Source organism: Chironomus tepperi, unplaced genomic scaffold (assembly GCF_022539635.2).
Source record: "Chironomus tepperi strain 1889 unplaced genomic scaffold, CSIRO-AGI_Ctep_v1 contig_354, whole genome shotgun sequence".
Lineage (NCBI taxonomy): Eukaryota > Metazoa > Arthropoda > Insecta > Diptera > Chironomidae > Chironomus > Chironomus tepperi.
The window spans coordinates 1031917-1159517 of NW_027226476.1; the positions used below are offsets into that span (position 1 = coordinate 1031917).

The window sequence follows — 127601 nt, forward strand, 5'->3', positions numbered from 1 at the left end:
CGTCCTCGTGCAATACAGTCTTACATACTTTCATTCTTTTATTTTCATTTCTTTTCTTATTTTCATTTATACATTGCACTATATGTTGTTGCAGTTGTTTTTTGTTTTATTTGACTCAGGACTATTTCATTTTTTTATTCCTGTGTTTAGAGACTTTCAATTTACTCTTTTTTTGTGTATTTTGAATTCTTTCTTACTTTTTTATATTTATTTATTTATTTTTTTTTTGAATGCAAACACATGCAAAAGTGACTGAGTATAGAATGAAAATATTTTTTGTGCTGTCGAAGGAGTTCAATGTCCTAAGTAAATGACGAAAACTTTACAAAAAAAAAATAACAGAAAGAAATGTCGAAAAGGAAAGAAGAAAAAAAAGAATGTTTTGAGTAGATTTGCAACAGACATCACGAAATTTCATCCATGCAATATCTACATACACATAAGAATAATTATAGTAATACAGGAAAAATATTCATATAGAGTAAAACATATCACATTATATTGTAATGCAATTCATTCGTATAGACGAGAGATATTGAGTGTGCAAAAGAAAACGAGGACACTGCCTGCTTACTCATAGTAACTGTGAGTCAATCAAATGCATGTCATGAAATTCAATCTCATGTTGAGCGAGAAAAGAGAAGTAAGAAGGAATGGAAAATAAAACGAGCGAGAATGAAAAGCAAAAGCAACAGTTAGAATGGAAATACAGTAAGTAAGCAAGGATCTTTGACTCTCGACATGATGTATGGTGTGTGTATACATGTTGATGAAAAAGTCGGGGGTGCTTATGGTTTTTACATGCAGAAATACACATTAAATCGTCTCATTCATTAAACTTTCTTAGTGAATTACATCCTTAAGCCAACACTTTATGTCGTATATATAAGTACATAAAATGAGTTCTAATAAATAGCTTGGATTATAATCTATATATTTTTTCCCTTTATTATGTTTATAGGTATCACGCAAGGCATAGGGTAAATGCTTTCACAATGAAACATTCTTTAGATTAAAGCTCAACTGAAAATCATGCACAGCAAACATAAATTATGAAATATCGAAGGAGCATTCCATAACTGACACTTTTTTTCAAACTCCTGCTTTTTTTACAACTTGTGCAACGGGCGGTGAATTTTTTAATGCACATTTTTCTTCTTCTTTGCTTTCTTTACTTTACTTGCTATGCAATTTGATTCCACCTCTACCTTCCTATGCCTTCATTATCGATTTTCTTTTACCCATAATTTTTTTTTCTTCATTTCCATTCTCATACTATAAAAAAATAACTAAAGCAAATGCAAAATGAACTGGATTATTTTCCGTCAATTTTTACGTTGTCGATGAAGTTTTTCACCTTTTCCCTCTTCCCTACACTTATCGCTGTTGCAAAGCATAGGTTTTCACATTTATATAATAATTTTTTTTCTTGTTGATTTTGCATAAATTTTCATATTTTTAATAAACATCGCTTATTGTTTATTGCTCGCTAAAAAATAAATAGCTCAATTTACATGAAATTTCCGCACGATCAGGAGTAATAAAAGGTTTTTCATTTCTATTTTCTGCTCTATATTTCATTGATATTAGAAATATTCATATTATGAAAATTCAGCGAAAATTAATATCACAACAGTTATGCTGCATTTAAATGTGTTTAATTTAATGGACTATTCATCAAGCCGGAGAATGAAAATTGTTATTTTTTATGAAAATTTATTGCAATAGAGTTGGAAAATTCGAATGGTGTTCTACTTAGCACAAGAATTATTAGTTCTGGGATTGGTTGTTTAGTGTAACTTAGATGAACCTTAGATCTAATTATTAACCAGGCAATATGTCAAATTGTCCACTCGAGCATGTAATGTAAGTTTTTGCTATAATAGACCCAAACAGCATCAAGACGACTTGCGTGAAATGCGTTTTGCCGGATTTACCAGCTCGGTAGACATAGGACATTGAACGAATCTAATAACAAATCTATTAAAAAATCTGAACGAGATTAAAAAGTCGTAAAAATCCGATATCCTTACAATATAATATAGAATATAAAAAGAAATTTACATTTTCTACTTAATCGAAGCTACTAATTTGTTTAAGGAGTGGTAATAGCTTCTCACAGTGAATAGACTAAAAACATTTCTGAGAAGTCGATAAAATCTAAGAAATTCGAAACGAAAGAATTGAAAATATTTGGCATCATATTTCAATCTTTATCGATAATGTTTGACATTTTTGAGTGAGAAAGAATGTAGCCAACTCTGCATGACATAGGTAAAAGGGTGCTTTTGCTTAAATTTCCTCTCTCTATCCAATTATGTCATTATTATTAATTTTGCACTTCCACTGTTTTCATTGTTTATTCATTATGCTCGTTTATTTTAGCTTCTCTTCTGCTTTTTATATACGTTTAAGTGTTTGATTGTGTGGTGCTTAAGATTGCATCTACTATAAATGAATTTCGGAGTATGAAAAATTGAAATGTGGCGCTAACGATACATTCTTATTATGAGTATAATGTGCGATAGCTATAAAACAAAAATGACCGAGTTTAATGAAAAGAAAAGCACTCGTAATATCGGATTCGTAGTGTGACGACATTACAAATGAGAATATATTAGCATGTACCTGATAAAAATAAATATATCGACAAATTGAAGAGCAGCTGTTTGCCAATATTTCAGTTCATTGATCGAAGTTCATTAGCATAAATCTTAAAACCTCATCAATGTATCTCGCCAACTTCTCGCTGTTGTCGTTCTTTCTCTAAGTCACATTTTTCTGATGTCACCGCATATTTTAATGCTTAGCTCGTATAGCTACATAAATTTATACATTTTGACTTCCTTTTAATATGTATTTTTATACGAAAATGAATGAGAATATTTTATAGCCCATTTTTTTGAGTCGAATAGACGTTTTAAAAATTGCATTAATTATCAAAGAAGCAATAACATACAATAATTGATGAGTTTCCCGCAAACCTTAAGAACAGATGGAAAATTTTTGTTGCTATCTGTCAATTTATTTTAGAGTGATTTATAAAAAATAATAGTTAAAATACTTTTTTGATATCACACTGGCAGACCACTGTGCCAACATTCCAACTGAGTTTTGTGTGATTCTTTTGAAGCTGAATTCGGTTACTTATTTACTTTTCTGACTGTACAGATCAATTTCAATTCATGGATTTACTTGTTCACTTAGGACGTAACGCGAAAAGTCGATTTTTGACTCCTCTTCCCCCTTCCTCCCCATTTCTTCTTACAAGTGAACGACACATCCTTCAAAGGATTTTCCTAAGATAGTAACAGATAGTTGGCACTAGAACTCAAAATTGTCTCAGATTTTGTATGAAAGAGTCGACTCGACTCCGTACATCAGAATTCTCAGTCATGAAAAATGCGTTAAGACAACCTACCTCACTGTTGCAAAATACTTTATGCTTCTTTTATAAATAAAATATAATATATATAATAAATAGACAAATAACTGACATAATGGCTGTGTTGAAACCTGAATTTTTCTTCGATATATTCCTATTCATATTTTAATTCCTAAATCTTATGAGAAACAAGTTTTGCTGATATTAAGCATTATGAATTTGCAAGAAAAATTAATTTGGACGTCTTTTTTTATTTTAATTATGCAAGATGGAGCGAAAGAAGAAAGAAAAATTCAATTTTGATGTGTTAAATAAATGTGATAGGAAATTCAAAAAAATACTTTTTGAACTCAAAAGTCAAATGTTAAAAAGGTTTCAATTTCCTGTACATTTCGATTTATTTTCATTTTATTTATTTTCTTTTTGAAATTAAAGCAACATTCATTAATATTTTTTGTTGTTGTTGCTATTCTGTTGTGTTTCAATCGTGGCTCACATTATAGATTGCTGATGACTTTTTATTTTTAAAAACAAGCTCATTCGAATTTTAAATTGTTTGAAAGAAGGAAAAAAATAAATATAAATTTATTGCGCGCTCTATTTCCTCCAAACCTTTTTGAACTTTTAAAGCGCCTTGAAAAATAAATATTTTGATAAATGCTGATTTCCATTCAAATTACTCTTATCATTATTTCTAAAATAATCCTCGAATGTTCAATATTGTATTGAAAGCCTCGTGTTTAATCGAAATATTTCTAATATGAAACAACTAAAGATAATTTCCGTTTCAAGTTCTCATAAACTATGCGAGTCAAAAGTGCTGATTTCTATCTACTAAGATTTAAATTAAGCTGTCATAATCAAAATCAATTGATCAATATTAAATTGATAATTAATGCTATCAACAGCAAAACATCTGTCAGATTTATTAGTTTTTAACAACTTCTACGGGTGTTATAGACTGCAAAACATATTGGTTATTAGATTTAATTGATAATTTCCCATTGCCCTAACAGAAAACGTGCATTAGATCTCTTTTAGGGGATATAATGGCTAAGGGTTAGTCCATAAATGATCTCAAACTTTAGCATGAGCTCTAACTGACAAAGAGCAGGATCTAATGGTACAGAAATATTACTAATGTCTCCTTGCTTGTTAGTTGAGTTGTGCTAAATTCATACCTGTTAAGAATGCTGGAAATATAAATCATGTCATTTGCTATAGCAACTGATCGTCAATTACAATATTTAACTATTCTTATTATTAATATCCAAGAACTCGATGTAGACATGATTTTGTATAGATTAGTAAACTGGATTCCTAACAAATCTATTTTATTGCAAAAAATCTCCAAAAAATGACATTTCTAAGCAATTTCCAATACCAAATGACAAAATTTGATTTGGATCTAGATATTGACATACACAAAATAACTGTAAAACCTCCTAAATTCAATCTTAATTTGACTACAAAATGAGGCCACGTGGCAATCCCAATCTTTTGAGCAAAATTATCATTAGTTGGTCAAGCAACCCACTTCCCAATTTTCAGCTTAATTCGTGATTTGCCCTAAAAAGAAAACAAACATTAACGAGGATATATTTCGAAATAAACAAATCTTCACGCCGCCTTCATTCTTAAATATTGTAGAGAAAAGTAGCAACACTATGATTAAGTGATGTTGCTATTTAATGGAATTCTTATTATACAATGAGAAACAAGATGATTGTGGATTGCTTATCACCATGTGTAAAGTGACTATATTTAAATAATAATAATTTATTGAAAAATAATTCATTGAGATATTTTGTCATATTTTCAAAAGAAGGAATCAGAAACAGTTTATTTCATCTCATGCATGTCTATAGCAACAACATTGATAATGATCATTAAGTGAGGTTCAAATGAGGGTATCTCATGCCATTGTATATAAAATATCATTTTTATTATTGACTGCCCTTGAGTGATATTTTGACAATTCATCAAACTTAATTGTCATGAAAATCTCTTCTTTGCTCTAATTTGATATGAAAATGTGTGTTGGAATTTACTGCCACGTCTCATGAATATTCTTATTTTTTGACCTTTTCTATTCATACACATAGCAAAATTTTTAAGAATGAAAACATCCCTGTGTTTGCGGTATGGCCATTAAGAAAATATTGGCGACACTCATGCCTAATGTGAAAAACTCATAATAAAATAAAATAAAGAGTTTTATTCTTGTTTATTTTCACGTCTTGTTTCGCATTTTTACTGTTTTTTATAACGATGCCGGTGTTCAGATGAATATCTTCATAATTTCGTTGTACTAACTACAGATTTAACAATATTATTATAAATCATCGATATGATCTTTGCTAGAGTTAATGTCGTAAAATGTAGGAATGAAGGATTTACATGAATATTTGAAGATAAATTAACGAAAACATAAAATGGCGTGGACAATAAGACGTAGAAATATTCACAAAGTAAGAAATGTCAGGCACAATGATGAGCATTGATTCGTACTGGAACTTGTGTTAAAATCTAAATCAAGATTACAGGACCTAAAACTCTTTACTGTCTTAACTGCCCACAATATGACATGAGATGTCTTTGGACAAAATGATGAACATTCAGTAAGAATCCATAGCTTTCAGTAAATGCGATGGAAAGTAATTTTTCTACTTCAGCTCTATTTTTAAATTTGTCACTTTTCTATTTGAGATTATACATGTCTATACGTATATCAAGAAACAACAGATATTTTGAAAAAAGAAAATAGAAATAGTCAGGAGTAAGAGAGTAAGAATATTCAGCATCATAGCGACAGTTAAAGAAAAAGAATGTCGATTTTTTGTCTAGGCATTAAATGAATGTAAAAAGTCATTCAACGTCGTTGATGATGAAAAAGTAAAAAAAGAATTTTCCTTTTGGGTTTTTGTTTTAAAGGCAGAAATTTTCTTTAACCTGAAAAAGGGAAAATGGAAGAAGAAGAAGATGATGATGAAAAAAGCGACAGAAGATGTCGAAGCAATCGAGAATGATTAACATAGAATGAAAGTAAAGAAGAGATAAAAACAAAAACACACAACATATTAACGTATGTACGGTAAGAAGTAAGAGAAATGAGAATTTTGTGTAATTTCACTCGAGTCAGGCCGCCAAGTCAGTCAACGGAGTTGGTGAGATTTGTGTAGTGGATGTATCTATTTTTAATATGGAAGAAAAACTTTTTTTTATTTTAATTTTAAAGCGAGAAGATTTTTTTAAGTATTTTTGGTTTGAAATTTACGATGACATTTTCGAAATAAAAAAACGACAATTATTCATGACGTGAATATATTTTTAGGTTTGCGCATCTCTCTATCTTGAAAATAGTATAGGAACGCGCTTCATAAAATCTGCCGCTAAATGCCATCACTCGCTTCGATTCTATTGTGTCTTCATGGTGCTTTGCGAAGACGATGATGAAAAGTGAGGATCAGAATAAAAGTTATGTCTACAAATAAATTCATGAACTCATTAAAATGATCCCGATCAGCACAAATTATTCATGGCGTCCGAGTGACACTAAGCACCATCTGACTGCCATGAAAGACTTGTGCCGACCGGGATGCTTAATAAAAATTGTTTTCTGAATCATTATAAGACATATATCCACGACATGAATCGAGAGAAGATTAAAACTTAAAAGCTAAATTGATATTTACAATCACTGACTAAAATTCATCTCTTCTCCACCTCCTCCTTCTTTCAACCTTAATGATGAAAAATTTTTCAAATTGTGATACATATCTTATGCCTGCACTGTAAACAACATTAAAAGAGAGGAGAATGTAATTAAGACGTGTAGGAATGAATGTAAGATGAGAAAGAAAATATGAGAAATTGCTTTTGTCTAAAAGCATGAAATAGAAAATTTTTTGTCTCCTTACAAATAAAAATAACAAAGAAAATAGAAGCAAATTAATTGAAACAAGCGTCTTTCAATGCCCTTTTGAAGCATTCTTTCATCTAATCGAGCAGCTAATGTTTGAGTAAGTGAGTGGGATGATAGAAGAAATGAAAAACTATTTTCTCGAAGATAAAGTCACTAAAATAAAACATCAAAGGAACTCTAAATTGGTCATGATCATGTTGTGAAGATTTACTTCGATTTGCACAATGTCTGAGAGTTTTTAAAGGCGGTCATCAGATTTAAATCACTTTTTGTTTGAAATATAATCATTACCATTGTATTTCGAGCAATGCAGCACAAACAATTAATTATCTTGCGAGTTCATGAAGAATTGGATATATCTTTCATCTTGAAAATTAAAAATATAATTGATGGATAAAATTTTGACACTGCACAAAATTAAGAAATTTTCCATTTTCCAGTGTATTTTTAGGGAGGAAAGTTTTTCCATCATACTGATGTCTCGCTTAATTAGTCGGTTGACATATTCCGTAGCACGCATTTCTATTTTTTTATTCATTTATTCAATTTTTTTCTTATTTTTTGAAGGAGGAATTAAATTTCATCAATCAAGACTTACGAGTTCGTATGTAATTTTTCTAATGACACTTCCGGAGTTCTTCTTCTTATTTATAAGTAAATAACACTGACTTCTTAAAATTTTTCTATGCCATGATTTTTATGAACGTGAGCAGTTTTTTTTACTGAATTTTAATAGCCTTTTTATAAATAAAAGGAGATGCCCGATCGGCACAAGTTATTCATGCCACCCAAATGACGGTCACATGCCATCCAAGTAGCAACTTTTATGGTGATCCAAATTGTCATATGTCAACCAATTGATATCTAATTGCAGTTTTAAGAATCAGTGGTGGGCAACCTGTGTGCCTCGTCATTGATATGGGTAATTTCAGTTGAGGCTTATCACCAAGGTGTCCTGTGAAGAATAAATTGTTGTCCATCACTACATTAGATAGAATAATTTAAGAAATATTTAAGATATGCGCAGCATACGAAAAATAACAATAAGAGTATCAGACTCGTGTCTTCTTTGATTTTATTTTCACGTCACAGAATAAATCATTCATAACAACATCATTGCACATATAGCAATCATAAAAATATGAAGTATCAACAAGGAAGGAGAGAAATAATTTTTTAATTGCTCGTAAAAAAATTTTTAGTGACTTTTCGCATCTCAAATACACATGTTTATAATTAGAGGTTATCATGGGTACGACACAGTCTCTTGGCACAATTTGGGACTTTCTTTTCACATTTTTCATCTATAAAAAAATTTATGAATATGTGTCATGATGGAAAATATTGTGGATGCAGAGTATAAACTATAAATTCAATTAACTAAATTGAATCTATATGGAGTACCGATGTGAGTTACTGAGTTAGTTTGTAAGTAAGCCAGTAAAATTCATTAGTTACACCCTGTTGCATAAATAATTCTTTTCATACTTTGAATTTCAAATTTTTTTGTTCTTCTTCTTTTCTCGTCTGTCCAACCATTCATCCGCATATATCCATTTTTGTTGTTTTATTGTACATGTAAAATCCCCAATATACATTTTTTAATATTAATGAAAAAGAAAACGATTTAAAATGAAAAATATGCGTACTATCAACAAGGAAATCAAATCAATTTAATGTCGCTAAACTTAAATGCTCCAATTATTCAATAAATCAGTTTATCACCCAAAAAGTCAGAATTAAATCAGCTACAGTAAAAAAAACTTTAAATTTTAAATTTAATGCTTTATTTTCAGTTCTATATTTATTGACTCACTTACTTATGTGCATAATATTCATCCACTTTTTTATTACTGCTGCACATTCTGAATTTTTTGTGATGGTATTACAAAAATATTCAAGATTTTGACAACTAAACCGCATGTTTAGTAAATTAAAACATGTCAAGGATCTTATCAAAAAATCAAATCTATTTTCAGACATTCATGAAGTTCTGAATATTTTGAAAAAGAAGTCATTTAACTACGGTGTCATAAAAATATTCATAAATTTATTCATAACATAACTTTTACGTATTATTAACATAATAACAAATGTATATACTTTAGTAGGTTACAAATATTTATTTATTTCTCATAATATCTAGGTAATTACAATCATGCACGCATCAACATTTACATACTGCAAAACTTAATTATATAAGTCAAAAATATATACTGCATTTTAATCATCACACGAAGTGATTTTGTGTTTTAATTGATTCTACATGAACCGCATTTAAAATCAATACGTCCTTAGCAAAAGGCACTTTGAAAAATCACTGAATATATTCAATTCCATGATGATGATAATAAAAATTGCAAATGAGTGATGCAATTTATTTTATTCACGCTTACATGTGATGCTAAAATCTCGTTTCTGCCTTTCATGGACATCTGACTTAATGTGTTATGATCAAAGATTCATGCAACAGTGTAGCAACGGCAATCAAGAAATTCAAACGATGCGAAAATTAAAGAACTAACATGTGGCATAATAATTGTGAGAAATTTAATACATTATGAAAATTTTCTGTTGACTCACTTGGTGACGTTAAATGTTGGAAATAAATCACAGAAGTAATACTTGAGTAATGAGATAAAAACTTGATAAGGCATTGTGTCCGATGTGATAAGATACTCACTTGTTCTTTTTTGTTTTCGATACAAGCTTAATAGCACTTGAAAATTCGTGAAAGGAAGTGAAAAATAATTTATGGAGTTCAAAAAAGCTATAATAATTTTTCTAACTTTCTTATCAGACGCAGTATTATCAAATAGTGTTGGAATTAGACAGTCGTATGTAGAAAGAAGTAGAAAAATTGCTGGTAATTAAGACATTCCTCAAAAAATAAACAGTTATTTAAAATTATGAAATTCCACTAGGCGGTAATCAGCCAGGAAGGAATGAATTCCTTCACAAAACTGCAATTTATCTGTATAAAATAACTGCTGGAGTTAATTTCTGTTCTGGATCTATCATAACTGTGAACTTTGTCTTAACTGCTGCTCATTGCTTTCCAAATGTTGAATCAGGAACAATCATCGCTGGTGTTCATGATTTACAAAATGAAGAACCTGCTTATGAATGGGATTTTGAGACAAGTCACATTATAATTCACGAAAATTACATTGAACAGGATTTCCTGAACGATATTGCATTAATTGATGTCTCTTCATATCCATTTGTATTGTCTCCTAAAATTCAAACAATCAAAATTGCACCGGAATTCCTAAATTTGACAGAATTTATTGGAAAGAGTGTAAGTGTTGCTGGTTGGTAAGTTCCTTAAAAATTATCATTTTGAGATATCATCAACTGTCTTTTTACCCAATTTAGGGGTTTAACAAGTGATACTACTCAGGAAATGTCAGATACGCTCATGTACTTCAACCCAATAGTCCTCAGAACAGGTAAAAATGTTCATTTCCTTTATAATAAATTTTGTGGGTTTATTTTTTAATATTTTTTGTAGAGGTATGTCGCCAAGTATTTGGATATATTAAAGTTACATCAAACAGTATTTGTTTAGATGGCAGTGACGGTCGTTCGACATGCAGAGGTAACATTCTACATATAAATATTAATTCTCATGTATCATGATACGCATCATGAATGAGAATTAATCCTTTTTTTGCATAAATATAAGCTATTAATATTCAAATTTAATTTCCAGGCGACAGTGGTGGTGGTCTGGAAGTTATGTATAAAAATGAAAGTATTTTAATTGGAATAGTAAGTTTTGGATTAGAAGCTGGATGCCAACAAAACTATCCAACTGTTTCAACATTCGTTTCTCCATTTTACAATTGGATTAACTCGAAAGTAGGAATGATACTTTAATAGAATGATTCCAGAAATTCCTTTTTGACGATTACCTTAAACCGCACACATAAAAACAGCATTTTTGTGACAGACTAAAATGTTTTCTTGAAGCGATATCTTCGCTTTTATTTTTTTCTTCATTTGTTGCAGCTGTTTTAATACATACAGCATCAATTTTACATACCGCGCATGTATTTCATTTTATCTTGTTGATTTTACTCACTTATTCATGCATGTATTAAATTACGTACTTAAAGATCTTCTAATACAATTTGGCGAGAAATATAATTCGATAATCTTTTTGTTTCTTTTCTCAAATATTTTTAAAATGTTATACAAAGTAACATGAATAAAGATTGTGTCACACACAAAATAACACACAGTAAGAAATAGATGAGCAAGCATGAAAATATATATTTTTTAAAATAAAACAATAGAGCAGAATTTCTCTTTCTTCATGCAACTAAATTTAGACGTTTCTTGCCTCATAAATTGTTGATTTACTTTATGACTTTTTCATGTCTCTTAAGCTGTAAATTCTTATTTTTTTGCTCAACTTTAATTCGTGTGATGGGCGTGATTAATAACATTAGATCAGAATTTAAAATGACTAAAATAAGCATACATTAACAGATTTCATTTTGTAGGATAGACTTCAACTTTATAAATCATTAAATTCAAATCATGAGTTATTATAATGATCGATCACCATGATTTACTGTTCCTTACTTACTCAAAAAATAGAAGAAATTTTCAGATTCTGGTTTATAAATATGATGACTTTATTTGGCAACTACAAATGATATCCATAAATTAACTTATAACTATGCCAGTAACCAATGTAATCCAGTCATAATATGCCGTGATTCGTCTAAGATGGAAAAGTATGTTACATTCTTGAACTATTTTAAATAACTTGACATTTATGGATGATAGTACTCACGTTTTCACAGTAGGATATCCTAATTGACAACCGTATTCACTTCCAAAACTAACGATTCCGATCAAGTTTCGTGTGGTTCCGCTAGCAATTGTAACGCCACCACCAGAATCACCTGAGCAAGTTGATCTTCCACCTGCTCCACTTAAACAGAAATTACTGCTTAATATCAATGGTCCGAATGTTCTTGCACATTCAACTGTGAAAATATGATAATTGAATATCCAATAATTTTAACATTTTAGATGCTTGAATTACCATTTGTTATTATTGGCGAATCAATGAATCTAGGAACTGGTGACATATCTCCGGAATCCCTCGTTAATCCCCTAAAAATTCATATTGATCAACATTTTTATAAACATTGATTCTGTACCAATTTAATGCCATACCATCCAGCAACTCTAGCAACAGTTCCAGTTAGATTAGCGGTAATGAAAGATCTCGGTGCCATAACAATTGCTTGAATTGACGGTGTAAATCTGAATGGTGATCTTCTTGTTGATACGATTGCAATATCATTTGAATGAAGATTTGCATTATAACTAGGATGTCTAGTTACGTCTGTTGGTAGAATTGAGAATTCATATTGTGGATATTCTAAAGCGATATCATGAACGCCAGCAAGCAAATCGGATGATTTAATTGACGTAAAACAATGCGCAGCCGATAACACAAAATTCGTTGATATAATTGATCCTGAACATGCCGACTCAGTTTCATCTGCATGATAATTGAAGAAAAGAACCGCATACGGGAATTGATCTCGTGCGGCTTCTGTTCCACCTGCAAAATATTTATTTCTTGATCCTATATGCCCAAAATATACAATAAACACATTTACAAAATTCCATTAATTACCAGCAATTCTACCACCATTACGAGTAGATGTAGATAAAAATTTCTGCCTTGATAAATATTCCTTCCATCTACTTATTTCGCCATGAGATAAATCGCACAATAAAGTAATGCCTATAAGTACGACAACACTTAATAATTTCGCCATAGCACTTCTTAATGAATGAAATTCTCTCAATGAACTGACTCCTCTCCACACTCGTAATATTGTTTATATTCTTAACAATGGACTTTTCCAAGATTGCTTATATCAAATGACGACTTAAGATAAGATAAAGAAAAATTTTAAATGATTTCGCGTGGAAGTCAACAGACTATTATGAGTATTTTCTCTTAAATGACACTTTTTATTTGATATTTAAACAATCATGACGATAAATGCAGCAGCTGACTGAATTAATCAGAAATTTCTTGTGTGGATGTTATTTGCCAACTTAATCGTGCAAATTTGCATACCGAGCTTTTGCTTTTAATTTGCATATTTTGATTTTATGATACTCGATGAAATTTTTACTTTTGCTGAATATTGTGGATGTTTCTTTGCTTTGGGTATTCAAAACAGTTTAGTTAATTATTACGCAGAAATTTTTTTGACACATTCCTTAAAGTCCGTGTTCATGCAAACATTTCAATTACAAATAATTCCATAATTTTGAGCAGAGTTCGAAGTTGACTCGAATGTTGTACAAAAAAGTCGATTCGACTCCATATAAAGTGTGAATCGACTTCGAGTTCCGATTTTGAGTGATTTAGACTAAATGAAAATAGAATGAAATTGACGAGCCTACATTTGCTATACCAGTGGTTCTCAAACTTTTCACATACTAAGAACTTTGCATAAATATTGACCTTTTTTCTAGGATAGAGCAAGATTAGGAAAAATCTGAAATTTTGTGGTCGTTTCTTGCGTCTCAGATAAAATCTTATCGTGAGACCCCGAGCGACACAAATGAAGAATGTCCATATGGCATTCATAGGGCGTCCATATGGCTGTCAAATTTGATGTTAATAAAAGAGTTTTAGCGAAGTCTTAAGAGTTCTGTGGCGAAGCTCTTTCTTTTTGTGAACTCGGAATCATTTGTTTACCAGTTTTGGAGATAAATTTGAAAAATACTGTGAATATATAGGTATGTGATACCTTAAGATAATTTCAAATTTTTAGGTCAAAGACATTAAATTTATTTTTAAACACTTCTTACTTCCTAAAAACTTTAATCACATGCAAAAATATCAAGTGCTTAAGAACTCCAACTTTATGGCTGTTAAATACATTAAAATGTTTTGGAATCCTTCAAAAATACGCTCGAAAGTGTTCATTTCATATAAAGCATTAAGATTAAATCTTTATTTTTTCTATATTTAAATTTCATAATATTATTGTCATGGAATGAATCTAAGATAATTATCACTTCCGAACTATTTTCAAAATTTTCACATTTGACAAATTTTTCATGTTAATTCAACCTTTTTATAATTTGCTTCAAAAAATTTGTACATAACTCAATCTTGGTAAGGATTTAAAAATCAAATATCACTTATGTGCTTTCAATCAATTCACCAAGACATTTAAAGTTTATTAAAGCTTAAAGTCTTAAGACGGAATTATTAGAGATCCAGTCAAGATATGCAGAGACTCTTGTCATCACAACAGGATAGCCACCTTCACATGTCGCACTTCCGTAACTTACAATACCAATTAATGTATTTCTTCCACTAAGTGTTATTGACATTGATCCACCTGAGTCACCTGAATACAACAACAAGAACAGAATGTTTGATAAAAATGCTATAGATGACATTTTTTTGAAAAATTACCATTACACGTTGATCTTCCATTGCTGCCTGAAGCACAAATATTTGTACCACTGTTGAAGAATGGAAAGAGTTGATTGTAAACGGATGTACAACTTTGATCATTCACAATGGGTAATCTAACGAATTGTAAGGTATCTGATAACACATGTCTCGCTATGGAAGATATGGAGGAAGAGTAAAGAAAAATGTCATTTGTTATCAAACAATTTCAAAGGAATGGCGATTTAATTGATTTATAGAAGCATTGATACTTACAGTCAGAGAAGCGTCCCCAACCTAACATGAAGTTCAAGAAAAAAAGCTTGATTTAGTTAAGGGTTATTAATTATTATTATAGCTGTGTGTACCTATCACAAATGGAATTTGTCCTATAAATGAGCTAGATGCTAAATGCCTTGCTGGAAGTGCAATTGGTTGAAGTCCAGTTGAAAATCTAATTGGCTGCATGGCATAAATCAAGCCAATGTCATTTCTAAGTGTTTCTTTATCATACTGTGGATGCTGTCTGACATCTCTTTGCATTATTGTTGCACGATATTGTGGAGTTCCTTGGAAAATGTTTAAAGTTCCAGCTTGAACATCAATTCTTATCAGATCATCTAAACAATGAGCAGCTGTTATGATATAATTTGCATGAATGATTGATCCACCACAAAAGCTTTCTCCTGTTGTGAGAAACAAGAATAATGCTGCTGCATGTGGAAACTGAGTTCCTGTTGCTGAACTTCCTCCAACAATTCTAATATCCCGTGATATATTTCCCTGAACATTATCCAATATGGTACTTATATCAATTGTGCCAGATACTGCAGAACTTGAAAATAATGTCAATATCAAGTAAATCAGTGTGACGTTTCGTGTAATTTTCATCCTTTGAATTAAACCGAAAAGTAAAATCTAGTCGAAAATAATTATTTTTGAACAAAGCGACTATAACGACCGAAAACATCAACTGCGCCTGCAAATGAAAAATGAACCTCCTTTTATACTATTGATATCATATCAGCAAATTTTGGAGGTGTATCTCTTCACGTTTTTTGGTATGTTAACATGGAAGAAGCTCTATGAAAATAAATCAAAAGAATACTACTATCATTGATAGTATATGCTGTGCTTGGATATAAATAAACTATAATAAAAATAGAATTTTAGTAGTTCCTTAATCAGTGAAAGTTAATTCAATAATTGCCTTATCCTGTAAATGATAAGTAAATAATTTAGATAGTGAAAAGCAATTTACCCCACATTTGAACTAAAAATCCAGTCAAAACTGGATATCAGGAAAATGACGAATTACCGAAAATCTACTTCCGCTTCTTCGCGTGAAGAGATAAGAACATTTAATTGACTTCAAACATGATCGAGTGCAATAAAGTGTCAATTAGACAATGTTTACATTTATTATCAATTAAACGTACGCAGAGGAAGTATATGGCTATTTTGATAGTACAAACAACTTGATGTGTGTTTGTTTATGTTGCGTTGTGGGTTATAGCAATTACTATTTCTTGGAATTGATATTTTTCTTTAGTGGAATATTAGTTTTTTGATAAAAATTGGGTAATAATGGTTCAATTGATGATCATATTTGGAAAAGAGATTCAGTGGAGTCTTCTTCATTTGTGTCGCTCGGAATGAGACTTGAATTTTGTATGGGATTTCGATTCAAGTACAGGCAAACTCTGCTCGCAGATTAACTTTTGTCTACACCAAAGTTCATTAATCAATAGACATTAGTGTTTGACAAACTCTGTTCTGAAACAACATCGTGCATATTTATCATCTCGTCTATACAACGCAGTCTAAAATAATCGAAATAAAAGACATAAATATAAATTTTTATTATTTTTTGCAGACTTTATTTTGAAGTTGCTTTTTTCTCATATTATCATAGAGTCTTTTACAATTAAATTGAATTTTTTTTTATTTTCATCTTCCTTCCTCTCATTTTTGTGGTTTTCACAATTTTTTTTTTGCATTTTTATCTCTCTTATTTTCAAATTTTACATCTAATTCGAAAAAACTTTACTTTTTATTAAATTTTATCAGCTTTTCTTGTTGCTGAACGTTTCAAAATGAAATTATATTTACTATTCTTTTATACACATTTGTTATGCATTTTTTTGGTTATTTTTAAGGTTGCATTTCATCCTTAGAATCAATCTACATGTTATAAGAAATTGAGACAAAATAGATATATCATTACACATGTATAATAATAAAAGATGATTCTAAGAAATACGTGATGTATAAATAATATACTTGCAATTTCTATAAACTTTCATCATAAATTGAATTCGTAAAAATTTTCTCATAATAATGTATATTATTATTTATTAAATTGAAAATATTGTATAGTAAATTTTTACCACCATTAAATTGAATTAATTGAGCCATTCTGTTTACATTTTAAAGTTATTGCATATATGGTGTCTCTAATGTATATGATGATGATAGAAATGGCCACAATTGAGTAGGAATTAAAAGAAAAACTAGAAATTGAACTTATAATTACATTAGCGGCGAAAAGATAAAATTTTAAGCGATACTTTTACATTAAATCCTTATACTAAAAATGTTTTTTCGTTCCTTTATATCATCTTATTGGATATCATTTGATATTCTAAATTTTCATACATTTCTTGTTATGTATCATCTTAAATTTTAAATTAAAAATCACATGAAATTAAAGATTTTTTTATTTTTCTTTTGTTATACGCTTTGAAGTACTCCTCAGACACTGAATCTTCACCTACTAAGTTTTGATATGAATTGTCAAATAATTGTTATAACTTTAATACTTTTCAGATCTTAATATAATCCAACACATGAGAAATTCATATGAAAATGTGTTGGACGAAATCACTAGAATGTTAAATGTGAAGATACATTATGAGTTCTGGACTAGTTTCTTGCTGTACTAAAGGATCTGATCTACATTAGATTTTGTATGACTTTGCATATAAGATTCTAAATCAAGAATGTAACCCTACTGAAGATGTAAGCCATTACCTAAGGAACAGCATGAAACTGATGAATCCTTCAACTTTGATGAAACTAAATTCAATTGTAGATTCGAGCGAATTCTAACTAACTACAATATTGTAAATTAAACTAGAAGAGCGTTGAAATGGTATCAGTATAAAAATGATCTTTGATACTAAAAATATCAGTGGGGGCAGTATTGTGTTTTTTCAGCAAATACAGTTGTAAACATAAAAATGGAATGAAATTAATACCTGAATTGAATTTAATCTTAAAGATCAAAAAACAAAATTCAGGATTAAAATTCAAATGAGTTTAAAATGTGGACATAGAGAAGTATAATATTGAAATTGATTGATTGACTAGTGAAAAACAACTAAAAACACCTGAACATCATAATAAAAAAAATGGAAATGGCAAAAAATTATTCAATTTTCCTTTTGTTTGTTTGTCGAATGGAAATAATTAAAAAATATTTTTTTCTTTTGAATCAGCCTTGTACTTCTAATTGATGTAATTGAACTTAAATCTAGTAATTTTAAAATTTTTTTTATTGATTTCTTGTATATTTTTCTTACTTTTTTTCGATTAAAAAAATGAACTTATAAAAAACAATTGGCATTATTTGGGATAAAGTGGTTGTTTAATGTATGTATATAGAAAAATGGAAAAGTAGGTAAATTACTTCAATAATGAATTGGAATATTGATCGCATGTGTTTCCCTTGAATTAAATTCTTATCCCTAACAGGTAAAGAGAATGCTCTTTAGAGTCTCTAAATATACTAAATGAGCATGCTTACTCAACTCTTTCAACCATCCTCTTTGTTTGCTAGGTTATAATTAATATTTTACATTAAATTGTTTTTGTAGCACTGAAATTTATGCTTTTCTTCCTTAATGAACACCAAAGAAGGAACAAAAATAATTAATTATTGAGAAAAAATGTAAATTTCCTAGCACATTTAATTATTTTTCAGCATCCTTATAAAAATAGGTATTTTTTCCGTTCATCTCAATGTCATTTATATAAAATACATTTTTTATCATCATTATCATCTTCATAGTAGTTTTTTTTTCTTAATCTGCTCCTGTCTAAATGTTTTTTAACCCTAACTGCACATAATGCTCATTCCTACTTTATTCGAAAAAAAAAGTTTTTTTATATAGGGAGATTATACATTAAGAGAGAAATTGTTAAAAAATTACTTTTGAGTATTTATTCATTTTCGCTTGGTGCTGAACTTGGACCAAAACCACTAAAATACACACAACAGGGGAAAATTTTAGTCAGTATTGGCAGTGTCATCATCAGAGATGGATTTACCTATAATAGTATGGAGGTGGACGTTCGTATTCTGATGATGGTGGTGCTACTGGATTTTGGTAACGCGGTGGTGCATTATCCCAATTTTTTGGTGCCATATCATTATATCTAGCATCGCGAGGATTACTTGAGGAAGGTGCAGGACTTGCTTCCTCATAATAATCACCACGTCTATCTCGTCCTTGACGTCTATCATTTTTACGGCGACGTTTATTCTTTGGAACACTGAAAGTATTAAGAATGTTAATAATTCATTCAGAGACTAAGGCAACAATCATCCCAAAACCATAAAAGATTCACAAACTATAATTACTTAACATGTTCACTATAATAAGCTTAACGCACAAAAATAAAGGATTTATCTAATTGACACTTACTTTGCCAATGGTATGTTATCTCGCTCACTGTATGCATCATACAAATACTCTCTGAATATATATGTGCAATATTTTCAAGAGAATAGAAAAATGAACAATTTCAATCACAAGATGCCACACGTAAAACGGTTTGTATTTTTATGGTCGTTTCATTCCAATAAATCAAATCAATCAGGCATTCACAGAAAAATAAAAAAAAGAAAATATAGAAATGAAAAGATACGTTTTTTTTGGCAACAATAAGCATAATTGATAACGATTAAGATTACACGAATCATTGGATATTTGGCACAAAAATAAGGATCTGTTAAATAATAGAATTAAATAAATAACGTATGACTTACGCTTCAACTAAGGGTCCTGGATAAGGATCAATTTTTTGATAAAGTGTCGATAATTTTGCACTAAGTACAATGGTTGGGAAGAACAAAAGGACACAAAAGATGACACCTGCCCAAAAGCCATTCTAGAATGAAAAAACATAATTTAGTAACTATTAAATGCTCCAATGATGATATTACTTACAAATGGATCAACGACACGATTGCAAACCGTAACAATCGTCGAATTGTAAACATTACTAATTGGTTCGCATCGTCCAACATCATTGGTTGTTGTGTTAATGACAAGACTCAAATATGCTTTAACATTACGACTGAAATTGTCAAGCAATTCATGTGAAATTTGCTGAACGTACGATGTTCCTTGTTCATTTAGGAATCGTTCTGCTTCATCGATTTCTTGGATTAATTTCATGATGGCTTTTTCGAAAGTCGTCTGCTTAAAATGAAGCTTCTCATCCAATGACTTTGCAAGTGAAAGCAATCGATTTGTTCCATTAAGCAACGGATCTACTAAATTCTTTTGGTATGTACGCAAGTGTAACTCTTGAACATCAATTTTTGTTTTAATTTCACTGCTGGTTGACAAACGTGTTGATGCGACTTTCAAACGATCTGCGAGACTAATGAGATCAAAGTGTGTTATGTTTTGTGTTAGATTATCAACATATTTGTATGCTTGGAAGTTGTTTAGTTGTGATTTTGATAATTGTCGAATTTCACGTCTCGCTTCGTCGGATAAGATTTTCACTTGAGAACTAATTCCAACATTATCGGCCAATTCATTCAACTTGACATCGATTCCATACTTCTTTGGGAACTCTTCAATTTGACTTATGTTGATATGTTTCTCAACTCCAAAGACCTTGAAAATTGAATTATTTCGATGACATTCACCAATAATATGAGATATTCTTAATGGCTCTGAATCAGCATCTGTTCCCTCATTTGCTTGTAATGGAACTTTACGACCCTTTGGAAAGACAAATTTATTGACATCAATAAATTTATCAAGGTATGATGTAACTATTTGATCATTTTCTGGATCTCTAAGTGGATCACAAACACCACGTCGCATTACAAGTCCAGAAAGGAATAATGCCAAACAGATTACGAGCAATACAGATATTGTTAAGAAGATTAAAGCGACAGAGCTAAAAGCAGACAATAATGATTAATTTAATACGAGTCAGTTATGGAAATTTAAATACATACCACATCAAAAATCTGGATCCAGCACCCTTTGTACAACAATCATCTCCATAGCCGTCCGGACGCTTTCCACAAATTCCACACAATAATCCAAATGTTGCAAATACGAGAATAATGAGCAAAACGGAACTGACAATAAGTCCTCCGTAATAACGATAAATGCTATATTGAGCAATATAGTCATCGGCAGTTATGAAATATTTGTACGTGTTATTTCCAACCAAATCCGAAACTCCATCAATTTCACGTGTTACTCGATTAGAGATCTCTTGCATTGCCTGCCCAACCTTATTGATAGACATTTTTACTTCAGGCACATTTGATTTTATGATATTTTCAATTTCATTCCTGATATCCTTAATCTTTTTCTCACTAGAATCAACAGTTTGTTGAAGCGGTCCATCCAATAATGACTGCACATTGTTAATTATTTCTGTTTGATCGGGAAGCTGGAGGAGCGAACATAAAAAAGTTTTATTATTATAACTTACATACATCATAAAAAATGAACGAACATAAAGCATGAGATTAAAAGTATATGTATATAGATATTTATATTTAAGCATTTGCGAGCAATGAAGTGACATGAAAATGTTTAAGTTGATGGATTATCCTAAGTTTACTACTTTCACATTAATGTTAGTAAATATGTACACATATTTACATTGTTTCATTTTATCATCAATCAATTCCTTATTTTTTGAAGATGTAAGGGAACACAATGAATTTTATGGATTGTTTTTAATCAAACAGCATGTCCATGCACAAGCATATTTTAAATAAATAAATTTTTTTGTGAAGATTCTTCTTGACCAATCTGTTAATAAATAATATTATGGAAAGGTTTCCAGCGGTTTGAGGTAGCATAAATTATCGACTTGAACTCAATATTCCTGATGATTTCTAAGAAAAATCTTCAACAATGGAAATCGAGGTAAAAGTCAAAAGTTTCACAAGCAAATCATAAAATGCTTAACTAAATTAGTCATGCCAAAAACATTCATATAAAGGTTATAATTAAGTAAAATTAATAGATGCCAAAAATGAGATAAAAATAAGTGTAATAAAAAGTTTAAAAAAAAGTATTTTACACATAGTGTGAGTATTGAGTTTCTAGATTGCAAGACATATATATCATATTATTAAAAAATTTAGGAATTGCATAACAATAAAGGAGAGGTTGAGATTATATGATAGATATATAAGTAAAGTTAGAAGGTAAGGATAAGTTTTGAGAAATGTATTCAACATACCCTTGGATAATATCGATCTAATTCCTATTTGAGTTAAAGTTTGTTTTTTTTTTTTGGTTATTTTGCATGATATATGTTTGAAATGATATTTATACAACAATTAGCGTGTAATGAGAAAGGAAAAGAATAAAAAGTTTCTTTATTGTATTATGTCCCAAAACAAAAATAACAAGACTGTACAGCAGGGACGTAGCCAGATCAAGGAGAAGAAGTTTTGATAAACAAAATGATCTTGAATATTTAGGTCAGAGCAAGTGGGCAAGCTTTCATTTTTTACACCTTAGTGGTATGCCTCGACCAAAGCCGAGTGGCACACAGGATGCCCACCACAGATTTAGAAACTCGGTATATCATTTTAGGCACTTAAAGTACCCATTTATGTCCCTCATTTGATAATTTCTGGCTATATCCCTAATTGACAGCATAAACCATAGACATTAATGATAACAAAAGAAGAAATAATAAAAATATTGTTTCTGGCTGAGAGGCTTGAAGCAATTAAAACATATAAAAAAAAAAATACATATTGTTTCATCTGTTATTGTTTTATAGACTAATAAATAAAACAAGAATTGGATTATGTGTTAGGAGGACCTCATGAGAATAAACTTTTTGCGTAAACAGCACATATATAATATGACATGAAAATGTCGTCAAAATTGTTATAGAATGAAATGAAATAAATGTGTTAAAAAAATCAACCCAAGTTGGTTGATGGTATGTAACATATCGAAAGATGATATTCTATGGAAAATAAAAAAAAATCGAAAGCCATTTCCCATCAGACTATAAGAAATTAACCACCAATAGCAAGGGAAAAAGTAAATTTTTTGAAAATAATGAAAAGAAGAAATGCAGCCATAAAAATGTAAAGTAAAATTTGAATTATTTTACACTAAATGAGAGGAAAATGAAATGAAGAGTAATGATGTTAAGTGATATGTTTTAAAAGACAGCTGCTGTCCATCAGCATTATAACATATATGTAAGTCTTACCTTATCGTAATGAATATTATTTTCATCCAAACGTCCAATTTCGTAGTCCTGTTGGACTTGCTTGCACTCATTTGTACGACACTGTTGCAATGCATTCAACAGTTCACGTTTAACTCCACGAAGTCCTTTATAATCATGAGCAATCGGGAAAAAATACATAAAACGTGTGTGAGCATTGTTGCATAAAATAAATTTCTAGTTATATAAATTTACCGTCATTCAATTGCGATGCTTTCTGTTGCATATCCTTAGATACTCTGTTCATTTCCAACAAGTCACTTTGTATTTGTGGTAATGACTCGACAATGTCATGTAGTGTATCAAGTGAAACAGCATTTGATGCCTTATCTAATTTTGCAACAACTGTCTCGGATGTCTTATCAAGAGTATGAAACAGGTGCTCCTTTAATTCTCCATAATTTGTCACAAGAAGATGATTGACTTGATATGATGTCGACTTAAGATACGTTCGTGTATCGTCAACAGCATAACGTGCTGATATTGTGGCATTCTCGACACCATGCTGGAGTGTTATGTTAGTGACAAATGCCACAATGACACCGAAGCTGCAAATAAGTTAGAATACATCAATTATTTGTAAGCACTAAATATTAATTAGGAAAGTTATTGCTTACATCATGGATGAAACGACACATAGAAGAATAAAACCGAGGAAAAATCTTCTACACGTGTCGTGTTTCTTATCAAATGGTTGAGATCTACCGCCACATGCTCCAGCACATCGACAACAACAGAAGCATAGACCAATTAATGGCATCAATAAAGCCGTTATTATTGTCACAATAGCAATAATAATAATGAGCCAATATTTCTTAAGTATTTCGTAGTATTGATGCCGTTGTACATTCGGTCCTAAGCTCACTGTCATTTCATCAATTTCGATAAAGCCTAAAGGCAGAAAATAAAATAGCACAAAAATTTCATTATTTTTCAGTTGATTTAGCCATAAAAAATGTAAATCGGAATTTAATTATGTTCATGGTACAAATAAACAATATTAATGGTAATTCAATTAATTTTATGACAAATTGTTTTACACGTTGTTATTCTGTGTATTTCAATAAGCACCAAAAATCTGTCAGATCATGTATCCACATATAACGTATGAAATTCAGCCTTGCACATTATTGATTTTCTATGGCAAAGAGTATTGAGTTCACAAGAACACATAGACGGAGGCAATCAGTAGCAGTAGTACAAAAAATTAATTATTTTCCATTGCTTCAGTACAATGAGTTTAAACAAGTTCTATCATGATGAAATAGATAGAACCAAAATAATTTATTGAGCATTCAAAAAAAAAAAAAATTCTTCGAACCGAATTCATTATTATCAATGTTGGAGAATCAGAAATGCTTTAAGGGTAGATTCTTAATGCGCATTTGATTGTGAACGTGATGCGATCACCTCTAAATATTTTGAAATTTTGCTTTAAGCACAGCCATTTGACAGTTGAGAAATCTGAATTAGCAATAAAAATATTGTAGGTATTAAACACATGCAGCGTAAATTCCAGACAAATATGAAATTCATTTTTATATGCTTGCAATATATTGCTCTAAAATCTCATGAGTAAACCTAAGCGATTAGCTAATTGGATTAATACAAATATTCATAACATGAAAAAATGACAACTTTTTTTTTCTAGTAATTGTTGAGTAATTTCAATTTTAAATATCAAAATGAGTAATTTGGGTTATCAGCACTCAAATCTCTATATGGAGACATTATGTAGAAATATAATGATTTTTTTCTGAATACTCTGCGAATTTCTCATTTTTACTGGGCTATGAAGCATAGCAAACAAATAAGGATATATCCGTTAAAATCCAAATGCTAATGAATAGCATAGAAATGCTTAAACATCAAAAAATCCTCGTTTTTCGAGACTTTAGTAAAATTGTTGAATAGAGATAAATGTCAGGAAATTTGAATTTTGTGGAAAGCAATATCATATCCAGACACAAACAATTGTGTCAATATTTAAAAAATAAACTTCAAATTTTTATGATGATACAGAATTTATATTATTAATTAAACAAACAAAATGCGTCATATAGTGATAATGCTTTCATTTCATAGGGTATATCCAAAATTGTTTATAGCATAAAAACATGAAAAGTGAATTAAAGCAACGAGGCTAGTGGAAAAATTGAATAATTTGAGTCGTTTTCATGAAACGCAATTTGCATCAAATTCATAAATAAAACGAAGAAAAAGTGGATCTTAATGGATATTATTATGGTTCATTCTACTTCAAGTGGGCTAGTCGTAATCAAGAATATTCAAATTTTACCGCGTTCACAAATACAGCAAATTTTTTTTTTATGACTAACTAGAAGCTAAATGTTAACTTTTTGCCATTTTCACAATGACTATCAAAAAAAGTGTTTGGGTGTTTGTCGTAAGGACTCGTGAAAAGCCTCCAACGGTGAAGTACAACAAACTTTTGTGTCAAAAATAACACGTTTCATGACTGATAATGAAATAGTCATAGTCAAAATAGAATCATTTACAATGAGCTAAAAATGATTCACGTTTTGCATGCTCATCATAATAAATCCTTACTTATCGTTTACACGATAAACTGAAATAAAAAATTGACTTTCGTAAAATATTTTTTGAATCCGTAAAATATGCGATTCGGCAAATTTTGTTTTATGGCATTTGTGTCGTAATCTGATAAGTTTCATTTTCAGTAGATGGAGGTAGATATCGCAAATCATGTCTCATAAAAAAATCTCATCTCATCTTGTTTCTAAAAAGTTCAGTGGCTTTTCAGTACCAATCTCCTTCATCGAACAATGGCAAAAAGTATTAAAATGAAACGAATTCATTCCATTAAGACACGTACTGAAAATAATTCTCGATGTCGGATTTCTTTCTTCTTCTCCTTTTATATTCATTTCCATTTTTTATATTATTAAACTTTTTTTTTCTTTAAATTCCCTCAATACAATACATGATTAACATCAAGCATATGAACATCATGATAATTTCTTTTATTTCATATTTTGATTACTTCTTTCTTATCCCTTTGAGCGTGTTTTTTTTATTATTTTACAATCATATAAATGCCCAAACATTGATTCAGACTGTGTCTGCCTTTCTTTTTCATTTTAATCTTCACATTCGCTTTATTTTCCTAATTTTTCATGATCATTTAAAATTAAAATCAAATCAATCATGAAAGGTTTCGAAGGTTTAATCTCAGATTTCTCCCATAAACATTTCGTCCATTGACCCTATCGATATATAGTCGGTGCTTGAATACGAGTACATTTTATGAGCTCTTATCTTGTCTCGGTCTCTCGTCTCAACTTAATTTCACTTAAAGACCATTTCTTAATGACTTATTTTTCTATTCATTTAAATTTCAATAAGTTATTCTATTACAATGTGTGTAAATCTGTTGAAACTAGCTTTATGAAAAGGATATTACATTATCTGAACTATGAACAATGAAGAAAAGTTGATATTTTTAAAGCAGACACATTATTGTTAAGTTCATAAACGTTATAGGAGGGTCAAATACAATAACTCAACATTTTAAAGCAGGTATGAAACATATTCATAAAGCTATTAGTAATGTGCTGCTAAAAGTTATTATTTAACAAATTTCAACAGACACAGTCACAAGTAATATGAAGATCTTGCATAAATGTCAAGATTGCATCTTATGAAAATTATATCTCATATGATGATGGCAATAGTATTGCTCATGAATAAATTTCAACCCACCCCCGTACATCTCATACTAATAAATTTATAGAATAGCAATAGAGAACTGTAAAAAACATTTTCAAGATGGGTATAAATGGATTCCTTTTAAATTACTTAATAATTCCTCGACAAAGTTCTTTTGTTCATTGAATTGTTTTTCAAATCAGAATCTTCTTTTTGTACCTTTTTGAAAAAGTTTTTAATGCTCATTTTAAGGAAAAAAATTATTAATTGAAAGAACAATAGATAGTCGTAGAATATAAAGCATGAAAGCATTAAAAAAACACAAGAGAAGCAATCACACTACGAGTAATGTAGTAGAACCGAGAACAATTGAATATGATGATGGCATGTGTGTAAAGCTTCTTTGTCTCGACCATCATATGTGGTTTTTATTTCTCTGTGTGCTGCTCATCACAAACTTTACAGTTATTGCAGTAAAGAAGAACGAGAAGTTTTCAGTACATACGTTATAATGTGAATTGAATATTCATGTTTGTGTAAATGTAAATTTTTCATTTCTCATAACCCCCTTTTTAAGCACTTAGTTGTGGCTAATTCCTATTTAAAGAGCTGAATCATTGTATTTGATACAATAATTACTGAAAATATTTATTGATTTCCAATGTAACAGAAATCACTTGAAAGTCCAATTCATTAAAAATCATTTCAATTAATCAGCATCAATTAATTAAATCAATTCAAAACAAATTCTATAGAAATTATTAAAGTTGGAACGAATATATGTGTGTCAGCTATTAACTGTATTATACACATTGACACGACAAGATGATAATAATTTTTTTAATGATGGCATGTCGCTCTTTGATGTGGGCATATTAATTAACATTTCTTCTTCCTATTTCTTTTTTGGCTTTGTCATCATCGTTCGTAACCATTCACATTTCACGACATTATATGTGGATACACATGCTGCGTATATTCATCAGAGTTCACATTATTTATCAAGTATCAATTTATTTTTACTTTCATATACTTGAATGTGGGTGGATTTAAAAAAAATTGAAAAAAATGAATGTTTTGTTCCTCACCTGCTGGAATAGGCTCATTTTTGTCAATAAATAAATCAATAATTGTATTTGTGAGATTATACAGTTGCAGCATGCCTAATGCATTATAACCCGTTGAGCTCAAATATGTCATATTATGTGGCCATATTGAATATTTTGTATTTTCAATCTCCAAAATTCTCTGCTGTTGTTGGTGTTGTTCTTGGCGTTGTTCCTGTTGCTGCACGCCAAAATGATGTTCTCGATTTGGTATGTTAGCAAGATTAAACTGAGGTTTCTGGTAGACTGGTGTGCGTCGATTATACTGTTGATTGCTAGCTATCTGATCTTGCAAGGAATATGTCTGTGGCTTAACTTGCTTATGAAGTCTCTCAAATTCCTTATGAAACTCATATTGATCATTTGCTAAGCTATCAAATGCATTCGCATCACCTACATTTATTATCACGATAATTGCCAAAATGGCTATTAAACCTAATTTTTTGCATTCATATCGATTGGTCGTATGTTTATATTCTCTTTGTTGTTGACAATGTTCATGATGGGGGTATTTATGGTGCTTCTGTTGCTGATGATGGAAAGATGGCACACCCATTGTATTTAAAGAATCAAATTAATGGGATTGTGTGCTCGATAGAGCACAATGAGCAATTTTAAAATGAAAGTATTTAAAGCCCGCTGATGTTGTTTTGCTTGCTTCTGATACTTCTGTTGCTATCAACTTTCAGTTATCTGTAAATAAGAAAATAAAACAAGAAGTAAGTAAATTTCAAAATCATTCTACTAATGCTATTTAATACAGTTCAGTTTTCTGAACTTAGTCGACAAGGAATATGATTCATCGCCCACTCAAAATATGATAACGAGACTTGCTTTTCTAAGAATATAAGAGCATATGATTATGAATCATAAATGAATTCACAAGAAGATGAAGATTATTCGAGTGTAAATTATAGAATATGATTTTTTATATTCTGATAAGTGGAATAATCGGAGCCACTTAAAGCAGTTATTCCTTCCTCATTTCGAGAGCTGTTGAATTGTAGTCGCACATAATAGAGTAAACAATTAAGGCGTTAAATAAATTTGCAAAGTGCAATTAAAACAATTAAATTACTTCAAGCGAAATAATGCTTAAAATTAGTCCGTCAAATTCAGCCAATTGAGTAACCATTAAATTGGGTATTTAATAAAACTAAAATTAGCCTTTAGTCACGAATTGTTTGGAAAAATAGGTAAAGAATGTGACACGAAGATTAAAAATTTTTTTAAATTAAAACATCAGAAAACAATGAATGAATGGCACTTTAAAGTGTTTCAAATGACATGAGAGCTGAGATGTATCTTATTGTTAACTGTACTCCTTTGAGCTCAGTGAATTTTCACAAGAGTTGTAGACACAAACGTCAATATAATCACCATATGAATGATTTTTTTTCGCACAAAAGAAGAAATATGAAAATTAGAAATGAATGAAAAGTAAACAATCATCAAAGTATGACACATTAATTTTCATTGTCAACGCTGTGAGCGAGAGGCGGAAAAAATATAATGAATATATAAATTTTAAGACATTCGTCATATAATTGAGTGAAATTTAATTTTTTGTTTCATTTTTCTGCACACTTCCAGGAATTAGCAACTTTTAATTTCATTTTTGTATTCAAATGAGGTTGCGATTTTATTATTTTCGGCATCACAACTTTTCTTTTTATGACTCACGAAAAAACTGTATACGGCTAATTTATTTCGTTTACAATATCGACATTAAAAGTAACAGCTGCTTGTTTAATAGCCAAACAATCTCAAGTGGTCATTCAACTACTTAAGATTATTATGATTTTAGTTATATATTCAGTCAGATTTAAAGCATGTAGGTATCATTTCGCTAGAATTACTTCACTTCTAATGAAAATTTATAAAAGTAACGTTCACGAGCCATCATACATAAAATTCATATAAAATGTTTTCTACATGTAAGAACATACTGTAAAGAGTGTAGATCTGCTGAAATGATAAGGTCTTTGAATAATAAAAAATGAATTGCTCTTACGACTGACTGTTTGCTGACTTTAGAAGAATACTTAAAAAGTAGAGTTATAACATTACATTTCACCTTCATAACTAGTTAAATATAGCTCACTATTTACTATGTATATTAATTCTGTGTCGGTCGAACGGTGAACATAAGTAAAGCGGTAAAACGCAACATTTAAAATTTAGATTTTCCCTTGATGCTACATCCTGAAACATCTTTTTTAAAGTAGTTCCCAAACATCAATGAAAGAAAAAAAATCTCAATTAATGCTCACTTACGAAATCTTTGTGAATTTGAATCAGAAATAAAAAACAGATGTTTTCACAAATCATATTAATTAAAGCACAATACGAATCTTACGTAATAATCTTACAGAACTGAACTAAATAAATATGTATAAATAATACATATGAGAAAAGAACGAGCAAATTGGCCATTAAAAACCCATAAAGATTATTTCACTCATTTTTCGTTAAAATTCTCTTTTCATTGAGTTCTTCAGACTTTAAGAAAAATAAACAGAAATTTTTACACATTTCTATGACGTGAGATAAACTTTAACTGCACAACTCATGCTTGTAGAGTCTAACCAGAGTGGTATATTGATATCTGGTGTTACAAGAGTAAGGTCTTTGTGGTCGAGTGATTTAGAGAATTCCAAGAAAAACGTCTCTCAGGCTCCATCACTGTCTATATAAATTCAAAGCTGTTTTGTCGAAATATTACATTGAATGTGTCTTGTGAAGATTTCACAACGATATCGCGTCTTTTAATATTCATTATTGAATGATACATATAAAAAAAATCAAATTACTCATTAATTAAGCATTTTACAGTGAGGTGGTTATTTATAAATTTTCATGGTCATCATAAAAAATTATGGTCATAAGCCACATTAGTTAATGATTGACTCAGCCAATTGTATTGTGCAGTTTGGTAATGAAAAAAAATCTCATTCAAACAGAAAATTTGCTTGGTAAATCGAATTGAAGTTATTATGAAGCCAAGTGTGGAACAAAAGTTCCAGGCAGTTTATTTTGATTCCAACGGATGTCATTATGTTTTCTCTCGGCATGCATGTCAATAAATAACATAAAAACAGAGGTAGTGCGAATGATAAAAATATCACGTTAATGCCATCTATGTTCATTATTCATCATTATGAAACTTTTTTACTATTTTAGAACTCAACAATTTATCTTAAAGATATTCATGCATGAAGATCATAAAATGTTCTTTTACACGATTGTATACATGTACTTTAATTGTTCAGTACTACACAATTCAAGAATAAATGAAGGAAAAGACATGATTATGCAGACTACAAAGGAAATTCGCAATGTTTGCAGTTATAAAGTTCAATGATTTTACCCTTCAATTTTTTATTATATATTCTTATTATTAGCATTCTTTCTGCACATTCATTCATACATACACTGACTTATTTAGATCTGAAATTTTCTATAGTAGACGTTAAACTTCCTGCATCATTACAGTACATATTTGATATTGAATAAATTTTATTTTACTAAATTTTGTTTCTTTATTACATGTAAGAATGTTCGGAAATATGTCTGTAGTTAAGCATAACATAAAAATGTCTTTCGACACTTTCACAAATACGAGCCTAATTTTATATTATATTTAGTTAATATTCTTGCCAAGAATAAAGGAATGAATTATAATTACGTCGAAAATGAATTTTCGTTTATATGGATAGAGCAAAAAAAGGTGTAGAAAATTAATGCTACCTGTCAATGTCTGTTGTAAATCACGTAAAAGTTCAATAGAAACTCATTATTTCAATTTTTGTTTTTTTGAAAATTAGCAATTGCAAACAGCTAACTCGATATGCAGGAATAAACACTGAATAAGTGCGCGTGCAATTGTCTGGGCGCCCACGTTTACCGAACAGCACAACATCAACCTGAATTTTTAATAAAAATGTCTTAAACTTGACTTAAAATAGACTTCTCTTTTTCGCTTTGGCAAGCGCAAAGAAATAAACTGCTGTGAAGAATGGGTGAGTAAATTTAGGTCATGTACATACACGCTAATTTTTTTTATTCATTCTTACTCTAGCTATGCAAGTTCAATCTAAAATTAGAATTCACGAAAAATTATGATCTTTTTCCTTTATGCAAAAAAGTCTTTGTTTCCGTTTCTTGTTCTGTTCTAATTTATGCAATGCGCAAATCTTGTTTCGAAAAGTATTTCTTCTATTGCTGCCTTTGTTCCCACACTTGAATTTGAGATTTAACTGAACTTCTTATATTGAAATTGAAAAATAATGTACAATTTTATCTGCATTGAAATTGAAATAGTTCCACTATAATTACCTAGTGGAAAAATTTCTGGTTAATTAAAAGGAAATTAAAATCGCTCGACTTAATTGTTATTGAATTTTGTATGCCTTGAATTCCACAATCATATTTATTGAATCAGACAAAGGAACTATTGTAAATTTAATGACAAATCCATATGTGCTCTAAACATTTATGTTGAAATTTCTAAGAAAAAGTAACTAAGTTACGAAAATATTGATGTATGTACATAGTAGGTTAAGACATATACACACAAACATGTAAATATATGTACACATTTCAATTAAAATCCACTAAGCATGATGTAACAAAATTCAATTGATTTTCATGCCTTTTTGTCAAACTAACAGCATACAATGTGAAACATATTAAAATTATTTTCATGGTAGAAAAGGTATAAGCAACAGACAATACACGAGACATACACAGATATGCATACTTAATGTACATTTTGATAGATAAAGAGTAGCAAGACATAATAATGTTAACAGCTTATAATAATAATAATAATGGCAAAAAGTCTTTAATGTGAACCTATAGCTCATAATATATATTTTATTGTTGCTGACTATGGAAAAATGAAGCAAGAAGAATTACCGAAAAAAATCACTGAATCGCATCAAACAAGTGAAGTGATATATATATTTTTTTATTCCCATATTTTTTTGCATATATTCGAGATAAAACAATGAGGAAAAATTAATTGAATGGTGTGCGTTATGTGTGTGTATGCGAGCGTCATTGTATACATTTTATTGTGACAGCATATTTGAAAAAAGAGAATTCATTCTCAACATATAAATAAAGAATGAAGTAGTCTATATTCGCTCGAATCTGTTCAACCTGTTCCGGATAAGTTCACCTGTTTCTCTTTTGTTGTTATTGTTTTTATTGCTTTAGTACTACTCGACAATATTTTTCGACATAACAAATTTATCGCATTTCCATGGTTCTCAATAACAGAACCCATAGCTATTCGGATGCAACCAGAAAAATAAATTTTAATTAAATTTTATACGTAAAATGGGGAGAAGAGTGAAAAAAAAATAAAGTCAAATAAAACATGACCTATGTCTGCAAAAAAAAATCATTCAATTTCATCTCTAGAGGATGCTCTTCATGTTCTTCACTTGTATTTATCTTCCCTTCCATTACTGAATGGATCTACTCAGATTTTACTAAAATTCAATGTATGCATTGCATTCACATCAGAAAAATTTAAATCGACAGAATGAAGGAGACTGAGAGATCTTTACACAATTTTCAAGCAATTCATTATTCAAAGTTAAAATTGCAATTGTGTACTGTTGCGAAAGAATAAGCTTTAGATGAAGGTTTTGAACTACATTCTACCTACATAAATATTTTTCATGCTTCTCTATCATATATGTATACATATTTTGTTACTATATCTTCATTCACAATAGTCACATTCGACGAAAGAATAAATTGAACTTTTCTAGCACAGATTTTACTTTCACATAGTACTCGAACGAAAAAAGATCCCTCAAATGTGCTATGTTGCCAGTTTTCTGTTCATTCACTCCAATTCGATTACATTTTCTTTCTCTGTTCTACAAAATGCTTATGCTTATCTTAAATGCTCTTAATAAAAGAATTCTCTTTTTCCCGTATTATATTATATTATATTAAATTGATACAAAAGTTGATTGTCTGTCGCACACATGTTTTGTCATAGCCACTTCCAGCAACGACTAACATGATAACATGAGTGCAATTTGTGTAGATTTTCTCATTCTTTATTTTTTGTGAAGGGAAGAAATGCTTAATGACGGAATCAACTAATTAAGAAAGAAGTCAAAATGCGGAGCAGAAACGCAACTTTTAAGCTTTTCATTTCACTTCTTTAATTTTGTGTCATGAGAAATTTACGTTGATTTGCAAAATGTAGTGAATCAAGACTAAAGTTTTCTGTTGTTATTATGCTTAATGCTTAAATGTTGTACTTTTTGTTCGTGCTGTTGTCGTTGAGTACACATTATGCAATGCATTAAAGACATTTTAACGGAATAAATGACTTTTTCCCTTCTTTTATCTAATCGTCGAGAAATGCTTATGTAAGTTCTTCATGTTATGAGAATATATTTCTCGATTTTTTTGTTATCTACGATTCATTCATACCACAATACAGTAGTACATTTATTTTATTTGAAACTTCCATATCTAAAAAAAGAAATACAATGGAAGGACGGACGGCATTTATGATAAGAATCGAAAAATGGACTTTTACTTTACTCGTTATAGTGATTGTTATGTATGCCTTCATTGACTGCACAAAGCGAACCTGGATTAGCTATTATGCTTTTAAAAATTAATGCCTTTTCTATTCGCAGCTATGTTTGTTTAAATCTCATTTTAAATCCACTCAAATATGATTAACAAGAAAATTTAAATTTTCACTTTCTTATATCATTTTTCATTAAAAATGTGCAGGCACAACGATGTCGTGTTTATGTAGGCAATGTTTATGTTTATATTTTCAACTTTTGACAAATATTTTAATATTTAGAGAAAAATATTGTCAAAGTGACGAGTATGGAATTTCTTGAACGTTAAATAAACACTCTGTATTAATGCAGGAATTTATCATATTTCACGACAAATTCTAATATTGTGTCAGAGCTCAAAAAATGTTTATAAACAAAAAAGCAGGCAGCCATAAGGACGAATGCTTCGAATGTGAGAATCAGCATAAAGCAAAGCGTGGAAAAATAAATGAATGAGCTAATTAGATCTTTATGAAAACATTAATTAAATGATAAAAGATAGTCATTGTTTATGAGTATTGTACATAAATTATCAAGTCAAGTGAATCTCTTAAGTGATTGTATTGCAAAGTTTAATGACATCATTTACACAGTTTTGTACTCTTTTTTGTTCTCAGCATCAACATACAATAATAAACAACAGTTATAGCGCAATTAATTGACGAGTACAGACACTACTGCTGCTGCAATACGCATATGTATGTAAATATGCAAACATGGCATATTTTATGAATATATGACATTAATAAAATTTGTTATTATTAAAATTTATAGCTTCATCTTAATTCATTCAATTCTTCTTCAATTTAGAACGATGAAAGAAATTCTCAACTGAAAGGGAACATGATAATAAAACATGACGAGAACGTCTTTCTATAAATATATATGAATTCATAAAAAGTTTCATCATTTCTAAAGGCGGTTATTTGAATTAGAATTTTTAAATTTACATAAGAAAGGGCTCAACATCATCATTGTCGACATCAGCCATCATGTGTTTATGTATGCAATCCCAGTCACATTTTTAAAGCAATTTAATAATCATTCAATGAGCTGTGAGGTTCGTTTCATATTTCTTTTCTGGTGCATTATCGTTTAACAGAATGAAATATTGTTTATATTTTGTCTATTTTACTGTAAAATGATGCTTTTCTTCATTCTGTAAACGGTTGTAAAAACTTCTATCAACACTTTTTTGTGATAATAAAAAGCTGATAACGATTCCATCTATTTAAATTTAGATTAATGACTAAGTCTGAGGCAAATACATTTAGACCGCAGTCATGGAGTAAATTTTCGTTTCATTTCCCCTCATAGCTTTCCATCGATTATTTTAAAATGCATAAATACATCACACAACATAAACATAACACAACACACGATATTTCTCACTCCAGCTAAAAAGAGGCAACACGAAATTAAAGAAGAGCATTTAATTTAATATTTATGAGTTTCAATCTGAATTTTCTCTTTCATCACACGCAAAGAAGAATTTTCTCTTACAAACTCTGTCTCGAGTTATTTCATTTTTCTTTATGTGTAATGACGATGCATTTGAAGAGGAAAAGTAAAATTTGTTTCGGTGTCAAATGAAAATATTTTTGGCTGTTACGAGTCTCACTTGACGTGAATGAAATCATGTTTAAATTGAAGGACGACAGCAACGAAATTATCCAATTTCCATAAAATATAAGAATCTGATCTAATGTATGAGGTCATTAGGAGGGAAATTCTCATGAGATAAATGATGAAATGGAATAGAAAAAAGGCCGAAAAAGAAATATTTTGTGTTGAAAAAATTTAATAAAAAATTAATCATTCGCGCTATATTACATTCGCAAATTTGAGAGAATGAAAAATTGCGTGCCTTTTGAATATTACAAGGAATATCGTCCATGGAAATTTTGAAATATTAAGCATGCCCTAAAATATTTTGAACTTGCTATCATCATAAATCATATAATTAAAAAATATTTTGTCCTGAAATTATAGCTTCTCGCTGGGCACATTAATGGTTATCGCGATAAAAAGCAACAAAGAAGAATTAGAATAAAAGAAGTTCATTCATCAAAAAATAGTTTTTTTGGGTATAAAAACTTTTATTTATAGTTTGAGTTCTATAAAAAAACGATAAAAAAATCCAATATTTTTATCCAGCTTATACCTCAGCTTGTGAAATTTTATAATATTACATTTGTATGGGATATAAATACCAAAAAATAACAATATGAAATTGACAGTAGAAAAATACATTTCAATATGAATTCATCCATGACTGGACAAATTTCTATCTCCATCTCACTCTTTATCGCACATTTGCTTTCACGGTTTTACAGCGATGACCCAAATAAGTTCTTTCTATTCATACAGACTTTCAGCACAGCCGAATGTACGACCTAATCTCAATGTAAGTATACAGTTCGTGAGAGGAAAGAAGAGATAAATATTTTATTATGTCGTTGGCTGCAGTAAATTTCATTAAAAGTGAATCATAGAGCTTTCACCTGTTTCAACTGCCTCCATCTGCTGCATAAGTACCTAGATAAGTCATCACAATACTATTTGTATGATGGAACAAGATTAAGCACATACGGTTGTGTAGGAATATGTAAATAAGCTTTGAAAATCATTAATTACAGCAGCTTATATGGCGGCTTACTTTTTTTATGGAATCGGAAGTCAATTATTGTGAATCATTATTGTACTTGAAAAATGCTTCTTATCGTTCATATTTACGAGCAGCCGTTGAGCACGAAAAAGCGCATGACAAAACAATTAAAAAGTAAATAAATTTTATTTGCTTAAATAAAAGCCACAATTCATTGCCGTGACTTGAAGAAATTGCACAAACTAAGAGTTTCCATAAATGGATGATGTAGCGTATTAGTTGATAGTATGTAGCTCTTATTGATTAATAAGTAGTTTGTATGTTTGATGGATATAATTTTTATAATGAAGCAAATTGCATGCTTAACACATATTTAAAGCATTGAAGTGAATTTCCGAAATTAAAACTTTTTAACATTTCTTGAATGAATCAGATCTAAACTGACTTATTTGGAACAGAAGAAATTTTTTGGTGCTACACATGTAGAAATAATTGAACGATCCGGAAATTCATTTAAGGTGCACAAGCGATAATAATCAATTATCACTTTACCGAATAATGAAAAGTTTATATATTTTCAATAGCTTAGAGTTTAGGAAACAGCTGGACAAAAAAAATCCACTTCCCTTAAGAGAAATTAAAGTAGAGCGCTGATCGACTGCATGCAGTCAGATTTAATCACACTTCCGAAACTCTATAAAGTTAAAGTTATATTTATTCATAACGTCAAAAACATGAAGGTAGGTGTATTGAAAAGGAAACTTGATTTACTACTTCTTTCCCTTTCATGTTCAATTTTCTTTAGTCTCTCTTCTTTTCCACTCGTGATATAATCATATGACATCAATCACTTCAACATGGATATATGTCGTATGCATGTGAATCCATATCTATGCTATTGAAACACTTGAATGCATTCGATTATTATTAGTTTTAAGCATGTATAATTTAATTAATATGCGTTTATTCAGCAAATTCTAAGCCTTACGACAATGTTTTATTTTTATTGACTAATAAATCGTATAATTTGATGAAAATTGATGCATCCTGACAGACTGTTATCAAGGCATATTCATCGAAACATAACAATAAAGGTAAGTAGACGTATAGATACGTATAGGATCCAAAATCGATTAAATTTTATTCGCATGTAACAAGCGAAAAATGTGACAAGCAAGGGGGAAAAATGTTAAGGAAGAAGGGAATAATATTGAAGAAAATTTGCGAATACATTTCCATTCTTTTCAAATCGTTGTTGATGTAGAAAACATCGTTGCTTTATCATATTTTGCATGCATGTCGAGATTCTTTTCTGAAATGCCTCTAGGGGTTTTATACTTTATTTTAACCTCACAATACTTTAGGAAAAGCAATAAATGTGAGAGAATATAATGTAAAGAGGGAATTTTATAACGAACTTGATCACTCAATATTACCATGAGCATAATTTTTGTTCATCGATTGTTATTTTATTATTGCTTGGCGAAATTGAATGGACGTACAGCAGTTTAACAATGGTGAATGCATGTTTATTGCAGGCTACCCTTAATTCATTAATGGATGGGCTTCAAAACTCATTTATTTCAACATGAGAATGGCAATTTAGGGGTTGCACTGGTGCATTCAAAATTTTATTACCGTCGTCGTTGTAATAATTGAAAAAAATTCAATAGCAATCATAATATTTATTCAGTATATCACATAGTCTAATGTTTATATTCCTCTCATTTTTTGTTTTATTTTGAAAATTATTTTCGTGTTTTTTGTTTCATGAAAACACAACTTATTTTTATGTATTTCCTGTCATTTTTGTCTCTCTCATTCATTTTCACATTATTGCCATAGCACTACAAATGTCCCGTATATTTTATGACAAAACTCGTCTATTCTATGTACAAATACAATTTTCGCTCTCACTGTTTATATATTGCAACAGCTACTAGTGTCATTATTTATTATTCTCGTTGTTGTCTCATGATATTGCGTTCTTGCTTTGCCTCATAAAAATGGAAAAATACACAAAAAGTAAACGAATAGATTTTTTATTCCGGAATTTTTTTATGTTTCATTTCTATGCATGCATAAATGCATTAGAAATGTATCATGTACATGAATAAAACACAGCTGATAATGCAAATATAAAACTAGTCCTTCCTTTCCTTATTTTTCATGGACTATCTATTTTGGTTTATAAATAAAATTGAGAAAAATGGTAAAAAAATACTTCTCGCTAAGGCAATAACCCTAACTCTGACTATGTATATCTTTGGTTCATAAAAATGTTATTTAATTTTTATGTGATTTATGGTAACAGAAACAAACAACAGAGGCATCAGCAGCAACACAAAAGCCTTTACCCTCAATTCTTACTCGCCAGAGTGCCAACAAAATTATCAATAATATAGTTATGGAGCATGAAAAAGAAAGTCATGAGAAGGAGAGAAAAAATATTTGGGACAGAAGCAAATATATGTATATAGTCAGATTAAGAACTGCTTAATACTACAAAATGAAAGGAAAGAATAATATTGGTATGGGAAATAAGCTCTTGGTATGAATATTTATTTAATATCATATTTGCTTATGTTTATGCCTTATTCTCATGAAAAAATATTTCTATTAGGATTAAAGAGTTGAATTTCCTCTTTATATTTACGAATCCAACAAGCATACAAATCCGTTTCTGTTCGGTGATTAAAGAGCATTTTTGATGTAATCCTGACGTGAAAGTTTTGTGTCTTTTTAAGAAAATGTCAATTAGTGATTTTCGAAATTTCTATATTCCTATATTGTGAACATTTTGTAAGACTTTACAGACAATAAACTTGAGAAGCGACAAAATTGCTTCACGAGAAACTTAAGTTCTTGAATACGTGTCATTTTCCAACTTAATAATGTCCCAGTTATTCAGTCATAGCAATCACTTAAATGTGTAATTTACATTTTTTGTGATGAAGACTAAAATTACTAAAAATAAAGTTGTAGAAAAAATATTTTTCTTCTTGCATCATTTAAAATCAAAATATTTCTTAACGCTGCAATGAACATCAACATGATGTTATAGCTAATAGTGAGAAAATAAATAAACAATAGATGAGAATATAAAATAAAATGAATAAAAATTTGTCCAATTGACTTCACTTAAGATTGATTTATTTTTCCTACAATTGCTGTACTTAATTGTCGAGTCTGTAATGTTTATAAATAATCTATGAGCACGACATCAACGATCATGAAGTATTATGACTGAAAAATATCATTGAAAATGCATTAATCATGTCTGTGAATTCTAAGATTATCTCAATGTTGAATAAATCCACATTTCCAAAATGTTAGGTGATTCATGGGGAAATCTAAGGAACATATTTTACATGCATCATCACAGCTTTATCGTTACGCATTAGCAAATAACTCATGTTATGTTTGTTCAGATATGCCAGAATGTGTTTTTTTATGAACTTGAAACAAAGAAATTTTATTTTATGAAAAGAACATAAAAAGCAAAGTAGAAGGAAAAAGAAGACATTTGAGATAATTCCTTGAAAATGCAAGTTAATGACTGTGCACACATGTTTCGTGTTTTTAAAAACTTGTCGCTACAAGATATTTTATCATATTCGAGATTATGAAAAATGAGATTAAAGATATTCTGTGGAGAATTTGAATGAAATGGTTAAATTGTATTGTCAACAAACATCTTTAAAGCATAGCCTGCACATGTGCAATGAGAACTTTAATTTCATGATATTAAAGAATTATTTAAAAAGGAAATGCTTTTTATATGAGAATTAAGTGTAATATAATAAAAATAAGAATCTCTCAAAAGTCTCATTATGCTTCATTAAGTAATATGTTTCATCTGCTGCTGTTCACATGTATCTTTAACATGAAGAAATCTCGGTGGGAGTCAGAACAGAAAAAAAAAAAAAAATATTGTAATTTCTTAAAAAGTCTCACATCCTGCGGCAAGTAGTGTGAAGAATAGTCAGACAGAAAAGATAAAAAAAAGGTCCATGAGATATGTAAAATCATGTATGTGAAAATTATCTCATCATGTAAGGCTTCATTAAATACATGTCGAGGAATTTCCTGGCAAAAAATAAAAAATTGCTATTGGGCGTGAATCAACTCGTCTCTTGATGGATATTACAATAGTGAATTCTTATCTTGATTGAATTTCAATTTTAGTATCTAATAAGCTATGTTTTCCTATATTCTTATTCTTTACATCAGCATGAAGTGAAAACTACTTAGAAAAAATTACAAATCATTCTGACTTGGCATGTGTTATTTCCTTTTATTCGTAAATTACAGAGTCTTAACAATGTTGATCTGTTTAATATTGAGAAATAATGTCTATGTACATACAAATACACCAACAAATTTAGTCATGTTTGGAGGTAACATGAAAGAAAAGAAGAAGAAGAAGTAATTTCAAGTTTTGATTTCATTCCCTTCGCTTGTAAATTAAAAAAATTTAAATTCCTAAACAAGTTATTAGATGAAAAGTTAAATAATCGAAATAATTTTCATTTCGTGCTGCTGACTAGATGCTCTGTCTCGAAGTCATCATGATTTGTAACGGACTTTTTCATTATTCTTTCTTCCACTATTTCTTCTTTATTCACTGTATAGCTGTTGCTACACCTTTTATTTATTATTGTTATTCGAGACTTGTAAATTGTTGGTTTTTTCACTTCCACATCATATCCACATACATATGTGTGTACGGGCTTTGATTATTCTCTTAAACCGTCGTTCAAGAAGAAAAAGAGTTGTAGCCTAAACAAACCGACAAGACAGAAAACCAATCCTTAATGTGTACTCATTTCTCAAACGATCATTAAAAAATAAAATGGAGAAAAGAAGAACTGCTGATATTTGGAGGCTTATTTAAGCTTATTATGAGTGGCCATTCAACAGACTATAAAAAAGAGATATATTAAGGCATGCAAAATCCAATTCTATGGAAAATGATTATTCATAAAACTGCAACAAATAATTTTTTAAGAGAAGTCCAAGAAAAAAATGAGTAAGTAACAAAAAACTTGTTTTCTGTGTCTTTTCATTTCTTTTGTAAATCGTGCCAACTGCAGAAATATGTGATTCATCAACTAGAATCGATGTGAAGTTACAAAATAGACGGGGAGCGAAAAAAAAACTAAAAGAAGTGAGAAGAAAACAAGTTAAAGGCCATACATTTTGTGTGTGTATGCACTTTCATGCTATGTTGCGAGATTTTTATTTATAATTTTACTGACATGCACTCGGCCAAGAAGAAGAACGAAAATGATGAGTAAAGAGGAAGGGATTCATCTCTATCTTGTTCTATAATCAATTTAATTTGATGTCATTAAATTGAGGGAAGAAATAAAAGGTGAGAAAGAGAATAATAACGCTTAACCGGTGCGATATCTTAACAATGGAGCTACACAGAAAATCCTGACCTGAGCTCAAGAAATTATCTATTGAATCTCATGCTCACAAATCACTATAATATAAAAAATACACATTCATAAAGAACTCTTTGAATTTGATGTACAATAGAAGACCAAAATTAAGAAAGATATAAAAAAGTACGGTAGAGAATATACAGAAGGATGTTTATACTGAAAAGAAGCACAAAACGATATAAGGAAGAGATACGACGAAATAAGATAAATCTGGCAACATTGCATCCTGCATGTATCCTTTTTCATCTGATTCTTTATTTCTTTTTTTCTTTGTTATATTGTGGGTGGAAGAGAAAGAGAGATGAGATGAGAGAACCAGAATATTCGCCATTCTGCAGCATCGAAAAATATTTTGCTCTCTTTTTTGGAATTGAATTCTTATAAAATGTATAATGAAATTATATTATTAAGCCCTCGATTGTTGATATTTGCTTTTGTTCTGTTTATAAATCTATGAAAATATTCTAGCAACGATCCCTATTCCAGTCCATTTTGGAAATAATTAAACTCGAAATGAGAAAGGGATATTGCATAAATTTTTTCTTTTTTGCAAAATACCCTTATGATTTGAGCAGTTGTTTTGTCAAAATATTAACAAAAGACTCACCTACACTCTATAGTTTCCTTTAGGATTTTAATTATTCCAGCATATTTGAATAAATTTTTGCTTTAGATATCCATTTGGAGATTGAAAAAATATTTTGATTTTTTGTTTCTTTTTTACATCCAATTTAGATCAATAAACTTCACAAATACTGGGATTTTATTTATTCCTTTCAATATTTTTTGTTAAAACTTTTTCCACTCTTTATTTTTTAAATTTTTTTCTTCTTATTCCAATTTTTTCAAATAATCAATTAAAACAAGACGAAACTTTTCTTTAAGAAAATGATATCTTAGATCTAAAAAATATCTTTTTCGATGAAAATTATTTTATTCTATTATTTTTTTCTACTTCCACAACATTAATTTATTCTTTTTCTTGTTATTTGATTTAACTTTATTTATTTCATTTAAAATATCCAACAGCAGAGAATTATGAAATGTTTATCGATTGACGGTTGAAAAACAACTAACAGACCTTTAACTAATCTTAACGATACATGAATTTTATCGCATGACCGTTTCATCGAAATCACAGAAAACATAGAGAACAGAAGTTTCGTTAAATATTTAACAACAAGATATCTATGTATTGGTGAAGTCATATTGTTTGTTTCTTACTTGTCTGTCTGACAATTGTGTCACACTCTCTGTTTTCTTTGTTTCTGACTGAAACTTTTGATATTTTTGCAACCAAATATTGAAACTTTCTTGTGTAATTCTCTGTTCGATGCACATCTAGTTGGATATCACTGACTTTATTGTCACCTTAGTGTTGCGCAAATTATCTAAACAGCGCCTGAACAGTATACTGACATAAAGTTTCTCAACTTATTTTTTATCATTCTTCAAGTGCAGTGAAAATTTTACAAAGAAATTTAATTGTTGCATTTGCGATGCAATAGACTTGATTTTAAAATGATTTAACTATAATCAGATCTTTTGGTCTATTTATTGGCGAAAGATATAACAAAATACGATTCCGTTTTTCAAAAATCGGCAGAAATTTTGAGCCTAATTTAAAGTACAAAAGATCTCTTTTAAGATGTCGCGAATGAGTCATTCTACCTCCTTAAAGAGTCATAAGTTCTTTTTATCAAGTGAAAAATCAACTACATCGACTACAATATCGACAACAAGTAGTGAATTTAATTTTGGTGCCAATATTAATCAATGGAAAAAATATCCCGAAGTCGATGAATTTGTAAGTTTGTTTGACCTTGAATCGAACCAAAACAAAAATATGTAAATCTAATCTTAATAAACCTTTAATTTTTAGGTGGGTGCAAGACGAAGCAAGCACACTTGTGTAGCTTTCAAAGACGCAATCGTAAGCAGCTTGTCATTATAATTCAGACTATAAAATTATTAATTTATTACTTTTCTTCAGTACATATTTGGAGGAGATAATGGAAAGCAAATGTTAAATGATCTCATTCGATTTGACGTTAAGGATAAGTCGTGGGGTAGAGCATTTTCTACTGGATCACCGCCAGCTCCTCGTTATCATCATTCAGCATGTGTCTATGAAAAATCAATGTTTATTTTTGGTGGCTATACTGGTGACATCTTTTCTAATTCAAACCTTACAAACAAAAATGATTTGTTTGAATACAAATTCCAAAATGGTCAATGGCTAGAAAGAAAGTATTTAGGAACAAAGTTTCCAGCAGCTAGAAGTGCTCATGGTAGTGCTGTTTATAATGGATATTTATGGATATATGCTGGTTATGATGGAAATGTAAGACTGAATGATATGTGGCGCATTCCTTTAAATGGAAATGCTATGGAATGGGAGGAAATAAAACAGTCTGGAGATGTTCCACCAACATGCTGTAACTTTCCAGTTGCTGTTGCCAGAGGATGTATGTATGTGTTTTCAGGGCAATCTGGCCTGCAAATCACAAACACACTTTTCGAATTTAACTTTGAAGAAAGAACTTGGAGAAAGATTTCGTCTCATGACTTAATGCGAAGTCCATGTACTCCAAGCAGAAGATATGGTATGTTGTGTATTTTATTCAACTGTTGGATAATTCCTAATAAATAAAATTTTATAGGACATACAATGGTTCATCATGATCGTTTCCTCTATGTTTTTGGAGGAGCTGCCGATACAGCATTGCCAAATGATCTCTACTCTTTTGATTTAGACTCACAAGTTTGGAATTTAGTTCTTCCAGCTCCAGATTCACAATGTCCATCAGGGCGCCTATTTCATGCTGCAGCTGTTATTAATGATATCATGTGGATTTTCGGAGGAACAATTGAAAGTGGTGGAATGAATATTCGAAGTGGTGACATTTACAGCTTTCAGTTTTCTTCTTATCCAAAATGCACTTTGTCTGGTAAGTCATAAATTAAGCTTGACTGCATTCATCATTAATTTATCATAATTTCTTACAGATGATTTCGGGAAATTCCTACATAACAAACAGTTTTGTGATATTGTTTTTATTGTTGGACCAGATGAGGTAAAAATTCCAGCACACATTGCTATGATTGCAGCTAGATCTCAATACTTGAAAGGCAAGATTCAATCATCAAAGGAATCCAGAAATTTGCACTTTGAAAAATTATTTGGAACAACAGACGTACCATTTTCAGCAGAACTTCCACAATTAGAGGTCAAATTACCAGCTGTTCAACCAGATGCTTTTGAAATGGTCCTTTCATATATCTACACAGACATTATTGATTTTAAGGATCCGTTTAACAAGAAAATTATCGTTCTTATGATGCAGGTCTATTTACTCTCACAACAATTTGATATTCCACGGTTAGAGCAGCTCTGTGTCCAATATCTCGAATTTAAGATTGCCAAAACTAATGTATTAGAAGCTTTACATCATTCCGACAAGATGAATCTTCAATTAATCAAAGACTATTGCTTAAGTTTTATTATTAAGGATGATCACTACTGTGATGTAGTAATGAGCAACGAATTTTCCTTGCTTGAAAAAAGCTTGATTGTTGAGACAGTAAGACGTAAGTTGATTCCGAATAAATTGGCATCTGATATGAAATACGATAAAACCATTGGAACAACATTAGAAAATGACATGGCTGTATTTCTAAAATCAAGTGGTAAAGAATTTTGTGACATTACACTCGTACTAGATACTCATCAAATTCCTGCTCATAAGTCGATTCTTGCTGCACGATGTGCATACTTTCAAGCGATGTTTCGATCCTTTAATCCAGCGGATAACATCGTCAACATACAAATAGGAGATGTAAAACCAAGTTTGGAAGCTTTTAATTCTTTACTGAGATATATCTACTATGGAGAAACAAAAATGCCAACAGAAGACAGCTTGTATTTATTTCAGGCACCATGCTTTTATGGATTCACCAACAATCGACTCCAAGCCTTTTGCAAGCATAATCTCGAGAACAACATCAATTATGAGAATGTTTTGCAAATCTTGGAAGCCTCAGACAAAATGAACGTACCAGATATAAAAAACTATGCATTACGAATGGTTGTACATGATTTTGCATTAGTTGCGCGTTTGCCAAAAATGAGGCAGCTATCTCGAGAGCTTTTACTCGACATCATAAACTCAATGGCAGATGTATTGGGAGAAGTTAAATTAAATCAAGATTTATTATCATCGATAAGTATACATAGTGATATTTGAAGACTCGCTTTTCTTCAACCAATATTAAGCATTTTATTTGCGTATGTGGATAGCGACCACATTAAAAATTAAACGAAATATATTTTACTGACTGTCAGACTCTTAAAAGATTCAATCTTTTCAAAAATTAATTAATCTTTTTATTAAGACTATGTGATGAATAGAACATTTTATGGTAAAAAATTGGAGATTTTACGTGACACAAAATTATTATGCACCATATAAAAACAAAATTTACATGCACAACATGATGTTTTAGAGAAAAGTATGAACGAATTCAAAAGGCTATAAATGAGGTTGAAGAATATATGTAATTTATGTTATAAATGTGCATAAATAAAACTATTTATTTACAATTAAGTCTTTGTCTTATTTTGTATCCATGGAACAAAAGCACTAACTCTTGTATAGACTTCTGGATTTCCTAATTCACAACCTTTATCGCTACCATAACTTACAATTCCAGCTAGAGTAAGTTCACTGTTTTCGAAAATTCCTAACGACCCGCCAGAATCTCCTGAACAAGACGAATGGCCTCCTTTTGTATCAATACACAATTGCCAATCAGTATTAAAGAATGTTGATCCGTATGAAATTTGGCACATTGTTCCATTCATTACAGTTACAAATGTATATCTAAGCACGTTTGACGTAATTGGATTAATATCAGAATATGTGCCAAATCCAGACACAACTCCGGTTTTATTGAGAAAATTTGACGTTGAAGATGGAAGTGTGATTTTCTGAAGCAACAATCCGTAAGTGATATTTTTTGATAGCTGAATCAATGCAATATCATTTGCTATTGTTGTTGAATTATATGCCGGATGCATAATAACATTGCTCGATGGCACTTGATCGAAAAATGTGAAGGAATCAATTTGACTGCTATTAAAACCCGCCAAAATGAACACCTCGATGCAGTTTTCAAAGCAATGACCTATTTGAAATAAAATCGATAGAAATTTTTTAGGAAATTCGCAAAACAATATATATAGGACTTTCACCTGCACTTATAATGAACTTTTCACTGATAATTGATCCTAAAGTATTTTTAATTAAATAGTTTTCGATGAAACAATTTTGATAAAAATTTCATGTTCAAAACTAACCAGCACACATGCTATATGATGATAAATTTCTTCGTACATATAATAAAGTGTAGAACGGTAGAAATCTAGATCCTGTTTCCGAAACATATCCGTTCGTAACTCGACCCCTTCTGTTTTTAATATATCCATTTTCATTTTGTAAAGGAATTATCGGCTTTTTGGCATTAATCTCTCGATTATTGAAAATAATAATGCAAAAACCGATTTCAAAAATTATTAAAATAATTAAGAACTGCAAATACTTCATATCTTTAAAGATTCACTTGCTATGACTTACTACTTTTAATGAGACTAATTTATAAACAACATTGCTGTTGCTCATTGATTTTTATATGAAATTCTTTTTATCTATCTTATTGTTTATAGGAAACGGAACAAAAATAGGGCAATGTCAAAATGCATCTGTTATCTCATATGTCAACGCAAATTACACAAACGGTGACAGATTTGAATTTTTTTGAATCCAATAGATAATATTGTGTGATGCACAATAAAAGCTCTATATATTCGTAGATCCTCAAACTATTGAAAATGTATGATTCTCAAACTTTAGTGGAGAATTTATTCAACTTCATGGGGATGCTACCATAAGAAGCTGCATATAATTTTTGTTTGGATACACTACTTTAAAACTTTTATTTGCATTCAGCTTAAATTTTCAGACACTTCATTAATGATAAGAAATGCAAATTTTTGCTTTACTATCTCTATAACTCGGAAGTGATATGATGATAGTAAATCATATAGTTGTCAAGTGTAAAAGGTTTTCGGATGAAATCGGAAGCAATTAGATTAGAATATGACATATAAAGTATGAAAAGTATTTATCGGCGAAAAACTCCTTGTGTGAAACTGAGAAGCCTAATAGCATTCTACACATAATTCTAGAGATGTAAAATTATTCACAGATTTACCAATTTTTATTACTTTCTACAGACTCTTAGATTGTTCCAATAATTAATAATTACGACTAATAAACAGTAACCAACACGACTGGTGGGGTAGCAAAAAGCTTTAAACTTTTAAAACTAAAAGCTTATGTTTTCCTTATAGTGAATATAATAAGCTCATTAATTTTTGATTTGGTATTGTGTACACAGCTATAATATAGTTTGTTAAGTCTACTCACAACAACAAAAATAAAATCTTAGACATTGATAGTAAAATACAGAGAAACATATTATAAAGCTTTTCTCGTTTATTTCATGCTTCAGCCTGTTGAAATCGTTGTCTCAAGAAACAACAATTCAGTCTCTATTTTACCAACGTCGAGACCAGTCAAGAAAATTAAAGCGTCTCTCTCTAAAACACTGTGTGTGTTTTTTTGAATTTGAATTTTTAGTGTTGCGCAAATCTCACTCATAAGTTTTTTTAACTAAAAAGATTTGTTGGGAAATTATTTTTTTCGTAAAAAAATCATAGTGGATTTAGATGTGAAGCAGAAAGCAACTCAAGAAGAAAAAAAAAAGTTTGAGAAAAAAATAAATAAATTTATCAGCGAGAATTAAATTGAGTTCAAGGAAATATATAAAAGGAAAGGAATTGAAATATAAAAAAATAAACTTTGATAAAAATAAAATAAATAAATAAATAAGACAAAAGAGTAGCAGTAACAAATCAATTTCTGACTACTTTCCACTCGGGTGAAATTTTTTTTTTGTTTGTTGATTTAACATTTCAAAAAGAAAGTTGAAGTGCAGTTGCAAATATCAAATAAAAATAAATCACCAATTTGAGGGGATTAAAATTAAGAAGTAAAAATGGTAAGTGTCCATAAAAGGATAGGATTATTATTAGTTTAGATAATGCAACTCCATAATTTGTATTCATGTTCAAAACTAATATTTTGTCCATGGTAGACTGACCATGTAGATTAATAATCTATATAATAGATGGATTGGAAGAAAGTTGCAATAGCATTTGATTGTGCCATTCTAATAATCACAAGATAATTTTCAATTTTGCTACTGCAGATGCAAAGTGAAACTTAATAAAAACTAAAATATCAAGCGCAGCAAGTACAATAAATTAGAGAGTCGTGTCATTAAAATTTAATTACCGCCTCTGTTATTTGAAATTTTTGCCTCTACTTTTTAGATGGTTACCAAAGGCACTTCGGCGACTTGCTGGAATTTCAATGAATATAAAAATGGCAGGATAGCCTTCAGATTTTTTGTTTCGTTGTAGTTATGCAAGAATTTAAATCAAACAATTGTGATTGTGAATATAATTTTTCTATTATTCTCATATGAATGAATGGAACTTAATATTGCTATGATTATAGGTTCTTATTCTATATGATGAAGGGAACGGAATGAGGATATTTGCATAAAAGACTCTACCTTCATTAACGATTCGACGAGTGTCTGCGTATAAAAGATCTTAAACTTCTTCTTAATTTTATTCAACATTATGTCCATCACACTTGTGGTTTTTAAAATGTTTAATTTTCAATATAGTTCGTGTGATGGACGCAGAATGAATAAAATTAAAATATTCAAGTTTTGGTGACATTTTAATCATTCATAATTCATCCAATCATCAGACATAAATACATGAAATATTAAAGAAGAAAAGAAAATCGAAACTTAAACTTTTGTTTTCTCGAAAATGCGATGAAAGACGACCTCTTCGGCGTATATTATTAAATAATATCATGTCACAATGATCATAAGAAAACCGTCTACTGTTGAAGTGAAATTACTTAAACAAATCTCATGCCGCATTCAACGAAGCAAAAGAAGAGGTGAATGAAAGAAGTAAAGAGATTAAGAATATAATTTATTTGCGTAAAGAAGGCAAAGCTTCAATTGCAATCGAAAGCAAAATTTGTAGGGCGGAATCAATTGTTTGTGAATATTCAAAATTGCTTTAATATGAGGAAAAAATTGCAGCATTTATCCTCGGATCATTTTTTTCTTCTTTTCTTTCTCTTCATCTTCTTATTGCAATGCTTTTTTGGGTCAAAAAATTAAATAAGTTTCTTGTGAATGATCTTATCGACTAGCAGAAAAACAAAACAAAACCATCAAGAGCGGATCGTTTTGCACGTTTTGAGTGGATGTAGAACATTCTGGTTAAATAACTTTTAATTTCATTTCATCAGCGAATTCAATAAAAATGAAACTTGTGAAATAATAACTCAAAAATAAAGGCACACGATGGAGTAGTTAAAGGCAAATTCTGGTCGACCTTCATTGTGAGACTATTTAATACTTATATCCGATCAATTTAAAATGTGAACAATAAATTTTTTAACATAAAAGCGACCACATTTTTGTTTGATATTTCATGAACCAGATATTCGAATACTCCGGCAATACCTTGTACAATTTGCACATACATAAGGTATGAAAATTGAGTATGGAATTCTATGCACGTAATGGATTTAGTTCGTCAGTTTTCAGTTGACAAGCAATCGATCACGATCAAGAGAAAGTCAAAATAAAAATTATATTAAGAATAGCATTCGTTAGAAATTTTACTTCCTATTGACGGCTCATTTGCGTAGTCACGTCAGGTTCTATCATGTTGAGCATTTAAATCTTTTTACTTTTTCGAGCGAAATTTCATTTTATACGTTTGTATATGCTTACAAGCGATGATTTTGAAATTTATTTATTTTTTTTTCAATAATTTCTTGTTAAAAAGTTTTCTGCCAGACTAGTGCAAGCAATGGCTTTTTGTTTCACATGAATAAGAGGTTTAAAGTTATCAATGTGTGCGGCTAATTGTAACTTTCTCATGTTGAAACTAAAAACTTGTTAGCAGTCAATATGCAATAGACATATTTTTTTTCTCTTTTCAAAACTTTGGTTTTTGTTAACAAAATTGCTCTCACATTTGAAAATGAGATGTTAAGCATACGTTCGTGAAGAAAAATTTTATGAAATTTCACTTTTAAAGTAGCGAAAAAGAAATGAAGAGGAGAAACCAAATCAGAATACAATAGGGAAAGAAGCATAGCATATTCTCACCAAAAATAGCAAACAAACCTTTTTCATGTATGCAGTCGAATGCATTAATGACTTACTAAGTTACTAAGCAGACATTAATTGTTAGACATGCCAACAGGTTGTGAATATTAAGTTCATGTTATGCGTAATTTATTGCCATTTCACATGATAAATAATACATAAAGCTACCATTTTTATCTATGCTAGTGTCTAACAAATACACTTTATGTTTGTACTCATAAATTCTACATCAATCCTCCTCTACTCGATATTCATGACTATGCACAAAAACAAAAATTATTACTGTCGTACTTTTCAGTTTCACTTTCATTTAATTATTATTTTTAGTGCCTTGTAATCGAGAAACCACATTTGCAATAAAATTAATAACTTTTTACAGGAACTAAAAAAAATCAATTTCTAAGACGCTTAAAAATATTTTAAGAGCTTTCCTTGAAACCGAAATTCAACCGATGGTTGGAATGAAATAATTGCGCACGCAACATATTAATGAATTCGGAATTTTAAATTAAAATCAATTTCAACTTCACCCAACTACCGTTTTTTTTTGCTTTCTGCATTAAAATGTCAATCAAATATTTTCGCAATGTGTAAAAGTTAGTTCAATGACTTCTAACATTCTCTTATGGCAAAAATAAACATACCAACTATGATTTTAGATAGTCAACTTAATGTTCCATGAGTGCACAAAATATCATCAGAAGATTATTTTAATTTGTGAGCATGAAAATGCCAAAATTAACATAGTTAATATTGCGTGGCATGCAATCATCATCATTTGATTCTTATCACTATAAATCATGCCATTTAAAGGTGTACATTATGGAAAGAAATTAGTTGGAACTGCTCAATTTAAGGAACAAAATCTCTTGTTACACATTATTTAATTTAAAGCATCAATAAATCAAGTTGTTCGCACGTTTTATTGAAGAAAAAAATACTTTATTTATGCATGTGTCGAGTCTTTCTTTTAACTTACCTCTTATTTCGGTCTCGCAATTACTTATTGCCCATTCGATCATACATGTGATCTACATTTTTCTTTTTATGTTTCATTTTACTTTTTTTTTATTATGCAATTTACGATTCGTGAAAATAAACAGTAAAGAAGGAAAAATGCTTTTATTTCATTCATGGTTTCAGTATATATTTTTTGGTACATATAAGTTATTGATGCAGATTGTGACTTTTTGCGGTCAATTTAAAAGTCATGAGACATAAATAAATAAAAAGGTAGCCTACATATAGCCTGTATCATTAATTTTCACATACGAAATATTAAAGATTTCAAAATCAATACAACACTAATACGTTGTGTGACTTGCGGACTAAAAAATAAGCTGTTGATGATTAACAACTCGAAATGTCAAAGATAAATGTCTTTATATATTATTGATAGTCAAATTTTAGTTAGTTAATGATATTTAGCTGTAAAAGTGATAATAATAATTTACTCAAATGTTAAGTTACTCTTAATTCAATCAATAGAATGATATATGAGGAAGTTCCGTTGAAAACATTTCCACCTGCGACTATCGTAAAAGCAAAACTAGTCTACTTAGTTTCAATACCAGTATGCAATACACATGTAATCTTTCTATATGATCACAAACGAGCGGCTGAGAGACAAACAAGAATTTTCAAGGATTTCTTCCAACAGCCATCCGTTGTTGTCGTCCATTCATTTCTTACTTGTGTTGTGTTTTTTGTGTGTTCGAATGGAGAGATAAAAAAATCGATTGTTTCAGCTCATTTGCATGCTCTCAAAAACGGCCAATCTATTGATTGCTAAGCCTTGATTTCAGTCTGTATTTTGATGACTATTACTATTTGGTTAGCTAGTGTGTTGGTGTTAGATTTCTGGAAATTTATGGCAATGGACGATATAGAATAAATTTTAGTGGCATTATTTGTAAACAGCTGAGAATATCAGTTATGGCCACTAAAAAGATATCGCTCAGTTTTTGCTAACTGTACATTGAGTCATTAAAATCTATTAAGAGTTTTTTGAACTCAAGTAAAATTGCATTAATAGTCGCTTGAAACTGGTATCATAACTAAATAAAATTGTCTTTTTCATTATGGAACTTATTTTTTTGAGCACTTTTTATGGCAGCAACTGACATTATGCAACAACAAGTTTACTTTAGCAAATAAACTAGCGAGTGCCACCAAAGTCTCGAGTATTTCTCTTCATGCATGGCTTTAATATGCTAAAAACTTACAATTGTGTATACCTCGACCACCAAATGATCTCAGAGCTTTGACTTTAATGCATTTACGTATGTATTTTTTTTATAGGCTCATTGTAAATATTTAGTCACTTAAAGAAGAAAAAATAGTTATATAATTTAAAACTAAGTTAAGCAAAAATGAAAGATTATAGCACACTTCTCATCTAAATGTGGCTATCGAGCACTAAAAACTATGTGCAGCCTGTTTACAGACAGTAAAAAAATGTCAAGTAAATAAAAAATTAAAGCTCATTTGTCACAACGTACAATTTTGCGTTAAATAATTTTCTATGCCATAAAAATTAGTGTTCATGCAACAGCAGCAGCGTATATTGTGTACTAGATCCAAATGCTTAACAACTGCTGTATAATGGAAACAATTGACCATATTTATCTGAGAATTTTAAAAGAGATTTTTATATTTGAAAATAAACAATTTGTGTGTCCTTGTAGTCTATATCCATCAACATCACGCTTCACCATTAAGTCCTATTGTCTTCAAACTATTGTGCTTTATAATGTTGTGATGCGTGAGTCATTTCTATATCTTAATTATTGATCATTCACATTCCCTTGTTGTTATGATGCTTTAACATTTTATTAGCTAGGATCGTAATAAAAGAACCTGTTCTGTCAACATTTTTTGCTAAGAAATATCAGGCAAAATTGCCTTTTTTAAGAAAACAATTTTATAATGCGCAGCATATTTCATGTATGAGATAATTATTTAATATCCCTTTTTAAACATATAAATTAAACATTTCGAGTGATAATTGCTTTTCGATAAGAGTAACTCTTATTTTCATTTTAATTACAATGTAGTCAACATTAACCTTACTCACGAGTTTATTCGATTGCCAATTTAAATTAAACCATGAGTAAAAGTGAAACCTTTTAAGCATTTTTGTTTCCAATTAAATTGAAATGTTATTATCACTTTTCTTTTCATTTAAGACAAAACGGCAGACGGTCATTGGATGACGACGAAATTTCTCACGAAATAAAAAACAAACAGGAGAATGACAAAATTTTTAAAAGTGCTATGATAACAAATAATGCAAACACTCGAATTAATACTGGATTTGAAAAGCAAAAGTGTAAAAAGTTTGACATTTAAAAGATGATACTCGATACTACATAGTATGAATTTCTCATGTGTAAAAATATTCACTTAGCATTTGCTAATGAAGTCCATTGATCATGATGTTTATCGGCCAATAATATCTCTTTTAGTAAAGTTTATAGTTCAATAAAGTCAATGTTTCAAGATATTCAGTTAGACATTTCATTACATGTAAATTGTCTATGTATACAAATTAACTCGGTAATTTTATTCGAAATTTATTTCTTGATACTCTGTTTAAGTCAAAGCAAACATCTCATTAACACATTTTTAACGATTTCTGTTGCCGCATCTCTCTCGTTAACACCTTTCCCAATTCCATTTCATTTTTTGGTAGCCTTAAGTGCGTATTGCTTCATGGTTTTTATTTTCTTTAGAATATTCAAGCTTCCTCGTATATCAAGCTATAAAAAATTATGAGGTATCATTGTTTATGACTATAATATTATATAATTTAAATGCACAACTTCTTCTTCTTCTCAGTTTTGCTACCCAGAGCGTATACTATGCTACAATATAATAAGCATTGAGGAAATCCATAATAAACCGTTGGTTGCGAATATGTAATTGATGCATTGTTCAAATTTTTCTTTATTCTCTAGACAATAACACAGAAATATCTTTATTGCATTTTATATTGAGGTTAGAACTACATTTAGGTTAAGTTTTGACTAGTCGAATACTCAAATTACATCTCTCGTTTGCATTTTATTTCAAAACTTGCCCACAGTGATTTAACAATCCATTGATACTCCCTGTCTGTATGAAAGCATTTTAACACCATAATTAATGTCGTGTTAACGAGGCCTCATCACACCTTCATTGACATGTGCCTCAGAAAAACATAAACAAATTGATGACTTGTTGAAAATGCTAATCCACTTACGTCAACGATTTTTCGGGAGATGAGCATAAAGATGAAAATCATTAAAAAGCTTGTAATATAAGTTTTACATAAGTCCACGCGACTCTCATTTATCCTAATGTTTTGCATATAACACTTAATTGCTGACAGTTTTTGCGTGTTAGATTTACGTTTTGATGCGTTAAAATTGTTAATCAACTCTCGTATGTCCTTTCACTAAACAGTGTTATTCTATTTCGCACAGTAGGTATAAATACAATTAAAAGTAGAAATCTGAGCTATTTGTCACACCAAGAGTTTGTAATTCAAATAGAAACTTGACAATTTAATATATTTATAGCCACACGGAGTTCATGCAAGGCAAGGTTAGTGAACATTAGCACTAACAATTGTCTTGCAAAAAATGAACACAATTTGAATGAATAAAAAAGACTCAAACTGAGAAAAAGCTAAATTGTGTTGAGGTGAGAAACTCAAACTGAACTAGTTTGGGGAGAGGCAAAAGTCTTTACAATAAAATTAGTAAATGTGTGAAATGAACTATTTTAAAGTTGGAATAGATTAACAATTAATCCTGCATAAAGGTTGCATTGTGTCGTAATTACTATGAAGATGATGTATTATTATGAGAAATAATTAAAATTAAATCAGTTAACATCAACGAGCTTTATTGTGAATATTTTCCACGGTCCGCGTTAATGAATTAGTATTATATTAAAATACGAGAGAATATCTTCATTGTCATGATAATCCTTTTATTACGCTCAAGTTCCTTCAACCCATTCATTGCAAGTCGAGGTATTTCGAAGAAGAAATTGAACACTTTTCGATTACTAATGAGACTAGCTTACTTGATGCTAATAATATTGACATTTTTATGATCGAGACAATAAACTCTATGATTTCTCAATAATACCGGATTCCTTTCAAATCGTCTAGTGTGCTGCCTTCTTCTATTAACAATTCGAGAAGGCTGGTATGCACAATTTACATAATTTATTAAACATAACATTAATTAGATAGGTTTATGTTAGTGTCTGTTTATACTACTTCCAATTTTTCTTCCTTTGTTTTCTTCTTGCTGTTTGCATGTTACACTCCTTGCGGAATTATTTGGCTCGCGTGTGACGCGTGTTAATTCATAGGGAAACAAACAAAGTATAAGATTAATATGCGGACGTAAAACATGCGGATTTTGAGATAATTTTTGAATAGTATCCGATTTGTTATTCCTTTCTTTTCATAACAATTATAGACCAATGATCATTTATAATTTTGGAAGAGATGAAGGATGATTTAAAACCTATCATTATTTAATTAATCATTAACGGCCTAATATGGAAATACACTATTGTCTACTATGATAATGTCATTAACTTTTAACAAATTTATTGATGTGAAATTTAAGTTTTTGCATATTTTATTAAAGCATCGTTAAATTTAATGACATGCAGTTCCGATCAAGAAAAAGCTCTCTTTTTCAATTTGCGAATGAAATGCACGATTTACGATAAGTTCAAGTTCAATATGCTAATAAATTTTTGTTTAATGAGAGGAAGAAGTAAGCAAGACAGAAAGAAACAAAGATTTCACTTCTGTTGTTTAATGTTGCACTTTAATTTGAGATCTATAGAAAAGTATTGAAATTTCTACTTTTTTTTAACTCACTTGATATCATGAAAGTTTTTTGTCTTCGTTTTCCTATCATTTCTCATATTATTTGCGGTTTAAAACAAAGATAGTTAATCAAGAGATAAATATACGAGAAGCTGCACATTTCGTCTGTATTTATGTGAAATATAATAATATTATTGCCAACGAGTTGTTAATCATTGTTGTGTCTCTTAAAGGAAGCACAAAAGTCAGCTGGTCTATGGCAAAAATAAAAAAAATTTAATCGCGGAATCTCTTTTTTCTTTCTTTTGAAATTTAAATTTTTTATGTCATAAAAACTTTATTTTTTGTCTTCTTTTGTATGTGAAATATAATCATCATTTGGTGCTGCGCTTTCATTAGATGATACTGTCTGTGAGAGTGAAAGTGCCATTGATGCTTTTGCGTTTTGTCACATGAGAAAAAAAGAAATGTATTCAAAATTCAGTCAGTCAATTTTTCATCTTTCTTTCTCTTGACTTTATCAACGGTGGTGCCATATAAAACATTTAAAAATTTATCAAACATTTCAACGAAACAAATTTGTTTTGGGATATAAATTATAATTGAATAATATGAAATGGGAAGTGATAGAAATGTGAGTGATTTAACGAGCGTTTACAAATTTGTTAATGACAGTTTCATTATACCTCACATCATGATTATTTCTTCTTATCCTGCCGTTCACTTTCGAAACGACATTTATGGATCGAGGTAATTTAAAATAGATCAATAAATCACAAGGACATTAAGGTTAAGCTTTTATGGATTTATTAAATTAATTATTAACTACTGCATCCAAATATTGTAAAAACATATTTTTCATTAATTTTGCATTTAATTGTCTAAAATTGACAGATGTCATAAAAATACTATTAGCTATATTTCGTCTAAATATCATTTCATTAGCTTTTAGTCATGTAAAAGGTTCATCCGCATTTTGAGCAACATTATTAAGATTGTTGTCAACTCTTTTACGAGATCCGACTACAAAGTTATTCGTATAATCCTCATCTGTCATGTATGCCAATTTTTTGATGGCAGTGCGTGCTCTTTCAGATACAAATTTATCCACATGAGCCCATACTGCGACGAATTTCATCAAATTATTCAAGTCTTTGTTAACTCTTTCTGATTTCTCTAAACTTGATTCGTTTTCTAACCTTTCAAGAAACGATGGCTTTCTGTTCATAACAGGCACATTTGGCATCCTAAAATTATTATTCATCATACCGAATCGAGGGGCTGGTGTCAAGGAAAAACTATTGAATGGATTATAAAAACCATCGTCCGCAGCACGACGTGATTTCAATTGATTCGGTTTGTCATTGTACATTTCTAGCTCATTTTTAAAAAATATGTCTTCATCAGAGTCATCTTTATAGTATTCTTGGTCAATGTCAAGTTGTTTTTTTGAGAAGTTCACTTGACTGCATGACTGCTTGTTTTTACAACTCGTCTTTTGATCATCATTGTTTACAACTACCTTTACATTAAAGGGAAACTTGTGCTGAAGTTTCTTATGTGTGCTTGTGTAAATAGGTTGATCGGTATATGCTTCTTGAATCTCAAATGCTAATTTGTCAATCAAACGCTCATCAACATTTTCCACGCTGCTATGACTTGAATGATATTGATCCATTAACTTGCTTTCTATTGCATGCATATCGTCAATATTGTCAGTTGTAGTTAATGTACTGTAAGATGATACATCACTGGTGGTGCTGTAAGACGATGACGTAGTTTGGTGATAGCTCTTAGTACTTGTTTCAATGTTTCTAAAGCTTTGAAAGTCGGGAATGAAAGTTGATTGATCGGTTGTTTCAGAAACCGTTGTGGAAGTTGTCGGCATTACATTAATTTCTACATAATTATTAGAATCTTCTATTGCATTATTCATAATTGTATCTTGACTATCAAAGTCAGACCTTTCTCTCATCCTCCGTGTATATTCCTTTCCAATGATAGGCACTTCAATTTCAATCATTTCAGCTTTTTGCACGTCCACTGAATTGTCATCAGAATTATCTTGTTGCATAAACAACAAATTATTGATAGGTGGAAGTGGCGGTAATAATGTAACTCGTTTAATACCCAACGAAAGTTCATCTTTCTTAAGAGACTCGTGTGGCAATAGCTTGTTAAGAATTGAGGAAGTGGTCTTCGATGTCGTTGGCAAGAGATTAATTTTAATCTCTGGCATGTCGATCGTCTTTTGCTGTTTTAAATCGGATTTCTGTTGTTGTTCCATTACTTTGCCACTTTCATTATTATTGTTATGATTATTGACATCGACAGTAAATGACTTGGCTGTATAAACCTAAAATCATACGAGAAATTACATTAAAATTTCCACTTGCGGATTAAACAGCTTTATCATTGTAATTAAATCTTTAATAATTATTAGTTAAAGAAATAAAAAGTTTTAAATGAAAAAGTACACTGAACCATTGTAAAAAATGTGATTAAAATGATCAAAATCATTAATGTGTAGTACAAAATGTGGCACACAATTATTCGCTTCTTTACGTATCTCATAGATCTGATTGAATAAATCACTTTCATTTTCTTTAAACTATTTTTAATTTATTTTCAATAGACTTTGAAATTAAAATTGAATTTTATATTCATTAAAGTATACGCTTGTAATACAACACTAACCGTCAAGTATAAAACTAAAATGCCAAGCCCAAACTTCATTCTTCTTGCGCTTTACTGAATTTGTGAATATAAACTGACAACCAGAAAATGAAACTGAAAGCATAAGTATTTAGAATGGATTGTAGAGAACATGCTGATAGGAGCATTTCTTGTATTAAAACATTCTCTGCTTGCATATTCCGGCATAATGTTTTTTCGCGAATTTACTGTTTACCTTGTTGTTTAAATTTACTTAATAATAAGGAAGAGAATTCTTGCTCTACACACATGATGACCGTGCATAAAATTAATGACGTAAAGCTGAGAATGTTAATTTCCATTTTCGTACTTTTTTGTCTTATAAAATATACACAAAAAATATTGAATGCGTTGATAGACACCGTCCATTTATAAATGTCTTAATTCGTTTTATACAATTTTTCATTCATTCATAATTGTTTTATGTAACAAACTTGAATTTTACTTTCAAAATGTATTATTTCAATTAATGCCGATCATGAATTTAAGTGCAGTTGCTAAACTTCTGAAACTTGTTCAATCTTGTTCAACGACTATTTACAATTTTATAAAAGCTTTAACTGCTGTTTATGCATAATCATTTAAATTAACATCTTCGCACTTGTCATTGCTAATTAAAACAACAAAAATCCTTAATTCTTTCCAAACTGAAATGAAAAATTGCAAAATAATAATAAGCATGGCCAGCCAAAAATTAATGGCTTTTGACAAATATTTCTCATGAGTCCATATTTCCGTATTTGCTTTATTTGGCATTCAATTGTGCTGTTGCTTATGCTCAATATTTGTAATAAAATACACAGAAAAATTCTTAAGATAATTGTGGCAATAAACCACACATCGTGACCTACTCAGAGTTCTTTTGAATAAATTAAAACTCATGACTTGATAGAATTACCTAATAATGACTACTTATTTGCATATAGCCAGTTGATTGCGAATGTTTTGTCGCAGGCCTATCTAATCAAAATGTATAATATGAAAATATTTTACGCAATTATTTTTTGTGTAACATATGAGTTCCAATAAATCATTAATAAATGGTAATGCTACTTATGTGGCTCATCGATTAAATAAGCTAATGCTGCGTGTCGACGTGATTCATTGCTAAAGGTAATTTGTTCCATTGGCATAATAAGAGATTGCTAATTTAAATAAGATCTTGTCTTGGTTTATTTTTATAACTTTATAAATCACTTGAGAGTCGAGTCGAGTGCCGCTTTTAGTAGCACAAGAGTAAACAAAAGAAACATTAAAGAAGGGAAGTCGATTAAAATAATCGCAAGATTATCTAATGTGCCACAAGAATTGAATAGCTTTATGGTGTCTTTAGGGCATTACGCAATTTGAATGCAACTTCCAGCTTATTATTTCATTCTTGACAAGAGATTTGTACACGCGACAAAATGCAGCCAAGCATCATCTGAGCATGTTTATATAAATTGAGAATTTAATTTGAAAGCTATTATGCTACTTACGGAAGTTACATATGCGAAAAAAAGAAAGAATTTTTTATTTATTTGCAAGTGCAGCAACAACATTTTATGCTGCAATGCAGTAAGCATTACGAAATTCAATTGCAGATGCAAGAAGAAAGCTTTTTATATAAAAAATGTCAATAGTGCACAAACAAAAAGACCGCAACAGCATGATTCATTCCTACATAATTTACTTTCAACTTATTTTGCTGCTGCTTCCTACTTTTATATTTTCATACCTTAACTAATGTAGTTCGTAAACTTTTTTTGACGAATTAATAGCAATAATTTAATTGTAATAACCTTCTGGACAGACAATTATCTTACGACTTTCACATAAATCGCTTTCGTTGATCGTAATTTTGTTTTTCGACTTTTTGGTCATCTTATATGTCAGTTGAGTCATAATGACTTAATATTTGCACAATTTTGTTCATATTTACTTTTTCATTTGGATAAAAATTTCTTACTTTCGTTGACGCAAATTACCCATGTAATGGCTATACTGATTTATTTAAACTGGTGTGCCTCATTATGAAATCTACGCTAGGATTTCGATATGCTTCTATAAATGGCTTTACCTTTTGGAATTTCAACAGCAATGAAGGATATAATTTTAAGTTTTTTGTCCCAAAGAATTCGGCATATTAAACAGCAATGAAGGATACAGCCGTACTTAAATAAAATGAGTCATATGCGGAATAATGTCGTTGCTTGGCAACACTTTGTTACAAGGGACAAAGAATGGTATTTTGGCATTTCAATCTAATCCATTGAAACTAGTTCCTTCCCGTTAAATCAAGCCATATATTAACCCGATGGCAGCTCAATATTCTCGAACCTTTTCATTAGCAAAAAATACTAAACTAGAATTTGAAATTGTAGTCGAAGTTGTGAACTTGATGAATGTCCGTGAACTAAAACTCTTTCCGTTCAGCAGTAGTAGAAACAAGAAATCTAAATTTGAATGTTGTGTATTTAATAATTGAAAAATGATTTGAACATGAATCAATGTTTTTCAAGTTCAACTTCATTATCAAGTATGTAGCTGGTAGCTATCAATAAATAACATTTAGAGGGTCTCAAATTTATGACAGACAAAACATGTTAGCGATATTTTCATGGTCAGGTCTCTTTTCAATTCTTTACTAGACACAAATGAAGAAGAGTATTCCTTCCATTCATAAATCTTTAGATGCATAAATTATGAGCACCCGTGGAATGTGAAGTAATTTACATTAATTACGATCATTGCAAAATCTCTCTTTTAATATTATTATGGAATACAATAGCTTTTGCAATCACTTGTACTTTCGTTATCTTGTATGGGTCATTAAACCTTTTACAAATTACTTTGCCTGCATTATTTGTGGCGGCAAAAATATCAAAAGGTAGAAGCATGCAGCATACATGAACATTTAAGTTGCTTCTTCATCGAGTAGCATACCATTTTTTTTGTGAATTGTAAGGAAGCAATAAAGTAAATTTACTTTCAATTTACGCACTTAATCACTTGGGTGAAATGCTTTTAAAAAACTCCATCGATCCATGGCAAATCGTTAATTGATTATATTGTACTTTGTGAGCTTTCTACAAGGGACATTAGAGAATGGAACATGGATGAGAAATTAATATACAACACCATGTCTTTTCCTTTTTTGTTTGATTTCATTATGGACATACATTAACTTCAATTTCCTCATGCAGACCCGACTTCCACCTCACGATACTGATCTCATACGATACAAGTCATTAACTGTGTGACAAAATATTGTGGCTTTATATGACCTTTCACGATACCGACAATATTCTCATCTTTCTTCGAAAGTCAGTACTTCATCCAATAATGGCAATTGATGTACTATAAGTTAACTTTATTTTCAATAATGTCAGAGAAAATGTCCCAGGCTTTAAGATCCATAAATTAAATTAAATGACTTTTAAATTCAAAGTAAATTGTCGAATGATTTTTGAATACTTATGAAGTCAGTGTGAACTTGATGTGTTTATAATATGCTTGCATGTAGCACACATTTTTGTGGTAATTCATTCGAAAACAAATAATGCTGCCAAGAATAACAAGTTTTTTAGCACTGTTTTCATATCCTGGTAATTCATTGATCTATTTTCCGTTAATTATGTACAACATGTTACGCTCTAGCTTTCTTTATTTCTTTAATGCTCTGAAAAGCTTTCGATTAATTCTGCGTGTTCTTCTTAATATCGAAAGATTGAAAGTTTATTCATTATTCCATGCAAGCTTGATTTGGAAGAAGCTTAAAATGATCTCGATTTTCCTCACTTTCCGTAATGAAGATAATTGTTTCGCAAGAAGTAATCATTTCCTCATGATTTCATAACTGTATTCAACAAAGTCATCTCCTTCCTTTAAACTTAATGTTTATAATTATGATATAAAACACAAAAAGTATGACAATAAGCATGTTGCATAGCCAGCAAGTAAATTATAGTGAAGAGTATGGCGAATGTAGAATTATCGTAAGTTCCGAAGGTTATATTGGATAGATGATTCAGTAATTTCACAGCTATCAAGTACAATGTCAATAATAAAACACATTATGCTTTGTATAATCAATAATTGTTGATAATTCAAACTGCATTTACAGAAAGTATGGATTATTAGCGATTAATTGCAACCATGGCATTCATTAAATTCCATGCATTGTTTTGAATCCAATTCCTATCATTTCCTCGACTCTGATTTTTATAATAATTCATTATTAATTTGCTGCAAAACGATGTTAATTACAGTACAGTGGAATGTATACATAACAGTAAATTTCTTGGTAATTCTGGCTAAATGCTTGTCAAGTTGCATAATCTCTTCATATCTTCATTTCTGTGTCCGTTTAAGTTTTCAATGTCGCCGTGTCAGCTTTTTGCATATTCACAAACTGATAAAAAATTCGAGTTTAATTTTAGACATGCTAGTCATCTTGCCTTGTGTAAACAATTTCCTTCTTCTTCGTGCATTAAAAATCAATTTTTTATGTGCGGTAATGCAATAAGAAGAAATGAATAAAAGAAATTATTAAATTCAATGTAAAAGCAGTTGCTTTACATAATGTCTCATTATGGCAGTGCTCATTGTTGCCGCAATTCTATTTTTCTCACTTTATGAATTACCCAAAAAAAAGTTCATTGATCAGCAGCACATTGTGTGGTAACAAAAACATTTTATTGATCAATGAAGAGTTCAAAACAATTCACACTTTGTGGCGCATCGACGGCGTCTGCCCGTCTCAATTGTAATTAATTCATTAATGAAAATGAATGTACAATTAAAATTCATTATTTAATCTTTTTTTCATGAATCATCAATAGCAATGCTATAGCACAGTAAATAATCAATGTGTTTATCCCCTTAAATTGCATGACATAAATGTAGGTTAAATTAAGAACGACACGAAAACACGTTTTCCATCATCAACAGCATCATTATGATTATTGCACATTACCTAAAATGAGATGCATTCACGTGAATTAAGGTTTTGAAATGGCATTAAATGTTATCATCAATTGATACATGACAGAATGGATGGAAATGAAAATTCATTATTTCGATTCACGTTTCTCGACTAATTTTTCGTGATCATGTCTTGCTTGCAACATACAAGCATAAATCTTTAGAGTGTCGTTACTTTATTGCTGTTCGAAAATCCCCGAGAGGTAAACTGCGGCAAATCTAGTTTTTTGGCGTCACAGAACTGAAATTTAATGGTAATTGCAAAACAATCCAGGCTAGAATAATTGAGATACCCGAGAATCTATCCCTCAGTCACAACATATGTTGCATTGCTCGGAATTATTACTTTGTGATGAGAATGATGAAGCAAAACAAATGTTATTGCAGCAACTAACTTTGACATAAATATTAATAAACATTGAACATCCTTTCAATCGCATTGAAAAATTCATCGCCTGTTATTGCCGGTGATCATTCTCGAGTTGTATTAAAAAAATTAAAAATTCAATCTGTTATTTTATCACATGTCTTTTTTGTTGTTTATTTTCAGCTACCACGACTGATTCGATTAGCGTTTTTAGCCTGTATACTATTGCTCATATTCTCACATTTAACAGACAGTGCCCAAGGTAAGCAAGCAAGCAGTCACTTTAAGTAACTGCTACGCAAACAAGACACTGAGAAAAAAAAGTTTTTTGCATGAAGTCAACATCCATAATATGTGTATGTGGTTCAATGAATGCTATTAATTATAATGTAATGCTTCTATTGTAATGAAATTTTGAAAAATTATATTTATATCATGCATTATGCTGCTTAAAACTTGAGAAATTCCCTTTTTTCTTCACATTGCATTACAATTGAGACTTTATATATCTCTTGAGGCTTAAAAGCCAATTAATTTTTTTTTATGAGAGCGCGAAAACGATCTTAATTTTTTCAATATGCTGCTATAAACAATTCACATGCATTCGAATGGCATTGAGTAACAATCAGACTTTTATGACTCATTGTTATACTTCTGTTCTCTACATAATATTATTTGATCTATTTTCAACAAGTACACATAGACATTCAGCTAATTTGCATTATTCTTTGTATCTAATACAATTATAGAAAAAAGGAGAATACGAAGGCCAACTACCTTAGCTAATAAAAATACAGAAAAATCTTCATCACTTAAAAATGTCACTAGATCGGCAAGTACGTCAGTTAAAAAAGAAGCTCAAGATAGAAGTGATTTGGCACCTGCACCATCAACAAACAGGTTTAAAGTAAGAGCTAGAAAGCCATCAACAGCTCTTGCAGCTTCCGCTTCTTCCGATAATTCAGTATCAACATCAAAGGATAGCGCAAAAGATAAGGATGGATACAAAATCGTCTGTTACTACACAAATTGGTCACAATATCGTGTAAAAATCGGTAAATTCTTACCAGAAGACATCCCAGCTGATCTTTGTACCCACATCATTTTCGCTTTCGGTTGGTTGAAGAAAGGAAAATTGAGTTCATTTGAAAGCAATGACGAAACTAAAGATGGAAAAGTTGGATTATATTCAAGAATTGTCGGACTTAAGAAGGCTAATCCAAGTCTCAAGGTAAAATTCCATTGTAATTAAGTTTAATAGCTTCCAGTCTAATTTCTTCCTTAATTTGAAAATTAGATTCTCTTGGCTATTGGAGGATGGTCATTCGGTACACAAAAATTCAAGGAAATGTCAAAATCTAGATTTGCTCGTCAAACCTTCATTTACTCAGCAATTCCATACTTGAGACAACGTGGATTTGGTAAATATTTTACAACTTCTCATCAGTTCCATTACATGCATAATAAAATGTTTATTTAATCCCTATAGATGGTCTTGATTTGGATTGGGAATATCCAGCTGTAAGTTAATTGTACCTATAAAAATATCTTTACTGTTAATTAATATCCTCATTAAAATTCCATTCAGGGTTCGGATGACAAGAAGAATTTTGTTCTCTTATTGAAAGAATTGAGAGAAGCTTTCGAAGCAGAATCACAAGAAGTTCGTCAAACTCGTCTCTTATTGACAGCAGCTGTTCCAGTCGGACCAGATAATATTCGTGGTGGATATGACGTACCAGCTGTTGCTAGTTATCTTGATTTCATCAATGTTATGGCATATGATTTCCACGGTAAATGGGAACGTGAAACTGGACATAATGCACCACTTTATGCACCATCAACTGACTCAGAATGGCGTAAACAACTTTCAGTCGATCATGCTGCAGGCTTATGGGTTAAATTAGGTGCACCTAAAGAGAAATTAGTTATTGGTATGCCAACATATGGTCGATCATTTACATTAGCAGATACTGATAAACATGGACCAAATTCACCTGCCAGCGGTGGAGGACGTGAAGGAGTTTACACAAAAGAAAGTGGTTTTCTTGCATATTACGAAATCTGTGAGATGCTTAATAATGGCGCTGTTTATGTTTGGGATGAAGAAATGAAAGTTCCTTACATGGTTGATGGAGATCAATGGGTCGGATTTGACGATGAGAGAGCAATAAGAAATAAAATGAAGTGGATTAAATCTAGCGGATATGGTGGCGCTATGGTGTAAGTGAAATTTGATTAATTTGCTACAGACTGTGCTTTAAATTATTAATTTCAATGATAGATGGACAGTTGACATGGATGACTTCTCAGGAACTGTTTGCGGTAATAATGTTAAATATCCATTAATTGGAGCTATGCGTGAGGAACTTAGAGGAGTATCTCGTGGAAAGGATGCTAAGGATATTGACTGGGAGACAGTTGCTGCTTCATTCGATGATTTACCAGTAAATATATTTAACAACATTTTTGACTTAAGTTGCATCTAATCATATCTAATTTTTCTATAGGAAAAACCAGAACCAATCAAGATTGACGTTGCTGAATTACTTGCTAAAGTACAGAAACCAGAAAAGAAGACCAAGAAAGTTAAGGCAGGATCAGCTAAAGCAGATAAGAAGAGTAAGCATTCATAATATTTAATGCTAAGCATATCCTATAAAAATTGTTTCCATAATTTAGAACGTCCAGCACAAATCTTCTGTTACTATACAAGTTGGTCAATGAAACGACCAGGTGCCGGTAAATTTGAACCTAAAGATGTCGATCCAAGCTTGTGTACACATTTAGTCTACGCATTCGCAACATTGAAAGACCACAAGTTGAGTGAAGCAAACGACAACGACCCTGACATGTACGATCAAATTTTAGCACTACGTGAAAAGAATCCTGACATGCAAGTTTTATTAGGTTTGTTAATTAATAATTAATTTGTTATACGATACCTAATGAAATATTTTTATTCAGCTATTGGAGGTTGGGCTTTTGGATCTACACCTTTCAAAGAATTAACATCGAATGTCTATCGTATGAATCAATTCGTATATGAAGCTATTGAGTTCTTAAGAGAATACACATTCAGTAAGTGTTAAGGAATGTTTATTTGATCAAATATATTAATCCACAAATTCTTAATTTATAGATGGATTGGACATTAACTGGGAATATCCAAGAGGAGTTGAAGACCGTAAAGCATATTTGAATCTCGTCCGTGAATTGCGTGTTGCTTTTGAAGGAGAAGCTAAATCATCAGGCCAACCAAGACTTTTACTTACAGCTGCCGTACCTCCATCATTTGAAGCTATTGCAGCTGGTTATGATGTGCCAGAAATTTCAAAATATCTCGATTTTATCAATGTCATGACTTATGATTTCCATGGACAATGGGAAAGACAAGTTGGCCATAATTCACCACTCTTCCCACTTGAATCAGCATCAGGACATCAAAAGAAATTGACTGTTGATTATAGTGCACGCGAATGGATCAAACAAGGAGCACCAAAAGAGAAATTGATTATTGGAATGCCAACTTATGGACGTTCATTCACTTTGATTAATGATACACAATTTGATATTGGAGCACCAGCAAGTGGAGGTGGAGCTGCTGGAAAATTCACAAATGAAGCTGGTTTCCTTGCTTACTACGAAGTTTGCTCATTCCTTGCACAAACAAATACAACATTGGTATGGGATTCAGAACAACAAGTTCCATTTGCATATCGTGATGACCAATGGGTTGGATTTGATGATGAGCGATCATTAAAGACCAAGGTAAGCAATCAAATAATATTTTAAATGTTAAATAGATATTAATGAATAAATTTTCAGATGGATTGGCTTAAAGAGAATGGATATGGTGGTGTTATGGTTTATGCCATTGATATGGACGATTTCGGCGGTAGATGTGGAGCTGGAAAATATCCATTATTAAACACACTTAAAACTGAACTTGAAAGTTACAAAGTTGATCTAGAATATGATGGCCCTTATGAGTCATACAATCCAAATGGCAAATATACAACCAAAGATCGTAAGTAACACTTACTTCCAAACCTTAATAAATGTCTAACAAATAATGTTTATCAACAGCAAATGAAGTCACATGTGGAGAACAAGACGGTCACATAAGTTATCATCCTGATAAACTTGACTGCACACACTATTACATGTGTGAAGGTGAACGTAAGCATCACATGCCGTGTCCCGTAAATTTAGTCTTCAATCCAAATGAAAATGTATGTGATTGGCCTGAAAATGTTGAAAGTTGCTCGCAACACACAAAGGCTCCTCCAACTGATTAAGTTTAAAAAGAGATCAAATTTTATTCCTGCACATGATTGAGGAATAAATTTATCTTAATTATTTTGAAAAAAGTGATTACTTCATTCTAATGTACTAATTACATTAATATTATTAATGATAATATTTCTTTGTAAATATTCAAAATTCTTCAAAAGAACTAAACTTTCGCCGTCAGTCTCAGCTTTCTTCCTTCCATTTTAAAATACGTAAAATTATAATTTATATTCCCTTTCTGTTTCATCCATTTTGTCGGTCAAATTATTTTGGAAATTTTTCAGTGAATTTTCAATTAAGCAGTTTCATCAAAAGCATCAAAATTTAGAAGGAATGATAATGTGCTATGGAAATTTGAATGATATGCGCATTATGTGAAAATATATGAAAAAGCTTACGCGCATCATATGTGAAAATGCGCAATATTTCGAGTGTTTTATCAATGTGTGCGTATTTTGTCCAAGTTGTTTCACATAATTCGCGTATAATGTACAAGAAAAATTCAAAAAGCTTAAAATTTTGAAGCTTTTATAAATCAATACAGTTATAATTCAATGAACAATTTCTAAAAGATTCTTAGTCCAAATTGATTAACTGCCATCTTTTTTTAAAAAAGAAAAAAACGAGTTAGAAATTAAAAAATACTGCCCCTAAGACAATACTCACAAGACAAGTAAATGCTTAAAGTCTGTGGTTAAGATAAAAAAGCAAAACAAATTTGAAATCTACATATTTTAATTTTAATAATTTATAAGTGAAAAGAGAAAACTTTTTATTTTCAAAAAAATTCTACAAATGTAACTTTATGATGTTAAGATTTCCATGAACATTGTACTGTTAAGAAAATTTATTAAAGGAAATGAGAACAAATAAAGAGAAATTCCATTAAAAAATTCTTTAAATATTTAATTCGCTTATGATTCATTAAAAAAAGCTTTCAATGTCACGTGCAAACTTAATTTTGAATACATTGTCCATAAAGTATACAAAAAGAAGGAAAACATGCTGACCACCGCTAAAAATGAACAAGAAATATAAGACGATACGCGGAAGATAATCAGCAGTAAGCAGTTAGTAGTTCAACCAGACAGTATGTCAGTCAAAGTATTTTTCGTATTATTAGTCGTAATTTTCCAGCTCAGCAATGTCCTGTCAGGACCAGCTGTTAAAAGCAATTATATAGAACAAGAAAATTCTTGTCGAGAAGTTTGTGGACTTTGTGATTGTGATGGATTTTATTGTGAAGATGAGTGCATTTGTGAATGTAGCATCAAGGATGAAGATAGTAAGTTTATCCAAAATTTGATGTTAATGTCAGTAAATAATAAAAATTAATTAAAAAGCAGATTTGCAATGTATTGCTGATATGAAGACGGAATGTGATAAGAACGGTTTGGAATATGAATTGTTGATGCAGGAAGCAACAAAGGAGAGATTTTTGAGACAAATTCGACCAAATATGATGCCATTCGAGAAGCTAAGCAAGAACTTAGTTATCATTAAAAAGAAGCGAGAAGATTCGACTGTTAAATCGGTTGCACCAGCAGAAGAACCGGCGCACGCAGAAGATCCACACGTTGCTGCACCACACTTGCCAAACATAAATACCCCAATGTTGCCAGAATTTCCACATCTTGAATTGCCACAATTTAATTTTGATAATCTTAGACTTAACATGGAAACACCTGACTTTAGTAATTTAAACTTGCCAAATATCGATTTTAGTCAATTAGGAGCTCCTGCCCCGGCATTCCAGTTCCCGGAAGAATTTGCACCAAAATTATTAATGAATTTACGAACCACTCCAAAACCAACAGAACCACCAACTCGTCCTCCATTTCCATCATTTAACTTCCCATCATTGCCAAGTAGCTTGCATAGCTTAGTACTTCAACCACAGCACACAATTTAATATACATTACTGTATGATTTTAGAAGAATTTAGAACGAAAATATAAATTTTATAAACATTAAATGTTGTCGTACTGTCGTTATTATTTTTAAAAATTTCAGGTGACCTTTCATTGAGCATTATTATGTATGTGACTACTTTAAAAACATTTTGCATAAGAATTTTCGTATAAAATGCACTAAGAATGTGAAATATTCATCAGTTCAGTTCTTGCAGTTATTCACACAACAATGTTCAAGAAGATTTTAGTATTTGCAACTTTCTGTCTTTATATTCAGCTATCACTGGCAGAAAATGACATCAAAGTGGATATTCCAAACATTTTGTCGCAATCAATTGATGCAGAGCCATTAACCATTCTAGAACAAATGTATCGTCAAGCAATGATTGCAGCTTTCCAACATAAGTCATCTGAAATGCTTGAGAAATTATCAAAAGGAGACAACAGTTTGCCAACAGCAATGGAAATAGTTAAGATTGCTATGCTTTCACAACCTTCACCAAATCTATTAAAGAAGACAGCAAGTCAAGTGCTTTCAATGATGCCAAGTGATTATCAAGAAGCTGCAATTGCTGTTGGACTTAATAGTAATCTCCTTGTAACTGAAAACCCAAACCAAACTGAATAGACCAAAATTAATTATGTTTCAAAAACTCAATAAAAGATCTCTTGCAGAAAATTACAAATTTGTTCATTACACTTTTTATCTTCCCTTTTTGCCTTTGCCTTTTTTGCTGCTGCCTCCTTGATGTTGTGGTTGCGTACTTGATGATGCTTGTGGCTGCTCACCTTTTGGATTAGCGATACGTGTTTTTAATTGAGGAATGGTTGATGCTACATATTTCAAAATTTGAATTCTTTTTGAAAAATCAGGATTAATTGGAGTTCCATCATCATGCTTGATCTGAAGACGAATTCGTCCACGATGAAGGAGTTCCTTGCTACGTTCTCTTGGATATATTTTGTTCTCAATCACACAATTTAAGTTAGTTACAGACAAAACATCTTTAATTTCTTGATAAGATGGATTCTCAATGCACAATGACTTGGGGATTTTTCGCCCTTCCTTCACTGTCTTCTTGGCATCAATATAAGCAGGATAAATGCAAATGAATCTAAAATAATTTTAATTTTATTAGGTAAAAATAATATTAAGTTTTAAGGACTTTGTTACCTCTCTCTGTCACTATGCTTCATAGAACTACTAAAGGGAATTGGTTGATAATTAGCTTGAGCCATTTTTTAAGAAATTTCACTTGTTAAAGACCGAGAAAATTAAATTTTTTAAAATTTCCACGTTGTAAACAATTCGTAGCTTAAAAACTTAAAAGCCTTGAATCAGGGAGTAAAAAATTCAAATTTTGAAATTCCGTTAGCAAAAAATTTATTTAATAAAGTTAAATTAGAAAAAATATAAGCGTGTACCAATAAATAAATTAATCATCAAAAGTAATTCGATTTTTATTGTTTTTCATGTATCGTCGGTAAGATTTGTATCGATTGCTTTCTGCCATTTTAGCCTTCATTTCCTCCTCTTGTGCTTTCTTCCATTCTTTAAACTTTTCTTTTTTCCACAATTCTTTTCTAAGGTAATCGCTGATTGTATCCTCTTCTATTGCATTAAATTGATGTTTTCCCATGCCTAAATGTTTTCTAATCAAATGAAGCTTCTCTTCTTCGCCATAAGGCTTTTGCATAATTGTAAATTTATAGATCCAGCTGACATTCCATGCTATATATTTAGCTAATGTATAGGGGAAAATAATTATCTGGATCCACAGAATGTCGAATACATTTGGCTTCTCATATGCACCTTTAATGTCCATATTCTCCTCTATAACTTGCCTAATTTGCTTCTCTTGCAATTCCTTTATTTCAGTCTTAGACATTTTACTCTTCTTTCCTTCTTTTAGGACATCTTGTAAGGATTTATCAGATGCAATAATTTCTAATGCCTTATTCCGGTACTTTTGAACAGACACAAAATAGTCAACAGCTTCGTTATACCTTGATCTCTTTACAAAATACTGAACAAATGAAATGACTGAAATTGTGGAGAAGATAACAAGACGAATATCAACTTTTGGTCCTTTCCTCCTATAATACCTATAGTAATTCTGATAATATGCCTCAGGATGCTCTAAAAATCATAAAAAGTAAATTATTTAATGTTCTACTTTTAAACTAAATTATATCATTTACCAAGCATATAATCGTAGTCTTTCCTAGCATCTTCGTCCTTTAGGATCTCATAAGCATTAGCTATTTTCTTAAATATCTCTTCATCGCCAGTTTCTCGCATATCTGGATGGTATATCCTTGCAAGATGTCGATAATTTTTGGAAATTTCATTTTTGGTTGAATCTCTTGTAACATTAAGGATGTCATAACAGTTCTCTTCACCACAATAAATACCCGGCAATAAATGTGCGGATGTAAACTCAATAAATATAGTTAAACTTATTAAAAACACTTTGTGCCACATAATTGAAACTAATTCTTCTACATCCACTTCTTACTCAATTCGGAGCCTCTGTATTTAACCTATACATGAAACAACCTCTATAATTTCAACATAAATTTTCAACCGTCAAAATGAATTTAAATTTGGACATTCAGTCAGATAAAAACCATTAGCAAGCTTTTGTGGTGGTTTTTTACATAATAAAAACATCAGCGAAAATTTAATTCCTGTAAGTTTCTATCAATATCCTGTGATTAACATCATGTTCATCATGTAGAGCATAACAAGATCAACAGAATAAACTGTATGTAGCATTGAATAATGTCTCTGTTTTTGTGCAATTTTAGGAGCCAGTCAAAATGGAATTCATCACGAAGGCTCAATATTACAATAAGCCAGAAGGCGAGGATTTCGTTGGTAAAATGGCAGCTACCAACAAATACATGCTTGCCGGCGCAATTCCAGCAGCCACAATGGATGTTCTGATGTATTCACATCCAAAAGGTGCTTTACAAACAATGGCTCGTTATGCTCGATGGATTGGGCCAGCTATGGGAATGGCTTCAATGTTTACAGCTGGTACATATTTAGCATGCCAACTTAGAGGAAAGGATGATAAGTAAGGATGAATTTTTTATAGATCCAGTGAATATTTTTATTGTTTACTTAAATTTTAGAATTAATTACATTATTGGATCTTGTGGAGCTGCTGGAGTTTTTGGAAAGGCAGTTAGAAATCCAACTCTCGGATTCCAAATGTGTGTCTTCTTCTGTAAGTCACTTAAAATAGTTATTTTTTGGCATAATAATAATCGTGATATTTTTTTTCAGCAATTGCTGCTTGTTTCAAGAAAATTTCAGTTGATGAAGGCTGGACATGGTTCCCATCAACTGAGGAAGTTGAAAGAAGACATGTATATGGAACATTAAAAACAGCAAAGTATGATTGGACTCTAATAAAAGATACACCCGAAAAGGGCTGGACTACTCAGCGTTCCTCATAAATTGTAAAAAATTCAATGGTATAATAAAATATTAGCACTTTTGTCGTTAAAAAAAGAAGGAATAAAATCATCAAAGAACTAAATTTTAAATTATTAAGGCAATGCGTATGCTTGGAATTATTTTACAGCTGACCACCAACGATTAAATTGAAAATAAAGTACACAATAGGGAATCGTGACGAAATAAAAGGTTTTAACTGCTTCCGAAAGTATTCATTCATTCGGTAATTCATCTTTAACATGTAAATAAGTTACCTAATTGAATATCTTATGAATGTAGGCACATAAAAAATAATTTAATAACAATTCTGACACTAAAAAATCATTATTTCAATAGCTACTTAAAAATGCCAGTTTGGAAATATAAACTTTTTGTCCATGATAGCACAAATGGTAAGAATGTGTATGGAACGTAATGAAAATGATGATAATTCTCGCAACTTACTGAAGAACCTCGGTTCAAGTCTTGATTATTTTTTCAATAAGCGTTTCGGTTCATTCTGATATTACATTATGTTAAATACATTTTCTTCCATTATTTTTTACAGGACTTGTGAATGTTGAGGCATGGCATGCAAAAACATGACCTTGGTTTAAATGATTTTGGAGTTTAAAGTTGTTAATCTTATCTTGGTCGTTACTTTATTTATGGATCAATAGTTTTAGGTTAAATATCAAGTAACTAGTTAAAATTTTAACCTATATCCAATAAAAATGGAGGATATCCAAGATTTTATCCGGCAGTTGTATTTTAGTGTCACACTTAATTATATGCTCTTAATCTAAGATTTAATTTAATCCGACGGATTTATTTTTAAAATTTTAATCGGACTTATCGTTTCCAAAAAAAATAAGAACAGTCATTAAAGATGCACTAGCAGTCAGTCCGTTAAATGATTTATTTTAAACAAGCTAATAGCTATACTAAATTCGTACATACTAGCTTATTATACATTTAAAAACTCCATTTGTGAGAAGTTAACGACGACTTCAGTTCAGAAGATATAAAATTGCATAAAGTTCCAGTTCTTATCAATTTTTAAATATGGGAAAATATTTGCTCATAAACATATTGCTAATATTTGCACGATACTTTATCACCGAGACGTGTACACATCTGTGTACAATTTCCAGTCATTCATTCTATAAATACAGTCCATAATCTACATTCATCCTTAGGAAAATCCATAGAAAATTTCTTTATCAAAAACTAACATTTGTTATGCTGCATATTGATCACTTAAATATTGAAATAAATCTTGCTATGAAAATAAATAGTCTTAGGCAACAACTACTTATGCTTACTAACTAATATTTTTTCCTTCCATATAACAACAACATATGCTGCTTATTCAGCCTAATTTACATTTCTTCATTCTTTTCATCATCATTGCGATCTTATGCCTATACTTATGCTCTTTAAAAGAACATTTTCCCTCATTTAATTAAGTGTGCGCATCAAAATCAAAATTTTTTATGTGTATAGCATACAGCAGACGTAGTTAGAATAAAAAGTGAAATTTATGATCACTTCCAGACACTCTCGAAAGCATGGCATTGAATACATGTTAATTAAGTTGTACCGTAAATAAAGTATAAAATCGTGTACAGAAATAGAGCTGCAATTTTCCACATTTTAAAATAATTAACAAGAATTTTTCATGTTTTTTATGTATTTTGTCAAAAAAGAGAAATTTACTTAAATGGAAATTGAAAAATTGCTTCACGTTCATGCACAAAAAATAAATAAACAATTTTATATTCTCCCCGAAATAATACGTATATCTCATTCTGAATTATTTGTTTGTACATGTCATCCCATCCAAGCTCATTCTTTCCTCCTTTCTATCTCGATGCGTTTTAACAATATCATGCAAATGCTAATAAAAAATGCATAAAGTATAAAAATAATAATTTATGATAGAATGGGACAGAAATGAAATATTTGTGTATTGTATATACCTAATATATTTTGTGGATTCATAACATGAGTAATCCTACTGAATGTGACACACATTAGCATATCTCGAACCGCTGCATTTAATGGCAAAAAATATATATATATATAATAATTCTGTCTATGGACGGTCACCCTCGAATTATGAGCATTAAAACATTAAGCACGGCATGCATATATGTTGGAGATTTGTATGAACGCATTTTGAGTCATGAATTATAATGATACTGTTAAAATTATTGTTTTATTACTTAGGGGCTGCTTTTTTATCTCGGATCAGTCACTTATTACGTAAAAGCTAGCAATAAAGATGAACGAGGGGAGTCGGTTGAATTTTTTGAATAGATCCCGAAAATGTTGGGGGATTTTTGGGATTTTTCCACGAAAAACACTTAGAAATTGAAGAATTCTTTCCGTAAGGGGAGGGGAATGGGGGTTTGGTGACCCAACTTGGGTCTGACTCCCAAAACCCCCTTCCCCTGAATTTTAACTAACCTGGGATATAATCCACAGATATTCGCACCAATTCACTCAAACCTTACAGTTCCTACTTTATTCTGCATTGAGACAATCTGATCAACCATCCTGTTCCTTTTTTCCAAAACTATAGATTCCCATGCCAAAAAAAAAAATCCAGTGTGACTGAAATGTGAAAAGGAAATGAGAGGAATGGAATATGAAACAGAAATAAAATAAAATAAACAAAAACTAAAGCAGAACGTTAAATAAATATTGAATTTAGACACATATTGATATCATGTTAAGGTTGTGCATAAAGCAGAGTGACTGAAATGAAATGAAAACAACAACAAAAAATTTAATCGTGAGGCAAGAATTTCCGGTTTACTTTGCTGCTTATTTCCATTTATCCACTTATTATCTTTTGAAATATGGACAAGCACACGACTATGATATATCTAAGTTAAAGTACTATTGCCCTTAACAACTATAATCCCTACATTAATATAATTTATGAACTCGAGTAAGTGGCTTCCATTATAAGAGCAACGAAATAGAAAATAGTGTCATAAAAAATCTCTTAAGTAGGTCATCAAAATTCTAGGAATGTAAAGCATATATGCTGCTTTTTTTAATTAACCTAATGCAAAAAGACATATGTCACTATCAGCCACGCGTATCCATTACATACTCACCTCACCTGTTGAATGTGTTTTTGTTATGCTTTCATTACATTTACGTCTATCATTTGCACGAAGCAGCTATCATCATTAATGACAAAAGAATGTAATTAATTAACATTCCTGTGACTGATTCCTGCCATATAAATTTTTTTGTGTCGAGGTCTTCGTGATCATCATCATTTTTCAACCCTCAATTTTAGAAAAGGTCAAATAGTCATGTGGGAGTTATTGGAACTTGAAATAGAAGTTGACCTAGAGATGTAGTCAGGCCAAATAATTGTAACATTTTAATTTAGGACATTCATTGGATTGAGCCTGGAAAGTCAGGTTACTTCAGCAATATATAAAGTCAAGGTTTAAAGTCTTGATTGACGAAGCGTCCACAGATTAGAATTTAACACTATTAAGGCTATAGCTATGAATATCACATACCAAGGCCATCACTATCTTACTTTCCCCAAGAGAGTTGATTGGTAAATTGAGTAGGAAGTTTCAGAGTTACGCAAAAACTCACTAAATCTAGATAGCATGGACTAATTTTGCATAACAAGAGAGCCATTTAATTATCATAATAATAGATCACATTTCAGCTAGTTGTAATCGTTAATCTCACCAGTAAATGCTCGCGTGCTAGATAATGCTTAAGTTTATGCTTTTTTATTGCAAAAAATTATGAAAACGAAAATAAATGTCACACCTTATAATTCACAATTTTTAACAGACGAGTGACAAAAGCAGCAGTAAGTTTTCCAACAAATCCGTTATTCACAAAAATATAAAATAACAACCAGCAAGAGAAACTTCATATGTCGCGATTCTTTCTTCCTAAAAGTGAGATTAATGTTGCCTATTCGATTCACGGCTAATTGTTAGTGCAAACTTTACTGTTTCCAAAAAGGTTAATGTTTCTGCATGAGTAATGTATATGTTGTTGCCTTCCACCACCTTTTCTTCCATAATCTATGGATCGTTGAGCTTTCGAGTTTATCCGTTAGCTCAATTTGGAAGTTAATCATAATTTTGTTTCTTCTTTTTTTCGCAAGACGATGACTGAATATGGAGAATTAAATTTACTTCTCTCACTAACTTTTGTGCTGTGTTCAATGTTTCAAATCCCCATATTAATTTATTTTCATAATACACGCTCAAATGTATTCAAGATATTTCCAGCATTATTCACAATTGCTAGTAATGCAAATGTATTTTTGCTATATACTCGTTCCTTACTGTTTAACTATGTAAATTGTTCCCATTTCAACTATTGCAAAACTACTACTATAGACAGCATTCATGCTAGTTGCAGAAAGTATGAAAGAGAGAAAATATATAGTTTAAGGCGTAGGCGAGCGATATGGTAGAAATGATAGGAAAAAGGGAAACGTTTCTAATATCAAATGTAATTAAGATTAATAGCGGAAGTTGCAATAGAAATGGGCGCATATAAAGTCATTGTGTTTAGATTGTTTCATTTAACATTAAAAGTTAAGTTCTTATAGTTCAACTGCTGTGCTTGTGTCTGACTCAAAACACTGTGCTGTGCAGTAAGTAATGATTTATGTTCGCACAGTAAGTCGAGTCTTATAATTGTTGCAAATTTATATACACTGAGTGTTCTTTATTTTACATTTTTTGTCGCGACTTGATACTTTTCTTTTCATATTCTCGGTTCTGGTATATTATATTTGTAGCTCTTTAATGTACATAAAAGGAAGAGAACGGGAGAAACACATAAAAGCATGAAAAATGGCCAACATTAAACTGCGTACAGATTTTTTTGTCACAATTCTTTATATTCTCGCACAATTTAATTATTATGGAATTGTGACTTTTCATCATCATTTCAGACTTTAATAGTAAGTGTGGACAATCATAAGCATACATCCACAAGATCAAAAAGATGTCTTTCAACTAGCAGTTTGCATGAAAGATAGGCAAGTAGGTAATATAAGATTATTTAAATTGCATGATTGTTACTTCAACAGCAACACACAATAAGATGAGAGTGTAGTATTATTAAGCGAAAAAGACTAAAAGAGAAAATTGAATTGGAATAAATGCCTTGACGTGACATTAAATTTAGCACTTCATTATTTCTAAGACGATCTGTCTTGAGTTTTTCACTTTTCGTCATCTTCATTCATTCAGTGTTTGTTCCACAATAGACGTTTTCTTTTCAACTTAATTCATTCCAATTATTATAATTCACAAGACAACTTATTTATGTTCAAATATCTCATTTCATATTTTTAATTTAAATCTACAAGGTTTGGACTCACCGGATCCTGTTCTTCGAAAAGCTTTCTTCTTATTGAATGGATTTATACACACTTCACTATTTTAAACAACTTAATTAACACAGAAAAACACAAACTTTAATGAAAACAGAATTTTTAACTGGCGTTGTTTTGAAAACAGCTTAACGAACATTAAAATTTTGAAAATTTAACGAAAATAATGATGCGAAAAAGATGCGAAATTTCATTAAAAAGCTTCTTTCAAAAGCTTTCTATGTTTAAATTATTTGAACATAAATTCAATATAAAGTCACAAAATTATGAAGATGTCTTTCAGAGCATACACCTTAAATTGAAGCAAAGAAAATTAGATAGTTTGATGATCTGAGCAGCAGAAGAAAATGATGATATGCCTAGACACCTTATGTTTAATAAATTTCATAACATTAATAATGCCATTATTTATTATTATCTCGATCAGTTATGCTGAATTACTGCTTTGAGTTTTACATTGTCAGATATCTGGATTGTGACAAGAATAACCGGTATTGTGTGTGCAATTTAAATCATTTAATGTTAATTAAAGTCGAAGAATGAAATGAGAAAAGCATGCATCGCAATTCTTTATAAATATAATTACATAATGAAGTTTAAGACATTCTTAAAAGTGAAACGTCCTAAATATCCAAATCGGAAATACATTTCAATGATGATGACAAAGGCGGATGGTAATTTTGCCTCATGAACAAAACAATTTGACTCAATTGAAATCTTTTTGTTATAGCTTTTCCTTCTCACATTTAGACAGATTTATATTCATGTAAAACAGACATGTATATCTGGCAACATACAAGGAGAGGAATAATCTCGGAAATTTAAAAGAATCATCAACGATATTGAATCACGAAAATCACATCATGTGATGTCAGAGAAGGGGTTTCCTCGCTCATGCTCAAGGCATGTATACTACATGATGGATAAAGTAATTAATTGAAGCTTCTATTTAACAATATTCAATCAATCTAAATTAAAATTAGTTTTTAAGAAAATCAGGGTCAAACATTATCATTATCATGATGGCATGAGGATGATAATTGATCATGCTGAGCAAAATTTGAGATGAACATGATTATGGCCCTTAGATAAAACAAACAGAATAGTGAAATAGGAGAAATGGAGAAAAGAAAAAGTGATTTGTGATTTATAAATTAAAATGAAAATGGAACAAATTTGTTCAACGAGTTGCTGGTAGTAAACAAAAAAACAAGAGAGATGATTATTTATGGGAGGAAGATCTCAGATTTCCTGAACATGATTTCGAAATTTACAATAGAGAGCCGACGTCACGGTAAATCTTATAATTAAACATTTATTTTAATATGTATTATTAATGTACTGATCACTTTATTGTGAATAAATTAATCTTTTCTATGCTTTAATTTACTTGTTTGAAGCTGCCTTACTAAATCTGGGCTTATGATCTTAATTAAAGTTAGAAGAAATTTGCTTTTTTGGGTGATTACTTTGTAAAATTTAGATTAATCCAGTGATTCTAAAATTTTGGACATGACCAGGTTATTTGCATAATTAAGTATCAAATCGATTAAGACGATTCTGAGAACTCTGCAATTCCTTCAATCCTCCAACCTTACCATGCATAATACATACTTAAAGCGAACACATAATGAATCATAACCTCACTTTTCCAGACCATTTACCCAACAAATAGCTTAACTAACTGCATAATTTTGTAGAGTGTGCATAATTAACACATTTGATGCTATTTGTCGATAACAAGCCTATTACCCCAACTTAAATCCTCTCCTTTTATATTAATTAATACATCTATCACGATCAAATTAATAATTAAAAACTAAACAGCATATGACTGATTAGCAAAGTCATGTCAGAATGAATACATGAGCTGCCTACCTAACAAATCTATCAATCTAAACATTATAATAGAATAAAGAAGAATAAGAAAGAAAAAATTATAGCTTCGTGCTTTACTGCTATATTTGTCAGTTGATATGAATGCAGGTATCTATTGTATTAGAAAATATAGTTTTTCATATCGTACATGAACATAAATTGAGGAGAATGAGACACACCTTTCCAAAAAAAATTAATCTTTTTAGACATCGGGAAATTAGAAGGGATTCCCTTATTTCAATTTAAACAGGTACAATATTTCATTACTTTAGTTCCCCTCAAGACATTTCAGAATTTCTTATTTGACATTTCATGGTAGCAGGGAAAGAACATTCAATGTTTCATGAATAAAAAACTCATAATTACATAGATTTCAAGCACTTTTCATCCAGTGTCATCCAAAGTTTATTAAATAAATAATTCTTAAGAATTATGCAGTCCTCATAATGTGCATATGCTTAAAAACTATTTAAAATGAATTGCTGTTGAATGAAATATGATGTGGAAAAACCCATTTGGCATTTTCAATGTATATGCTACTGCACTGGTGGCAATCATTCACATAGAGATAAATCTTCCTTTCGTGGTAAAAATGGGAAACATAAAAACATCAAAAATGTCAACCACAAAAGAATGCATTCTTGAATCAACATAAATCAATTTGAGTTCTATGAGAAGCACATAAATGTTGTGAGTGTAATGAATTAGTGTGGATCAATGTGGATTTATTTTAATGTTTTATTAAGACTTCTGTGCTATTAAATTTGTAAATGTGAAGTTTTTATTAATTGATTTGGAAGTTACTGATTACTAAGAATTCAGATGTCAATGAGCCGAGCAACACAAATGAAGATGGCTCAGCAATGAAAGGGAGTTGGTAGAGACTCGGGTATGTAGTATAGATGGTGAGTCTTATCTAGGTTGAATAAGTTGCTTTGGTCTACAAACAACAAAACCTGATCAATTTTAAATTGACATCCAGCTTTAAATTCAGTTCACACATTTGTTTGTACAACTGATTATTAACCAACCATAGCATTAAAAATATAGTCATTTAAAAACATTTATGTCATGATTTCACAGCCAAAGGATTAACTTATGAACAATATTAAATATCTTCATGTTTATGGTACACATATGTTGTTTGGAAATTGTACGGTCATAATTTTAATTCTACTATAAAAATCTCTTTTGCGTAAAATTGAAGTATTGCGTTAATAATAGTCTTAACGACGAGAACATATATAATTACTAGGAATTTGATATCCCACCCTCTTGAAAACTGTAAAAATGTGGGCTCTAGTTAATGAACATAAATGAAAAAATGAGATGGTTTAATGCGACATCAACAATAGCAAGGAATTATAGAATTGTTAAATTAAACAAGTTTTCATTCGAATTCATAATTAAGACATCATGCGGAACTAGTCATAGCGGAATGAAAACTTTTCTTCTCAAAATTTGTGTGATTGATGTTGACTCTATTTCCCGGAATATAATGTATGTACATTTGAAATTGAGTTCTAAGGTCACACACTCTCAAAATAAAGACTCTACGTGTCTGTAAAGCAACAAGCTTATTTAAAATGTAACTGCAATAGGACGTGTTTTACATTTTTTGTTCTTCTCAATTTTCTTTCGACTTTGCGACATTTCTCGACGTCCGTCAAACAAAAATTGATGGGAATATGAAAAGGTCACGTACGGCACATTAGGGATTTTTGTTTCTGTGGTGTGTTAAAAAAACCTGTACATGATTTATATTTTTAGGGTGAATGGAATGAATGAAATGCACACAGGAATCGATTGATTTGTTGTATTTTCGTCCGTCATTTTACGTGCTATACGATATTTTGTAACGTATACGTTTGTATTGATTTACAACATTGTTCGCATGCCAATAAAAATATTGTTTCCATTCTTATTGCTTTTATTGCCATATCATGATAATGTCAGGGAGTTGAAAGTCTATCAAAAAATGCGGTGATGTTGTGTCAAAATTTATTAAACTCATTTTTAACGAAAAAACTTGAAAAAACAAAGAAAATTTATTTTCCATTCTCATTCTTGTGGCTGACTGTGAGGAGAGAAAATATTTGTTCAAGTCTAAGTGAAATTGAGTTCACATCATGCATACAAAGAACCTCCGTTCATGATTATTCATCGACAAAAAACGCAAATAAATTATAAGCTTATAACATCGGTTTGAGGAAAGAAGAAAACTGGATGAATATAAAAGGTAAGAGATATAAAAATGGAATGTGCAATTCTTAAATCATGAAAGAATGTCAAATGAAATAAAAGTTAAAGCTGTATGTAAAGACCCACATTGATGACAATGATAATGTTTGCGATTAACATTTTTCAGTAAAAGTGAGGCAATAATGGTTATTTATTGAGTGTCTAGAGCGCTGATTTTTATGGATTTACATACTCAATTGATTCTGCTTAAAATGTACATCCTCATCCTTTTTCAATCAAAATCATTTTATGACCGTTTTTACCGCCATTCAAGGTTAGACAAACAATCAGTTCCAATAAAAAGTAGGAGTTAATTTCGCACTCGAACGGAAACGACCAGCCTTAATACCTTTCAATTAATTCAACTAAAATTTCAAATTTCCGTTACCCAAATTCCTTCATTGAAACTTTTAATGCACTTAGACGATATAAATTGCCTTTTAAAATTTTTCAATGTCCAACAAGACTTTTTCTTTAATTCCAACCTTTTTAGACGTTCTCCAATTCTTCTTTGACATGCGATCACCAAAACCGGAAACGAACGTAAATTTTTTCACCGAAAAAAAAAATGTAATTCAATTGTCTTTTATGTTATTTTGGACTAAAACATTGTTTTCACACAAATACATCTACTTGCGTACATTTGGTCATTCACTGTAGAAATGCTGTTGATGATGATATGAGTTAAATGACTGGAATAGAATTTAAAAGGCATAAAAAAGCGCATAGACTACAAGAATGTATAGACTATAACTAGAGTTTTAAAGCGAACCACATTGTTAGGTCTACATAGTTTTTTGTTTAAATGACCGTAAAAATGTCAATTGCTGATTATCACGGAACATAAGACAGAACTTATGCCCGTCAATCGTAATGTCATGCGAAAAGGTGACCTCATTTCTCCACTTACTTTTATTATGTGGCATTTTTGCAGCGTTTGAGTCATAAACTGACACATCATCAGTGAAATCAGGCAAGCTGAATAAATTAGATCAACCCACGTGTAGTATGCTACCGTATTGTTCATGAATTGTAATCTTTTATGCAAACATTTATTATAAAAGTTAATCTTCAATTTCCTCTGCTTACCTTTTTCTATGTGGACATAAAATTTCATCTCATCATCATTTTGTAATACTTTTCTAATGTTTCCACGACACTATTAAGTACATTAAAAGCTAATTAATGTAACAAAGAAAAATATAGACATCTTAAGCATATAAAATTTGATATTTATTGTTTGAGTAAGAAATTCCATTTTTCTCAACATAATTTTTCTTACTATAAATATTACCGTATATTGCAAGAGATCGCATGAATAGCCAACCACACAATGAGGATGATCAACACATGAAATTTTACACAGAAGATATAAAAAATCAATAAAATATCATACATTCTGCGGTTTTTCTTCTCTTTCTCTTATGTCTATCCTCATTGTCTTTTTATACTGTTGTGAAATGTCTGTAATGAAGAAGCATTATCGTGATATGGCAGTGAAGGAAGAGATGAAATGTTAGTTTTACTTAATTTTATATCTTCATTTATATCATATTGTTTTTCTTCTATACTTACTGCCAGAGTTGTTGTTTGACTGATTTTTCTGTCAATCTAATCCAAGAGCGTATTCAAGATGGGGAGGTGCTTTGGGGTCAAATTACTGGTTACACTCTTTGACCTAACCTCATGAACCTGTTTTTATGATCATACAGCACTGTCATACTTAGTACATAGCCCCTAAAAAATCTTCAAAATATAAGAAATTTTCCCATAAAGCAAACAGAACCCAACAGTTCTGAGTACCTAACAACTCTGCTTGCTGCATAAGATGAAATAAAGGAGAGCCAGAAAGACAATACACACCAACTGTTTAGTAATAAACTCTTAATGTTGAATTGTAAGGTATATGAGCTCAAAGTTTATAGGGGTCTTCTTACAATATTCTTCTTATTCTCATTTAAAATCACAAAAGGCCTCACATTGACTCAAAAAGATGTAAGAAGAAAATTGAAAAAAGAGTTTAAATTTTTTTTGTACTTTTAAAAAAGTCGCCAAGTAGGGAGTTAATAAATTCTATGCTACATATATATTGTGTAACAATGAAATTCATTTTATGCTTTCAACGTTCTTTTCGTGCTTCTGCTTTTCAGTATTATTCGTAAACATTCAGACACGTAATGATATAGATATATGTGGTTGTCTATAGACATTGAAATTAAGTGAGATAGTAAGTGAGCTACACACCCGTTTATATCGTGATTATATTTCTTCATATCTGTCTTTTGATATTTCCATGACATTTTTTTCTCTTTCTTTTCTTGCACACTCACTCACTTACTTAAGTTCTAGGCTTTAAGAATTTGAATTGAGATAACAAAAGAGATCAAACAATTGGGAATTGAAGAATAGACAATGAATTTAAATAATAATATAGATATTATTCGGGCTTTTTAAATTCAATTTATGAAGCTTGAAGTAATTCATTCAATTTATATCACATTTTTCTGAATCTACTTCCAGTGAGCTGAATATTAACGAAATTTTCAGATAATCCCAAAACTCAAGCTTAAGTTTACTCGGCATATAAATTGATTCCAAAAATCGATAAATTTAGATTCCAAAATAAACTTTTATGAGAAATTCAAAAAAAACATTAAGAAACTAATAAATATTCATGACATCATAAATCAATGCCAGAGTATGCCTTCATTCAATTTGCCAACTGATAATTCTTTTGATTCTGAATTATGTTGTTTCATTTCCCATTTTTATGATCATCATTTCCAACATTTTTCACTCTTAAAGAAGGCAATAAATTCTTAGAAGCCCTTGTGGTTCTTAGTCTTCTTGTTATGCATTTCGGAAATTCCAATCGTTTTATTGCCCACACTCATTTACCTTACAACTTGTTTTTTTTTTATCCAATGACCATTTGTTGTGCCTCATTGCAATTTAATAATAATTATTCGCTTGACTTTTAAAACCGAATGCAATAAAATTTGAACTATAAAATTTACATACACTTCCGGCTAGTCTATTTCGTAGCTGCATATAGACGCAAACAAGGGACGTAAATAAAAACAAATGTGTTTGTTCTCATTGCTCATTTTTTCACTGTGTAAACATTCGTTCGTTCTCATGAATTGCTACCTAACTAGAGTTGCAGTTGCAAACCTGAGGAGAGAAATTTACTGATGCAGAAATGAAAGGTTCTATCCATATGAGAATAAATACATTGAAACTGTAAATTGACAGGGTCATATAGAGAAAGATATATTGAGGAAATGAAGAAAAAGAGGACGCAAAAAACTGCTAAAAATAATATTTAGGGTTGCATTGTCATCGATCTGTAACAGTCGTACATTTATGAGGAACAGGAGAATGTTTAGATAGAGAATCATCGAATCGCATATTTCACTCCCAAAATGTTTTTATTTCCTTCATATCAATTCTCCACGACTGTCAATCAATAAATTTTAATTTAATTTATGGGAACAAGCGACCGAAAATAAAAGCAATGTTGAGCAATGATAGTATTTTATCGTGAAGGGAAAGAAGTTTATTGTGCTGGATATACTTCATCGATAAAACCTTTCAAGTGATTAAGTTGCAAGACATAAAGAAATAAAAAACAGTGATTCATCGAGTTGTAGAAAAATTGAAATTTCCACGAATTACTTCAAAATGTGTTGCTGATTCATCAACAATTTTTGCTTCTACAAGTTTTCCTTTTCTGCCTACTTCTTATAGTCATTGTAAATTTAAGCTGAATTAGCACAATTAGTGGCGTTTTTACATTAGTAATAGAAAAATGAGCAGACGTCGTTATAAGTAGCAACACTAAGATGTTTAGCTATGTGTTATGATGGCGGTCATAAAAATTAAGAATTTACTGCTAAAATGCCAACTCTTTGCTGAAAAATAAATACGAACGAATGAAATGGATTGTGCAACTATGTTTGTTAATTCTTTTAATTTTTTTTTGTTTATTTTCTTCTTTTTCATTTTCATTTTTTTTTTCATTCTTTTTCTTTTTTGTTGAATTTTAAATTTTGTTTCTTTACAAATTTTTTCTTAAAAATATTTTTTGTTTCTGTTTTTCATCATTAAAAATTTCTTTAATTAATTACTTACAATAAAAAATAACAGTTTTACAATTGAAAAATGTAATTGAATTCAATCAAGAAATGATTTGATTTTGATTGAAATTTTCTCGATTCATGATGATGAGGGACTATAGAAGATTGACGAAATCAAGTTTGAAATTAAATTTTTCAATGATTTGTTATGAAAGCGCTCTATATGGTGGATGTGTTTAAATGATTGAATGGATCTTAATTGCAATACGTTCAGTCTTTTAGTTCTAAATTTAATGAAAACAGAACACTGAGTGAAATTTTAAATAAGAATTTTGAGAAACTAGAGAGTTAGGAAGGCTTTTAAAGACTGGTTTCTCATAATTTAGAGCAGTGATGGGCAACCTTATATTTTTTTGCGTACGGCATATGATTCATGGCACTTCCAAAAAAAATTTGCGACGCACTGGTTGTTTACCACTGATTTAGAGAGTACGAAGCCAAAAAATGGAATTATAGAGCTTCAAGCTTAACTATTCCTAGCATCCTCACTAATATCAACTAATATCTCAATATATCGCTGGATATATCGCATTTATAGTCAACAGACAGTCAAATTGACCTTGTATTACAATTATTCTACAAAATCTGATTCTGGATCATCATTATTCATTATTGAGTCTGTCATCGCCAAAAGCAGAAAAGAAATTATTTTTGAAGAGTATGCATAAATAATCTGACCGACGTTCCTCTTTTGCATATTCAATGAACTCTTTAAAAAGATATTAAATGAGAGGAAATTGAGGCACATAAGTTGCAAATGTGCATCACTTTACCGAGAATAACGAATTCAATTTACGATGGCTTATGATCATAAGCATGCATATATGAATTCAATCGATTGAGTGAGCGAACGAGCGATCAAGAGAGCGCAGAGTATCAAGAAAAGGTCAATTTGGTTGTAATTGTAAAGAAAAAAAAAGTATAAGGTTTTTTAATTCAATTTCCAACTCTTCACACACAATACGTTATTGCCTTGAGAAATCGATGCTTGAATGCTGCTTGGAAAAATTATCGCTTTTGACTTTATCGGAATGACGTGAATTGCTTTTGTGACTTTTTTCCTTCTCTCTCTTACACTTCATACATGTTTAGCATGTAAAGGCGTTGGCAATAAGTTTATTTATTTTATTTATTATTCCTCTCTCTAATAACGGCAACAAAATTCTGTTAAAGACTTTTGTTAGGTATAGAAATCATAAGAAGTGACTTTTTTTGGCTCAAAATCCAAGGAGTGGTAAAATTTTGACTCAATTTAATTCAACTCATCACATTGTTATACGTAAAGGGATGTGGAGTCATGTTAAGCTGCTCAATTATGCAAATACAAATTGCGTTTCTTTGTTCATTAGGAGAGCTGATAAGAGTATTTTAAGTTCTTTTTATTACGAAAAGATTAGGAACATAAATTAGCAAAAGCATTTAAAATTCCGTGAATCTTTTTTCTCATCATCATGATCATTATGGGGCGTATAAAAGTTGCACATTAATAGCTTAATGATTTCAAAATCGAAAGAATTCATTAAACTCTTCCGATGCTCCGCATACATAAAATTTCAATAAATTAAACCATTTCTCAATGTTTTTTAAAATGGGAATAAATTTTTAAATAAGAATGTGATAATTTTAAAAATTATTAAAATGGAATGGTTGTTGCTAGTTTCGCTTCCTTTTATAAATTATATTTTGCTTTTCGATACACTTTTTAAGTCTTTTATTGAAAAACAAAATAGATTAATTACATTTTTCTTTTTTTTTCCTAAATTAGTGGCAATGCATTCGAATATTAATTTGAAGTGGAAGAGCTAATTTGGAAAAATGATGAAAAATTTCTATTTTTGCCACACAATTCCTTCATTTTTTCATAATGATTTTGAAATGATGAAATCATAAGCAAATGAATCTGGCGTTCTTTTTATTTGTCTATTATAAACAGAAATGATTTTTTTTTGCTTACACAAGAATAAAGGGAAACTTAAAAGATTGCCTAGAAGTTATAGGCAAACGTCTAACTGATATGATTGTTGTTTCTTGTTTGTTTCTTCTTAAATAAAAGAAGAGAAATTATAAGGTTAAAATATTAGTTTTTAATTAATTTACGACGAGACATCTTAAGGAATAGTTCAGTTTTGATGGCCGGCATTAAGGAGTTAGGTGTCTACTATTTGATTTTCCATTTTGTGGATTAGTCAACTAATTAGACACATTTGAAGTCGACCCGAAGTGTACTCACAAAAATGAGCGTACTCCTAAACATACTCAATCAATATAATTGAGTATGCTCGCTGTTGCTTCAACTCCTTAATGCTGATCATCATAATAGAACAACCTATACGGAATTCTTTTACGATTTCAATTTTATACAATAAAACTTATAAAAAAATTATTTATTTAAAAAATTATTCTAGTTCTAACTAAAAATTTTGGAGGCACTTGTTTCAACTTATAAATTAAACGAGTTTAATTATTAAATTTTGGATTCATTTCACTTCTTTTTTCAATACATTTTCATTTAGCTTTTTAAAGTCTTTATAGTTTTGATTAATTTGATTACAAAAATGATTAAGGTCAAAAGTATTGGTTTAGCTAATGGATTAAGTGCATAGAGAAATTCGAGATTTTTTACACCAAAATATAAACCGACAGTCAACATTGAAATTACCAACTGTGAAGTTACGAAGTAATTTTGTTTTTTGGTAGAGATTTACAAGCTGTCTAACAGGAAAAAAATGGAAATTTCTAAAACTCATGTTTTCTTCTCACTAATTAAATTTGACTTGGTCATTTCGTATGATGGATTATTTCTTCTTATGCTTGTTTGTCTAAAGCACTTTGTTTCTCTCTTTTTGACTACACCATTTGAATTGCAAATTTTTGATATTTTACTACTTCGAAAATAACAAATTTGCTTGTGTGGTCAATTTTATAAATTAAATTTAGTGATTTCATATTTTGTTTTACTCTCTGCATATATTTCTTTACACGAGAATCATGGCTGTTGTAGCAAGTAAAAATATGCAGCTCATTGTTGCTTGCATGTTTTTTGAAAGCTATTTTTCTGGTTTTATTCGTACGTAAATTGTGAATCACACCCAAGTCGACAAGGTTATAGTCCGAGTAACACGGGGTATGTCTTTTGACGTTGAAATGGTTAGTAAGCTTCTAGCTGACTAGATATTATCTAACTATTTATGAATCAAACTATGTCGTCTTGAGTAATGAGACATATTGAACACATTGAGGTGATATTACAAAGATCAATGTCTTGAATATGAAGCACAAATGGCAACGTACTCAGAACATACAGTAATGTAAACTATACTATAGTAATGAGTTCTCATGAGAAGAAATATTTGCATTTCGATCACATTCTGTATGAAATTTCTAATATAAATGTTGTTTAATAAAAAATATTGTACATATATCGATGTAAATATATGATTTTTATTTAGTAAAATCTAAAAAATCTTGTTATGTAGAATTCTTTGAAGGCAGTTTCTAAGACATTTTCCACGTTTCTTTTGCTATTAAATGCACTTTTAATGTATTTTGTATTCATTTTTTTCTAATAGTTTTAAAGTTTTGTTGGCTTAATTAATATTAATTGGCCGGAATTTTGTCATATATGTATTAGAAAATTTTCCAAAAAAAAAATTATGTATTATTTTTAACTATATTGATAGTTTTATGCTTACTGCCAGAATTGTCTAAATATTATCAGTACATTTTTTTCAAATTTTTCTCATATTTTATTTTACATATATCATATGAATATTTATAATTTTTTAATCTAATCATAAGCTAAACATAAAATCACAAATATTTTTCCATGAAATTAACTTTTTTGATATTTCTATATCGTCTAAGAGATGTCAGAGAATGAACTCGTTAAGAAAATATTTTATGGACTCTTTTAAAATTCCATTTGATTATCAAATGAAATTTAGTTTCAATTTACTAGCTATAAATTCCAGTAGAAAATAGATGATTGAAATATCTTACATATCTAGTGACGTCATCAATGACTGCATGTCCCAACATCCACACATTCATTTAACTTTTCGTGATGATGATTATTGGAATTATTTAACATTAATGTTCAATCTCACACTTTTATGCATCATTCTTGATGATCAACGACTTAAGGCGCACAGAAGATGAGGTTCAATGCTTCAATTAAATGCGTAGATGATGAATATTATTAACAATAATAATATGTATTGGATGCGAGGATCGACGATCTTCAATTATATTGACTTGTTATTATCGTAGAAAATAGTCGTGAAACATTAAACCTCTACACAACACTCCATCCAGACATGTCTTATAACAAAAAAAAATTAAATTCACTGTAAAGAAAAAAGAAATAAGAATTATGAGAAAAAAGAATCAAGAAAAAAAAATTATTACTAACGACTTCAAACGGTCATTCACACAGACACAAAGAAAGGTAAGCAGATATACAAGCCACAATCTGTGACTGTATTGTAATACACAACAGAATCTTTCTTCTTATTCCAAAAAATCACATCGAATTAAATATTTTATATCAAGAGACGAGAATGATAACAAAAGAAATGGAAAGAAAATAAATTTAAATGACCCCGAAAATTTCTCTACACTTTCGTGCTCACTGCTGCTGCTCCCGGAAAAATGATCATCATAATTTTATGTGTAGATTCTCAAATACACATTACATCAACAGCCAAAGTTTAAAAAAAATGGCCGAGTTTTAATTTCTTACCTTCCACAATCTTTCTCTTCTGATTCCTTCTTCTACCTTCGCTTTCTTACTGCTGCTGCTCTTATTATTATTATTATTACTTCTTTTTTGTGAAATTTAGGAGAACAGAATTGAATATAAAATACAAGAAGGAATAAAATGTTAAGGGATAGCAACTATATGTTAATGCCTTATCGATAAATCAAATTGAATTTATCTGATACAAATTCATTCCTTGCCTATATATCCATAATTTATGATAACTCCTTGTTAACGTATTAAGATATGCCTGAGAGAATTTAGTGATATAAATATGTATGCTTATTAAAATTTAATATAAATTCAGCACTGTAGTGGAAATTTCAGAAAATGCCCATTCTCATTTTAAATGCCAAGAATTTACATACGAATAAGCTGCGATGCAAGATAAAAGAATTTAAAAAATTTGAAATTTATATCGTAAGGTGAAAAGTTTTAGACCCCCATTACTCAACATCAAGCACATTTTGAGGAACATAAATTCTTCCATTTCATAGATCCAATTCAAAATATCGAGTGAAAGAAACTAACTAACACAACCTGAACAGGTAAAAGAGAGAATAGACTCAAACATCAACATAAAAACGTGGTTACGAGTAATTTTATACAAGCTGTTTGTTATTTTTCTTATGTCCTCTTTGGACGTTCTTTCAATTTTTTTTGTTGTAGTTTCGATACATAAAGTACTCGTCATTCTACCACAACGACTGAGAATGTTATGATAATATAGAGAAATCATATACACATAAAATAAAAATGTGCTGTTGATAAGAAAATAAAGTAGAATCGCGCGGTTATTTATTCCGTGGAAAGCTTCAAGCTTCATTCAACGGTTTTTTCTTCTTCTTCTCTGATAAGGTTTCGGGTTTTGTTGTGTCGTTTTTCACTTTAATCATCAGAAAACCATCTATTTCATGATTCTTTAAACAGCACAGCACAATAAAACGGTATATTTTATATTTTATAGAAAATGCTTTTGGATAAATGCATTAATAGCAATCGAATGCACAATTATCATTTCTATTCTGTGGATTTTATTTAATCTTCTAAATTAGATCATTAAGATGATGCTTTTTCCACCACACAAAAATATACAAGAAATATATAATTTAACGAACAAAGCATTAATTCCCATTCTCATTGTTGTTATGCTTCGATGAAATGTGGCAACAATGCCTCTACCTTATTTTTCTCACTTCTTTTTATTCCTTTTGTGATAATCTTCTACTTCTTTTAACAATTTTATTTCAGTTTTTTTCAGTTTTTTTTTTGTGAATAAATGTTTCAATGATTCGATCACGATTTCTAATTCTTTCTCGCTTACTCTCCTCTCATACTTATAATTTTTAATATGTCGATGTATGACTCACAAGCAAGCAAACGATCATCAAATGATTTTTGAATTATGGGTATTTTTTAATGTAGCAAAAATAATATGAAGTGGCTGAAAATGTGCTGAATAAGGGAAGGCAGAGGCAAATTATAGGAGCAGGAAGGCAGCCCCTAACTGTTAACTGAATGTGTCATTCGACGGAAATTTGTCACTTACCAGCTTGCCGTATTTTTAATTTTTAAGGGGATTCTGAACCATTTATTTAAACAAGCCGTCCTTGGACCCCCTAACTACGTCCATTAGGAAAAGGAAGGAGAGAGAAATATATTATTAACTATTATTATGCATGTGGCTTATTGTACAATGAGAAGAAAGAGGTTCATTTATTATGGACGCCAAAAAACTTGTACCATTGCTGACTGGCTGGGTATTATTGTTTGTTGTTCGCTGATCAACGTTCGAAATTCGATCTACATACATAGTTATTATTGTGACCATTACAGCAACAAATCAAGCGTTTCTATTATTTCATTTTCGCAACAATTGATTTTTTTTCTCTCATTTCTACACAAAATGGCAACATTGGTGCTGCTGTTGCTGTTACTAATGCTGCTTGTGAACAAAAGTAAATTTTAAATTGAATTTTAGATATTTTTGAACCTTTCAAGTTTGTATGTAGAGCGCATTAAGTGAAATCAATGTCATATTTTGAGAGTCATTAGTCAAAACATTTAGCTTTAATGACTTAAAGCTTGAAATGCAAATTTTACTTATTCTCTTTGCAGTAATTAAATCCCCATAACATTTGTTAATTCTCATAATGATCATCATTTTCCAATTTATGTACATAAATTGTACATGGCTTTAGGCAATCAACATTATCACAACCAATAAACAACAACCGCACCTTCATTGCTCTCAATTGGATTTCATTTACTATACTAGAGAAATTTTGTATCCAATTTTATGAAATTTGAGTAAATGTAAATATTTATTAATTTATAAAGTTTCTGTTTGACTTTTTCTCGTCCCTAATAGTGCAGATTTTAAAATATGTATCGAAATTTGAGGAAATTCCCACACTCAAATGGTAGCATCTAAAAGGTTCAATTTTGAAGAAGACACCGGAAAGTGAGCGTATCAATTACAGGTATTTCTTTTACTAATCACTGGAACATATAAGGTTGAAAGCCGCTGCATTACTATGTTTGTGATAAAGAATATTCTAAATACCTGCTGACTAGTAGTTAGCAAACAATTACATAATTAAAATTCTTAAAGATGAGAATCGTAAGAAGTCAAGTTCTTTGCGTGGGAATTTTAAATGCTTTCAATGAAATTATGAAGCAGAAAAAAATTCCTTCTTTCCAATTTAATGTTCTTTCCAACTATCCATCCATCATCTGCTGTCAACTTTTGCTATCTATTCTTTATTTGTTTCCGCAAATACATAAAGAAAAGGAAATTCAATCAATCTCTATTTATAATACACAAAAACTTAGAGCTTCTTGAATTTTTGTTGTTTCATCATTTATATGAACATGCACATGCATTTCGATCATCATTTGACGTCACTGTCATGCACATGACGCTCTAAAAACACAGAAACAGAGGAACAAAACAAAATAAAATAATACAGGTTCTTAATAAATTCAACGGCAGAAGCAAAACAGAGAAAAAGTATGTTTGATGGTTAATAAAAAAAATTTTAGTTCCAATGTTCCACAAACTAGTCTATTACTGTAATTTTTTAATCATTCATTTTGTCAGTCAGCGGCTCATCGTAATAATAATTTTGGTGAATGGTTTTCGAAATGAATTTTATGGGCCAGCGATATTCTAATTTTTTATTTATTTAAACAGAATGAAGGGTTTTGAGTAATAAAATGCTCTATTGGGAAACTTCAAGATGATTAATCGACGGCAATTTTTCAATTGTCTAATTTTTGTGATAAGCAATAATGTTATTACACATTTATTTTTATTTTATGGATGTTGTTATAGTTTGAATATTAAAAATATATAATGATGATAAGCTACTCATGATCGCTTCATAAGGGATCATCGAGAGTCGTTAAATTAGATTTTATTGCTGCACTGTCATATATGAGAAGCCACAAAAAATGAGGTTGTAGAAATTATTATTATTCATTTCAATATTCGAAGAAATGACGGATGTCAAGTCATAAGCAATTGTATCATTTTTCATGAACTTCATCACGCTTTAATACATTTGATGTATGATGTGCATTTTTCTAACTTAAACTTCTGATTAAATAAATTATTATTCTTCTGTCTGCATCTTTTTGAAGAGCATCCCATCATCAATTTTCTCATTTATTCCACAAACTTTCTTAAACGACAAAAGGGAGATCTCATTTATTTCGATTGCATACTTAAATATAAGAGAAATACTTTTTATGGCATACTATAAATTCATTAATTTCACTTCCCTTGCTTATTCTCATGAAAAAAATTAAAAAAATATGCTTGCTTATATTTATGTGCTTAAAAAAAGCAACAAGCAGTAGCATCAGTATTCATAATATATAAATTTGAAACAGATTTTTATCTCGCGTGCACATTCCCTAATGAAAACAGAAGAAAATAAGCAACAGCACCAAAACATTTATATGATCCATTAAGGAATTTTCTCTCAAAAAAAAAAAATATTAACAAGCATAAAACATTTATCTTTTAATTCTATACTGTACTGAATACAGTTTTTCATCTAATAAAAGAACTTCTCGTTTAATTAAGAATGCCTACAACTCTTCCACAAACACATTTGTTCATAAACGAGCAGTCGGTCTGCTTGTTGACTAGAATTTTTCGGCACAGTCAATCATTTGGAATGACAAGTGTGTGGCATCAAGTCAAAGAGAAAGTGTTTACAAAACACCAAGAATTTATGACTTAAATACATACTAAAAGATTATGGAATGCGTTATCAAGCATCTAAAGCAAGATCTCATCATACTTAATATACAATGTTGTAATTTACAATTCAAAAAGCGCACGCTGAATGTCTGAGTGTCACCATGACCCATCAACATGATAAATTATTCGTGCGAGAACAGCAATCTAGCTAATTTTATAGCACAATAATTGCAAAATCTCACTACAACTAATATAGCAACATCATCTGATGGATAGAGCCGACTTGTCAGTAACAAGAATGCATTTTAGTAAACATGAAATAAAAAACTTTGCAATTGATGTAAAAGTTGTGTTCGAAATAAAACAACAAAACAATAGCATGCCATTCAGCCTTTAACATAAATAAGTTTTTATGGCGTCACATAGACATAAATTACCATCAATTTGTACAGTCGAAAGATGAAGCGTACAAAAAAAAATTATGAAAATTTATGAATTGTGCGAAAATAATATTCAATTTAAACTAATGTGTAATCATCGTATAGAGCACGGTCAAATATATCACACAGATAGAGTTTAATAGACCAGAAACTGCAAATTAAAAGAATCATCATAATTCTCTCATTTAAATAGTAATTTAATTATAAATATTTCAGCACGTGCGATTTTTCTCTCTCTTAATTACACATCCATAGCAGAGGCACTATGAATGTTTTTACTATTGTGGGAAAAAGAACAGACGCAGCTAGCAGTCGTAATTGTAGAATGTGAAATCATTACTTGTTTGTTTACACTCATCAAATCTCTATAATAATTCCCAAATCTATTAATGAACTAGCAATGAGTAGGTTAGTGTTGGAAAAGAGCGAGAAGAAATAAATAAAAAAAAAAATGTTGTGTCAGATCCAGAATGATTTACAGATGCAAACGGCAAGCAATACAATCATCATTTATGGGCTTTCACAGTATGTATGCTGGTAAGCATTAAAAAATGCGATATAATCCCTTTTGTACCCTTCAATGATTGCTCTTTACCCATTAATACACATTGTTGTACTAGCATGAGACTTGAATTACTTCATGAAACCGAAAACCGTCCAATCAGTTTCAGATTTCATAAAAAATTGAAATTTTTGTGTCTTGGAACCCTCTTGACGATAGATTTTTTTTTTCAAGTATCATGACACTAAGGGTTACAAAAATAAAATTTATGGATTCGTCATGGTTCGGAATTTTTGTTTCATGACATCACAAAACTTTCTCAAAATCATTCTTATAATACAGTCTGCTTGCAATCAAAATCAGCATTATTACTAACAATTTTCTTATTATAATTCAAATAGATGTACATTGTTGATATGTCACCGACAAAGTCTAAACATTTCAAATGAAAAACTTAAGTGAGTCACCGAAAAAGAAATACTTGAGGCTTGAAAATTGAGATACAAGAATGAGTGACACATTTATGAGAACATCATCTTGAAAACATTGTTTTAATTATTCGTTCCATTTAGTTTATGTAACTAGCGACAGGCAGAGCATAAAAAAGACCCGAAATTTTTCATCGTCTTCTTCTCACTCTTTTGTTTTATGATGTCAAAAAAGAAAGAATAAGATGTATTAAAGAGAAGAGCAACAAATGCATTGACGAGTATTTTCTCATGCAACATGTGAATATTGAAAGGATAAATAAGATAAACAAGAAGAAGAAAATGAGTAATTGAAGTGAGAAATGAGATGGAACACTTGTTGATGTGCATTTTTATGTTCAATTGATTAATCGCTTCACTGAAAAATTTAACATAATATGTATATACGCAAGATTGGTTAATGTATCTCATTATGTTTGGAATTCTAGTTTGAAATATAGACACATATTGATTAGGGAAGAAGATATCTAATTTCAGAAGCTTAGAGAAACATCAACAAGAGGATTGAGTAGTAGAGAAAACAGAAACATCACTTCACATATTGAATACATCAAACTATCAATCATTAATCATTCATTCCACAATATATCATTGATGATAAATTAATCCAACTCACCAGCTTCAGTTAAAGAAATTTTCTTCTACATTCTTTACTTATTAAAAAAAAATTCGATCTTCAAATTCTCCATCCTTCATCAGCATCAACATTTGAGTCTGTATCGGATGGCTCTTCACCATACATATCGGCTAGTTTACCTATACATTTTTTAAAATAAATAAAAAGTAAAAAATTAATTCCAATTCAGTGAATCATTTTACAGAGAAATTGAGACTTACGGAATCTTGGTCCGAAATTTGATAAGTAATTAAATTTGAGATCTCCATCATCGGTACATGAAGCTAAACTTGATAGTGATCCGGAGCTATTTCCGTCACCTTCATAAGCGTAATGTCTTACATCATCGACTGGATATGCATCATTGTCTTTGTCGCATGCATCTTTCTTATCTGTTAAAAATGCTCCAATGTCTGGAACTTCGTGCGCTTCTTTCTGTCTTAAGTCTTTGTACAATTTATCTTCGTAAATTGGTGGTCCACGTAAAACGTTTAAGTCATAATCTATTTATAGAAATAGAAATTCATAACTTAGTTATTTACGTTATGTGAAAATAAGTTCCAACAATTACCTGTATCTCTTTCCCCGCCACCTTCATCTTCGTAATTAATAATTGTTTCTCGAATATCATCCATATCTTTCTCATGCCACTATACATAATTAAATGAAAGAGAAATCATGAATTAGTACACAAATTAATTATGCAAAAATTGAATAATGCATTTTATGTGACCGAAAGTTAATGCTTAGACTTAAAAAAATATAAATTTCATTGTTCATATAACAAGTTTCAAATTAAATACAATTAGCTTACAAAGCATCTATAAAATATAAAATGACATGAATAAGCACTAAAATGCATTAGACAGGAAATTTTCTCATTATTCAATTAATCTTGAAATACTTACACCATCGTAAGACTTTTTATGGACGACAACGGCAAGAATTAAAATGATGAGAAGTAAGATGCATCCGATAAGTGCATAGATAAAGTTACTAGCAACACCGAATGTTACAGCTGCTGCCAAGGATCTTTCACATCCCGGATCTACATGTTGTGCCAGACTAGGCTGTCCAAGATTATATGTAAAGTCATTAATTGTAAGATTTTTAATACATCCTATATAGCCGCGCATTGTTGGTGCATATGTCCAATTGTAAGCTGATCGTAATACATCAAGATTTACACTCGATCCACCAAGATGGATTGGAGCGTTTACGTTGAGGAATTCATTTTTGCCTTGTGGGGCACGCAAACTCATACAGTCGCTAAGTTTACAATTATCTACCGTCATTTCGGCACTTGTTTTAGTCAAAAGAATGTCGACAACGTGAAAACGTCCGGTTTCTAATTTGGTATAATTATGATGAATTCTAACTGCACCGGTACCATAATCGACAATAAGTACAGGGTATCCATCAACTAATTCTAATGCTAAAAAGTCTGAGATTGGTAGTCGATCCATATAGCTCATCGGACCGACATACATAACTAATCCATTTTCGTTTTCGGGTTTCAATTCGAGTGATATTTTTGTCGAGTCGCATGGGTCGATTGGTGGATAGAGAGCCCAACTATTTCCAGAAAATCCAACAGTAATTTGCTGACAGTTTGGTCCCTCGAAACCTTTAATAAAAAAGTATTAAAATGAATTCAAAATGTTAAAATCAGATGCTTGTTAAACAGATGATTCATGGTCGACTGCTTTAAAATGTTTTAAATGTATATACAATATTTAAAATGAGAATAATAAGAAGAAATTAAAACGTACCTTTCGGACATTCACATGTATTTGCGAATGCAGTTCCTCCATTATAGCAGACCGGTTCTCCGTGCTTCGGCTCAAAACATTTACATTCAGTTCTTACAAATGCATTAACTCCAACAAATGAGGTACGATTTGTGTACACAGACAATGGAACGTTTGACTTTTCCAATACATTCATGCACGATGATTCACATTTTGCTTTTTCAATGAGGCATTCGTCAATGTTTATCATCATGACTTTAGATCCCAGTTTCTCTTCCAATTTATTTTTGTTTTGTAAAATTTTTCCATTCAACTTTTCCGGTTCATAATATGGACTGCCATGAGCTGAGAATCGTACATCCAATATTGCTGAATCACGATCGTTTTTAAGAACTGTAAATATGTCTACATTTTCTCGGCTTACATTAAATAGTTCCGTAATAAAGTCATGCAATTTTTCTTTCGGACTAATTGAGTTTCCATCATCGACAAACTTCTCTGCTGAAATGTCAACAAACCGAATCGATCCGCTCTTGTCAACGGCCTCTTCTGGAATTTCTTTTACTGTTACTTGTACATATGCGGTTACATCATGGCGAGTGCCGTAAGGCATTGTTTCGACTACCCTAAACTCTAAACTGTAAATGCCTTCTTTTGTTCCTTGTATCATTGTTATCATTCCACTATTTTCGTCGAGTGAAAAGTGATCACTAACTTTGCCGTCTTGCCAAAAGAAGTTTTTATCAGGTAAATCCCAATCATCTGGATCATCAACATACACACGACCAATTTCAGTATCTGGTGCCTCTCCTTTGTAGTTGTATACGAAAATTGAGCTTGAACCTTCCTTCATTTCATTGTCATTTACATCACCAATAATTAAGTGCAAGTAACTGACATTAGACATTGGAGGTTCACCACCATCACGAATCATAATTGGAATGAAATATTCTTTTTGTGCTTCTCGATCAAATGATGTAAGAGCAACTAGCTGATCACTGTTTTCTATGCTGAATTTATTCTTGATATCATTACTGGCATTTTCCCATAATTCAAATTCATATCGATATCCATTTGTCTCTTTTTCATCATAATCATCAGCCAAAAGGGATGTAATAATACCAGGTTGGTGATTTTCAGGCCAAACAATTGGCATATTCATACTTAAAAATGGTGCATTGTCGTTAATATCGTTAAGAATGATAATAACTGTTTGTGTTTGAGATAATCCTTGACCATCCTCGTCAGTAGCTGTTACTAAGATTTGCCATTCTTTATGTCCATTTGGCTTGTCACGATCAAGGTGCTTAATATTTCTCAAGCAACCATATGCATCGATCGTAAGGAGGTCACGTTGCTCTTTCTTGGAAATTTCGTATCTTATGTGCTGATCTAAATTACGATCTTTAATATCCGGATCGTATGCATTCATAATGAAAATACAGTCTGGATGAATTTTTTCTTCATCAATTTTCGATCGATATTCTTCTTCTACAAAGACTGGCGGGCAATCATTAACATTAGCAACAGTAATTTTTACTATTGCAAAATCACTATAAATTCCGTCAAATGCTTTGATCTTTAATGAGTATTCTGTGATTTTTTCATAATCCAGGCTATGCTTAATTGTTATTCGTCCTGTTTTATCAATCTCAAATGTATCATCAATATTTCCATTTTCTATTGAGTATTCAATATTTGATGCTGTGTCAGGATCTTCAGCAGTGACTTCAATAACTAGTGCATTTTTATTGGAATCTTCAGGTATACGATCTGCGAGATATTCATCGTTTCTAAATTGAGGCGGGTGATCATTTTTATCTGCAACCTCAATTCGGAAAACTTGAGCGGCTGAATTAGGCTTGCCAGTTGTAAAAAGTGCAGAAGGTGCACCGTCAGTAGCAACAATTTTTACATTATAAAACTCTTGACTTTCACGATCAAGACTTTGCTTTGCTGTAACTACACCCGTGATTGGATCAATTTGAAATATTTCATTATTATCGGCTAGTTCAAAAGTCACTGCATTGAAAGGCGATGTTGCATCATTATCAATTGCACGAACGATCATGACCTGTGTACCGGGTGGCTCATTCTCGAGTATAGTTCCAGTATCGACTTCCACAAATGATGGAATATTATCATTTACATCTTCGACCTTAATTTTGATATTGTGCTCACTCATAATATTATGAGAATTTTTGACAATTACTGTTAATGAATAATCAGTCGTCACTTCATAGTCCAAAGATTTTCCGAGTAAAATTGAGGCGTCGTTACCGTTTTGATACAAAACGAATGTTTTCTTTGAGTTTGTTTGTTCAGTGCGGCCAGTAAGTAGCTCAAAAATTAAATCAGGTTTTTCAGGAACATTAGATTTTGCCGATAAAGTCACGAGCTTCTTTTCAAACTGATTAAAATTTTCTTTTAAAATTATTGGATCATTTGGCGGATCAACAAATGTTGGCGCCTTTTTGTTTGATTCTATGACCTCAATTTTAACTTCTGTGTCAGCCTGTTGACTCTCGTCTGGTTTAATATTGTATGCTTGTACATTAATCGTATACCACTGACCGGGTTTCTTATCAATTGGCCTTGCCAATGTCAACACACCAGTTATGTTATCCAAATGAAAATATTTAGCATGTGGCTTGTTATCCAATAATCTATATCTCACAATTGAAAATTCACCGTCATCAAGATCAGTAGCTGAAATTCTCATTACTTGATCTTTTACTTGCCTATCTTCAGGCAATGGCTCACTATATTTACTTTTATCAAAAACTGGTGGATTGTCATTTATATCCTCAATTGTAACCTTAAATGTACAAATGTCTTCGAGTGGCGGTCTGCCATTGTCTGTGACACGAACGGTCAGGTAAATTTCTTTTTCACGAGCCGGCTCATCGCGATCGAAAATGTGATTTGTGGTAATTATTCCACTCGTCGGATCGATTTTAAATTTTGGTCGTTCACTTGCAGGCATAATAAATCCGAAATCAATTCGATCCTGTTTATCCGGATCATATGCGTCGATTCTTGTAACGTATGTGCCATGTGATTGTTCTTCTTTAATAACCGGTGCATATGATTTACAATCTCTTATGATTGGCTTTCGATTGTCAACACTACTACTTATTTCAGCTATTGCTGCACTTAATAGACACATAAATAGAATAATTGATATGAACTTTTCCATATTCTTAGATGTTCCCATTTTTGGCTCTCAATTATTGTTTATTTATTTTTATTTATTACTCATACATTCACTTATTTTTTTTTGTGATTGACTTACACATAAGCTTCTTCTTTATTCATCACTTCATTAAATATTTCTTCAATTAATCATCTCATTTTTTTTCTTCTATTTGGTTTATTCATTGATGATGCAAAAGGCACATAAATTGAGACACTTTAAATTCACAAGAAGCTTCTTTTGTTAATTTAATTAAATTTCATTTCTATTCCACTTATTATATTTTGTACTTGTTATGAATCATACACATTGAATTCTGGTTTTAACAATTTTTATTTTACTTCTTATTTCTTCTCTTTCACTTTAACTTTTTTCCACTTCTTGCCTTCTTCTTATTCTTTTCTTTTTTCAAGATTTTACGATCATCATCTTCTTTTTTTCTTACACATTTAATTTTTCCTTATTCTATTGCTTGTGTTGTGCCATGTTATTTTATGTTACCTGTATTTGGTATACGATATATAAGTATAAAACTGAATACATGTGAGACAGGTAAAAAGAAGAAAGACACTTAAAGTAGTGGTTGTAATTTGGGTGTAATTCAATTTTTATGCGTTAATTCTTTACACGATTTCTTATCTATTTTCACCGATAATAAATGAATGCACTGTAGAATATTAAATTATAAATTACGTTTATCAATAATTGCGCGAAATGCCGGAAATCGCGATTTTTAGAAAAAAAATTACAGCAACGATGTTAATTGGTAAAAGACTCGTCACTCACTGATTCACAAAAGTGTTTTATGCTCACAAAAAGCCGCTTCAAGTGTCGGCACGAGATGGCGCAAAACTCAGTTAGTGACTGACTTCAGAGACGTCTACAGGGGAAGTCTGAAAATTAAAAGTTTAAAATTTTGTAAAAAATTCTTCAACGTCTTGTGCTGAATGTTTCATACTTGTTGATATGATCATTGATTTTGGAATTCCGATTTTGAGTAATTAAGCTTCCATGATTTCTGTTCATATTGATAAAATCAGTTAAATTTAAATTTTCTTTTAAATTCAAAGCCTCCTTTGACAAAAATCAAACATTGTTGAATGTTTTGTATGAAATGGTACAATGTGTGACATGACATGTGACATAAACATCAACAAGTTTGTTTGAATTTTAACTTTAACCGTAAAATTTATTCAATAGAGCACGTGTGGTGATGAAGTTTCATCTACTTCCAGTCATTATAATACTTTCAGTAGTTTTGAGGAAAAATATTCAACAACTATCACTTGATCAAGTCGAGAACAGAATCAAAAAGTGCCCAAAAGTTGTAAACAAATCGCACTTAGCGTGGAAGTTATTAACGGTCATATAAAATTCAAAAACCAAGCAAACAAGGGGACAGACAGTTACAATCTTGAATGTATTGTTGAACCCTTAATAAATTGCTAATAAAAAATTTCTAACTAAAAATTAAAGATATTTTAAGAATATGGAAGATTCTGAAATTCCTGACAATGAAAAAATCCGTATAGTTAGTGATTTTATCCTTCACGCACCACCAGGTATGTTAAAAAGTCGTTTTTCTATGTGTAAAGTGTATTAAAAGTGTAAAATTTTCATTTGCAGGAGAATTTAATGAAGTTTTTAATGATGTCCGGGTTTTACTTAAAAATGATAATTTATTAAAGGAGAAAGCAGGATCAGCATTTGCACAATATAACAAAGATCAATTAACACCAGTTCGTTTAGAAAGCACCGAATCCTATGCTTTAATTACAGAGTTTAATGATTTGGGTAAGTAAAATAATGTGTCATCATCAAATTTGTTGTTGTGAATGGATCTTCTTTATGGGAAAAAATATTGTCTTAAATTTCTCTCATTTCCCACGCTTCTAAAATAATTCGGATGAGTAAAAATCTAGAAAAATGTTAAAAGAATTAATTATCGTTGAATTTTATGTGAGTTTTAGTGTACTTTCGTTGGGGCGTTGACAAAGCGATATGATACACTCAAAATTTATGTATGACTCATAAGTAGTTGGTTGATAAACAAGAGGAAATTTTTTTTTCTTCGTCTGATATGCTTTGTTGTGTGAAATAAATTTTATATTGTATGTTTGCGACTGTTGATAATATTAAGCTTATTTATCTATATTTCTTCTTGCATAGGTGGTGGACGTTTCTTCGATCCGCGCACAAAGCAATCATTCAAGTATGATCATTTAAGGAAGGAAGCTTCAGATTTTCAAAATTATGAGCCAGATCCTGTTGCAGAGCATTGGCGTTCAGCGCTAGACGTAGAAGCAATTCAGTATACTGGAAATCATTATCGTCACGGTGTATGTTCCGTTTTTGGCAAAAGTGATCCATCGACAAATCAAATTACTTTATCATTGTGCATTGAAGATCATCAGTTTCAACCTCAGAATTACTGGAACGGAAAATGGCGTTCACAATGGAACTTTACATTTTCCAGTTCTGGGTCTGGTGCTGCTGAAATTAAGGGTGTCCTGAAAGTTCAGGTAGGCGATCTTCATTATCTATTGGTTTTAAAATATTTAAAATTGTGACTGGATTTCAGGTTCATTATTATGAGGATGGGAATGTTCAATTAGTTTCATCGAAAGAGTGCCGCGAGTCCGTTATAATAACGAATGAGGTTCAGACAGCGAAGGAAATAATTAAAGTAGTTGAAGATAGTGAGCAAGACTATCAAATGGCAATATCAGAAAATTATCAAACAATGTCTGATACAACATTTAAAGCACTTCGTCGTCAGTTGCCAGTGACTCGTACGAAAATCGATTGGGCCAAAATTGTATCGTATTCGATTGGCAAGGAACTGAAAACGCAATAATAATGAATGAATTCCATTGTGCTCATCGTCATATATATGTTTAATTATTTTTCTTCATCTTATTTTACTACAATTATTGTATTCTATTCGGTTCATCTTTTGTTTTAAGAAAGTTTTATCGAAATTTTATATTATTAATATATTTTATACCTTAATTATCATTGTATAATCTTAATCACATCATAAATAATCACAATTTACAAAGAAACAATGCCTTTTATACATTAATTGTATTTTTATAAATTGTGTAATTCAAATTTTTCGTCAATTTTGTCTCTAGATCAAAACTATGATTAGCATTCATTCAAATCTTTCCCCAAAATATTCTCTTATTTTTGAAGAAAAAAAATCGACATGAGCCTTCTTAATTATATCTTTCAAAAAAATATTATTGACTAAATTAATTAAAAAATTTACATCAACTTATGATACTTGAAATGAAACGAATACCGCGTTATAAAGTATTTCCAAGCATTTCTGCATTTTTATTAATGATGAATAAAACGGTTCATATTAGATAAAGTAACTCATGAGCATCAATATAATGATGAATATTAAGAAGCTCTCCTCTCCTTAAAAATGCATCAAATCAAACGGTGAATAAAGTAAATGAATAATAAAATAATATTAACGATAATTGAAAAATCTTGCATTATGAAATGATAAAACTGCAAAGACATTAATCACAAAATAAAATGAAATTGTTAGATAACAAATCTGTTTGTTTTTTTTTTTTTTTCTTTTATTTTCTTTTTGTTCCAGATTTAAAGATCACGTGACATTGACATTGACGGTTTAAATTTTGAATTTTGAGAACATTACAAATGTTTAAACTGTTGTACGGTTTTATACGATTTTAATAAGAATTTGTATGGTTTTGATATTTAAATTTATGATTGTCGTTTGAATTTAAATTTTAAAAAGTCGTTAAGCTTCAAGAATAATTTATTCCAGCGCATATGAATACAATAAATATGAATGGGCATTTAAATCAACATAAATACATGTTACCTGCCTCAAAGCTACAAACCATCTCATAAACTGAATTCATCATGAAAGCATCACGCTACTTTATTATTTATTTTTAATACCCATCTAAAGTATATGCGAGAATTTTATGGTTTTCTGATATTTTAATTAATTTCTAGGGCAGGGCTGCTTAAACTATGTTTACTTATGAGCTACTTTGAGAAGTTTTCATCACAGTTGAGTCAAAAGAAGTTGTGAAACTTTTCTAAAATATCATGAGGCTCTCACGACACGCAGATTGAGCACCACTGATTTAGAGAGAAATGCACGTCTATTGAGCATGAAACAAATTCAAGATTATGAGTGAAGACGGTAACATAAATATTTTAATTTAAAAAGTGAGTTGAGTGAGTGTCTGCATTAATAGCAATATTGCGTGACTCAAATATTTTCACAAAAAAATACAAAAAGGAGATAAAAAAGAGGAAAATTTTGAAGCGTGCAAAAAGTTGTTAATGCTCATGTTCATATCAATAATGGACTATCTTAAAATGCAATCTTCGACAAAAAATAAAGGCTTTTACATGAATTATCACTCCATTGTTGTACTCATATAGATGAATAAAAATTCAGTCGTTTATTTATATTCAAAATAAATCATTCAGCTTGTATAAATAAAGACATCACAATGCTTGAATTAACTTTTCACATGTACCAGTCACAAAAATCGCAACTGTTTTTGCTTCTCCTATAAACATTTTTTTTTTATTTTATTTTATTTCATTTCAAGTTCATTCAGTTGTTTCACATGTCATCATAAAGAGAGAAAGCGGCTTATTGTTCAAAAAAATACCTTTTGATCTTTGTCAGGTGAAATAAATCGTTTTATATATGGCATAAAATGATCAATTCAATCATCATAGTGACTACATAAAAGAGTTAAATGACAAAGATTTTTCAATTTGATATGAACTTTAGTGAAATGAGTTATAGGATTCTTTATGCTTCATACTGTTGAGAATTTTGGGTACGCTGGGTGATGCACTATGTCCAATGAGATTTTGAGAATCTGAAAATTGATTTTAACCAAAAGAATTTCCGTTACAAAAATATTTGAATTTCATAAGTCATGAAGTTGGCTACGAATTGAAAATTTTTGAATTTAAAATTACCGTTATCTGTACAAAATCTTTTATCGTGACATTCTTTCTAAAAACTATAAGAAATTCCAATGTGATTTCTCATATTAATTCCTTATAAGCATATTAAAAGCTATTTACAGATATGCGCTATAATCAACTTACTCAGATTCCCACAAAAAATTCCAACAACTTTGTCTTCAATGATTCTGTAAGTTACGAGACATAAAGAATTCAATAATGCCATTCAGAGATATTTAAGATTTGTGCGTACGTATGTATGTCGAATGAGGAGAAGATAAAGTAAGAAGGAATAAAACAAATGATTGAAAATTGTTTCTATATTTGGATATTTGTGAATGCTCTCTCAATATGTAAACTAAAGATGAAAATGATGAGACTAATTTAGTGTTATCATTAACGTATTTAATATTAAAGAGCTTTGAGAATATGGACAAAACGTGTTTTATAAAAAGCCACTTCAGAAGTGTTAAAATCAAACTAAAAACCGAATTTATTTATTTTACGTTTTTTCACTCCATTCCTTTCTTTCTTTCTTTCATCTCTTATGTCTCTTACAACACTCTCGATCCGAAAATGAAGATATCATCATTAAACTCTAATATTGACTACAATTTACGCGGCAAATATTCTTTTATGAATTTCGATACTCATATTATATGAACCTGCTCAGCATCATCAAATCGTTCCTCATTTGAATTCCTGCTCAAGAGTCGATAATCACATTTGAATAATTTTATTTATTTTTGAATAAATATTTTCACCTTTTTGTCTTAGGGATGTGTTTGTTAATGATGTCTATCAAGGTATGTGAGTTGCCTATACACATCTGCTGCATAGATTCCTTGTTTGTGGACAAAACTTGAAGTCAACTCGAATTTTAATGAAGTCAAATTGACTTTTCCATACCAAATCTGAGTCGACTTCGAGTTCTGCTTTTGGACATCATTGACGAACGACCCCTTACGTTATGGATAAGGATTTGGCTGCTCAAAGGTTTACTTTATCTTTCTTATGACCACAAAATAAAAAATTAATGCCATAATAAAGCAACTTTTTGTCTGTAAATTTACTTATACTGCATATGTTATCTGTCTTATCATTATTACTATATTTTTTATTTTGTATTTTAATTCCAACACTTTCGTTCTTTATGAGTCTCGAAAAAATGCAGAAAAAATTTTAATTTGCACCACATGCTGTCATTAAAAATCATCATAGTCAGTCGCAGGATTGCATTTCATGCAAATTAAAAATTGTCGTCAATTTGTAGGAGTCGATCACCAATGATGTTCATTCAGTCATCAATTAAGCACATGGGGATGAAATTCGGACTGACCTGATTGCTGTATGATCGATGCGAAGCCTTATTCAGCGTGGAACTGTCTAGACTCTGACAAGTTTATCTCACAAGATCTACAGTACCAGACGTCAATCATGAACAGCCCCTAAAACGTTTTAAAAATCCTCAAAAATTCTTTAAGACAAGCTGATCCATAACTTTGTAAAATATGATAAGCCTCAAAATATTTGCACATCGTAAAATTTTATAGATTAATAATTATAAAACACCTGTATTGCTCATCAAAGCCGACAAAAACGATATTAAGAAAGTTGTAAAAACTAAATTTAAAACACTGTCGAGGTGGATGACAGCAGGACTTTTTCCAATATTTTTAAGATGACCACAGGTTTTTTGTGAAAGGTCAATCGTAATTCCAATAAATGTGGACTATAAAATTTTATGTCTAATGGTTTTGGTAATAACAAAATCTGATGATATATATGAAGATTGAGGTATGCTAGGCTATTTGGGATGATTAGCGGACGATGGCAAACTATGTGAAATCCGGTTCCAGTTCGGATTTATAGTCATGCCGGTCTAGTGCCACCGCCTAGTGAAGTCTCATCTACCAGACATTCAGTCACTTAATAGGCAATAAAGCAAAGCTAAGCTTAATCTCAAACTCACAGCTAGACAGAATGGCAACAACTTGCTCACTAATAAGCATAAAATTGACATAAAAACAGGTACAATAAACAGACAAAAGCTGGTCAGAAATTGTGTAATTCCTGTTAATGCATGCACTTCATGAAACGCCCAGAACCAATTTAAGGTAATTAAATTTTTCGGCAATGAAACCATTAAATTGTCAATTAGTCATATGAGATAAGCTTATAATAAAGATTATAATTACATCCAGTTGATTAAATCGTGTAAATATTTCCAGCTTTAATGCATTAATGTTGCAAAGTGCTTCATAAAAATTATCATTTTAATTAAAAATGCCACATGAAACATTTTAATATTCTCCTGCTTTATTGCAAATGATGTGGTGCTGCAATGTACATTTAGCTATACAATGTTGTATTTATTTGAAGGTTCATAACTATAGCGATCATGAGTTTTTAAGAGCCAGCCATAAATTTATATAATACGAGAGAAGAAATTTCTCTTCTTAAAGGGAAAACAAATAAAAATCACGAGTTTTATTGGATCTCCGACAATTTATGGACAAATGCTTTTTATGGGTTCTGTTTTTGAAACAAAATTTACATTTAAATCGCCTCAGAAAATCGCTTGTTCCTTTGTCAGCGTCAAAGCGAATGAAGGAAGAAACTAATTGAAAAGATTAATTTATCGCGCCATAAATGTTCGGATAGGTAATGAAAAAGTTCTTCCTACTAACATTTTTTGTGCATGTAAAGTTTGCCGGAATTTTTGATGAAATTTTTCTAAAACATTTTGAGTTGTTTTGAGACAACTTAATAGAGAAGTACCTAGAAAATTATGCTAAAGTCCTTTATACTCAAGTGATAGTGTGTATTACTCAGGCACAGCATTATCAAACGGCTTAAAAATAGTCATAATGATGTTTATTGTTTAAAGTTCTAATGCAGACTAAAGAAGGGGAATAACAACTTTAAAAGGGGAAATCAACTAATTGTAGTTGCAAATACAATTTGAATATTAAACGACAGTTGACATATTCTCAACATAAATCACATAAGGAACCAATTGTTCAATTAACAAACTTAAATATTCGTAATTACTTCTCAAATGCCGTTTACGTGTCGTGTCTCTAATAATGTGGCACAATATCTATTCGAAGTTACATTGAACCTTAAAATTCCTTCTTCCAACATCCCTCCTGTAACATTATGTCTAAACAAAATTCCTCCATATTTTCATTCTACTTCCAAAACACTTGAATCAATTTTTGATCACTTCAAATATTGTCGAACTAGAAAATTAAAATATTTGCCACGACAAAAAGGTGGTTGCTGTTGTTGTGGGAAAGTTTCTGTGTACTTATTTAGTTTCACATGGAAGTAACTTTAAAATTGTAACTAATTAAACAATTTACACTCCAAATAGCCATAATTACAATACAAAGAAACCAAAACTAACAAACACTTACTAAGTTGGTAGTCATTTACATAAAATGACTATGGTTTTTATGGTGTATGTTTGCTAGAAAGAGACGACTGCTGAGTCAATAGTTTGTTCAACATGGTATGAGTTTGCATGTTTATTTATCCAGAATATTTCTTAGATTTGTGAATATTTTTGACAAATTTTTGATTGCTTCTTATATTTATCAACTGGATGTTTAAGAACTTCTTGAATCTAATCAAGTAATGTTGTTACTTCATACCTGTATTAATAAACATCTCCATGCTGAAATTCCTTCAAGTCACAGCTTTCATTCCCACCTTTCAAGTATACAGACATGATATTATAGAATTAAAGTGAAAGAAGATCTTTATGATCCATAACCACGCTATTTTCAGCACATATCCCCTTTGATTGATCGAACAGCCGAACAACAGTTAGTAATTTTCAAACAATAGATCCAACAATTGAATAATTTTAGAACTGACGAACAATATTGTTGGCAGACTTGAAATATTTTCTCACCTGAAATTTCTTGAGGCACAGCGTGTGTAAAGGAAATGACTAGACTAATGTGATCTAAATTTAATACTTGGATACATGCTACTGCCGAAAGTCAGCGCACAGATCGATTTCTTTCTCATTGATGATTGTAAGAGATAATTCAAGTGTAAATTTATTTTTTAATTAAAAAAAGAGTATTTTTGGACATCCTAGGGAGGCGTAATGGAACTTTTCATTCCATAAAGCGTGAATAGAGAGTTTCTTTGAAATTGTGGAACAAAAAAGCTACATGAGATGTAGAAATAGCGATACAAAAAATGCTGCCGTAACTACTGTTAGGCAGTCACGAACTACGATTGAAAAATGGATGATGATGATATTGAATGGAACTTTAAAGACTTGTAATTGACGTTATAATATTTTAATTCGATTAGTCAATGTTTGTACGGATGCTGTGAGATAAGTTTTTGAGTCTAGTGTATGTGTCTGTAATCCACTAACGCCGCCCGTTGTGAATTAAATTAGGTTTTGATTTAATAAAGTGGATGAATGACGAAGTCAAAAATTCAGCTTAATCCTTTTCACTTTGCTGTACCTTGCTCACAACTTGCTTCCTAATAATGTCAAATCATTAATTTAAAAAAAAAACTTTATAAGTTCCCCTGTCAGACGACCAAAGCAATTAAGAAATTAAAATGTTCTTTATCCAAAATAAAGAAGGAAAAGGAATCGAGACACTACTAAAAACACCTTCGTTCTTATCTCTTGACTTTTTTTTGGTCCCTCTGTTGAAAACCGAAAATAAAGGTTTTCATTCAAGGACGTAGTAATTATGTTGTTATTCTCAGTCTTAAATACTGAAGAGTCAAAATAAGGAAGTAAGAATATGAAGTTGAACTTTGGAACAGAAGCGCAGAATTTTGTGATTTTATTGAGAATCACGAAGCACTATCCAAGGAAATCCAAATTCCACTACAATATTTCCCAGCTCCTTCTTTGGTGCAATGCCATGTGTGACCTTGCTAAGGTTCCTATTTAGTCTGTTCTGAGCTTTGATGAAATTGACATACGATAGACATTGCTAGAGCCAGTTTCAGGTGCCATCATGGAGATGTTATGGATCACAATTGATCTGTACAGCCAACGAAGTAAGTAAGTAAGAGCTTAAATGTATCCAAAGGATGAAAAGAGTTTATGTGACACAACAGAAGATTATAAAGTGATCAGCATGTCCAGTCAAAATACAAACAGTCTAGCTCCTCTCAAGCATAGGATGCACTTGACAGAATCGTGTGGCTATAAATTAAACATATCCAATTGTTTCTTCTTCTCCTTCTATCCTCTGTTATAAGCCTGCTTTGAAATGTATCAAAAAAATTAATACAACACTGTACAGTGAAATAAAGGAAACGATCAGCCGAAAGTGAGAGAAACTTAATGAAGTGATAAAGAGAATAAATTCACTTTGTCACTGTCTTTATAACTGTCGTCGATGTACAAAAGAAGGAATGAAAAAAACAAGGAGAATCAGAAAGAAGAAGAATGAGGAGATGTGAGATATTTATTATTTTGGGATCCGAAAATAAGAGGAAGAAGATAAATTGAAAGATCACATTCCTTTAGATTATGTCATTGTCCATGGTTGTTTGATGCGCTTTTATGGTACATTTTATAGTTTTGTTCTCTCGTCTTTTTGATCCAAAAAAACACAAATCGTGATTTATTTCAGTATATTTATCATTAATACATAAACCGATTGATTCCAATCTCCATTCATAGTAATTTTGTGTAAATGAACAGAAATGGTTAGTCACTGATTTTTATATGCCTGAAACAAATGTAAATAAATTTTGTTGTATGCCTTTAATTGAATATTTATGACTTTTTACTAATCGCTAATTATATGCCTTATAATATCGTTCGCAAATGTGTTAACAATTAATGGGTGGTCATTGAATCATAAATTTCGGAATCGAGCAAAAATATCTCTGAATTGAAATGAAGGAGTGAACTGTTAAGAAAATTTTATTCAATTTGAAACGCGCACAATTTTACGTCCGACAATTTAACGCAGAGACTGAGAATGAAATGGCAACTGAAAGCGCCAGCGGACATAAAACGATTAACAAATGCAAGAAATTTTTCATTATTGAATTTTCAATGAACATTTGCTTCGACTGCCTGTGCTTACTTATCAACTGCAAATATCACAGTGTTGAAATTCATAATTGTGAGGTTGCACATGATTTACTGTATATTTCTTGGTAGAAGACTCGGCAAGGAATTTCTCAAGTGTAGAATTAATAAAAAGAGCGAGAAATCGAAGTTACGCATTATGTGTGTGTCTGGCGCTTCTGCAATTCAGTTCAGTGCAGTGCCAATACACTTTTGCTTTATCAAATATCTTCTCACATACATTCCATACCATTTTGCAACATTTTCAGTCATAAGTTGGAGTCAAAAAATCATGATCGCTGAGAAGAAGTTGAGGTAGATAGTCACTAGTAGTGAAATACCGTCACAGACATTATCATAACATGATATTTTATTATCGATAACAAGACACATTATAAACATGAATCAATTATAATTCTTAATTGAACATGACATTAAAGTTGAATAAATGATACAAGGAAAAAAATTTCATTTAATTGATTATAAATTGCGATGATGTCTTTTAATTTTTCATTTTTATTGCTGACGATGTCTGAGCAGGTTGACAAATTTTTCACTTCATATACTCTACTCTACTCTTGTACATCATCGAGTGAAGTCTTGAGAAAGAGGAGCAAAATGTACATAAATTAAATTAAATATTGTTTGATGTTAAAAACGGAAATGAAAAGATGTTATAAATTATTAATTAGCACCAAAAAGGATTCTCTCACTTTACTTGACTTGACTTACCATTGTCTCTCTCGACTTGCGGTTCCATTTAAAGAAATGGAAATCATTCTTCTGGCTCCATTATAGCAATAGCAAACGCAGGTTTTATTGCCAATGAAATAAATCTCATTTGAATTTTCCACAAAAAATTCATGGCATGGCTGGAATAGAGAAATGATTCCTTTCATCACATCGCTAAAATCCATTAAAATCAATTTAAAATATAAAAGTTTTACGGCCATTCGAACATTGATAAGCTCTTATAGCTCACTCAATGCTAACGCTAACAAATTCTGAATAAACAAATTAATGTCTTAATTTCTGATGATCCATTAATCAATTTGAATTGAATCTTTCGTTCTTGTGTCTCATCTTCAACTCTTTATTAGCTTTGTAGAGAGACATAGCGTTCGACACCTTGACTATAAACCAATTTTATGTCGCGCATATTTCTCAACACAACACACAAAACACAACAAAAAGGAATGAAAAGAAGAAGATATAAAAGATACAGAAAATATATCAAAGAGTCACAAAATAAACCTGATTTTTGAATAAACAAGCAATTTACGGTCACTCTTTTGTTGAGGGAAGCTTAAGGAGGTAACAATTTTATTTTTTTGGGAATAAATTTCAGTTCAGTTAATTATATTCACATAAGAATCTCTCTGCTTTTTTCTTTTGACAATTTCTTTCATGTGATGATTTTCAAATGGAATGAATGGCTTAATAACCATTAATCTACCATATAAATCGTGTCGACTATCTACAAGCCTCTAATCTGTTTTCTCATTTTGATTTAACAGTAAATTGTTCTCCTCTAATAAAATAAAACACTAAATCCAATACACGAAGCATTTATTTGAATAAATTGAAACCCGTAATTGACTCTTGATGTCAAATTTGATTGCAAATTAAAGTGTCCATCAAAAAAAGTCTTTTTCTTCACTTCGTCGTAAGCAACGATTTTTGTTTTGAGGCGATTTTTAAAATTGATTTAATTAGGCTACCTTACAGTCCACGCCATCAATTTCAAGTGAACATAAATCAATCACGAAATACATGCGATAATGTTTGATAGTTCTGAGAACACTTGAAATCATCCCAATTGTTTTGCATTATTGCAATGGAATTTGAGAAAATATTTGATTGGCATTAATTCATTCCACTTATAGCTTCTCATTAAACATCAAACATTGTTAGCAAGAGAATATGAAGTCTGAAGATATAAATCGATCATTTACTGATTGAAAAGCGATGAATTAGCAAAATTCATCAACTTTTATTCATCGAGTCTCAGTGAAGTAATATGAAGGAGGCAACACGAATGATTAATAATTATAATGAAAGATTCTGTTGATGTTTCATTGTTGTGTTGATAAAATATGTTTGATATTGAGAACTAACGAACTTCACACGCCAGTTCTTAAACTTTTGATAGCTACACATTTTTGATCCTCATAATTTTCATTTCACATTTCTTCTTTCTCTTCTATCTATGACTCTATCTTATTAAGTGTTAAGGCATGAGATTGCAGAATTAAAGACTAAAAGAGGAGAATTAAAGCTTCATGATCCATAACTCATTATTTTCAGCAAACGCTCTGTGATCGATTGAACAGCCGAACAACAGTTAGTAATTTACAAACAATAGATTGAACTTTAAAACGTTTTGTAGCAATTGAAGCTATGGATAATCGATCTCATGAATAAGAAGTGCACTGATTCTTACAAAAGTCAATGAAACACTTCAGTTTACAATTCTCAAAAGTATTCATAAGCTTAATATTTTATTATTTTTTACAAAAGTATCATTTAAAAGGTTTCAATTGCGTAAACAGTAGCCACAGTAGCAGCAAAAACAGAATGAAAAATTATCTTTGTTGGCTTAACCATTAACTTGAAACTGAATGAAATTCAATGCTTGAAATCCCCAAAGGTGATAATTGATTTCATCTCATTCCAGTCATTATTTTTATCTCACACATCCATAATTATGATTGATTATCAATGTAATTTGGAGCAACAGCAGCCAGACACTCAATTGATTTCCTCTCAGTTTTCAATAAACCCAGAAATGCTTCTGTAGCATAAATGAAAATTCTATTGATCTTTAGGAACACTTCTGTTGAACATACTCAAAGAAGTACGCAATTTTCACAGCTTGACTTTTCTCTAATTAAATATTAAATTACATTAAACATCAAGTTGAACTACTCGAGTATAATTTATTAACCAATACGTGCTAAAGAACTTCGTCTTTCGCCTACACTCTGTGAAAGTTCAAAACATTTGTTTTTTGTGAAGAAATATATCACTATCCATAATTAATGGCTTTTGTGTGAAAGAAAATAAATGTTAACTAACAATTGGAATTGATTCCGTCATTCTTAATTTTATTGTGGACATAAATCAATTTTAGTGATCCACAAATTTGTTTCGAGTTGATTTTTTAATCTTCAGTTAATTCTTAGACTATGCTGGATCTTAGTCATCTAATGAAAATGCCTAAGAACACCTAAAATATGTAAATTCCTTGAAACTTCAATTTAAAAATAAAAATGTACGGATTAAAGAATTCCGATCAACTTGAAGTTATCTGCAACACAGCAAAATAAATTTTGAATTTCTCATAACCGTTAAGAAATTGCAAACAAAAATAGTAGTAATCCTGTCACAAAGTTCTAACCTCCATCAAACATCATGAGTGCACAGCCCCATAAACAAACATACAAGCACATTCTAATTTGCATAAAAACCACATTAGACCTGTAAGTTCAGCAATTCACTTAGGTTTCGTTAACATTCTAAGCTCATATAAATAAAATTCATATTGATTAACATAAAATTTTATGTCATAACATATGTACAATTATCGAAAAGAGAACAACGAAAAAGAAAGGTTGGAAAATATTTCCAATGATTCAAACTGACATTTTGCGATATAGAATTTCATAATACCTATGTGAAACATCATGTCAAATTGCGACTCAAGAAACATGATATTTTTACAAAATTCACAAGTCGAAGTCAATTATTGAGAGTAATTTTATAGTTTGCGCAATGTATAACACTTCCAATCATCTCATTTAACTTGTGAATATTCCGCAAAAACCTTGAGTCGATGAATATGCAATGAAAGTTTTTAACACCTTTTCAGTGATTTTATTGATTTGCTGTTCTGAGAACTAAAGGTACTTTTGCAATTTGTGGTTTGAATGGGTAATTGGTTTCAGCATGGCTGAGCATTCAGGATCATGTTACACTTTTAAAATAAATATATATTTTTGTGTTCATTGTCTTCAATTGGATTTTCGCTTGCTTATTTTAGTAAATCCTTCTACGAAGAATTGTGGATAATGTAAATAGTATTAAATGCATGAAAATTCGCTGGAAATTCAATGAACGTTTAATTTTAAACCAATTAAAATTTCAAAGAAAAATGCCAAAGCTGTTTAGTGGACAGCTGCTGTCTCAAGGTATGCCTAGAATTTGCATAAAATTTCCATATTCATCATTATCTTTGCATGCTTTTTCTACAATCGTTTGCATTATAATTGCTGCACGAGCCTAGAAATTCTTCCCTTTCTCATGAAATCGATAGAACAAACATGATATGAAGACAAAAGAGAAGACTTAAGGATTACAAAAAAAGAATTTAAAAAAAATTCAACAAGATTAAAGAAGTTGAATTTGATGAACAGGTGCCGTCGCCCTCTTGATGCGTTTCATGTATTTAATTTAATCCTTGTTACTTTATAATATTATGTATGTCTAATATTTAGTTTTGATGTCGGTCAATTTGTATGAACAAAAATATTTGACATGAAGAAACAAACACGTCTACTATTGTGGCTTAATTCCTTCAAGCATTTCATATTTTGTATTAAAATCTTAACTGAAGTGTGTTGACTGGAATGTAAGTGATCCTATGAAGCTTAATACGATTTGTAAGAAAAGGAATTTTCTTTACTTTATAGCAAATTAATTCTGCGTATTTCCAGTAGTTTGATTATCAGCCATTAAGTCATTTCAGTTACTCTTATTCTTTAAACAGCATAAATGATCAAACATTTAGTGAGAAAAATTTTCAGAACCAATTTTTCATAAATTAAATTTTCTCTCAATTTTTTCATTAAATTATTATCAAGAAGCATGCATGCTATGATGAGATGACTTCACAGAATTGATTGTGAATAACATGTTAAAGGAGAAGCAGACCAGTAGTAAACAACAACATGAAAAGATCTTTCGTGACTTTTGTGATGGTTCGCTGAACTTATTTATGATTAGTTTTATGATTTGTTTTTATTTCTCATGATTAGTTGAAAATTAAATGAAATTATAATCTCTAAAAATATTTATTTATGTCTTCTGGATCTAAAATGAAACCATACATGTCGGTATATGAAGCAGCTACAAGTTATGATTAGAAACTGAAACTCAATCTAGCGAGATTGAAAAAGAAATAGAGAAAGAAAAGAGAGAATTTCGGCTGAAAGATGAAACGCCAAATTATCATGAATTATCGTCATTTTTGAGCATCTAATTTGTGTATTTCATTAACCGTAAAAATTACGTATAAAGAGACCTAATGCTGCTAGATGAAATCATATTTAATGTCAAATTGTGGTTGAAATTATTGAGTTTCTAACTTCTTCCATTTTATTTTTTATGTCATGCCATCATTGCCATCATCATGTGACTTTATGATTGTTATGCAAGAATTGTGCGTATGTGTGTATGTTTAACTGTTTCAGTTCCAATTTTCACTTTAATGACATTTAATTTCTTGTTCAATGCACGCATTAAATAATTGAGCAGCAACAAAAACACCAACAACCGATGAAATTAGAAGGAAGCGAAATGGGAGCAGCTGAATTGTTTCTATCTATGGAACTGAATCTGAACTGTTAAAAGTTTTTAAGCTAGCGGGAAAATTTATTTAATTATCCTCAAACTTGTTGCTGCTTCATACTTAAATTTCTCTCAGCATTCTTCTTCTGAACATGAATGTACAGCACAAATTCACTGAATAATTATCATTGCGTGCTTATAATCACCGTAGATTTCAAACAAAAAATTGTGTTTCGTTGTTGGTACTTCAAACTTTCCAGGAGGATCTTCCAACTTCTTATTTGCAAGTAAAAACTTATCATGTTCAACCTTTTAAAGTAATTTTGCATTTAAGATTCTTCATAAGAAGCAATTCTAATTCCCCTCAAATTACATGTTTTTGTGTATCCGTGAGAAAATCAAAACTGAACATTAGAATATCCGAGATACTCATAAGACTGAATAAATTAGCCATAATATGCAAGTTACAATACATCAAAGTAATGAGAAATGTATCATCCTGTAAAAATATGAGATTATTATCGCACATGCCATAAATCAAACATCAATCTAATGCTGCACAATTTATTTAATGCCAACCATCAATATATTGACTTTTATTTTAAATATGCTGCGAAGATGAGCGATGATAAGAGAACAACAGGAGAAAGGAACGGAAGAAAATTTTGTGAGGGTTTCACATCTACGTGTAGTGCTCTATATAATCTTATGTGAATGATGTCTTATCATGTCGCGCTTCATCAATTTATTTCCCCTTTTCTTGTTACTCGAATATTAAGTTTAACATCTTTAAGGAAATGATTCAATAGAAAAGTTCTTTCACAAATGATTAATCTGATATAAATGAAACAATTTGCTTCCAATTAAAAACACATTTTCATGTTGCACCTGAAAGTCAGCAACAACCCTTCCTTGTTAAAGTCATCCTCGATCAAGGATATGAAGTATCACATTTTCAATTAATTTAAATTCCGTCTCGAAAGGAATTTTCATTGTCTTAAACGATTTGGAGCAGACACACGAACAAAAAGTAACTCTGTGAAGCACCTGGACTTGTTAATTTATCATACAATTTCTGTTAAATAAGCATAAACATGTTGGAATCATAATTGAAATTAATTCATTTTGCTTGTCACGCTAATTATGTGTTAATTTGTTTGTGGCTAAAAATTAACATTAATTTACTTAAACTTCTTCATTATCATTTAAATTTTTTCAAGTGCTAATGGCTTCAAGTCCATTTTCATATATTTATTTTTATCCAATTGATTGTAGTGTTGAGCCATAAAGATGAACAATAAAGATATTTCAGCTCTTTTGAAGTGCTCTCGACTGTCCTTTTTCTTCTTTATTCTTTTTTGACTTCATTTTCGTCACCTTACATCTGATTGTCATGTATGACCAAATATTCTCAAACCTTTTTTCACATCTCAAATTTGTCTTTGCCTGTTTTATGTCTCTAAATAATAAAAGTGACATTAATAAAATTATTTCCATCAAATTTCACATTTTTCAGTGTCATCATCACATCAAAGTGCTCGTTATAGCAGCTTAAGAATTGATGTGAAATGATATTATTAAAAGAATCACATTAATAGATATCACATACATAAATTTTGTGAAAGAAATGAAGGAAAAGCTCTAAAATGTCAGTATGATATTCAACATTAACATATCGTCGAAAAAAAAGTAATTTTAAATAATTTTCATTTCGAATCCATTTGCAGAGCACATTAAGGTGAGCGATTAAAAGTAATGGTAAGTGTTTTATTCTCGTTAAGGAGGCGTGAACTTAATTAAGATCTTTATTGCAATTATTACTGCGTTTTTCTTATTTTAATGACATCAACAACACGTTCATATTAATTAGCTTGCAGGTCTTGTACTGAGCAATATTCTTAAAGAATTCATGGTGATGAAGACATTAATTTTATTTGCAATTTTTATTAAGATGTTTTTAAATATTTTTAGATGTTAAGAGCTTAATGCAATCACGGTTAATATCAATTTATTCACCATAGTTCTTTAGATTTTATTTAATTAATCCTCTTATCATATTTTAATGATCTTAATGATTTCTTTAAAGCAAATATTTATTCGTATGATGCACATGAGATCTGGTTTGATAATTAAAACAGAATTACCGTCACTAAGTAAATTTTATCAATTCAATTAAAGTTTTCGAAGAAAATTTTTGATCAAAGTAAACAATGGAAAAATGATTTTGCAAAATTTTCTTCATTTGACAACTTATCGTTCAATTGATAAGAAGTGAATTAACGAGAATAAATCATGAAGAAGGGCAAGTATGCAAAGAAGTTGCTAGCAAATAAAGCAAGTTCAATTAAGAATGAAGAGAAATTAATGGATTATGAAGTTCAATGGAAGCTGGAATCGTTGGAAGTTGAATTGGAAGAGAAAGATCGTCTTATTCGGCAAATGAAGGAAGAATTGAAACAGAAGAAAGCAATCATCAGTCAAAAAGACATCGTAATTGGTCAATGCGAAGATAAGATTAAGCAGAAGGACATTATCATCGATCAGCTTAGAATAGAATTGGAAAAGAAGGACAACGATTTCATGAAACAAGAAGAAAATCTTACAAAACAGCAGAATCTTTTGCATGACAAAGAGCTCATCATTCTACAAAACTTCAAATTGTTGCAAAAGAAGGATGAAACCATCATAAATCTCAGACGCGATATCATTGAACTAAATGAAATTATCGATGAGAAGGAGCTTGTGATAATGAAGAAAGAAGACTTGATTGATGAGAAAATCGAGATTATTAGGACACAAAAGCTGAAGATTGAGCAAATGAATAGTTCAGTAAAAGAGCTTCATGAATACATTTACAAGTTAGAGGAAGCTAACAAGCGCGCTCGAGCTCAAATCAACCACCATAACCGAATGAGGAAGCCTGGAGAGTGTGAAACTTTATATGACCAACTGAAGATGCATTATCACAATTCTATGATTCGAAGCATGAACTGTGAAGAAAGACTCCAGCAATTAGAACACAATGCTCAGGACATGTGCGATTATATCGATAACTTGCATAATACATTGGAACGTCATGGAATTTTTGACGAATCTGCTGAATTTTTGGTGAGTACAATTAAATTTCTTTTGAATCAATCAAAATTTACAGCAATTTTATTTTATTTAGGATGGAGTTGATGAATGTGCTGATGAACCGAAGATGTTGCCTGGTGAGAATGATGAGAATTCCTGTCCTAATGCTTCTTCGAATGTTAGTGCTGTTGAAGATTTTTCCATTAAACGAATCACCAATGAATTGATGGGTTTGATGAATGACGAGGAAGGATTCCTTGAGTATAGCGATTATGAAAACAAAGATGTTAAGAAGAAGCAGAAGAGCACTAAAGGAGTTGGAAAGAAGAAGAAGATCAAAGTTACTAAAAAAGTCAAGTTCTCAGATGATGTCAAATGCATTTACTTTTAAAAATCGAGAATCTGTGTGAATTATCGTTGGGACTTTGGCAAAATAGTTTGGATTCAAAACAAAATGCGAGAGTCATCAACTTATTATGAAATAACTTGAGAAAATAAGATGAATAATCCGAAATCTGAAGTATTTCTACAACATCAACAACTGAGTAAATATTAATTATGATTGAATATATTGAATAATTACAAATTTCCGGAGTACTTAAGGCAATAAGATTAGTCTGAACTTTTAAGTACTATCCCGTCATTGATTGAAGTTAAAATATTATTATATAGAATTAAGTGAATCTCCTTTTATATATGAAATCCTTATTTTCGGATGAACTGTTATATTATATATTTTGTTACACTTAATACACTTAAAATTTTTTGTAAAAAAATCTCTAAAACACTTGTAGTTTTAATAGTTTGAATTTTTGGAGGTCCTAAAAAATTATCCCATTGGTCGGGATAAATATTTTTGGGCTTTTTGGGGTACTAAAAAAATATCCCGTTGGTCGGGATAAATATTTTTGGGATTTTTTTAATAAATTAGTATAAAAGATTTTATTAAAAAGTTGCCTAAAAACCAATTGAAATATTAAGTAATTCCCAGTTTATTTCCATTGCTAAGTACATTTTTCAATCGTCGATTTGAAATAATACCGATGTCAAAAAGTGCTGATTTAACGATAGGAGGAAAATAATTTATTGATTGTGGATATAGCACACAGAACGTGAAAATAATTAAACTTAATTAGTTACATTTCATTGCACGTTTTACAGTTTATTGATTGCAAAAACTTCACGACTTTTGTTCAGTAAATAAATTAATAGACAGCGACATTTCAATTATTTTTAGAGTCCGATTAAGTCGTGATCATTTTTATGGTAATTTAATGAAACCGTTTGTTAAAAAAGTTGTGAAATTAAGTGTGCCGTCGGTATGTTACAGCAATGATAATTATTGATTAAATTGAATGGTTGATAGTCAATATTTATACATGCATGGAATTATGAAATTCAAACATGTTATTTACTGATAGAATTTAAGAAATCAAACAGGTGATGCTTGAAAATCTGATAAGATACGTACTATAATAATACATAGCTTTTTAAACTGAACTTAAAAGAAATTTGTAAAAATTCACAGCTATCAATTTTCGGCTATACGATCATTATAACCATTTCATAAAAAAATGCTAATAGTAGTGCTTGAAAAATCGTGCGGTGAAGGTAAAAAGAGATATGTATTATTTATGTGAGTAAAGTTATATTTATATTTATTATCGAATATAGGGCTATGAATAGTAAGCAAGCAGTGGCATGTGAACGGAACAAACAAAAAAAAATGAATAAAAACATAACAAAAAAGCCTCTCCCGATTATTAAATAATTTTTCTATCCTTATGAATTGCTCAACTTATGAATGTTGCTTCCTTTTGAATTTTTTATTTTATTCTTCTTTCGTTTCTTTTATTTATCTAACGCCTTTTATCTTCCTTCGCTTGCTATCGTTTACATTATACTTTTTAACAATTCATCAACAATTCATTTTCTTTGAACCAAGTTTTTCATTTCACATAACACGTTTCTTTATTTTTTGATCACATTTTTCCAAAGAAAATAGATTGAATTGTCCATATTTTGGATTACTGTCTGATGTCGGTTAATACTAGGATACACCAAGGGGTTACAATTGAAGATGTGGTTGTCGATTAGTCTGTGACCCCACTAGCAGTAAAAGAGACCGCTTTTAGGTCGACTTCCTCTTAGAGCGTTATGTAATAATATAATACTTGAACGACCCCTATGGAACACGAAATGGCTGCCTAGGTCGGTCAGGGTCCAGATGTCCTGTTCGGAAATAAGCGATTTGCGCTGTTAGCTAGTGACGCTTATCTGAGTGCCATTGCTATCTTGACCCGATCAAGAAATTCACGAAAACGAGAAATGCGTTATATTCAACTTAACTAGTTTCATCAGCACAAGTTTGCTCTCTTTTCATATTTATGCATATATTAAGATACATATATGTAGATTTTTTTTGTATATTCACTTACTTACTTGCCTACTTGCTCACTAACAAACTTGTAGTTTTGTAAAGGGAAGAAGAAAAATTATTTTTAAGGCAACAGTAGTGAGTATAGAGTATGTATGTACATATAATAACAAGCAACCTCAAAAAGAGAGTGTTTATGAAGAAAAGAATGTATTGTTATACATCCACTTAATTTTCTATTCAAAAA

At 30.5% G+C, this 127601-nt stretch overlaps 11 protein-coding genes and 1 pseudogene across 16 annotated transcripts; 6 read left to right on the top strand and 6 right to left on the bottom strand.

The window, feature by feature from the left end:
* Positions 1 to 9497: 9497 nt before the first annotated feature.
* On the top strand, positions 9498 to 11584 carry LOC139094752 (brachyurin-like). Its single transcript, XM_070645920.1, has 5 exons — positions 9498 to 10176; positions 10235 to 10628; positions 10689 to 10762; positions 10825 to 10911; positions 11026 to 11584. The coding sequence occupies exons 1-5, from the start codon at positions 10065 to 10067 to the stop codon at positions 11190 to 11192; spliced, it is 834 nt and encodes a 277-aa protein (XP_070502021.1). The 5' UTR covers positions 9498 to 10064; the 3' UTR covers positions 11193 to 11584.
* A 348-nt stretch (positions 11585 to 11932) lies between these two features.
* LOC139094394 (transmembrane protease serine 9-like) lies at positions 11933 to 15734 on the bottom strand. The gene is made up of 9 exons (XM_070645433.1): positions 15135 to 15734; positions 15043 to 15063; positions 14788 to 14940; positions 14558 to 14719; positions 12976 to 13170; positions 12507 to 12900; positions 12373 to 12443; positions 12118 to 12313; positions 11933 to 12045 (listed from the first exon to the last, which is right to left on the bottom strand). Exons 1-9 carry the CDS (start codon positions 15655 to 15657, stop codon positions 11988 to 11990), a joined length of 1773 nt encoding a protein of 590 aa, XP_070501534.1. The 5' UTR covers positions 15658 to 15734; the 3' UTR covers positions 11933 to 11987.
* Positions 15735 to 16619: 885 nt separating this feature from the next.
* Positions 16620 to 43669, bottom strand: LOC139094749 (prominin-like protein). Of its 6 annotated transcripts, none has more exons than XM_070645915.1 (13): positions 43371 to 43666; positions 28074 to 28784; positions 23913 to 24186; positions 23491 to 23843; positions 23278 to 23402; positions 22282 to 22305; positions 21032 to 21477; positions 20001 to 20970; positions 19820 to 19941; positions 19476 to 19526; positions 19099 to 19323; positions 18981 to 19030; positions 16620 to 18906 (listed from the first exon to the last, which is right to left on the bottom strand). In XM_070645915.1, exons 2-12 carry the CDS (start codon positions 28645 to 28647, stop codon positions 18991 to 18993), a joined length of 3204 nt encoding a protein of 1067 aa, XP_070502016.1. In that variant the 5' UTR covers positions 28648 to 28784; positions 43371 to 43666; the 3' UTR covers positions 16620 to 18906; positions 18981 to 18990. The 6 variants fall into 6 exon arrangements, with proteins under 6 accessions (XP_070502016.1, XP_070502015.1, XP_070502014.1 ...); XM_070645914.1 differs by having other exon boundaries at positions 16620 to 18909; XM_070645913.1 differs by having other exon boundaries at positions 16620 to 19030; positions 43375 to 43665.
* On the bottom strand, positions 39911 to 48132 carry LOC139094395 (brachyurin-like; annotated as a pseudogene).
* Lztr1 (Leucine zipper like transcription regulator 1) lies at positions 44091 to 47370 on the top strand. Its single transcript, XM_070645919.1, has 5 exons — positions 44091 to 44570; positions 44646 to 44696; positions 44757 to 45369; positions 45427 to 45714; positions 45773 to 47370. The coding sequence occupies exons 1-5, from the start codon at positions 44412 to 44414 to the stop codon at positions 47008 to 47010; spliced, it is 2349 nt and encodes a 782-aa protein (XP_070502020.1). The 5' UTR covers positions 44091 to 44411; the 3' UTR covers positions 47011 to 47370.
* Positions 48133 to 49390: 1258 nt separating the features above from the next.
* On the top strand, positions 49391 to 71174 carry Cht7 (chitinase 7). Its single transcript, XM_070645516.1, has 13 exons — positions 49391 to 49885; positions 66169 to 66247; positions 66735 to 67216; positions 67283 to 67406; positions 67475 to 67506; positions 67574 to 68208; positions 68270 to 68432; positions 68496 to 68607; positions 68668 to 68895; positions 68953 to 69066; positions 69128 to 69756; positions 69814 to 70015; positions 70075 to 71174. Exons 1-13 carry the CDS (start codon positions 49883 to 49885, stop codon positions 70284 to 70286), a joined length of 3015 nt encoding a protein of 1004 aa, XP_070501617.1. The 5' UTR covers positions 49391 to 49882; the 3' UTR covers positions 70287 to 71174.
* A 1659-nt stretch (positions 71175 to 72833) lies between these two features.
* On the bottom strand, positions 72834 to 73512 carry Srp19 (signal recognition particle 19). The gene is made up of 2 exons (XM_070645754.1): positions 73369 to 73512; positions 72834 to 73309 (listed from the first exon to the last, which is right to left on the bottom strand). The coding sequence occupies exons 1-2, from the start codon at positions 73431 to 73433 to the stop codon at positions 72898 to 72900; spliced, it is 477 nt and encodes a 158-aa protein (XP_070501855.1). The 5' UTR covers positions 73434 to 73512; the 3' UTR covers positions 72834 to 72897.
* A 41-nt stretch (positions 73513 to 73553) lies between these two features.
* LOC139094687 (dnaJ homolog subfamily C member 25 homolog) lies at positions 73554 to 74717 on the bottom strand. Its single transcript, XM_070645822.1, has 2 exons — positions 74397 to 74717; positions 73554 to 74334 (listed from the first exon to the last, which is right to left on the bottom strand). Exons 1-2 carry the CDS (start codon positions 74677 to 74679, stop codon positions 73631 to 73633), a joined length of 987 nt encoding a protein of 328 aa, XP_070501923.1. The 5' UTR covers positions 74680 to 74717; the 3' UTR covers positions 73554 to 73630.
* A 90-nt stretch (positions 74718 to 74807) lies between these two features.
* Positions 74808 to 75759, top strand: ND-B14.7 (NADH dehydrogenase (ubiquinone) B14.7 subunit). Its single transcript, XM_070645823.1, has 4 exons — positions 74808 to 74887; positions 75006 to 75277; positions 75336 to 75430; positions 75490 to 75759. Exons 2-4 carry the CDS (start codon positions 75018 to 75020, stop codon positions 75660 to 75662), a joined length of 528 nt encoding a protein of 175 aa, XP_070501924.1. The 5' UTR covers positions 74808 to 74887; positions 75006 to 75017; the 3' UTR covers positions 75663 to 75759.
* Positions 75760 to 89245: 13486 nt separating this feature from the next.
* On the bottom strand, positions 89246 to 106044 carry shg (E-cadherin shotgun). Its single transcript, XM_070645271.1, has 6 exons — positions 102098 to 106044; positions 101234 to 101952; positions 100897 to 100975; positions 100547 to 100828; positions 100326 to 100465; positions 89246 to 93653 (listed from the first exon to the last, which is right to left on the bottom strand). Exons 1-5 carry the CDS (start codon positions 105291 to 105293, stop codon positions 100386 to 100388), a joined length of 4356 nt encoding a protein of 1451 aa, XP_070501372.1. The 5' UTR covers positions 105294 to 106044; the 3' UTR covers positions 89246 to 93653; positions 100326 to 100385.
* Positions 106045 to 106677: 633 nt separating this feature from the next.
* cpa (F-actin-capping protein subunit alpha) lies at positions 106678 to 108845 on the top strand. The gene is made up of 4 exons (XM_070645538.1): positions 106678 to 106834; positions 106899 to 107066; positions 107442 to 107794; positions 107854 to 108845. The coding sequence occupies exons 1-4, from the start codon at positions 106762 to 106764 to the stop codon at positions 108127 to 108129; spliced, it is 870 nt and encodes a 289-aa protein (XP_070501639.1). The 5' UTR covers positions 106678 to 106761; the 3' UTR covers positions 108130 to 108845.
* A 15349-nt stretch (positions 108846 to 124194) lies between these two features.
* On the top strand, positions 124195 to 125368 carry LOC139094397 (golgin subfamily A member 6-like protein 25). Its single transcript, XM_070645434.1, has 2 exons — positions 124195 to 125010; positions 125072 to 125368. Exons 1-2 carry the CDS (start codon positions 124195 to 124197, stop codon positions 125366 to 125368), a joined length of 1113 nt encoding a protein of 370 aa, XP_070501535.1.
* The last annotated feature ends 2233 nt before the right edge of the window (positions 125369 to 127601 follow it).

What these genes read in the sequence shown, in the direction of transcription:
- Lztr1 (XM_070645919.1), top strand. Translation starts at nt 44,412, where the DNA reads ATGTCGCGAATGAGTCATTCTACCTCCTTAAAGAGTCATAAGTTCTTT. An exon ending in ATCCCGAAGTCGATGAATTT is followed by an intron (nt 44,571 to 44,645) that starts GTAAGTTTGTTT and finishes TTTAATTTTTAG; the next exon opens with GTGGGTGCAAGACGAAGCAA. An exon ending in TCCAAAATGCACTTTGTCTG is followed by an intron (nt 45,715 to 45,772) that starts GTAAGTCATAAA and finishes AATTTCTTACAG; the next exon opens with ATGATTTCGGGAAATTCCTA.
- LOC139094397 (XM_070645434.1), top strand. Translation starts at nt 124,195, where the DNA reads ATGAAGAAGGGCAAGTATGCAAAGAAGTTGCTAGCAAATAAAGCAAGT. An exon ending in ACGAATCTGCTGAATTTTTG is followed by an intron (nt 125,011 to 125,071) that starts GTGAGTACAATT and finishes TATTTTATTTAG; the next exon opens with GATGGAGTTGATGAATGTGC.
- LOC139094752 (XM_070645920.1), top strand. Translation starts at nt 10,065, where the DNA reads ATGGAGTTCAAAAAAGCTATAATAATTTTTCTAACTTTCTTATCAGAC. An exon ending in CCCAATAGTCCTCAGAACAG is followed by an intron (nt 10,763 to 10,824) that starts GTAAAAATGTTC and finishes TATTTTTTGTAG; the next exon opens with AGGTATGTCGCCAAGTATTT. An exon ending in CGGTCGTTCGACATGCAGAG is followed by an intron (nt 10,912 to 11,025) that starts GTAACATTCTAC and finishes TTTAATTTCCAG; the next exon opens with GCGACAGTGGTGGTGGTCTG.
- cpa (XM_070645538.1), top strand. Translation starts at nt 106,762, where the DNA reads ATGGAAGATTCTGAAATTCCTGACAATGAAAAAATCCGTATAGTTAGT. An exon ending in TACAGAGTTTAATGATTTGG is followed by an intron (nt 107,067 to 107,441) that starts GTAAGTAAAATA and finishes CTTCTTGCATAG; the next exon opens with GTGGTGGACGTTTCTTCGAT. An exon ending in AGGGTGTCCTGAAAGTTCAG is followed by an intron (nt 107,795 to 107,853) that starts GTAGGCGATCTT and finishes ACTGGATTTCAG; the next exon opens with GTTCATTATTATGAGGATGG.
- LOC139094687 (XM_070645822.1), bottom strand. Translation starts at nt 74,679, where the DNA reads ATGTGGCACAAAGTGTTTTTAATAAGTTTAACTATATTTATTGAGTTT. An exon ending in AGACTACGATTATATGCTTG is followed by an intron (nt 74,335 to 74,396) that starts GTAAATGATATA and finishes TATGATTTTTAG; the next exon opens with AGCATCCTGAGGCATATTAT.
- LOC139094749 (XM_070645915.1), bottom strand. Translation starts at nt 28,647, where the DNA reads ATGGGTGTGCCATCTTTCCATCATCAGCAACAGAAGCACCATAAATAC. An exon ending in TAGATCGATATTATCCAAGG is followed by an intron (nt 21,478 to 22,281) that starts GTATGTTGAATA and finishes TCGCTCCTCCAG; the next exon opens with CTTCCCGATCAAACAGAAAT. An exon ending in CCAGGACCCTTAGTTGAAGC is followed by an intron (nt 19,527 to 19,819) that starts GTAAGTCATACG and finishes ATATATATTCAG; the next exon opens with AGAGTATTTGTATGATGCAT.
- ND-B14.7 (XM_070645823.1), top strand. Translation starts at nt 75,018, where the DNA reads ATGGAATTCATCACGAAGGCTCAATATTACAATAAGCCAGAAGGCGAG. An exon ending in CTTAGAGGAAAGGATGATAA is followed by an intron (nt 75,278 to 75,335) that starts GTAAGGATGAAT and finishes CTTAAATTTTAG; the next exon opens with AATTAATTACATTATTGGAT. An exon ending in CCAAATGTGTGTCTTCTTCT is followed by an intron (nt 75,431 to 75,489) that starts GTAAGTCACTTA and finishes ATTTTTTTTCAG; the next exon opens with CAATTGCTGCTTGTTTCAAG.
- Srp19 (XM_070645754.1), bottom strand. Translation starts at nt 73,433, where the DNA reads ATGGCTCAAGCTAATTATCAACCAATTCCCTTTAGTAGTTCTATGAAG. An exon ending in AAGCATAGTGACAGAGAGAG is followed by an intron (nt 73,310 to 73,368) that starts GTAACAAAGTCC and finishes AAATTATTTTAG; the next exon opens with ATTCATTTGCATTTATCCTG.
- Cht7 (XM_070645516.1), top strand. An exon ending in CTTCATTCGATGATTTACCA is followed by an intron (nt 68,433 to 68,495) that starts GTAAATATATTT and finishes ATTTTTCTATAG; the next exon opens with GAAAAACCAGAACCAATCAA. An exon ending in TGACATGCAAGTTTTATTAG is followed by an intron (nt 68,896 to 68,952) that starts GTTTGTTAATTA and finishes ATTTTTATTCAG; the next exon opens with CTATTGGAGGTTGGGCTTTT.
- LOC139094394 (XM_070645433.1), bottom strand. Translation starts at nt 15,657, where the DNA reads ATGAAAATTACACGAAACGTCACACTGATTTACTTGATATTGACATTA. An exon ending in TTGGGGACGCTTCTCTGACT is followed by an intron (nt 14,941 to 15,042) that starts GTAAGTATCAAT and finishes TATCTTCCATAG; the next exon opens with CGAGACATGTGTTATCAGAT. An exon ending in TTCGCCAATAATAACAAATG is followed by an intron (nt 12,314 to 12,372) that starts GTAATTCAAGCA and finishes ATATTTTCACAG; the next exon opens with TTGAATGTGCAAGAACATTC.
- shg (XM_070645271.1), bottom strand. Translation starts at nt 105,293, where the DNA reads ATGGGAACATCTAAGAATATGGAAAAGTTCATATCAATTATTCTATTT. An exon ending in TACATGTGAATGTCCGAAAG is followed by an intron (nt 101,953 to 102,097) that starts GTACGTTTTAAT and finishes TTTTTATTAAAG; the next exon opens with GTTTCGAGGGACCAAACTGT. An exon ending in ATAAAAAGTCTTACGATGGT is followed by an intron (nt 100,976 to 101,233) that starts GTAAGTATTTCA and finishes AATTATGTATAG; the next exon opens with TGGCATGAGAAAGATATGGA.